Consider the following 116,740-nt stretch of genomic DNA (forward strand, 5'->3'; position numbering starts at 1 on the left):
CGAAATATTGTCGTCATAACATGTGGGGGTTCATTTCATTCAAAAGCAGAAACGAAAGGGAATGTAAAATTGTGTACACAATTCACAGAGAGTGTCTCAACCGAACTCATCCATTATTTGTATCCAATCATGAAAATTCTAAACCATGTTCGTCGCCACTCGTCCCATCGGTATCTTACAACTCAGCTTCGAACCCCAGAACCAATCGATCCATTTGCATGTGCTAATGTTCGTCATAATCGACTGGGCAAACAAGTAAGTGAGTGAGTTGGGTTTAACGCAGCTTTTAACAGTATTCCAGTTATTTCACGCCGTGTCAGCTTAATGTGGAAGGAAAGTCCGAAGTGACGCAGGTCTCAGACGTTTATCACTTCGGTGAAACCCAGGACCACGGATATGGGGCTGACAAACCTAGAAACATAATCGGGGCGAACCGGGATTCGAATGATTCATAATCATAGGTTTCTGGCGTGCCCAAGGGACGCAACTCTGCACAGCGAATCGGTGACTTGGCCACCCATGCCCCCCCCCCCCCCCCCCCCCCCCCCCCCCCCCCCTCCCACTGGGCAAACGAAAGGATACACCCATGTGATGGTGGCTTAAAATTATACAAACAAGAAATGGTTATGTATTTTATACGGGTACCACAATTGTGTTTTTGACCGAAGTTTGCAGTGTTTCGGCGACTGTTTTAAGCCTAGTAATGTTTTGATAGCGTTTGTAATATTTGAGTCACAGCCAATTTTCAATTGTATGCTTTCTTCGGAATAGTACACCATGGGGTGGTTACAAACCGCAGAGAAAAGGAAACCGGGAACCGGGATTTAAACCCCGATCATAGGTTTCTCACATATCCAAGGGGCGCAACTCTGCACAGCGACTGTGCCACCTCTTCTGTTGATTCCGTGCCAGGAAATCACTAGGTGTTAAAACTGAGGCAACTATATTTTAGTGTGCAAAATTAGAGAGAAATAATGTATCAACCATAGTATGGTTAAGTGGGAGAAATCATTGAATAGGGGCCAGCATTTCTGCTGAAATTCTCCCAGCCCTTTGTTCTCGAGAACGTTTTGTATCCCGAAAAAGGATTGGCACATGTTCTCTATCCTAGTGCACTGGCAATGTTACATGTCATTCATGTACTGGGCTAATATGTTTGTGTCTGTCATTGATGTACTAGGCGAATGCGTTTGTCATTTGTCAGTCATCGGTGATTGCCATGGATACATTAACCTACATTAACCAATTGGACAGCTATACCCGAAGTTATCCACCAACTCCCATACACCCCATGTGATCCCCCACACTCGTACACCCGAACTGAACCTCCTACACCCATATACTCCAGGTTATCCACCACACCCGTACCCCCGAAGTAATCCATCAGCAACGTACACCGGAAGTGATCTACAACACCCATACACCCGAAGTGATCCACCACACCCTTACACCCGAAGTGATCCACCACACCCTTACACCCGAAGTGATCCACCACACCCTTACACCCGAAGTGATCCACCACACCCTTACACCCGAAGTGATCCACCACACCCTTACACCCGAAGTGATCCACCACACCCTTACACCCGAAGTGATCCACCACACCCTTACACCCGAAGTGATCCACCACACCCTTACACCCGAAGTGATCCATCACACCCATACAGCCCAAGTGGCCCACGTACTCCCATACACGAGGTGATGCACTACATCCGTACACACTAGGTGATCCATTTGCCCCCTACACCCGAGGAAATCCACTACACCCATACACCCGAGGTGTTCTATCACACCCGTACACCCGAAGTGATCCACCACACCCGTACACCCGAAGTGATCCATCACACCCATACAGCCCAAGTGGTCCACGCACTCCCACACACGAGGTGATGCACTACATCCGTACACCCGAGGTGATCCACCCCACCCCTTTTTGAATACTGAAAACAACCCGAACAGCCAATGCACACCACATAGTGTGAGCAAACCTTACTCTATACATATATACAATGTATCTCTCCCGTTAGTGAGCGTTTCAATTAACTACAAACATATAATTAAAACTCAAACATTCAAACAGGATTTATTCTACATTTCACATATCAGCAGCATACATGTTTGGCTCAAAGTATCTATAACAGGTTGAAATATGCATATTGTATATTGAACGAAATGAACAACCAATTATGCAAAGCATATATTTTAGCAATTATTCACCGTGTCTCATGATCGTATAGAAACATACAGCATTAAAGGATTGGTCAAAACCGACTTCAAATCCAGCCACACTATCGACGCTGACCTGATATCCCTGAGACGGGAAAAAAAACATGGTATACAGTACCATGTATGATTTCCCACGTTGATAAAACGAAATATATCACCTTACATAAAAATACAAGCCCTTGATTGATTAAGGAGCGGGCAATTATTTTCAATCTAGCCGGCTCATGTCGCCCACTAAGAAATCAATCGGGGCATATCGTGCATGACTCGAATAATTATCGTTCATTAGGAATGAACCGATTGATTACAATTGGTAAAGCAAAGCTCTACTTTGCGTCGTGTGCTTCCAGTTTTGCAGAGTTAAACGTTAACTCCAGGTACATATTCCGGGCTTCTATGAATGAATGTCGGAAAGATAAAATCGTTCTCAACTGTTCCCTGTGGTGTGATGTACCCTGTGTGTAAGTCTAGGTAGTGACGGCTGGGGGAACAAAGGCTCACACACAAGGAACATCACACCTTATGCCCCTCGAGAAGGGTTGACAAGTAATAATGATCCATCCTCGTTGTTCCTGTCCCTGAAAGGCTTGAATAATGATCACGCCCGCATAAAAACCACCTGTCAAAAATGGTCATGTATAAAATCATCAAAATAGAATGATTTAAAAAAAGGCTGGATAGCGCCTGTGGTACTGGGGACCGAACCCCCTTCTCCTAGGCAGAAAGAGTTTTCTCAAATGAAACGAAGTAACCACATAGCTGTGGCCAGCCCGTCTGTCGTGGGGACATTTGTAGTATGTATTGTGTCAGCGTCGATAAAGCAATGCATGGTGTAAAAATAGGCTTATGAGTCATAGGGATTGTAGGACGCTTCCCTCAGTACGGGGTACTGTCACAGCATGGGGCAGTCAAACTGTCGTGTACGGTTTTTTTGGGAAAGGCTTAGAGCACATTTGTTTTTAATTTCGGACATGCAGTCAACAAAATACATCTTTTCTCTCGGTCTTAACTCTAAGACCGCTCTCGGTGTACATTTGTCACGGGGCGGTGGGGTAGCCGTGATATTGCTGGAATATTGCTAAAAGCGGCGTAAAACCATACTCACTCAACCCCATTCTCACCACACATCTTGAAGAAACCGGCTTATTGCACAATTGTTGCGCAGGTGTCGAAACACAGAAGATAGAGAGAGACTATATACACAGCGGATAGAGGGAGGACTATAGACACAGCAGATAGAGGGAGGACTATATACACAGCGGATAGAGAGGAGACTATATGCACAGCGGATAGAGCGGAGACTATATACACAGCGGATAGAGGAGAGACTATATACACAGCGGATAGAGGGGAGACTATATACACAGCAGATAGAGGGGAGACTATATACACAGCAGATAGAGGGAGGACTATATACACAGCAGATAGAGGGAGGACAATATACACAGCGGATAGAGGGGAGACTATATACACAGCGGATAGAGGGGAGACTATATACACAGCGGATAGAGGGAGGACTATATACACAGCAAATAGAGGGAGGACTATTTACACAGCGGATAGAGGGGAGACTATATACAAAGCGGATAGAGGGGAGACTATATACACAGCGGAGAGAGGGGAGACTATATACACAGCGGATAGAGGAGAAACTATATACACAGCGGATAGAGGGGAGACTATATACCGAGCGGATAGAGGAGAGACTATATACCGAGCGGATAGAGGGGAGACTATATACACAGCGGATAGAGGAGAGACTATATACACAGCGGATAGAGGGGAGACTATATACACAGCGGATAGAGGAGAGACTATATACACAGCGGATAGAGGGGAGACTATATACCGAGCGGATAGAGGAGAGACTATATACACAGCAGATAGAGGGGAGACTATATACACATCGGATAGAGGGAAGACTATATACACAGCGGATAGAGGAGAGACAATATACACAGCAGATAGAGGGGAGACTATATACACATCGGATAGAGGGAGGACTATATACACAGCGGGTAGAGGGGAGACTATATACACAGCGGATAGAGGGGAGACTATATACACAGCGGAAAGAGGGGAGACTATATACACAGCGGATAGAGGGAAGACTATATACACAGCGGATAGAGGGAGGACTATATACACAGCGGATAGAGGGGAGACTATATACACAGCGGATAGAGGGAGGACTATATACACAGCGGGTAGAGGGAGGACTATATACACAGCGGATAGAGGGGAGACTATATACACAGCGGGTAGAGGGAAGACTATATGCCGAGCGGATAGAGGAGAGACTATATACACAGCGGGTAGAGGGAGGACTATATACAAAGCGGATAGAGGAGAGACTATACACACAACGGATAGAGGGGAGACTATATACACAGCGGTTAGAGGAGACACTATATACCGAGCGGATAGAGGAGAGACTATATACACAGCGGATAGAGGAGAGACTATATACACAGCGGATAGAGGGAGGACTATATACACAGCGGATAGAGGGGAGACTATATGCACAGCGGATAGAGGGAGGACTATATACACAGCGGGTAGAGGGAGGACTATATACACAGCGGGTAGAGGGAGGACTATATACACAGCGGATAGAGGGAACACTATATACACAGCGGGTATAGGGAGGACTATATACACAGCAGGTAGAGGAGAGACTATATGCACAGCGGATAGAGGGAGGACTATATACAGAGCGGATAGAGGGAACACTATATACACAGCGGATAGAGGGAGGACTATATACACAGCGGGTAGAGGGGAGACTATATACACAGCGGGTAGAGGGGGGACTATATACACAACGGGTAGAGGGAACACTATTTACACAGCGGGTAGAGGGGGGACTATATACACAACGGGTAGAGGGAACACTATTTACACAGCGGGTAGAGGGGGGGCTATATACACAACGGGTAGAGGGGAGACTATTTACACAGCGGGTAGAGGGGAGACTATATACACAACGGATAGAGGGGAGACTATATACACAGCGGATAGAGGGAGGACTATATACACAGCGTGTAGAGGGGAGACTATATACACAGCGGGTAGAGGAGAGACTATAAACACAGCGGATAGAGGGAGGACTATATACACAGCGGGTAGAGGGGAGACTATATACACAGCGGGTAGAGGGGAGACTATATACACAGCGGGTAGAGGGGAGACTATATACACAGCGAGTAGAGGAGAGACTATATACACAGTGGATAGAGGGAGGACTATATACACAGCGGATAGAGGGAGGACTATATACACAGCGGATAGAGGGGAGACAATATACACAGCAGATAGAGGGAACACTATATACACAGCGGGTAGAGGGAGGACTATATACACAGCGGATAGAGAGAGGACTATATACACAGCGGATAGAGGGAGGACTATATACACAGCGGGTAGAGGGAGGACTATATACACAGCAGATAGAGGGAACACTATATACACAGCGGGTAGAGGGAGGACTATATACACAGCGGATAGAGGGGAGACTATATACACAGCAGATAGAGGGAACACTATATACACAACGGGTAGAGGGAGGACTATATGCACAGCGGGTAGAGGGGAAACTATATACACAGCAGATAGAGGGAACACTATATACACAGCGGGTAGAGGGAGGACTATATACACAGCGGGTAGAGGGAGGACTATATACACAGCGGATAGAGGGAAGACTATATACACAGCGGATAGAGGGAAGACTATATACACAGCGGATAGAGGGAACACTATATACACAGCGGATAGAGGGAGGACTATATACACAGCGGATAGAGGGAGGACTATATACACAGCGGGTAGAGGGAGGACTATATACACAGCGGATAGAGGGAGGACTATATACACAGCGGGTAGAGGAGAGACTATATGCACAGCGGATAGAGGGAGGACTATATACAGAGCGGATAGAGGGAACACTATATACACAGCGGATAGAGGGAGGACTATATACACAGCGGGTAGAGGGAGGACTATATACACAGCGGGTAGAGGGAGGACTATATACACAGCGGGTAGAGGGGGGACTATATACACAGCGGGTAGAGGGGAGACTATATACACAGCGGGTAGAGGGGGGACTATATACACAACGGGTAGAGGGAACACTATATATACAGCGGATAGATGGAGGACTATATACACAGCGGATAGAGGAGAGACTATATAAACAGCAGATAGAGGGGAGACTATATACACAGCGGGTAGAGGAGAGACTATAAACACAGCGGATAGAGGGAGGACTATATACACAGCGGGTAGAGGGGAGACTATATACACAGCGGGTAGAGGGGAGACTATATACACAGCGGGTAGAGGGGAGACTATATACACAGCGAGTAGAGGAGAGACTATATACACAGTGGATAGAGGGAGGACTATATACACAGCGGATAGAGGGAGGACTATATACACAGCGGATAGAGGGGAGACAATATACACAGCAGATAGAGGGAACGCTATATACACAGCGGGTAGAGGGAGGACTATATACACAGCGGATAGAGGGAGGACTATATACACAGCGGATAGAGGGAGGACTATATACACAGCCTGTAGAGGGAGGACTATATACACAGCAGATAGAGGGAACACTATATACACAGCGGGTAGAGGGAGGACTATATACACAGCGGATAGAGGGGAGACTATATACACAGCAGATAGAGGGAACACTATATACACAACGGGTAGAGGGAGGACTATATGCACAGCGGGTAGAGGGGAGACTATATACACAGCAGATAGAGGGAACACTATATACACAGCGGGTAGAGGAAGGACTATATACACAGCGGGTAGAGGGAGGACTATATACACAGCGGATAGAGGGAAGACTATATACACAGCGGATAGAGGGAAGACTATATACACAGCGGATAGAGGGAACACTATATACACAGCGGATAGAGGGAGGACTATATACACAGCGGATAGAGGGAGGACTATATACACAGCGGGTAGAGGGAGGACTATATACACAGCGGATAAAGGGAGGACTATATACACAGCGGGTAGAGGAGAGACTATATGCACAGCGGATAGAGGGAGGACTATATACAGAGCGGATAGAGGGAACACTATATACACAGCGGATAGAGGGGAGACTATATACCGAGCGGATAGAGGAGAGACTTAATACACAGCGGATAGAGGGGAGACTATATACTGAGCGGATAGAGGAGAGACTATATACACAGCGGATAGAGGGGAGACTATATACCGAGCGGATAGAGGAGAGACTATATACACAGCAGATAGAGGGGAGACTATATACACATCGGATAGAGGGAAGACTATATACACAGCGGATAGAGGAGAGACTATATACACAGCAGATAGAGGGGAGACTATATACACATCGGATAGAGGGAGGACTATATACACAGCGGGTAGAGGTGAGACTATATACACAGCGGATAGAGGGGAGACTATATACACAGCGGAAAGAGGGGAGACTATATACACAGCGGATAGAGGGAAGACTATATACACAGCGGATAGAGGGAGGACTATATACACAGCGGATAGAGGGGAGACTATATACACAGCGGATAGAGGGAGGACTATATACACAGCGGGTAGAGGGAGGACTATATACACAGCGGATAGAGGGGAGACTATATACACAGCGGGTAGAGGGAAGACTATATGCCGAGCGGATAGAGGAGAGACTATATACACAGCGGGTAGAGGGAGGACTATATACAAAGCGGATAGAGGAGAGACTATACACACAACGGATAGAGGGGAGACTATATACACAGCGGTTAGAGGAGACACTATATACCGAGCGGATAGAGGAGAGACTATATACACAGCGGATAGAGGAGAGACTATATACACAGCGGATAGAGGGAGGACTATATACACAGCGGATAGAGGGGAGACTATATGCACAGCGGATAGAGGGAGGACTATATACACAGCGGGTAGAGGGAGGTCTATATACACAGCGGGTAGAGGGAGGACTATATACACAGCGGATAGAGGGAACACTATATACACAGCGGGTATAGGGAGGACTATATACACAGCGGGTAGAGGAGAGACTATATGCACAGCGGATAGAGGGAGGACTATATACAGAGCGGATAGAGGGAACACTATATACACAGCGGATAGAGGGAGGACTATATATACAGCGGGTAGAGGGGAGACTATATACACAGCGGGTAGAGGGGGGACTATATACACAACGGGTAGAGGGAACACTATTTACACAGCGGGTAGAGGGGGGACTATATACACAACGGGTAGAGGGAACACTATTTACACAGCGGGTAGAGGGGGGGCTATATACACAACGGGTAGAGGGGAGACTATTTACACAGCGGGTAGAGGGGAGACTATATACACAACGGATAGAGGGAGGACTATATACACAGCGTGTAGAGGGGAGACTATATACACAGCGGGTAGAGGAGAGACTATAAACACAGCGGATAGAGGGAGGACTATATACACAGCGGGTAGAGGGGAGACTATATACACAGCGGGTAGAGGGGAGACTATATACACAGCGGGTAGAGGGGAGACTATATACACAGCGAGTAGATGAGAGACTATATACACAGTGGATAGAGGGAGGACTATATACACAGCGGATAGAGGGAGGACTATATACACAGCGGATAGAGGGGAGACAATATACACAGCAGATAGAGGGAACACTATATACACAGCGGGTAGAGGGAGGACTATATACACAGCGGATAGAGGGAGGACTATATACACAGCGGATAGAGGGAGGACTATATACACAGCGGGTAGAGGGAGGACTATATACACAGCAGATAGAGGGAACACTATATACACAGCGGGTAGAGGGAGGACTATATACACAGCGGATAGAGGGGAGACTATATACACAGCAGATAGAGGGAACACTATATACACAACGGGTAGAGGGAGGACTATATGCACAGCGGGTAGAGGGGAGACTATATACACAGCAGATAGAGGGAACACTATATACACAGCGGGTAGAGGGAGGACTATATACACAGCGGGTAGAGGGAGGACTATATACACAGCGGATAGAGGGAAGACTATATACACAGCGGATAGAGGGAAGAGTATATACACAGCGGATAGAGGGAACACTATATACACAGCGGATAGAGGGAGGACTATATACACAGCGGGTAGAGGGAGGACTATATACACAGCGGGTAGAGGGAGGACTATATACACAGCGGATAGAGGGAGGACTATATACACAGCGGGTAGAGGAGAGACTATATGCACAGCGGATAGAGGGAGGACTATATACAGAGCGGATAGAGGGAACACTATATACACAGCGGATAGAGGGAGACTATATACACAGCGGGTAGAGGGAGGACTATATACACAGCGGGTAGAGGGAGGACTATATACACAGCGGGTAGAGGGGGGACTATATACACAGCGGGTAGAGGGGAGACTATATACACAGCGGGTAGAGGGGGGACTATATACACAACGGGTAGAGGGAACACTATATATACAGCGGATAGAGGGAGGACTATATACACAGCGGATAGAGGAGAGACTATATAAACAGCAGATAGAGGGGAGACTATATACACAGCGGGTAGAGGAGAGACTATAAACACAGCGGATAGAGGGAGGACTATATACACAGCGGGTAGAGGGGAGACTATATACACAGCGGGTAGAGGGGAGACTATATACACAGCGGGTAGAGGGGAGACTATATACACAGCGAGTAGAGGAGAGACTATATACACAGTGGATAGAGGGAGGACTATATACACAGCGGATAGAGGGAGGACTATATACACAGCGGATAGAGGGGAGACAATATACACAGCAGATAGAGGGAACACTTTATACACAGCGGGTAGAGGGAGGACTATATACACAGCGGATAGAGGGAGGACTATATACACAGCGGATAGAGGGAGGACTATATACACAGCCTGTAGAGGGAGGACTATATACACAGCAGATAGAGGGAACACTATATACACAGCGGGTAGAGGGAGGACTATATACACAGCGGGTAGAGGGGAGACTATATACACAGCAGATAGAGGGAACACTATATACACAACGGGTAGAGGGAGGACTATATGCACAGCGGGTAGAGGGGAGACTATATACACAGCAGATAGAGGGAACACTATATACACAGCGGGTAGAGGGAGGACTATATACACAGCGGGTAGAGGGAGGACTATATACACAGCGGATAGAGGGAAGACTATATACACAGCGGATAGAGGGAAGACTATATACACAGCGGATAGAGGGAACACTATATACACAGCGGATAGAGGGAGGACTATATACACAGCGGATAGAGGGAGGACTATATACACAGCGGGTAGAGGGAGGACTATATACACAGCGGATAGAGGGAGGACTATATACACAGCGGGTAGAGGAGAGACTATATGCACAGCGGATAGAGGGAGGACTATATACAGAGCGGATAGAGGGAACACTATATACACAGCGGATAGAGGGAGGACTATATACACAGCGGGTAGAGGGAGGACTATATACACAGCGGGTAGAGGGAGGACTATATACACAGCGGGTAGAGGGGGGACTATATACACAGCGGGTAGAGGGGAGACTATATACACAGCGGGTAGAGGGGGGACTATATACACAACGGGTAGAGGGAACACTATATATACAGCGGATAGAGGGAGGACTATATACACAGCGGATAGAGGAGAGACTATATAAACAGCAGATAGAGGGAACACTATATACACAGCGCATAGAGGGAGGACTATATACACAGCGGGTAGAGGGTGGACTATATACACAGCGGATAGTGGGAGGACTATATACACAGCGGGTAGAGGAGAGACTATATACACAGCAGATAGAGGGAGGACTATATACACAACGGGTAGAGGGAGGACTATATACACAGCGGATAGAGGGAGGACTATATACACAGCGGATAGAGGGAGGACTATATACACAGCCTGTAGAGGGAGGACTATATACACAGCGGATAGAGGGGAGACTATATACACAGCGGGTAGAGGGAGGACTATATACACAGCGGGTATAGGGAGGACTATAGACACAGCGGATAGAGGGGAGACTATATACACAGCGGGTAGAGGGAAGACTATATACACAGCGGATAGAGGGGATACTATAGACACAGCAGATAGAGGAGAGACTATATACACAGCTGATAGAGGGAGGACTATATACACAGCGGATAGAGGGAGGACTATATACACAGCGGATAGAGGGAATACTATAGACACAGCAGATAGAGGGAGGACTATATACACAGCGGATAGAGGGGAGACTATAGACACAGCGGATAGAGGGAGGACTATATACACAGCGGATAGAGGGAGGAATATATACACAGCGGGTAGAGGGGAGAATATAGACACATCGGATAGTGGGGAGACTATAGACACATGTACAGCGGATAGAGGGGAGACTGTATACACAGCGGGTAGAGGGGAGAAAATATACGGAGAGTGTTTACGCAACTTAGAAACACTGTTGAAAGAGAAATTCGTTGATATCTCGTATATATGTAAAATAAAACAAATAATTACAAAAAAAAAGTTGGACTGGATCGCGCAAGTAGTACTGGGGATCGAACCCCCTTCTCTGTGGCAGAGTTTTTTCAATTTTATTATTTTTAGCGAAGTAACCACACTGCTGTAGCCAGCCCATTGACTGAAAGGTCACTAAAAGTATTTATAGCCTGCGGTCGATAACACAGTGAGTGGTGCAAGAGTAGTCATCATGATTGTAGGGCTCTTCTCTCGGTATGCCTGGACGTTCACATGCTTTGTTTGTTTGCCGCTTAACGCCACACTCAGCAATTGATTGGATGATACTAGGGTGGGCGGGGCTTGAAATGACAGTTTTGAGCTATGTCAACAACAGATCGATTGTCTACACTTTTTGTTTTTAAATAAGCAGCCTGTGAAGTTATTATTTTTATTTAGTAATTACTCAAATATGTTTTTTTGAGGATTTATACAGTGTGCACACCGGTTTGTACGTTAATACAGTAGAACACGGATATAACGAACACGGATATAGCAGCAAACGGATACAACGAACTGAGAAAAAATCCCCGATTTATCTCCTATATAAAGTCATATAAAATTTACGGATATAACGAACTCTCTACAGCGAACTAACGGATACAGCGAACTGATATCTGATCACCGACGAGCACATCTATCACTAATTAGTGACGTGTATAGCGAACTGAGAAATCTCACTCAGTGTCAAGTGTGTACCTTAATCAATTCTTAATCGGGCCCCTTTATAAAAACCTTGATCCTTGACGCCGCTTTTAACAGTATTCCAGTTATATAGCGGCGTGTCAGCTTAATGTGGGAGAAAAGCCCGAAGTGATGCAAGTCTCAGACGTTTACCACTTCGGTGAAACCCACGAGCACGGGTATGGTGCTGCCAAACCTAGAAACATAATCGGGGCGAACCGGGATTCGAACCCACAATCATAGGTTTCTGGCGTGCCCAAGGGACGCAACATCGAATATCGCGGCGCCTTAGACGACTTGGCCATCCATGCCCCCGCGAAACAGTCATAGAGAAGAAAATATGAAGATGCAAGAACAAATTGAAACATTGTCACTAAAAGTTATAAACTATTTTACAAAGGTTTGCATCGGCCCACACCAGGCTAGTGGGAGAAAACATATCTCGGATCCCGGATTGTGTAAGCTATTCTTTAAAATTCATGTTGAAAACAGGAACTGCTGAAAAGGCTGAAATGTTGGTCAAAAATCGTTTTATTTAATTCATAAAAATATATTCTTCAACAGAAAAGGGGGCATGTGCAGTGTGTATGTATCAGTGTGTACAGGGGCCAGTTTAGGGGTAGGGGGAAACTATAAGAATTTTACTTGAATGGGTTGACGACGGTCGCAATAAGTGGTGATATGTCGAAACGTCTTTAATCAAGTGTGACACCATGCACAAAAACAAACCCAATTCTGATATGGCATGTATATTCACAAAAGGATACATGGTTAGTAAAATATTTAAACAGGTTTGTGATTAAAGTTGGGAAAATTGAGATTAAAGTTGGGAATACTGAATACATTTAAGTGATTGTTGAGGACTCTTGTTGAAGATATTGTATATTCAAAGTGCACTTCAGGAGGACCAGATTTCGCATTCGGTAGTTCATGTGTGAGACGATTAAATAAATACATACCAGAAGAAAATTGCGGAAGTGAATTATTTCCATTAATATTTTCTTTCTCAATATGTGAGTGTAAAATATAAACTTATTGCTTGTCAATGTACAGTCGTGCAACAACTGTAAGTCTTGAAATTAAAGCGGGCGGGTATTAAATGCGAAAAATGCGAGTGGTCTTTTCTCGCATTAATTAACTTCTCATTTATGTCTAAAAAATGACTATCTACGATCAGACGGCCCCACTGCACAGCTTGGATAGCGGCAATACCAACTTGATATATCAAAATTAATACACAGTTCATGACAGTGTTTAGAAACAAGATATGACGATATCACAAATCAAATAATATTTTATTGGCTGAAGACAATAAGAACAACCAGGAAAGAGTTCAACGAAAGTACTTGATACTTTCCTTTTCAAAAGTACAATCTGATCAATATTTGATATTTGCAAACAACAGTATTCTTTACAACAAACAATTGGAGACTAAATTGTTCACAGCTTCCAAAAGGATTTCACTTACACTATCATTTGAGTTTGGATCGTCAAATAGAATTGCATTAAAGTTAAATCTATGCTAGATATAACCTGCCGGGCAAACATATTATACCTGAAAGCTGGATTTAGCCAAAGAGTTAATTACAAACGTTATCAAAATGTTACAAGGCTGCTAACAGCCGCAGAAACACTAAAAAACTTAAGGTAAAAAATACAACCATGATACCCGTATAATCAACATCAACGTCGATAAACCATTTCTTGTATCTTTCTTTTTCGTCACCATCAAACATGGGCTTTTACATTATTTGTACCGTCAGATTAAAAAACCTCATGTAATATGAAACTACGAGAACTAATATAATTAGGACATTTAAGAAAATAATGTAAAACAATATCAGAATGTAAAACAATTCCATATATGATTTTCTATATATGAAAGCACTTAAATAATGAATGCATGTCTGAGTCTTGTATGTAAAATAGTTGCTTGCCTATTTCCTATCGGGGAAGAGCAAGGTAATTTAGTTTCTGTTTTTAAATACTTGTACTGAATATGCTCTTTTACGGTTTAATTGAAGTTGATTTCACATACAGCTGCTATCATAAACGAAGGTTTCTGACAGAACAGTTTTTACTTAATTTTGGGATTATAATGTTAAATTTGTTTCGTTGTTGTTTTCAGTTAAAGTTTAATGATTTGAAAGAACTAAGACACGAACACATTCTGCATCATTGTTCTTAACACCTTTATACAATGTTTTTTTCTGGGTGTGTCTAATTACTAGCTTTGGAAGCAAACTTGGAAGGCTTGCGCTTCCAGCATACATGTCATGGCCATGGTGTGCATGGGGATGCGTATTCTACAGCAGGGTGTTATTTCATATATTCTCCTATTACTGCCATACTTCAGTTTATAGAGGCGGTCGGGTAGCCTAGTGGTTAAAGCGTTCGCTCGTCACGCCGAAGACCCGGGTTCGAATCCCGACATGGGTACATTGTGTGAAGCCAATTTCTGGTGTCCCCCGCCGTGACATTGCTGGAATATTGTTAAAAGCGGCGTAAAACCAAACTCACTCACTCACTTCAGTTTATAATTCAGGAGTAATTCACTCAGTTGCCTTTCCAAACATTTAATATGAAGAACAAGATGTAGTATCCCAAGTGGTATTTTGTAAAACCATAGACAATTAATAAAAAGTAAAAGACTGGATAGCGCCTGTGGTACTGGGGTTTGAACCCCTTTCCCTTGGGTAGAAAGAGTTTTCATGGTGAAACGAAGTAACCACATGACTGTGGCCAGTCCGCTGATTGAGTCGATATTTAAGGTATTTATAGCTTCCCGTCGATAACGCTTTGCATGTTACAAGAATAGCCACGACAGACATCGTGATTGCCGGGCGCCCCTCACAGTAAGAGTGTACTGTCACACGATATACGACCACATGAAAACAATATTGTTTCTCGTGACTTAATAGAGGAAAATACACTTTGTATAATAAAGGTATTTTAACGTTAGGTTCTAGTGATTATCTAAATATGTCTGACTGGTCACCTTTACTTCTAGCGCAGGTGGGTGAATTGGCTATTTGATGGTTATTTAAGGGTACCAGATTATAGATATGCCTGGCGTTTAAGTTAAACGCTCTGGTCAAATTACCTTGTACAAAGCAGCAAGAGGGGGAGCACAGTTGGTGACGGGCATGGGGATGCCTACTTCCTGCCTAAACGTCTTACCTCCCATTTTGTTTTATTATCAGTTAGGAAGTCCTCCATTTCACATATTGTTTTCTCAGTACGCTTTAGGATGCATTTGCTTTTATTTTGACAAATTGACTGGAACCTCTGAAGATAGATATTTAATTGTATATGTGTACACAACGTTTGATAATCATGCTTCTCATCAAGTGAAGTTAGGTTCCAGTGATTATTTTATGGATGTTTTTGCCTCCTTCTGCATAGAGTTAACTAGTTTATACATTCATTGCTCAGGTGTTCTTAACAAGAAGTGTTTCAATCACTTTCATATGTTATTTAAGGATTAACCATGCATGACATGAAACTATATAACATCGCGTCTCCATTACAGGTGGGTTGTCAAATGTTATTATGCAAAAGCTTACAAAAGAAAATTACTAAAGAGGCTGGATGGCGTCCGTGGCACAAGGGACGAACCCATTCCTTTGTGTTGAAAGAGTGTTTGATTAAACGAAGTAACCACATGACTGGAGCCAGCCCGCTCGCTGTGTAAACATTTGCAGTATTCATACTTCCGCGTCGAGAATAGCCGCGTGATGCAAGAACTGACGTCACTCAGTAGGATTGTAGGGCGCTTCTCTCAGTAGGGGTGGCGGGTCACACGCGATGATGATATCAATGTTGACTTAATTACTGGGAGACTTGGCACGTTTCTTCAAGAAAATTGGAAGGAATTGGACCTTCGTTCAACATGTGTTCTGTGTACAATTTCCACCCAGGTTATAGGGTCTCGGTGTCAGTGTGAAGGGGTTCGGCATTAGCTTGTTATCTCGAGTCAGGTGGTCAGGTCGAAACTTAGTTTAGTCTCTTAGTCTCAAATTTGGAAGGCTTGCGCTTCCAGCATACATGTCATGGTGTGCATGGGGATGAGTATTCTACAGCAGGGTGTTATTTCATATATCCACCTATTACTGCCACACTTCAGTTTATAATTCAGGAGTCATTCACTCAGTCGCCTTTCCAAACATTTAATATGAAGGACCAGATGTAGTATCCCAAGTGGTATTTTGTAAAACTATAGACAATTAATAAAGTAAAAGACTGGATAGCGCCTGTGGTACTGGGGTTTGAACCCCTTTCCCTTGGGTAGAAAGAGTTTTCATGTTGAAACGAAGTAACCACATGACTGTTGCCAGTCCGCTTATTAAGTCGACATTTAAGATATTTATAGCTTCCCGTCGATAACGCTTTGTATGTTACAAGAATAGCCACGACAGACATCGTGATTGCCGGGCGCCCCTCACAGTAAGAGTGTACTGTCACACGATATACGACCACATGAAAACAATATTGTTTCTCGTGACTTTCTCTGAGTGGTCGAGTGAGTTTTGGGTGGGCGAGTGGGCGAGTGGGCGAGTGAATGGTCGCGTCAGTGAGTTGTGGGTGTGTGAGTATGGCTTGCGGAAGATTGGACGGGTGAGTGAGTTTTGGGTGAATGCGTTGAAGTTAAGGGAGTGGGGGAGTGAGTGACATGTGCTAATGCAAGACATTGACGTGATTACAGTCAACAGCCCGACTCAGATCTGTTAGTACTTCTCTTTGAGCAATGTCTTTGTTCGAAATAATAGAGGAAAAGACACTTTGTATAATAAAGGCAGCATTTTAACGTTATATAGGTCCATGGCCCTAGTGATTATTTTATGAATGTTTTTGCATCATCCTGCATAGATTTAACTAGTTTATACATTCATTGAATACACACTGCCATTTAGAAAGTGGTCAAATGTAACAAATATTATATTTGGGATAACACTTTCTTAGTAATGTACAGATTCTCGTACTTTTTTTTAAAGCCTCGGTGGCTGAGTGGGTTAGATCGCTGACTTTGTGTGCTGGCAATTAGGTGCCTCAATCTGGCAAGTGTGGGTTCGAATCCCGCACGGGACTCAACCCCCCCCCCCCCCCCCCCCCCAAAATACGAGAATTTGTACCTTACTAAGAAAGCGTTATCCCAAATATGACATTTGTTATATACATTCATTGCTCAGGTGTTCTTAACACTGTTTCAAATGTTATTTAAGTATTAACAATGCATGACATGAAACTAAATAACACGCGTCTCTATTACAGGTGGGTTGTCTGGAAAATGTCATTATGCAAAAGTTTTCAAAAAGAAAAACTACAAAAGAGGCTGGATGGCGTCCGTGGGACAAGGGACGAACCCATTCCTTTCTAAGAATGTTTCAGTGAACGATGTAACCACATGACTGGAGCCCGCCCGCTAGTTGTGTGAACATTTGAAGTATTTATACTTCCATGTCGTTAAAACACATCTGTGACGTCATTCTATTGTTTGAACGCTCCATTATTTTTCAGGAATGGAGAGTTGCTTGTCAACTGTACATTATCTTGAAACAGCATTTGAATTTTTCAAATATTTTCAACTACAGAATATTTTGTCAAAGTGTAAAAGTAGGGATGAGTTTTAAGTAGGGGAATATCCTCGTAACTCTCCATTCCTTAAAAATAATGGGCCTCGGCCCCTGCGGGGCCTCTGCTCCATTATTTTTAAGGAATGGAGAGTTACTCGGACATTCCCCTCAACATAATAGCCGGGTGACGTCACTCACTAGGATTCTAGGGCGCTTCTCTCAGTAGGGGTGGCGGGTCACACGCGATGATGATATCAATGTTGACTTAATTACTGGGAGACTTGGCACGTTTCTTTAAGAAAATTGGAAGGAATTGGACCTTCGTTCAACATGTGTTCTGTGTACAATTTCCACCCAGGTTATGGGGTCTCGGTGTCAGTGTGTAGGTGTTCGGCATCAGCTTGTTATCTCGAGTCAGGTGGTCAGCTCGAAACTTAGTTTAGTCTCTTAGTCTCAAATTTGGAAGGCTTGCGCTTCCAGCATACATGTCATGGTGTGCATGGGGATGCGTATTCTACAGCAGGGTGTTATTTCATATATCCACCTATTACTGCCACACTTCAGTTTATAATTCAGGAGTCATTCACTCAGTTGCCTTTCCAAACATTTAATATGAAGAACCAGATGTAGTATCCTTAGCGGTATTTTGTAAAACCATAGAAAATTAATAAATAGTAAAAGACTGGATAGCGCCTGTGGTACTCGGGTTTGAACCCCTTTCCCTTGGGTAGAAAGAGTTTTCATGTTGAAACGAAGTAACCACATGACTGTTGCCAGTCCGCTGATTGAGTCGACATTTAAGGTATTTATAGCTTCCCGTCGATAACGCTTTGCATGTTACAAGAATAGCCACGACAGACATCGTGATTGCCGGTCGCCCCTCACAGTAAGAGTGTACTGTCACACGATATACGACCACATGAAAACAATATTGTTTCTCGTGACTTTCTCTGAGTGGTCGAGTGAGTTGTGGGTGGGCGAGTAGACGAGTGAGTTGTGGGTGGGCGAGTGGGCGAGTGAATGGTCGCGTCAGTGAGTTGTGGGTGTGTGAGTATGGCTCGAGGAAGATTGGATGGGTGAGTGAGTTTTGGGTGAATCAGTTTAAGTTAAGGGAGTGGGGGAGTGAGTGACATGTGCTAATGCAAGACATTGACGTGATTACAGTCAACAGCCCGCTTTAGATCTGTTAGTACTACTGTTTGAGCAATGTCTTTGTTCGAAATAATAGAGGAAAAGACACTTTGTGTAATAAAGGTATCATTTTAACGTTAGGTTCTAGTGATTATTTTATGAATGTTTTTGAGTCCTTCTGCATAGATTTAACTAGCTTATACATTCATTGAATACACAATGCCATTTAGAAAGTGGTCAAATGTAGCAAATATTATATTTGGGATAACACTTTCTTAGTAATGTTACAGATTCTCGTACTTTTTTGAAGCCTCGGTGGCTGAGTGGGTTAGACCTGACTTTGTGTGCTGGCAATTAGGTGCCTCAATCTGGCAAGTGTGGGTTCGAATCCCGCACGGGACTCACCCCCCCCCCCCCCAAAAAAAAATACGAGAATTTGTACTTTACTAAGAAAGTGTTATCCCAAATATAACATTTGTATATATATAATTATATATACATTCATTGCTCAGGTGTTTTTAACAAAAAAGTGTTTCAATCACTTTCAAATGTTATTTAAGTATTAACCATGCAGGACATGAAACTAAATAACACGCGTCTCTATTACAGGTGGGTTGCCTGGAAAATGTTATTATGCAAAAGCTTTAAAAAAGAAAATTACAAAAGAGGCTGGATGGCGTCCGTGGCACAAGGTACGAACCCATTCCATCGAAAGAGTGTTTCAGTAAACGAAGTAACCACATGACTGGAGCCCGCCCGCTAGCTATGTGAACATTTGAAGTATTTATACTTCTGCGTCGATAATAGCCGGGTGACGTCACTCACTAGCATTGTAGGGCGCTTCTCTCAGTAGGGGTGGCGGGTCACACGCGATGATGATATCAATGTTGACTTAATTACTGGGAGACTTGGCACGTTTCTTCAAGGAAATTGGAAGGAATTGGACCTTCGTTCAACATGTGCTCTGTGTACAATTTCCAGCCATGTTATAGGGTCTCGGTGTCAGTGTGAAGGGGTTCAGCATTATCTTGTTATCTCGAATCAGGTGGTCAGGTCGAAACTTAGTTTCGCAGGTAAGTAACTATGGGGCAATCTTGATCTTGAATACTGTTAAAAGCGGCGTTAAACACAACTCACTCACTCACTCGAATGGCGTGCATCAGATCGGTCAGTATCAGGCTCGACATTTACCGCAGTCTGTACATGTGATTAAGATCAATCACAAATCGTCCAACTGTAAGAAATATCTCTCTTTCTTAAAGGTGACATGAATTATATTTGATCTGACAATCCAGTAATTAACATCATGCTCATCGATCTACGCAATTGGGATACCATGACATGCATCTATCGAGTCAACGAGCCTAACCACCCGATCCCGTTAGTCGCCACTTTCGTCAAGCATAGTCGCCTTTCACGGCAAGCATGGGTTGATGAAGATTAATTCCATCCCGGATCTTCATGAGGAGACATGAATTATGAAACGTATGGAATCAACTAACATGAACAATGAAGGAGAATGATGTGTCGTGATATTTGCCTTCTAAGGGCAATGAAATTAAGTAAACGGTTCGCGCCTTGATTATTATGTTGAATATGGTTATCATTCATCAAACGAGTTGCACACCTTGTATTCGGTAACTGGAATAAATCTTAGAAATGTAATGCAAGAGCATATATGGTAATTTAAGTCTAAAATATATTTTTGATTCTACCTGTTGCATTATGGGTGAAAAGTATTCATGTGTAAACAATTTCTGTTTTCTTATATGACAGACCCCTTAAGGGGCCAGCATATTCTTACCTTCAGCTGTACTGAATATGACTAACCTTCCTTCCTTATTACAAATAGTACCCTTACTAAAACAGAAAAGATCCCCCCTGGACATCGAATCTGTACAATTCCTAACATCCTACAAACGCGGAATTGTTATGTCGCTGTCTTGGTTTATGGCAATAGCAGTTTGTGTTTTCCTTTGGATTTTAGCTATACCACACCACACCACACCACACCACACCACACCACACCACACCACACCCCAACACACTCCACCCCAACACATCCCACCCCACCCCACCCCACCACACCTCATCCAACCCCTCCACACCTCGACCCACCCCATCACATCTTATCCCATCCCATCACACCACACCACACCACACCACACCACACCACACCACACCAAATCCCATCCCATCCCACCCCACCCCACCCCACCCCACACCACACCGCACCGAACCACACCCACCCCACACCACACCACACCACACCACACCACACCACACCGCACCGAACCACACCCACCCCACCCCACACCACACCACACCACACCACACCACACCACACCACACCACACCACATCACACACCACACCACATATCACCGCACCGAACCACACCCCACCCCACCCCACCCCACCCTACAACACCCCACACCACACCACACACCACACCACACCACACCACACCACACCACACCACACCACACCACACCACACCACACCACACCACACCGCACCGCACCGCACCGCACCGCACCGCACCGCACCGCACCGCACCGCACCGCACCGCACCGCACCGCACCGCACCACACCACACCACACCACACCACACCACCACACCATCAGTTAAAATGCATTCGTTTCTTACTGACAGTTAAAGTAAATGTAAAGCACTCCTTTGAGTTCGTTTGTACAAAATGCCAAACTTGTCAAAATTTAATTCTGTTGAGAAATACGGTGGATTATCTGGATTATACTTTTTATCTGAGGAGCTGTGAACCATCAAGACAATGTTTCAATATGTCGAGTTTCTACAATCGTGACTGGTGTCGTGAACCGGATCTGCGGTTCACCTTCAGCAGGAAAGCGGGAAATATAGACTTGAAGCAAGCGATGCTTGGTATGCCTGAATAGGATGTAATGCAACGTGTCCTTAAACAGACAAGGATACAACCTGCTTTCTGTATCTTGTAATATTGTAAACAGTTAAATTCATTGGACGAGAATTCCGACCGTCAGAAGCCGTTAAATCGACGTTGTAAGGGTCTTCATAAGAGAAAGGACTTGGAAATAGGATGGGGTGGAAAGAACCAGACAGATGCAAAAGTCCATATACTGGTCCAAGTAATAGTTGTAATAGGATCATGTGCATGAAGACAGTATTTCTGTTATTGACGTGGCTTGTCTTCCGCATTGCTGGGATTGACATCTTGACTCTGGAGTTGGATGAAATTGCAGTAGCTCAAAAGTATCCAAGTTGTCGCATAAAACCTCGTTCTAACGCGTCTAATGAGAAGACCGTGTTGCTGTATGAAGGAGAGAGTTTACACATCGACTTGTGCATAACTCGGAAACAGATGGTGTCTGTCAAAAATCTAGCTTACTCAAATGATGGACCAAGCGACAATATCTCATTTATAGCTGACGGAAAGACGATCGGTAGCGTTATCACGAACAACGAGACGAAGTTTGGCAGTGATTGGAATTTATTTCACAAAAGCTCCACCGTCGGGGAGAAATGGACCATAGACGTTGGAAGGTTGACTTTGGTCATAAGAGCTCCTTCCACAGACCAATACGGTGTGGAGCTTGACTACCTGGATCTGGAGTTCAGCCGCAAAGTCTCTAAGGACAACAATCTATGTAAAGAGACAGAACCGACTGTGACCACACAGTTTGCGTCTCACCCATGTCGTCTCAAAGGTGAGTTCTATGCATCAAATACTTATTCGATTACTGCTTTATCGAGGCGAGATCAAAGGCCCTGTCAATCTTTTATTAGACACAAGATATCGCCGCTCTTGTTAAGAGCTATTATTGGCAGTGAAACTTACTGAATCCCAGGATTTAATGTGACGCCTATGTCCGAGGCGACGACTCCTTTTTTAACCTTAACGGGATCCGTATCGATACATTTGAAACCATGTCCTTCACTAGGTAGATATTATCAAAGAATAGTAACTTTCGACAAGGTCAGTTTGGTAAAAATAACAGTAGTGACTTATGTACCACAAGTCAGCAGCAGCCGTCTCCACCTTGCATGTCACAACATCCTGCTACGGTCTCATCTTGCTTGTCACAACATCCTGCTACGGTCTCATCTTGCTTGTCACTACATCCTGCTACGGCCTCATCTTGCGTGTTACAATGTTGTACTACTGTCCTATAATGCGTGTCACAACATTCTGCTACAGTTCTATTTTGGGTGTCACAACATCCTGCTACGGTCCTATCATGCGTGACACAACATCCTGCTACGTATACGGTCTCATCTTGCATATCACAACATCCTGCTACGGTCCTATCATGCGTGACACAACATTCTGCTACACTTCTATCTTGGGTGTCACAACATCCTGCTACGATCATATCTTGCATGTCACTACATCCTGCTACGGTCTCATCTTGCTAAGCCACCTCGTACGACCAGCAATGGGGTGTTGGTGTTGTGCACTACTAACGATTTCATGTTATTAACACTCATAAACATGTGTTCCATGTACATAATGCTACAATATCGCATTATGCAGGTGCATTACGTGTCATCTGAATACACGATTTTGCGATCACAGTGAATAAAAGCGACAAACCCTTTCCATATTCACAAGAAATCTCTGCAAGAAACACAGTCCATGATAAGCATGTCTTTATTAATCACTTTCAAATATAGATGATACCAGGTTTTAGCGAAAAGGTATCCTGCCCTGGCGGTGGCACGTGACAAACACATGCAAAGCCAAATCAATTGTTCACATAAAAAAACACGGCAACAAAAGGATGTTACTGGTTAAAATAAGGAATTGCATCGAACATCATTCTTGTCACTGATGCGTCAAATTTGGAATTGTCCTCCACGTGTCTAAATATGTTTAGAACAGTTGTACTTCCTGTACATTAATACGACGATAGTGATTCAATGTGTTGATCACACTGATGTGAAGCATGATTATCAAACGTGGTGTACACATATACAATTAAATATCTATCTTCAGAAGGTTCCAGTCAATTTGTCAAAAATGCCATCTAAAGCTTACTGAGTAAACAGTATGTAAAATGGAGGACTTCCTTACTGATAACATAACAAAATGGGAGGTAAGACATTTAGGCAGGAAGTAGGCATCCCCATGCCCGTCACCACCTGTGCTCCCCTTCTTGCTGACTTGTACAAGGTAATTTGACCAGAGCGTTTAACTTAAACGCCAGGCATATCGATAATCTGGTATCGTTCAATAACCATCAAATAGCCAATTGCTTGCAACTGATTCACCCACCTGTGCTAGAAGTAAAGGTGACCAGTCAGACATATTTAGATATATGCATAATGAATCAGAGTGACAAAACACTCTCCACAAGACTTATAACTCACTCTTTCCAATGGTCAACTTTCGCTATATGTCAGGCAATATTCCCGCAGCTACAACATGAACACAATATTACATGAACACAATATATGTTATATGGCTTAACTTTCATAACGGTTTCATGTAGCCATTATTTATCACAATATAATCTAGTCTGATTTTGAATTGCAGACACATCAGCAAACACTCCTACAAGAACTGATACCACGACAACCATGACTCCAACGGTGTCTTCAGTAACAACTACAGCTGCAGTTCCTGTTCGATCAGAGACTGTTGTATTCCAGGGTGGTTCTAAAGTGATTTCTCTCCGCCGAGCCACCAAGTTTGTCTGCCAGGAAGAGATGGCCAAATTCCTTGTCACTTCGAGAGACACGAACATTCTTCATGTATCTACACTACATAGAACAACCATCACCGCCCCTGTGCATCCAAGCTTTGCCCTAAGCGCCACACCCGATTTTACAGAATCACGACCAACTGTTCTTATTGAAGGTTTTTCTGGCCGAGGAAAGAATATGTGGGTTGTGATGGACGGCAAGGACGCTGAAGTTTCAGTCCTTATCGTTTCAGTTCCTGCACCAAATTTTGGACAAATGTCACCGATGCTGATATTCTACCAAGACGGTCATTTTCGCCTTTTTCCTTACCATCCAGTGTATGCTCAACCCAAGTTTTACTTGACGAGTCCTGAAGACGGACAGGAAACAACTGGCCTCGACATTGATACTGTTGCTGTAGCTGTTACCGATAGCGAATTAGAACTTAAGGTGAAGAGCGGAAACCATATGACTAGGATGCACATGGGGCTTGGAGAACTGTCAACCCAACTGACGGTGATTGTAGGGGAGGGAAATGAGTCAAACCTCCTGTCTGTTGTCACACCATGTTGGATTGGCAGTGACCCGTTCATGCGTCTCTTCGCCCAAGTTGATTCTGGGGACTTCAAGTCACTGTTTGTGTCTTCAGATCCCTTATCGGGGAACAACATTTCAATCAGAATCGATGAAATGAAAAAGAAATAGAACTCACACGTTGCGGTCACTACTTGAACCGTTTATCACACTTGTATAGCTAATTTAATGCTTATATATCCAGTTAGCCCATGAACATTGTGCCGCATGCTATATCATGAATCCTACTTCCTGTAAAAAACATATTGATGTCATATGCAGTCAGAACAAATATAGTTTATTGTATCTTATAGCTTAAATGGATAGAATTATCATTAAAACGCCCGCATGTTATCAGAAATGAGCGGGCCACTGTAACTTGATAATGCCCTCATATTACTTGACGACGGGCCATTATCACGCCCGTTGTTAGGTGACGTCATAGGATAGGGATACGTGACGTCACGTTCAATAGTCTGGTTTGTTTCCATATTTGTAAAAGTGGGTCAGTGACATTCGTGTTGATTTCAGTAAATGTTTCAAAACCGATATTGTTGTTTCTTTTTATTTGATAACAAATTCCATCCATTTTAGCTATAATAACGGTAACGCTATTTTTCAGGGCATTATCATTTGCAGATACCTCGGTCATTCAACTGCCCTTCTTCGTCGGGCAGTTAATGGAAGACCTCGGGCTTCTGCAAATGATAATGCCCTGAAAAATAGCGTTACCCTTATAATATAACTACCGATTTTGACGTGCCGATATTAGAACGTATTACGACTTGAAGTGATGTGTCACTGAAGCTGTGTGCAACTTAGAGGTATCGAGTGAATGGCAATCTGGCCTCTGTTTAATATAAACAAACATTTCACTTGTCCATGAAAAATCATTACTGTTAGAAGTTAGAAGTTCATTTTTAATGCAAACTTTGGGAGTACAATTTTGGCCTATGTTGTGTACTGAACCAAACACGTATAATTGCACTTTATGGATACACGTTTTAATTCTACCTTTAATATCACAATAACGTTTATTAAAGGCCAGGCTGCGACGTATTTCATGATCCACTGAAGTGCAATAGTTTACTGAAGGCCGTGCTGCCATGCTCTTCATGATACTGAAGTGCAATAGATTACGGAAGGCCAGGATGCAATGCTCTTCGTGATACTGAAGTGCTAGAGTTAACTGAAGGCCAGGATGCCATGCTCTTCATGATACTGAAGTGCAATAGTTTACTGAAGGCCGGGCTGCCATGCTCTTCATGATACTGAAGTGCAATAGTTTACTGAAGGCCAGGATGCCACGCTCTTCATGATACTGAAGTGCTATAGTTTACTGAAGGCCAGGATGCCATGCTCTTAATGATACTGAAGTGCTAGAGTTAACTGAAGGCCAGGCTGCCATGCTCTTCATAATCCTGAAGTGCAATAGTTTACTGAAGGCCAGGCTACCGTGCTCTAAATGATACTGAAGTGCAATAGTTTACTGAAGGCCAGGCTGCCATGCTCTTAATGATACTGAAGTGCTATAGTTTACTGAAGGCCAGGATGCCATGCTCTTCATGATACTGAAGTGCTATAGTTTACTGAAGGCCAGGATGCCATGCTCTTAATGATACTGAAGTGCTAGAGTTAACTGAAGGCCAGGATGCCATGCTCTTCATGATACTGAAGTGCTATAGTTTACTGAAGGCCAGGATGCCATGCTCTTAATGATACTGAAGTGCTAGAGTTAACTGAAGGCCAGGCTGCCATGCTCTTCATAATCCTGAAGTGCAATAGTTTACTGAAGGCCAGGCTACCGTGCTCTAAATGATACTGAAGTGCAATAGTTTACTGAAGGCCAGGCTGCCATGCTCTTAATGATACTGAAGTGCAATAGTTTACTGAAGGCCAGGCTACCGTGCTCTAAATGATACTGAAGTGCAATAGTTTACTGAAGGCCAGGATGCCATGCTCTTAATGATACTGAAGTGCTATAGTTTACTGAAGGCCAGGCTGCCATAGTTCCCATAGCAGCGACGAGTCTTGCTGGTCTGACTCTGTCGTTTATTGATGGATGGACTGAGGTGTAGTAAGGGTTTGTTAGTATGAAACCTCATGTTGCCTTAATCCTTGTATGTTTGTTTACCCGTACATGAATGTCTATGGGGTAAGCAGCAGTAACGGTAGTCGGACCCCCCACTCCTTGACTCTGATGACCAGGCGAGTTGCAGAGTTATGGCTTAACTGACCATGACGACACGGAACTGTTATACGCTGTTGTAGGGTCCCTTGACGCCCCAAAAGCAGTTACGGCAGATCGATGCTCGATAATACTCCGTAATATTGCTGGAATGTTGCTGGAATGTTGGTGAGTGTAGCGTGAAACAACAAGCACGTCGAGACTGCTTCCGTGCACACTGTCGGTGATGTTAAAACCACAAATTTTAATGCAAAGATGAGAAAATCTACCAAACTCCTTGACCGGCGCAATGGCCTCAGATTAAACCAAGGCAGACTAAGAATCTGATTCACGACAGTTGTTATCCTGAGATGACTGCATTGCTGGTTATTTAGAATCGTTCATGTGTAGTTCTGAATCACTTAATAGTATTCAAGATGTACGTTATTTATTCATTACGGTGTAATTTTGACGTATGTAAAATTTGCAATTTACGTCCTTATTAATACGAATTCAAAAGTTGTTTCCGTGTAATAAACATTCTACCATGACATTGAAGAATGCTTGATTCTGATTGGTTAGAAAAGGTTCCTTTTTGCAACAGAAACCTGTCTTTTCAAACAAATACCGTGAGTTTGAAAACACTGATAGCCTTCATATCGATCCATAAAAAAACGGCTGCCGATCACCAATAAGAACGTTAACTGTGTACCGTATCGATATTTCCTCCATTTAGGCGCTTGGTCTCTAATACAAGATAGGGCTCTGACACACGCCGGGTTAACGGCTCTCTCGAAATTTAATAGTCCGAGAGTCTAAAAGAGGAAATACGGTACGCTTGATTAGGGATGTTTTTAGCGACAATTTTGGCCTTGAAGGCCGTAACCCTGACTGCTTCGATGAGATTACAAGACTTAACGACCCGTGAAGATCCGGGGATAGAATAGGTCTTCAGCAACCGACTATGCTTGTCGTAAGAGGCGACTAACGGGATCGGATGGTCAGGCTCGCTGACTTGGTTGAAGCATGTCATCGATCCCAATTGCGTGGATCGATGCTCACGGTTTCAATCACTGAATTGTCTGGTCCAGACTCGATTATTTACAAATCGCCATCATATAACTGGAATATTGCCGAGGGTGGCGTTAAACAACAAACAAACAGACAAACAAGACTTCACGAAGGCATATCTTTTGCATACAAATGATAACATTTATGAAACCGTTAGGGACATATTCAGTGGTGAACAGGTAATTTCCCCTTTGAAATAAATGATAGGCATAATGAAAGTAAAAGAAAACACTATAAAAAGTGTTTTAAAAAACTTTTTTCATGACAATATGTTGTTTACAAACCTTCTTGCGCCATCACCGTCAATCACCAACTTCAGCAACCCATGCTTGCCGTAAAAAGCGACTAACGGGATCGGCCGCGGGTGGTCAGACTCGCTGACTTGGTTGATGCATGTCTAGTATTCCAATTGCGTGGATCGATGCTCGTGATAGCAATCACTGGATTGTGGTCCATAATCGATTATTTACAGACCGCCGTCATATAGCTGCAATATTGCTGAGTGCGGCGTTAAACAACAGATAAACAAGCAAACAAACCAACGTTAGGATTTGGCAGGAGGGGATTTGAAAGGCAATCAGAAAACACTCCTTCCTTCGCCAATGAGAGGTCAGTATCGAGAACTGTTAGAGACTCCACCATTGCCTTGCGCTGATTTACATAGTTTTGGGAATGAAGAAAATAATGAACCACATTGTACAGTGTGTGTGAGCAGCTTGACAGTGTTCAGAAATGTCTTTATTAATAACACTGGGATAAGCACCAAGACCACAATGCCCAAGACAAAGTCTGGTTAATAGAACCTCCTCTCTCTGTTTCGAGATATTTCGAATGTGTTTAAAAAAGGCTCGATGCCATAGGGATGACGTCCTTTTAAGGATGATGCCCATTTCAGTTGCCATTTACTATTAACATGGATCTTACCGATTGTTGGCAGCCATTGACAGTTGCCAGAAGGAAACAGTTGTTTTCGGTTTGTTTTGGTATAGCTCGTCCAAATACACTCGATTAACTTCGAAATGCTCGCCCAAACACACCCGTTGCTGTACTGCTTGCGCATGTTTTTTTTGCAAATCTCGTGGTTTTCATGCTCTGTATGCGACAGACCACTACGTTGGACAGCGTAATTTCGGAGTTGACATTTATTCTTGTGTGACGAAGACGTCCTCGGAACTCTTGTCAGGAGATTGCTTTTTCTGATATCAGAATGAACTTCCATAATCGGGAAATTGAAACTACTTTATAAAGGAAAGTGGTCAATTATTCACCCTTTCGTTGAATATACAGAAAACGTTATTTTGGCGGAATTTATGCAGTTTTGTAAGGAAGGTTAGTGTTTCTGTCCTTTTGTAAACCTCATTAAATGTCCTACATGATCTTTTTGACTTGTTTATTTAATTGGAAAAAAGAACTGCCTCATTCCCATATGGTAGCAGAGCGTAGTTACCAAGCGGTAAGTCAAATTGATTATGTCGTGTATGCAGAAGGAAGGCCAGAGAAACAAACGGGTCTCTGTTAAAACGTGAGCACATTTTGAAACTAAACAACAAAAAGCAAATGTTAGGTCAACCTTCACAAAAGCCAAAATAAAGTTGTACAGTTTACAAGAATCTCCTGACCAACCATAGGGGATAGGGGGCACGGGTGTCCCAGTCTTCCGAGGCGCCGCGATTCACTGTGCAGAGTTGCGTCCCTTGGGCACGCCAGAAACCTATGATTGTGGGTTCGAATCCCGGCTCGCCCCGATCATGTTTCTAGGTTTGTCAGCACCATACCCGTGCTCGTGGGTTTCACCGAAGTGGTATACGTCTGAGACCTGCATCACTTCGGGCTTTCCTCCCACATAAAGCTGACACGTCATGATATAACTGGAATAATGTTAAAGGCGGCGTTAAACCCAACTCACTCACAATAGGAAAACATTTGGTTGCGTGTAACCTGAAGGGTTAGTATATATTTCAGCATTTCCTAATTTGTTTTCCTGTATATCCATATTTCCATAGACCCTTTCGAATAATTGTAGAGGCAAATTTGAACTCAAAATGAGTGAGGCAAGTGGAAAATGAGGTTGCAAGAAATGGTTTGGCTGTCGTGATAAGCAGGGCTATGGTCGTTTCTTTGTGGCCATCGAAGGTGCGGACAGGAGTGTAGCACTCTGTATTGAGCACAAATGCCTTCCAGATGGTTTTGGCAAAATTGACAACTTTGGCACCTGTCACAACAATTATTGCGCGAAGGTTGACCATTTGACTGTAGAGTCCTATGAAATTAACATGGAGACACTGCACTGCCGATAACAGGGCTTGTGTACCAACAGTGATAAACCCTACTGTTTGGTGTAAGTAATGTATTTAATCATCAGATCGTTCTGTTTGGGGTCATTTTTGTGTATGGATGATCCTCTTTTTGGTGTAAATTTCTCAAATATGATTTTTCTTTTTTTCAATAACATGTCTTTCGAATAACTTCTTTTACAATGGAGTTTGAATAATTTTTCCTTTGACGACGGTCCTTACTTTTCTGGAATTTCTTGTATGTTTTAGCTCAAGTTCTTTATTATGGCTTTTGCTAATCTGACCTATTTTTCCTTCTGCAGTGACAGCACACCCAATTCGGAGTTTGCGAATTTACTTGACCGGACTCTGGCAGTTGACGCTATGAGCAGCACTGTGAGGTCCACCAAGAAAGTTACGAGCAAAGGTTGTATCGCGAGGTAATGACTGGCGCATTGCCTTGTTTGTTGCTTCAAACTTTTGACTACTGAGGTTGAACAAGGTTTTCTCGGGGTCAAGACGAAAGTCAGTGCATCTTCTCAAATTTTGAAAGTTTCCTTGTGACTTAATTTAAAGTTGTCTAAATATTTACTGACAGTGTGGAATTGCTAATTTTGCTTCTGCCCCCTGCAAATCTCTGCGTTTTCCTTGATTCCCCCCATGTAACATTTTCCAATAGCATCAGAAGTATGATAGTTTTCTTCAACCTTGGCAGGTCACCTGCATGACTTGAGTAAGCAGCTGAAATACAGCTGCACAGTCTGAAGAAAATGTATTTGCCAGATTTTGTTTGTCTTGTTCACCTCTAGCAGGCATGATATCCACAACAAATTTATAATTTTTAATAAACTTTCTATGGCTGGCCGAGATGCCGCATATCGAGAATTGTTTGTGGGGAAACATCCATTTCACCTGCTTCATACATTTCAGTGAGCTGTGTGCTGCACTGTCAGCATTTGTTCTACCTCGATTTGGTCTTTCCTTAATTTCCTGAAACACTCTACAGCTAACTGTTTTTTTTATTTCCAATTGATTCTGACATGTGCAAATCAGATGTGCAGTCTGGGTTGTTTACACAAGAAATATTGTCAACAAAACTGCTTTGAACAAAGTTGATTTTTGTGTTAAAAGCCAAAATTTGGTCCCTTGAGTTGCTGGCTGAAAAGGGGTTTTCCCAACCCCTGAACACAGTGGACTGTTGTTCATTGCATCAGTTGATGTTATTTGAATTTGTTCCCCTGTATATATATTCATTTCCACCCTCCTGGCTCTCATGTCCTTTGTGTTCTGAGATTTGATGTCATCGCAAACTGTTTGCCTGGACGGGATGGTGGAAGTTTATCGGCGCTCATGCACTGGACACGGAAATTCTCACTTCCAATAGGACATTTTGTAAGGCCTATCTGTAGTCCAGTATTGGTAGTAGATGATCGACGTCCCCTTCTCTTCTCACCTCACCACCCTCTACCTCCTTGTACAGTTTACGGTCATCTGACAGGTACATGTAGGTAGAGTCAGTACATTTAACTCTGTCCAGTTAAGTCCCCACTGCTGTTCATTGTCAATGACAATGTCACCCTTACACATTGGCGTGCTCGCGGAATGCCTCGTTGTACAATTTGTCAGTCTCCCCAACATACAACAAGTGGTAAGCATCCGCAGCAGCCCTGCAGATAAAAAATAAAACCCATTGACTTCTGTGAAAACTTCTTAATAAGCCTTTTTGGCAGTGTTCGACATTTATCTCCCCTGGCGGATCAACTGTAACAACACTTTTTTTTTAAATATTATGTATGTGAATTTGATGCCTAATAACTGAAACTTGTCCATGAAACTGAAAGTTTATGAAGTGGCCTCATTAAAGGACAAATACTTGAACTTGGTAAGTTTATCCACCTATATCATTTAACAGTGAGCATTTTTTATTCCCTGCAAGTATTTCTAAATCTGGGCCAAAGGAATAAATAGATTTAAGTGTTTTATACATTTCACTTATTTCAGGTTTTCCTTCCTTGGCCTTAACAGACGGTACGTACGGATCACTTCTTAGTGTTTGATCTTGCTGGACTCCAGTCACCCGTACACTGCACATGTACACTTTCTTGTGGAGCTCAGTTGTCATCTTGACAGTTTTTGTCACTTTAAAGCTGCTTTGCTTTTCCACGGTATTTCCAAGTTTTGTCCCGCTTAAAAGGATGTTTTCAAATTCTTTCGATGTCTCCCCATGTTTGAAGTGTAGGTCCAAGATGCTGACACTATGCATTTGTCTATGGAATATAAACATCAACATTGGTTCTTGCCCTCCCATAGTTTAAAATATCATATATTTGCCTATGTATACGATGCAGGGGTATCAGTTCCAACAAGCTCACCGAGTCCAGCCTCTTGTAGGACTTAATCTCATTAGTCTCTCAAATTCCATGTTATGTATCAGACTCAGTTGTCAGCACAGGTCTGCAAACTCACCATTAACAACATTAAAACATGAAGGCCTAATATGTTTTGAATTTCCCAGCATTGTCTGTCATTCAGGTTCAAAAAGATACTTTTAGGGTGATAGGTTCGAAGCAGCGTCTGCCAATCATGGAATTGACCTGTGAGCCCCTCCTTGACCATCACATGACCAATAAAGGCCTGTGTACGGTGGCAGAAAGTTCGTTATTAATCCAGAAATTCATTTTGTTATAAGTTGACACAATCTAAATTATTCAACACAGCTCTTTTGGTGCATCAGATATGTGTATATTGGTGTCATATGGACATGTCACAACAGGAAAAAAAGTATTAAACTTGAACCAATTTCCATATATTTACAATAAATGCATCACAAATTTGCCCAGTGCCATTTTAGACAATTGTGTCTACAGGTTCTACACTAAACTACACTTAATCAGAACACTACACTAAATTTAAAATAAACTGGGGTTGGTGTGTTCAGCTTCCTGTACTCGGAAAAGGAGCTGGCTAACCTAGCCAAATTTGTGTTTTCATTTCAGCTTTAAGGCCAGACTCTGCATGTATAAGTAATGACTTTTGATGCCTTGTAATTGTAACAAACATATAACGTTACTGTTGAAAACATTTGGTTATGTAACCGTCAGATTTCGAAAGAAACCATGGTTGAACCGAAAGGGACACAAATCGAATACATTGACAAGGGAGTAAACAATGCACGCATGCCATTGCATGGGGCCACAGTCGTTGACGAGATAGAGCCATTGGTCACGAGATGGACTACGGCCAGCAACAGTCCAACCTATAATAGTGGCAGTCGGTTCAGGCACCAGCAGTTCCGACGACGAGATCTATGACATGAGCGAGTCAGATTGCGACTGAAATTATCATGAGACGGCCCCTCTAACGCTCTGTCATTTCCCCTACCACAGAACGTGCAGTGCATGCGTGCTTGCGCTGTTCCTTCCACGGTTTGTCCCTCTACGTGTCATGTACACATTTCTATACAAAATTACATGATAGTTTCTTAAAGAACTTCATCCGTCATGGGTCTTAAAATAAACAAAACTCAGATTTTGTTGGGTACAGGGTATTCATGGTCAAGTACCGTATTGATGTTTCATACACTTTTCTGGATTTCGAGTTATTTTGCAATTCATCGTTCTCATTTGGAGTCAAATGGACTGTAATCAAAAAGTAGGTGTTTACCCTCATTACGAGACCCGTGAAGATTCCGGGGTAGAAAAGGTCTTCAGCAACCCATGCTTGCCGTAAATGGCGACTATGCTTGTCGTAAAAGGCGACTAACGGGATCGGGCGGTCAGGCTCGCTGACTTGGTTGATGCTGTCATCGATCCCAATTGCATGGGTCGATGCTCATGCTCTTTAATTATAAAAGACAACAATTTGGGTCTTTGAAGTGGTGCGTATTGTCCTCAATTGACGACGCATGCCATCAGCCTGAAACACTACTATATTAATATACCCATAAAAATATAAATGCAATACATACCAAAGAATACAAAAGGTAATAATAATCCTATGTCCATAGGTTAACCTATATATATTATCAAATGCACACGTTTTATACCTGCACATGTTGCAATTTCACCTCCACCAAGGTCATTAGTTCTTCTTTGGTCCGCCTGTTGAGAGATTTCTCTCGGTCTGCAGAGGTGAACATGGATGACGCTGTTCCCTTTCGTGCGAAAATCCCCGCATATTGCCTTATCTCTGTTGAAATAAACAGCGCAGAGAGCTCAAAAGTGTTAAAAATACCATTACATGTACAACTTTAGCACTCAACAGAGCAATAGCTAGTGTGCGTTATACAAGTTTTAATAAATGTATACTCAACAACAAAAGTTCCTGTGACACCACTATTTTAATGTATTTTTCAAACAAGTAAAGTTTGGTTTTCAAAATTGTAGTACATGTATGGAATCAAGTCACAAAAACGCAAATGCTACAGAAAAGCAAAGGTTGACTTTTATGCAAGCCCCATACATTTCACTACCCAAGAATGGGTAAAAAAAACATTTGAGTTAACGGAATTCCATTTGCATTGTTTAGAATCGTGCTGACAACCACCACTCAGAAAAACATTGGTATGCTTGAAGCAGGATCGGGTCAACGTGATGTTGCAAGACAATTTAACGTCCACAGAAACACTATTTGGTGTTTATGGCAACGTTGGCAACAGACGAATGCAGTCAGAGGCAATCCTCGGAGTGGTAGGCCACGCGTAATAAATAATCGACACAACTGGATTCGAACAACACCTACGAAATTGATTCCAGCCAGCAATAGTGACTGCAAGAAGCATCCCTGGCCTTCGACGAATATCTTCACAAACCGTACGTCGTCGCCTCAGATGTGCAGGGATTGTCGCCAGAAGACCAGCCAGACCCGCTATTTTGACAGGAAACCACCGTCAAGCACATCTTCTTCCATGACACAATGAGTGACGTACCGTTCACCTCCACGTTGGTACACTCGAATCCACCATCGCTGTGGCTGAAGTGAAAGCGAGACTCGTCAGTGAATAGACCTTGTCCCCACTGCATTGCCGTCCAGCGTAGACGCTGTCTGCACCACTGTAGACGCGCTTGGCGGTGGTTTCCGGTCAATGAGACGTCTGGCGACAATCACATCTGAGTAGACGACGTACGATTTGTGAAGATATTCGTCGAAGGCCAGGGATACTTCTCGCAGTCACTGTTGCTGGCTGGAATCGATTTCGTAGGTGTGTTGTTCGAATCCAGTTGTCTTGTCGATTATTGGTTACGCGTGGCGTGCCACTCAGAGGATTGCCTCTGACTGCATTCGTCTGTTGCCAACGTTGCCAAAAACACCAATTCTTTTTGAAAAATACACTAAAATATTTGTCACAGGAACTTTTGTTGTTGAGTATATTATGTATATTCATAATGTATACACAATCATGAAATTCCAAATCGTAATCCAAATCGTAAATGCCATACTGCATATATTCACAAATTATTCAAGATGATATAATACGTACAATCAATAAAAGTACATATAACACTCACGCCACCAAAGCTAGGGACTTCACTCAAACCAAGGGTCAAACCACGACACACAGCCCAATCTGGTCAACGTTTCTTCAGTGACTGCCCAGAATTATGATTCAGATTGCCCAAATTGCATGATGGTTACATGAGCAAATCAAGCAAAGCATGCAAGCCTGTCCACTCACTTTAACCAGCTTACATAACTTCACTCAAACAATCACTTGCAGTTCAACCACACTTGTCAGGCCTTTCTCCAGCACACAACCCACACATACAGTCAAACCAAATTAAAATGTTATTGTGATCTTGCCACCAAAGATGTATCTATGTATTTGGTATATATACCTATACCTCTTTGTATCTATACCTGTCTATGAACCTGTAGACTGCCTCCGTGATCGTTTAACATGAATACACCACTCAGACAAAGTATACTCACCCCGAGCCGACCAGCCATGTTTTAGCCCCTTAATGTTGAGCGCTAGGTAGGGTATGACAAGTACCATCTTTTAACGTTTTTTGGTATGACACGACCGGGGATCGTACCTCGAACCTTCCGCTCTCCGCTATATACCACTAGACCATGGAGTAATTAGCCAATAAAACTTTGGCCCGGCCCGGCCCGACTTTCAGGCGTCTCCAAAGAAATCATATGCAATCAATTTCCATTTTCGTGTGCAGATTCAAGATTCAAAGTTCTTCATCCACCTGTGCCATCGTACACTGAAAGGCAAAAAAAACGTCACTTCGGAAAATACTTAACAGACACTGGCAGTTACATGTCCTGTGGTCAATAAACTCATTTATCGTTCTACTGCTTCTTTTTGTTGCCTTAAAGTCCGACCCGTGAAGATTCCCGGGTAGAATAGGTCTTCAGCAACCGATGCTTGCCGTAAAAGGCGACTATGCTTGTCGTAAAAGGCGACTAACGGGATCAAGTGGTCAGGCTCGCGGACTTGGTTGATGCACGTCATCAATCCCAATAGCATTGGTTCATGATATTAATCACTGGATTGTCTGGTCCAGACTCAATTATTTACAGACCGCCGTCATATAGCTGGAATATTGCTGTGTGCGGCGTTAAACAACAAACAAACCAACCAACCAACCTTAAAGTCCATTTAACAATTGAGTTTAAAATGGAGTGCTTTGCCCAAACACAGCCGACAAAAGTGCAATGGGACTCAGTTGCGGAAAAGTCTTGTCAAAAACATTATGCACGTGCATATCGTGGATGGTATGGGTATAAAAATCACCCAAAACTGTTAAGCTGGCTTTCGTTTTTTTCGATTCAACTGCCATGCCAAGATTATCAGGAAATGAGAGACAACAAGCGATCGGAAGACAGCAAGCAGGCCAGAGTGCACAGGTCGTTGCAAATGCATTCAATGTCAACGTCAGAACGATATATTGTTTGCAACATCGCCACAACACCACCAACACCACCGACGACCGACCAAAAGATCTCCACGACATGGGTATACGTGGCCGTATGCCTGATTTCATCACTCGCTTTTTAGAAGATAGAAAATTTAAAGTTAGAGTAGGATCCACATTGTCCGAGATATATGATCAGGAAATGGGGGTCCCTCAGGGCAGTATTTTATCAGTGACACTTTTTAGCATTAAAATCAACAGTCTTGCTAAAGTTTTAAATGAAAATATTGATGGTTCGTTGTTTGTTGACGATTTTAATGTTTAATGCTGTGGTGCAAATATGAATAGCATTGAGAGACAGTTACAGCTTTGTCTCAATAAAATACAGAAATGGGCCTTAGAAAATGGTTTTAATTTTCCAAAACTAAAACCTGCTGTGTTCATTTTTGCAATAAACGGAAAGTGCATAAAGATCCTGAATTGACTTTAAATAATACTCCAATAAAAGTGGTCAAAGAAACCAAGTTTTGGGGTATTACCTTTGATCAAAAGTTATCATTTATACCCCACATTAAAAATCTTAAAGCTAGATGTTTGAAAGCGCTTGACATTTTAAAGGTAGTGTCAAATACTAGGTGGGGTGGTGATAGAGAAACACTATTACATCTCTATATAACTTTGATAAGGTCTAAACTTGATTACGGCTGTTTCATTTATGGTTCAGCTCGTAAATCATACATTCAAGTACTTGACACTATTCACCATCAGGGTCTTAGGTTATGTCTTGGAGCTTTTCGGACATCGCCAATTGACAGTCTATATGTGGAAGCCAATGAACCCAGTCTTCGCTTAAGACTAATAAAACTGGCATTACAATATATCACTAAACTCCGCTCCCATCCTTCTAATCCAGCATTTAACAATATCTTCAATGCTCCATATCAGCATTTATATATCAGAAATCCAAACACAATCCCACCACTTGGAATTCGCATGCAATCCCATATCAAGGATGCCCATTTAAATCTATCTGCCATTGCCGAATTCAAAATCTCAGAAATGCCTCCTTGCAATCGATACAACCTGCTGTTAATTTAGAATTAGCGAACCTGAAGAAGTCTGACACTAATCAATTATTTTATCAACAAGAATTTCATGAACTGAAGAACCGATGTTCCTCTTATACCAGTATTTACACTGATGGTTCAAAAGATGATGAAAAGGTGTCTGCTGCAGCTGTTGCTAACAATTATACAGTGTCTATGCGTATAACTGACAGAAGTTCGATATTTACGGCAGAAGCTCAGGCTATATTATTAGCTTTGCAATATATTGAACAGTCTTCTAAAAGCAGTTTTCTCATATTATCTGATAGTTTGTCCTGTTTACAGGCCATTTTTAGCTGAAATTTTAAGGTGTCATCTCAATTTATCCGTAGCTGGAAAAGATATAATTTTTTGTTGGCTGCCCAGTCATGTTGGCATCAGTGGTAACTGTAAAGCAGATTCTTCGGCAAAAGCCGCTCTTAATAAACCAATTTCCAACACAAACTTCCCATATTCTGATCTAAAACCTTCCATCAGACAATATGTGAATGACCATTGGCTAAAAAATTGGAATACCAAGACTATGAACAAACTTCATGCTATCAAACCACTGTTTGGTGGTCACGCACATTCTGGTTTACATCGTCATGATGAAGTTGTTTTGCAGCGGTGCCGCATTGGCCACAGTTATTATACACATTCATTTTTATTGAAGGGTGAAGTTCCACCTTTTTATATACCTTGCCATAGCCCTCTTACTATGAAGCACATTCTGCTGGAATGTGTAGATTTTGCACTTGTCAGACAACGTTTTTATGATAATGTTCGTACCTTATCTGAACTTTTTACCACAGTTTCTAATCACTTGATTTTAGCGTATTTAAAGGAAATCAAGCTCTATGATAAAATATAGATTTTTACCTGAACAGTCAGTCTTTTACCTCTGAATGTGATACATGACTGAGATTTTACTGATTTTCAACATCACTTTTATTCTCTTGGTTGATATCTGACTACACAAAAGACATTTCTCGCCGCGAATAGCTGCAAAATTGCTGATGCGGCGTTAAGCAATATTCACTCACTCACTCACCGACGACCGACCGCGTGGTGGTCGTCCTAGAGTCAGGTGAGGTGAAATGGGGTTTAACGTCGCGTCCAAGATTATGGCACTTATATAGCGACGTGCATGTACGTGTGTGTGTTTGTGTGGCTGCTTGTACTAGTCCGGACTGATGCCGATTTATAGTGCTAGCTCACTGAGATACCCTGCCGCAGTTTAACATGAATACCCCACTCAGACACAGTATACTGACTCCGAGCCGACCAGTCCTTGTTGTAGCCCCTTAATGCCGAGCGCCAGACAGGGTAACAGCAAGTACCAGCTTTTAACGTCCTTTGGTATGACGCGGTCGGGAATCGAACCCCGGAACTTCCGCTCTCCGGGCGGACGCTCTACCATTAGACCACGGAGGCGGTCCTCCTAGAGTCACTGCTCCCAGACAAGATCGGTTCATGATACGCCAACATCTACAGAACCGATTCCGATTGGCCACTGAAACAGCTCGGCAAACCATTGGCAACCACCAGCGTGCTATCAGTGACCGTACAGTCCGACGTTGCCTAACTGCCAACAACATCTCGTGCCACCGTCCTGCTCGTGTACCCATCCGACTGCAATGGGCCAGGCAGCATCAAAATTGGCGTCAACATCAATGGAGAAGAATCATCTTCACTGATGAAAGTCTCAACTGTGTTTCAAGGGTGGATGGCAGAGTCAGGGTCTGGCGAAGGAGGGGCAAACGTTAAGCTGATGCTCTTGTTATGGAACGAGACCCGTGGGCGGCCCAAGCATCATGGTCTGGGGTGGAATCGGACTGAACCAGAGAGTGGGACCTGTGGTCTTTCAGAATATTGGTCCAGGCAGGGGTAATGGCATCACAGCTCTCCGCTACATTGACCAAGTCCTCAGACCCCATATCGTGCCTTTTGTTGCCTGTCATCAACACCACACCTTTCAGCAAACAACGCCCGTCCCCACACTGCCAGTCACCAGGGACTTCCTCCAGCAGCACAACATCCAAATCATGCCTTGGTCTGCCCTCAGTCCGGATTTCAATCCCATTGAACACTTGTGGGATGAGATCCAACGCCGACTCAACGACGTACGCCCAAGGCCGACAACTGCAGCAGAAGTGCGTGTAGCGTTCCTGAGGATATGGGCCCATATTCAAATGGCCTTCATCAACAGGCTAGTCCACTCAATGAACAGGAGATGTGTGGCTGTAGTCAACGCCCGTGGTGGCCACACCAGGTACGAATTTTGAACCCCCCAGCTGTGATGTTTCTGGTGCCTCCCCAAATTCACAATTCGGAAAATCATTCCCCTGGCTGTTAATTTCATGTGGGTCAAACACTGGGTCTCCGATGTCTTTACTTACATATATAAGCATTTGAAAATTAAGATATTAATTTATACGATAAATCCACATGACTTTTCTTTTGCCTTTCAGTGTATATCTGTTGATATAATATTTTGGACAAGTATGATCTTATCAATGTGCGCTGTAATGCATTGATTATGTACGCGAAGACACAATGTGAGCACGGTTAAGAAATCAATTTGTCACAGCATTTGATGGCTTACTGAGCCCCTTGGCGAACATCTGCCACATGTTTGCTCATACAGCTGCTGAAATACACAAAGACCAGGTCACCTATCAACGTTGACTACATATGTGTGTGTATATATATATGATCGTTGTCAACACATAAGTGATTCAATACTGATCTTGATGATCTCTTCATAGTTACAGAGTAACATGAAGCGTCAATTACGAGCCTCACCCAAGACGGTATTCATCTGTTTCCTGCTGGTGTCTTTATATGCAGCAGGGACGTTTCTGAAAAACGCACTTTTAACATTTCATGATGAAATATTTTATAGAGGTGGCGTTAAGAGGAGGTATGACAATGATGATGTACTACATCACATTGGTGATACTCAACAGACGGATGTACAGACATATATACACACGGCTGCAATAGACGGCCAGAAGGATGTACACACAGCAGTCAGAGACAGTCAGAAGGATGTGCACACAGCAGTAAGGGACATAAGGAAGGATGTGCACACAACAGTAACCGACAGCCAGAAGGATGAGCACACAGCAGTCAGAGACAGCCAGAAGGATGTGAACACAGCAGTAAGGGACATAAGGAAGGATGTGCACTCGGGAAAAGCTTTAGAGCAACCTGTCCAACATACACAGAACACACAGAGTGTGGAGTATTACGTGGAGGAATATGGAGGAGAGGACAGTAATGTGACATATCCTCCGTTTGTGGAGCACAGTCCGGAGAATGGTCCAGGTAAGACAAGGGACGTTAGTTGATCTGTCCGTATTAGTGAGTGAGTGAGTATGGTTTTACGCCGCTTTTAGCAATATTCCAGCAATATCACGGCGGGGGACACAAGAAATATATGAAAACCTGCAAATAATAAAATGAATGTAAATATAAACATCAACGAATAATCTCGCTCATCAGCTGGTCCAGGTAAGGCACGTGACGGTTTCCATGTGTTCAGTCGACCCGGGAAGATTCCGGGGTAGAATAGGTCTTCAACAACCCATGCTTGCCGCAAAAGGTGACTCTGCTTGTCGTAAAAGGCTCGCTGACTTGGTTGATGCACGTCATCGATCCCAGACTCGATTATTTACAGACCGCCGTCATATAGCTGGAATATTGCTGAGTGCGGCGTTAAACAACAAACAAACAAACATGTGTTCAGTCCCGACATGGGTACAATGTGTTAAGCCCATTTCTGTAAACCCCGCCGTGATATTGCTGGAATATTACTTAAGCGTAAAACCACACTCACTGAATCGCTACTATATTTTAGTTTGTTTCAATTCCCATGTTTATGTTGTTTGAGAGTGTCACAGTTGTCCTCATTGCCCTTTTGTCAATGTGAACAATTACTACTGCTCTTCTCTTTATTAGCAAGGGGGCACGGGTGGCCCAGTCGTCGAGTTGCGTCCCTTGGGCACGCCAGAAACCTATGATTGTGGGTTCGAATCCCGGTTCGCCCCGATTATGTTTCTAGGTTTGTCAGAACCATACCCGTGCTCGTGGGTTTCACCGAAGTGGTAAACGTCTGAGACCTGCATCACTTTGGGCTTTCCTCCCACATTAAGCTGTGATATAACTGGAATACTGTTAAACCCAACTCACTCTTTATTAGCCTAAAGTTGATATGATGTACATACATCACTTTCATGTCATATCTGATGTAATAGCATACATGTATATACATGTTCATTCATATATAAATATCAACATAATCATATAGTATGTTTCAATTATTTAAAGTATTGGAAGCTGCACAATATCCTTGCTCGTAGACCAAAAACAAAAATACCTGAATTTTAAATATCGTTACATTTTGATATTAAATTAAATCCTCGGTTCATGCTTTTTCTTTCGTTCGGAGTGAAGAGTTGCATCCCTTGGTCACGCCAAAAACCTATGATCGTTGGGCCGAATCCCGGTTCGACCCGAATCCCGGTTCGACCCGAATCCCGGTTCGCCCCGATTATGTTTCTAGGTTTGTCAGAACCATACCCGTGCTCGTGGGTTTCACCGAAGTGGTAAACGTCTGAGACCTGCATCACTTCGGGCTTTCCTCCCACATTAAGCTGACACGCCGCGATATAACTGGAATAGTGTTAAAAGCGGCGTTAAACCCAACTCACTCACTCACTCATGCTTTTACTTTCGTTCGGTGTGAAGAGTTGCGTCCCTTGGTCACGCCAAAAACCTATGATCGTTGGGCCGAGTCCCGGTTCGCCCCGATTATGTTTCTAGGGTTGTCAGCACTATACCCGTGCTCGTGGTTTTACCAGAGTGGGAAACGTCTGAGACCTGCACCATAATCACATACTGCTTCCCTTCAACAGTAAGCTGACACTCCGTGATATAACTGGAATACTGTTCAAACTGGCGTCAAACTAAACTTACTCATTCACTGAATCGTTTGATGACTTATTTCTCCCCGATTGCTTTCGGTTATTGTCAACCCCGTCCTTTACTATCAGGCTATCAATCTCTGTGTCTCGTTGTGAATCGCACAGAACAATTGTTAATAGTGCCAACACTGATTACTATTTGCATTTATTTTTTCGGTAATTTTTATGAAGGCACCTTTTTCAATATATAGTGCGGACCCGTGAAGATCCGGGGTAGAATAGGTCTTCAGCTACCCATGCTTGTCGTAAAAGGCGACTTTGCTTGTTGTAAGAGGCGACTTACGGGATCGGGTGGTCAGACTCGCTGACTTGTTTGAAGCATGCCATCGATCCCAATTGCGTGGATCGATGCTCATGAAGTCAATCACTGGATTGTCTGGTCCAGACTCGATTATTTACAGAAAGCCGTCATGTAGCTGGAATATTGCTGATTGTGGCGTTAAACAACAAACAAACAAACAATATATAGTGTTTTTAACTGAAACATGTGAAGAAAGGATTCAGACAAAGTGACCCATTTTTCACTATTTAGAATACACTTTAACAAGGGTACACACGGAGAAGATTTTGGGTAGGGATATACTTGGGTTCCAAGCAACTTATGCCTGTCGTAAGAGGCGACGTAATGTTAAGACAGGGTGACTCGGTTGGTTTCATGTCTTCGTATCTCAATTGCGTGGATATATATATGTATGCTCATCATATCGATCACTTGATCGTCGGGGCATTTGGGTAGCCTAGTGGTTAAAGCGTTCACACGTCACGCCGAAGACCCGAATTCGATTCCCCATATGGGTACAATGTGTGAAACCCATTTCTGGTGTCCTCCGCCGTGATATTGCTGGAATATTGCTAAAAGCGGCGTAAAACATACTCATTCACCCACTCACTCACTTGACTGTGTGGTCCAGATTCCAATATGTACAGACCGCCGTAAACATACATGTATTGTTGTTTGTTTGTTTGTTTGTTGTTTAACGCCGCAATATTCCAGCTATATGACGGCGGTATGTAAATAAGCGAGTCTGGACCAGACAAGCTTGTAATTGACATCATGAGCATCGATCCACGCAATAGGGATACGATTACATGCATCAACCAAGTCAGCGAGCCTGACCACCCGATCCCGTTAGTCGCCTTTTACGGCAAGCATGGGTTGCTGAAGACCTTTTCTACCACGGATCTTCACGGGCCACAAAATGTACGTTAGCAATTTCAGTTGATGTGGGATAATGCAAGGTTACATATACCTACAGTTACATTCCGCAGCATTGGTTGGTAGGTGAGTGGGGTGTTGAGTACCGGTACTCACCAAAGGAGGAAGAGATCTTGCAGTGGACAGAAGGACGGAGAAGGAACAGATTCAACCAGATGGTGAGCGACCGAATCTCCGTGCATCGGCGTCTCCCAGACAGTAGGCTGGATGAGTATGTATGTGAGGCGTGTCACGTGTAATTACAAAACAAAAGAGCCGCTTTTTATATTTCATACTGGAACAGTGAGTGAGTGAGTTTGATTTTACGCCGCTTTTAGCATCATTCCAGCAATATCACGGCGGGGGACACCAGAAATGGGCTTCACACATTGTACCCATGTCGGGAATCGAACCCGGGTCTTCGGCGTGACGAGCGAACGCTTTAACCACTAGGCTACCCGACCGCCCCTCATACTGGAACAACCCGTGCTCGTGGGTTTCACCGAAGTGGTAAACGTCTGAGGCCTGCATCACTCCGGGCTTTCCTCCCACATCCCGCCGCGATATAACTGGAATACTGTTAAAAGCGGCGTTAAACCCAACTCACTCACTCACTCACTCTCATACTGGAACATTTAGGATAGAAAGTTCTATATCTCGTTGTGATACAGATATGATTCAAGCACGGATAGTGGGTATTCCAAACCGATCAGTGGATATCCCAATCATAGCTAGTGGGTATTTGGACTTTCCTGTTGAGTAATCTTCATATTCTTGGATGTTCAATGATACCTGGTGCCATCACTGACTTTCAATGAACCATTCAAGTTTACGCAGCTATTTTGTCTTTAGAGCCGAATAGTTAATGTTGTTTGTTCTATTGCGTTGGTATTCTATCTGTGGGTATTGTAGACGTGTATTATGGGTACTCTAAACATGGGTAGTTAGCATTCTAGACGTGTATTATTGGTACTCTAAACATGGCAAGAGGGCATTGTAGATGTGGTTTGTGTGTACTCTAAACATGGGTAGTTAGCATTGTAGACGTGTTTCGTGTGTACTCTAAACATGGGTAGTTAGCATTGTAGACGTGTTTTGTGTGTACTCTAAACATGGGTAGCTAGCATTATAGACGTGTTTAGTGTGTACTTAAAACATGGGTAGTTAGCATTCTAGACGTGTTTTGTGTGTACTTTAAACGTGGGTAGTTAGCATTCTAGACGTGTATTATGGGTACTCTAAGCAGGGTTAGTTGGCATTGTAGACGTGTTTTGTGTGTACATAAACGTGGTAAGTGAGTATTCTGGACGTGTATAGTTAGTATTCTACACATGGTTAGTGGGCATTGTAGATGTGTGTTTTTTTACTTTAAACGTGGATACTGGGTATTGTAGATGTGTTTTGTGTGTACTCTAAATATGGTTAGTAATTAGTGTAGATGTGTATTGTGTGTACTTTAAACATGGAGAGAGTATTCTAAACATAAGTGAATATTATAAATGTATTTTGTGTACACTTTAAATCTTTTAATGGGTATTCCCGACATGTATTATGGGTACTTTAAACATGGTTACTGAGTATGTAGACAAACATTCGGCCTGATGTTCACTGGTGCATGATTTATCCATCAGGGCGTGGATTGCCGTCATTCTGTGCATAATAACAAAAATATCAATTGTAAAAGTAATGCCATACATTTCACAGATGCAAGTCACGTGTGTATCCAGTCGATCTACCTCCAGCGAGTGTCATCATCTGCTTCCACAACGAGGCTTGGTCCACTCTCCTGAGATCTGTTCACAGCGTCCTTGACCGCTCTCCTTCACACCTTGTAAGGGAGATAATTCTGGTTGATGATGCATCAACTCAAGGTACTAGAGCATAAACTAAAACTGTTTATAGTTTGTTCAAGTTGTGGATAGATACATTTGTTGCTAAATTTCTCCCATGGTCAAACATATCGCAACAGATCACAGCAATGTCTTTGCACGAATTCCCTCACCAGGTTCGGTTATGAAGCGTACAAATACAAAGAAAAGACAAAAACCCTTTAAAAGTGTTACTATTAAACGCTACCTGTATATATGTACGTTCATGTTGTCCTCCAGAGCATCTGATGAGCCCTTTGAAAAAGTACATGTCAAAACTTGGGAAGGTCAAAATTGTCAGACTGAGGAAACACCAGGGGTTAATCAGAGCGAGGCTGGCCGGATATGACGTTGCCACTAGTCCGATACTGGTGTTTCTTGACTCCCATATCGAATGCTACCCAGGTTGGTATTTTGCTATATTTCTCAATGTGGTCTAGCACTAAGAAGCATCTATTCTGCATAATATGTTTGTTCAGAAATGACACTTAAATGCCAAAACAAATTATTCAAGTGCTTATACATAATTACTTTCCAATCACGTGGTGGATCTAGTTACACGTGCATAAGGCACTTTGCTTGATGTTTTTTACGCCAATCCCTTTTACTGAACAGAAAACTTGTCAGCTTTGGGTGATTCCATTTCTGTTTGTTGTGCCATTTGAAAGATTTAACCTTGTTGACAAAAAAGTCTTCAAAACATATTTTAATTCATGATGTTTTAATTCGTGAATACATTTGAAAATGCGTGTAATATATACCACTCAAAAGAAGTAAAAGAACGCGAGGTTATTACTAAAGTTAATCTGTCATGACATGCAAGACCGTTAGTAATATGAAACAACGGACATTCTTTAACTTCTTTTGTGTAGTATATACAGTAAACTACGGATATAACGAACACGCTTATAACGAACTGACGGATATAACGAACTTACTTTTTTGGTCCCGACTATTTGCTGTAGTTATGCTGTATATATGCTTATAACGAACTACGGTTATAACGAACTAAAATTAGTAGTCCCATTGAGTTCGTTATAACCGTACTTTACTGTAAATGTTCACTAATATTGAATAAACACATACAGAAGCAAATGGTAGCATGACTGTTAATCTTTGTAGCTTTGTTTGAATACTCCCGAGGGAAGTGAGACTCGAGTGCACTCTGATAATGATAGGATAATAATATTATGCAGCGCCGTTAAGCTTCCATATAAGCTGGAAGTCAGCCTCTTTATCAATGCATTATATATTATTAATACTAAACAATAACTATCATGATACTAGCTATATAACAAACACGGTATTGAGACCAAGCATCATGGTTGTTGCCAAACGGAACCAGAATGGTGTCGACGTAAAGAACACAGGGAACGCGACACCAGGATGGTGGCCATTAGAATACAAAATGCGCCTGTGGAATTCGCAATAACGTCGATATATGTCCCAATACGGCTATACGTGTCCCTTTACGAGCCACTTGTATTGTACATGAAACACTCAGTAACGCTAAACGTCGGCTGTTTCCAAGCCATGAATACAAGCTGTTCATTGTGTGTGCTTTAAACTTCCTCAGCAGTCGGCGTCAGTCACATTGATCAAACGATCAATGTCTCACGGTTAGTTCATCATGTATACAACCGCCTCTGTGGTCTAGAGGAAGAGCGTCCGTCCGGAGAGCGGAAGGTCCGGGTTCGATCCCCGGCCGCGTCATACCAAAAGACGTTAAAAGATGGTACTTGTTGTTACCCTGTCTGGTGCTCGGCATTAAGGGGCTAAAACAAGGACTGGTCGGCTCGGAGTCAGTATACTGCAGCTGTGTCTGAGTGGGGTATTCATCTTAAACTGTGGCATGGTATATCAGTGAGCTAGCACTATAAATCGGCATTAGTCCGGACTAGTACAAGCAGTCATACACACACGTGCTTGCACGTCGCTATATAAGTGAAATAATCTTGGACATGACATTAAACCCTATTTCACCTCACCTCACCTCACCTCATCATGTATACGTTTCTCTATGACAAGAGTTTGGTTTACGCCACATTGAACAGCAGTCTAGGCATGTCAGGTTTATGTGGGGGGAAAGCCCAAACTAATGCAGGACCATGAGTGTAGATATGGTACAAGAAAACAAACAAAAGTGAAGAGAGTACATTCTACACTATCAAATCGCTGTTTTATGAGTATATCGTTCCACCTTGATCGTGAGAGAAGGTAAGGCTTATAACACAAGATTTTACGAAGGGACTCTTATTGTAGTGAGTGAGTGAGTGAGTATGGTTTTACGCCGCTTTTAGCAATATTCCAGCAATATCAGGGCGGGGGACCAGAAATGGGCTTCACACATTGTACCCATGTTGGGAATCGAACCCGGGTCTTCGGCGTGTCGAGCGAACGCTTTAACCACTAGGCTACCCGACCGCCACGACTATTATTGTACAAACATGCACGACCAGATGTATGGACAGGTCATATACATAGAAATCAAAACTAACAGACTAACTCCATATCAATGCTTTACTGAAAATACATTTGAAGTACTTAAGTCATGTGCCCACTATTTCGTAGGTTGGTTGGAGCCACTACTAGATCGCATTCAGAGGAATCCAAAGACTGTACCGATCCCAATGATTGACGTGATCCATTCAGAACATTTCGGAACAGGTATTCTGAATACAACCAAGCGTTTAGGGGTGTTTAGATGGAAGCAGTTAAAATTCCACTGGGAGCACGTCAGCAAAGACAGAAGAAACACCTTGAAAACACCCACTGAACCTATCAGGTAACTTGATATAAACTACACTATACATTGCTGAAGCATATTATATACTGAACAACAAAAGTTCCTGTGACATTGGGAATGACATTCAGGTTTTTTTGTTGAAGAGAATCCTAAACAAGTCGAGCAATACGAGGCCAGGCGTTGTCGTGTTGAAAGGTAATGCCTGGGCCATGACGACGCAAAAACGGTAGAACAACAGGGCCGATGATCTCGTCGCGGTAGCGCTGTCCATTGAGATTTCCCTCTACCACTATCAAATGTGTCCTCTGTCTTGCTGTAATCCCACCCCATACCATAACGCTGCCGCCCCCGAACCGATCTTCTTCCATGACACAATGATTGACGTAACGTTCACCTCGACGGCGGTACACTCGAATCCGTCCATCGCTGTGGCTGAGGTGAAAACGAGACTCGTCAGTGAATAGAACTTGTCCCCACTGCATGGCCATACAGCGTAGACGCTGTCTGCACCACTGCAGACGTGTTTGACGGTGGTTTCCTGTCAAAATGGGACGTCTGGTTGGTCTTCTGGCGACAATTCCTGCACATCTGAGGCGACGACGTACGGTTTGTGAAGATATTCGTCGGAGGCCAGGGATGCAAATTGCAGTCACTGTTGCTGACTGGAATCGATTTCGATTACTGGTTACGCGTGGCCTCTGACTGCATGGTCTTTCTGTTGACGTTAAATTGTCTTGCAACATCACGTTGACTCGATCCTGCTTCAAACATACCAATGGCTCGCAGACGCTCATTTTCGGACAGGCGTGGCATTTCGTAATGTTGGATAATTGCGTAATTTGGTTGTTTTTCTGAGTGGTTGTTGTCAGCACGATGCTAAACAATGCACATGGAATTCCGTTAACGCATATGTTTCTATAACCATTCTTGGGTCGTGAAATGCATGGGGCTTGCATAAAAGTCAACTTTTGCATGGAATGCATACTTTTATGTAGCAGTTGCGTGTTTGTGACTTGATTCCATACATGTACTGCAATACTGACAACCAAACTTTACTTGTTTGAAAAATACACTAAAATATTGGTGTCACGGACCTTTTTTGTTGAGTACATATTGAACCGCAAAAGAAACGTCACCATGCATATGGATAGATACGTAGTATATGAGAAACCCTATTTGTCCAAACACTGTAAACATACTTTGAGACATATTAAAAAGATGAAACTTGGCAAAACTAATCATCAAGGTTAAAATTAAAGTGTCAAATGTTCTTAAAAGAAACACAACAGTAGTCTGAGAAAATGGCATCACATGACAGTATCTCGTGTGTCCGCCATGTGCATTGATGACTGCCGTGCAACGTAGATACATGGAATGGATGAGGCGGTTGATGAAGGCCATAGGCACTTGAGTCTACACTCTGAGGAACGCCTGACGCAGTTCAGCTGCAGTTGTCGGCCTTGGTAGGACGTCATTCAGCCGTCTTTGAATCTCGTCCCACAGGAGCTCAATGGGGTTTAAATCGGGACTGAGGGCAGGCCACTGCATGCCATTATGCTGGAGGAAGTCTCTTGTTACTCTCGTAGTGAGGGCACAGGCGTGATCATGCTGAAACTCGTGGTTGCGGCGACGTGCCAAATGAGGTATGGCGTGTGGTCTCAGGACTTGATCAATGTTCCGAGCTGCTGTGACACTATTGCCTCTCCCGGGACCAATGTTCTGGAAGACCACAGGGCCGACCCTCTGGGCATCACCAATTCTACCCCGCACCATGTTGCTCGGACCACCCCATGAGTCTCTCTCTCTCTCTCTTGATCCCTCTTGATCTCTCTCTCTCTCTCTCTCTCTCTTGATCTCTCTCTCTCTCTCTTGAGCTCTCTCTCTTGATTGAAATGCATTCGCTACTTACCGGGCGGTTTGCCCAGCTTGCAATCGTCCATCGGCTTGGTGTCGCTGATTTCATGTTAATCTTGGCATGTGGCAGCATTTCAATAACGAATGAATGTTATCCGATCTGGGTGGATTTTTATAGGGCAAGAAATGGGGGAACGCATGTGCATTTCAATTTGCACGGAACTCACGTGCATCGGCTTACCATGCCGTGATGCGTTTGGGCAATCGGTTTTATTGTCATCTCCTTTTGTTTTTTTACCATCAAATTTCATTTTTCCAGACAAGGCCATGTTAAATTTTAGAAACTTTGACAAAAGTTACCCAGATATTTAAATGACAACTTATCATGCAATATTACTTGGGGTGACGTTTCTTTTGCGGTTCAGTATATAAGCGTTTCTTTGTCACATGAGAGTATTTGCGTGTGGGAAACTTTCACTCGAGAGTTGTTATTAACTTACAATGATGATCATGCTCTGTTTCAACAGATGCATCCCTCATCCTTTGAAGTGAGCTCATAATACTCTCCTGGTTGATTTTAATATAAATATTTCTGCTGTAAATCAAACTAAAATTGCCCAAAAAGAGGATTGATTAGTCAGCCTTGTCCTCGCTTACCTGCAAGCTCGGTGTGGAGTTGACTTCTACAGTATTGTTCAACCTGTGAAACATGGATCGAAATAACATTAATGTGTCGCATGTGAAGCGTGAGTGGTTGAACCTGTAATATACAGAACGCATTCTAATTGTTGAATCGATTGTGCATTGTAAAATTATAGGAGGAATAGACAGCCCGTTGGTTAATCCCGTTAATATGATCAAATATTGATTGCATTACCAGTTGAATCGATAATATATTGACTGCATTAATAGTTGAATCAGTAATATATTGATTGTATTAAAAGTTGAATCGGTAATATATTGATTGCATTAACAGTTGAATCAGTAATATATTGATTGTATTAATAGTTCAATCGGTAATATATTGATTGTATTAATAGTTGAATCGGTAATATTTAAATTGTATTAATAGTTGAATCAGTAATATATTTATTGCATTAATAGTTGAATCGGTAATATGTTTGATTGCATTAATAGTTGAATCGGTAATATATAAATTGTATTAATAGTTGAATCGGTAATATATTGATTGTATTAATAGTTGAATCGGTAATACATTAATTGTATTAATAGTTGAATCCGTATTTCATTAATTGCATTAATAGTTAAATAAGTATTATATTGATTGCATTAATAGTTGAATAGGTAATATATTGATTGCATAAACAGTTGAATCAGTAATATATTGATTGCATTAATAGTTGAATCAGTAATATATTGATTGCATTAATAGTTGAATCGGTAATATATTGATTGCATTAATAGTTGAATCGGTAATATATGAATTGTATTAATAGTTGAATCGGCATTATATTGATTGCATTAATAGTTGAATCGGTAATATATTGATTGCATTAATAGTTGAATCGGTAATACATTAATTGTATTAATAGTTGAATCGGTAATATACTGATTGCATTAATAGTTGAATCGGTAATACATTAATTGTATTAGTAGTGAATCCGTATTTCATTGATTGCATTAATAGTTGAATCAGTAATATCTTGATTGCATTAATAGTTGAATCGGTAATATATTGATTGCATTAATAGTTGAATCGGTAATATATGAATTGTATTAATAGTTGAATCGGCATTATATTGATTGCATTAATAGTTGAATCGGTAATACATTAATTGTATTAATAGTTGAATCGGTAATATACTGATTGCATTAATAGTTGAATCGGTAATACATTAATTGTATTAGTAGTGAATCCGTATTTCATTGATTGCATTAATAGTTGAATCAGTAATATATTGATTGCATTAATAGTTGAATCGGTAATACATTAATTGCATTAATAGTTGAATCGGTAATATACTGATTGCATTAATAGTTGAATCGGTAATACATTAATTGTATTAGTAGTGAATCCGTATTTCATTGATTGCATTAATAGTTGAAACTGTAATATATTGATTGCATTAATAGTTGAATCGGTAATATATTGATTGCATTAAAAGTTGAATCGGTAATATACTGATTGCATTAATAGTTGAATCAGTAATATTGATTCATTTGTATTAATAGTTGAATCGGTAATATATAAATTGTGTTGCTTCATTTATTTGCAGATCCCCCACAATGATTGGCGGGTTGTTTGCTATAGACAAACACTGGTTCACAACTCTGGGAACGTATGACCCGGGACTCTTGTACTGGGGCGCAGAGAACATGGAACTGTCTTTCAAAGTAGGATTCACATTATGAGTGTGTCTCGTACCATGTTCGTTTATCGTAGAAAATGACTTGAATGACCGATGATGTTCGTGAGATGTTCGGTCAATGGCATGCAGTGACGGGTACTTCTTGACCACTACAATTTATCTCACCTTATAATTACATTATAGTACTGGATTCTGATTGGTTAGGGAGCGGGCAAATATTTTCCATACAGCCCGCTCATGTAGCCCTCTGAGAAATCAATCGGAACACACCTTAGGTACCTTGCTTATCCCGCACAAGCATCGTTGAACTGAAATGAACAATGTTTATTTGAATGCATTTGGTAAAGGGAAGTAACTCGGTTCGTTGGCGTCATCTGATAGCTGTCAAAATGGCTGCCTACTTCAGTATCCATCGTTTTGTTTTTTACTCCAGACAAGTGTAACGAGTCTCCGTGAAACTTCGGATATAAAAATGGAATACTGAAAGGTTGATTTAAAGCCCACTTACTGATCATAGATAGTGTGTTGATCGTCACGTCGAAGGACCGCGTTCTATTCCCCACATTAACTAATGACTGCACACATTGTATTGTGTAGCCTGTCGTGATTAAACTGAAAGTTTACTTCAGTGCTGAAAAACCTAACTCACTTAAGAATGACCTAAACAAACGTGCAGTGTTGTGTGACAAAACGAAAATGGAAATGTACATGAACAAGAAATATTTATCATCCAAAACTGGCTCCCACAGGAGATATCGCTTTGGTGAGATCAAGGGACCCCCTCTCCCCAAATCGACATATCTCTCTCCACCAGACTAAATAAAGAAACTGATCCAAATACCGCTAAATCCATCACACTAGCATACATTCAAGAAAAATGGCCAAATTGGTGTCACATTTACACAGACGGGTCCTTTGACCCGGGCTCAAAACGCACAGGATTCGGCATCCATATCAACAAACCCCCAAAAGAAACACAATCATATAGGCTCCCAAATAATCAATCAATTTTCACAGCCGAATTAATGGGGATAGTAACAGCCCTGTACAGCGATCAAATAAATAGACAAAAAAACAAACCTAATCCTTTCAGACTCATTAAGTGGCTCCAGGCCATAAAAAACAAAAACACAAAAAAGCGCCCAAAACTAATACAACAGATAATCAAAAGCGCCAACAATCTACGTAAACTAGTTAACGACATAGAAATAGTTTGGATCCCTGCCCACGTTGGGGTGTTTGGCAACGAACACGCTGACAAAGCAGCCAAATCAGCACTAAAATTAGAAGAAGTGAGCATCAACCCACCAATATTAAAAAACGAAATTAAAAGTATCACAAAGGAAAAAATCCTCAAAAAGTGGCAAAATAACTATGCAAACTAAAACACCTGCTACAAAAGCCACTCAAAAAAAACAAAAATCCATCATAAAACCAAAAGAAATGACAGAGTAATAACTAAACTACAAACAGGCCACACTAAGTTAAACTCCGACCTGCACCAAATTAAAAAACATCAAACCGGTAAATGCCCCCACTGCAACTTAAAAGAAACGCCCGAACACGTAATACTATATTGCACACATTACCAGCAACACAGAACAACACTCCAATCCACACTAAACTGCAACAATCAAATGACACTAGCAACTGTACTGAACCCCCTAAATGACTTAAAAACCTTTAAAGCACTAGGCATATATCTAATCAAAACAGGCCTACTTGGCCGCATCTAACAAAGTACAACAAACAAGCTGCCAATAAACCCTAAAATTCTAAACCTATAAAAACACACAAACTCCTTTACACACACTTAGAACTTGTCTTTCTTCGTTACTTTATAATTGAGATATTAAGAGCTATCCGTTTCTAATGACTGCTAGTTGAACATGTTAGTACCAAAACGGTCATAGCAGGAATAAACTTCTGAATAGTAATGTACACAGTGACATAATCGTACTGTATTTTCAGATATGGATGTGTAACGGAACCCTGGAGGTTTTACCGTGTTCCCACGTCGCTCATGTATTCCGCAATGTTAATCCAATAAAGTGGCACAGAGGTGGGAAGCCTTCCTTGACCAACTCCATACGGGTTGCCGAAGTCTGGCTCGACGAGTACAAACACTATTTCTACGAGGCTAACAGATTGTCGCCGGTAAATACTACACTGCTCGGACAGGGGCGGTCGGGTAACCTAGTGGTTAAAGCGTTCGCTCGTCACGCCGAAGACCCGGGTTCGATTCCCGACATGGGTATAATGTGTGAATCCCATTTCTGGTGTCCCCCGCCGTGATATTGCTTGAATATTGCTAAAAGCGGCTTAAAACCATACTCACTCACTCGTCGGACCTTTATGAAGGGCATCTCAGACTCCAACTCACCCGTGGTGATCCTTGTTAGAATAGGTCCTCATCGTCCAATGCTGATCGTAAGAGGTGACTCTATTGATCTGGTGGTCAAGTACGGTTGATTACATGTCATCGTACCCCGATGGAGTGGATCGTTGCTCATATTATCAATCATTGAATTTCCTGGCCCGGACACGACTATTTCCAAGCCGGACATGTACAGCTGGAATACTGCACACAAGATCAGACACAACGTTTCCAACACAAATCCAACAGAGGAAGGCAATCGGTTGGTTGGTTGATTTGTAGTTTAACGCCGCACTCAGCAATATTCCAGCTATATGACGGCGGTCTGTAAATAATCGAGTCTGGACCAGACAATCCAGTGATTAGTATCATGAGCATCGATCCACGCAATTGGGATCGATGACATCCATCAACCAAGTCAGCGAGCCTGACCACCCGATCCCGTTAGTCGCCTTTTACGGAAAGCATGGGTTGCTGAAGACCTATTCTATCCCGGAATCTTCACGGGTCTGGAAGGCAAAACGATAATTTCAGCTGGTATCAAAGATGAATGAACAGTTGGATCTACTTGCGGTAACCCTGTTTCATTGTAAAGACAATTATGATTTGATGTCATTCATTGCATATTGATTAAGTCCATTTATTTTAGGCTGGCTGCGGGACAAGTTCTAGTGTTCGCATTTCACGAATGGTATTCAGTTTTCTTGATATGAACATAAGAAACACATGAAACAACATACTCTAAAAGTCTGGCACATCCTATAAAGCATATTTCGACATGTTTCATTTGTTCCTCAATCAGAAGGCACTGGTAGTTCGGATACCAGAAGTGTCGCTAAGTTCATTCGACACATTTGGTTGGTGAGATCTTGAACATGATAGGTTCCGTGTATTCAGCAACTTAATTGTGTTCTTAATAAAATCATATTGTAGCTTGGATCTTATAAAGAGAACTATGAATCATTTAATGAATTCAGATATTCTAACAGGGCATTGACTATGGTGATGTGACGGACCGGAGGAAACTGCGGGACAGTCTTCATTGTCATGACTTCCGCTGGTATATAGAAAATATCTACCCGGAGTGTCCTATCGCCAAGGTTTTGAATACGGGAGAGGTGGGGCTGTTTCCATTCAATGCCATGTTTCATTTCATTAAGCGATTTTAACCTTGTTGCTGGCGATCTATAGCCCCATTTTTATATTGTGTAGTCCCCCAATAATCAGATATATTGTCAATGTTCTACAACTAGTTTTAAGGCAATCTGTGATATATTGCTAGTTATTATACTGTCCTTCGTCGACAGTTTTTTTAATAAATATTATATAACTTGTTCAAGTCACATTATGGCTGAAATATTGCCGACGTGACTTTAAATTGAATTCACTCACTCACTCATGTTCATTAAGCAGCGTAAAGTCGACATGAAATGTGAACCGTCAACATGGTACTTGTGTATATATTCCTCTATTTCTAAGACAAGTTATAACGGAACGGAGTTTGCAAAATATGAAATGCTTTAAAAGATGTTTTGGCAATGAATACTTTTTTTACTTACGATTTATTAAAAAGATACATGACAGCAGCTACATCCATTCAACACTTCGACAAGATTCCTGACAATATCGTGAATGCTTCCTCATATGGAGTGAACCCCATTCTGGTGACCCCCGCCGTGATATTGCTGGAATATTGCTAAAAGCGGCGAAAAACCATACTCACTCACCCACTCCTCATATGGAACGACGAAAGGGCCTACACGGAACCCAAATACAGCGGCATGACGAATCTGCCACAATACAATATTGTACAATGTAATTCAAAATGTCATAAAGACGTTTCATATTCATGATGGTTTATTCTCATTGGCGTCTATGTATTAAAATAACATTTATCAGAGGTGAGGTGAAAAGGAGTTTAACGCCGTTTTCAAGAATTCTGTCGTCGTGTTCAAACAAATTCGCAACGTGCATGCACGTATGAGAGTGCGTGCGTGCGTGCGTGCGTGCGTGTGTGCGTGCGTGTGACTGCTTGTACTAGCCCGGAATAGTGTAGGTGTTTATAGTGCTACTGCTAGCCCTCTGAGATATCCTGCTTAAGTATAACATAAATACCCCACTCAGACACACTACGCTGACCCCGAGCAGACCAGTCCTTGTTTTCTCTTCTTTATCCCGAGAACCAGGCAGGGTAACAACTAGGGCTGGGACGAGTCCACATTTACTACCCGGCTATCCGACCCCCTATTACCCGACCCTACCCGGGTACCCACTGCAGGTCTCGAGTTGGGAACAAAATGTCTGATTGGGAATTGTTTTACCGCAGCCCTTGCCAAAACTATCTAGATACATGTATCAAACGGTCAGATCATGCTTACACGAAAGTTGACTGAAGCGTTATCTTTACTCAATCACATGCAAGTCAAAAGGAATGTGTGTATCGTTAGAAAAGGACCCGTGAAGATTCCGGGGTAGAATAGGTCTTCAGCAACCCATGCTTGCCGTAAAAGGTGACTATGCTTGTCGTAAAAGGCGACTAACGGGATCGGATGGTCAGGCTCGCTGACTTGGTTGATGCATGTCATCGATCCAAATTGCGTGGATCGATGCTCATGATATTAATCACTGGATTGTCTGGTCCAGACTCGATTATTTACAGTCCGCCGTCATGTAGCTGGAATATTGCTGAGTGCGGCGTAAAACAACAAACCAACGTTAGAAAAGAAATGCGAACATTAGCGACAGGGAGTGTAACCACTGAGCTTTTGTGAGTTTTTGTCATGAAACAATATATCACATGCCTGACCACGGGTCCGGATACTCCTGTGGATACCCGAGTCCTTCTCAGGACCCACCCCACCCGAGTACCCGAGTTACCCGCCCCGGCCCTAGTGACAACAGTACCATCTTGTAACGTCTTTTGGCATGATCGAACCACCTACCTACGTATAGTTTGTACTTCATCAGACTACCACGCCATGATATGGTTGAACTATTATTCAAAGCGGTGTTGAACAAAACTCACTGTCTGTCGAGGGGCGGTCGGGTAGCCTAGTGGTTAAAGCGTTAGCTCGGCACGCCGAAGACCCGGGTTCGATTCCCGACATGGGTACAATGTGTGAAGCCCATTTCTGGTGTCCCCCGCCGGAATATTGCTAAAAGCGGCGTAAAACCATACTCACTCACTCACTGTCTGTCGTCGTGTTCTACAGATTCGAAGCGTTTCCAGACCAACTCACTGCCTAGCTGGGGGCAACAAGAAACCAACTATTCTCCGCCCTTGTCAACAAGCAGCTGATAACCAGGTACGTCAATTACAACATGCATTGGTGGTTTCTTCATTTGAGTGTCATCCTCATACAACTTTTCTCATTTTGCCGATCTACTTCCCTATAACCGTACAACATAGCAACTACATGTATTTCAGATAATAGACATCGAGAATGCACTGCTACGTTTGTTACTTATTATTCGCAGTTTATTTACATGTATTTATACTTATCTTACGCTTGCATGATCATGCACTTAAAGGCAAGTAGGTACAGCGTTGCGTTCAAGATTTAGGTGAGCGTTGAGAACTGCGCGTGTTCTGAATAAAGGACATCACCGCTGTCACAATATCTTATTTTTGACATTGTATTTGTGTCATGAAAAGCATATTGTTTTATTATTATCATCATCATCATCATCATTAGTATGATTATTTCTATATTATGGCGTTGTTTTATATGTTTGGTTTGTTTATTGTTTAACGGGGGCGGTCGGGTAGCCTAGTGGTTAAAGCGTTCGCACGTCACGCCAAAGACCCTGGTTCGATTCCCGACATGCGTACAATGTGTGAAGCCCATTTCTGGTGTCCCCCGCCGTGATATTGCTGGAATAATGCTATACTCACTCACTATTGTTTAACGTCGCGCTCAGCAATATTCCAGCCATACGACGGCGGTGCCCACACCGTATATTAGTCATCAATCCGGAGTAACGTTAAGCTCTCTAGTCTTGTTAGACTGGCAATAACAAATCTATAACAGAACCAGGACATGAAGTCCTTTTGGGTTCACCGGCTTACCTGTCTGTCCAATGGCACCATGGAAGATGTTGCCTTGTCAACCACTATCCTATTCTTTTACAACGTAATTGGCTGGTCATGTCTTTTGGGACTGAAGGAAGTACGGTTACACTGTGATACTTGTCTTGCAATGAATGTCCTCTTGAGAACCCTGTGCGGTAGAATAGGTCCCCGGAAACCTTGAGTACCGAATCGAGTACTCACACTCGGTGACGTATAAGATTGGGTGTCACCTTACTCGACGGCGCGGATCGTGGCTCATCATATCGATCACTAGATTTGCCTCAGTTATTTTCAGGCCGCAAAAATGACTGGATTATTGCTGAGTGCGGCGTTAAACAACCGTTAAACACTCCCCAACCTAACATATGTGTTTGGTGTATGGTGGCATTTGCCCTCTGGGGACTATGTGTAGGAGAAACCATGTCTCCGAGGGATTACTAGAGATTGTAAACCCTCACATGATGGACGTTCCCGAATGTGAGGATTTACAATCTCTAGTAATCTCTCGAGACATGGTTTGTCCAACTTATAAACCGACTCATCGCATAGACAACGTTTATAGTTAAATAACTGTAATAAAAACTCTCAAATGTATAACCTGTATCGGAGATGAAATATCGCCTGCAGTCGTGAACTCGGTTCAATGAAACCGGTGACCTCAGCACGTGGGTTTCGCAACGGTGCGAAATCTGCACGTGCGTCTCGCAATGGCACGAAATCTGCACGTGCGTCTCGTAGGCTGTTCGTAGTTTTGGTTCTTTCAAGGGTTTACAATGATTGTAAGCCCTCCTGCGAGGTGTTACCACAATTTCAAACACTCCATATCGAGTTACACAAACAGCCAGTAGGTTTATAAGGACGCTTTTCACTAGTGTCAAAGGTGCCGTTGTACAAAACAACCTTAGCGCTACGACTGTCGTAAGTCTATGGTAAGGCATGGGAGTTACGATCACCTTAACGCTAAGGTCGCTTTGTACAACGGCACCCACGGACATATTGTAACCTGGATACCCTACTGGGAATGTGGATGCGTGAAAGACAAATACCGTATTCGACGTAATAAGCGCCCGCTCTAATAAGCGCCCACGGCGATATTTGCTAATATATTGGCTAGTAAACAATCCCAATTAGCACCCCTTCCGATTGATCAATGTACACATGACTTATTTTTTCGTGTATAATACGCACTCGTGTGTCATATGCGACCTTAATTATGGGCAATTAAATTCTGGATAAATATATCTGTCGTGTATAATACACACAGACTATTTTGTATCATTTCAGGCTGTCAGCATAAACCACGAAATTTACAATCTTTCAACTCTGTTTTTTTTTTCTCCATTTTTTTTTCTAATGAGAGCCCCCCTATTTGAAATTGAGAGAGCGCCCTGGGCGCTTATTACGTCGAATACGGTAAATCACTTGGACACGTACTTCAGTATCGTCACGACTCTTGGCCCATGAGGGGGGCACGGGTGGCCCAGTCGTCTAAGGCGCCGCGATTCGCTGTGCAGAGTTGCGTCCCTTAGGCACGCCAGAAACCTATGATTGTGGGTTCGAATCCCGGTTCGCCCCGATTATGTTCCTAGGTTTGTCAGCACCATACCCGTGCTCGTGGGTTTCACCGAAGTGGTAAACGTCTGAGACCTGCATCACTTCGGGCTTTCCTCCCACATTAAGCTGACACGCCGTGATATAACTGGAATACTGTTAAAAGCGGCGTTAAACCCAACTCACTCACTCACTCACTTAGCCCATGAGACTCCTTTCCTTTTTTCCAGTACTGGCAGCTGTTCCCGACTGGTGTATTGTTGGTGTCGGCCTCTCGAAGGATGTGCGTGACAACACCTGGTCATAACGATTGCATCGCCAATGCTACAGACAACTGGACCTATACGGAGGTACTGTGATATTGGACACACAGGCTGATTCAGTAGCTTTGTGTCAATGAAAACCCTTCCCATACCCATCCGAGATCTCCATTGCACGATTCTGATTATTTCAGAAGAATGTGTCCATGAATCTGTACCCAACATTGATGATACCAGGTGTTCGCGAACGCATGCAAAGACGGAGACATAGGGTACACGCCAACACAGGATTTAAGACAAAATTTTTATGGATGAGCAACTTCTTTATTCCAATTGGGCGACGTTTCGGTGGAGATTCTAACACCGTTATCAAGCAGATGAGCAACTTCTTTATTACAATTGGGCGACGTTTCGGTGTAGATTCTAACACCGTTATCAAGCAAATGATGCTTGATAACGGTGTTAGAATCTCCACCGAAACGTCGCCCAATTGTAATAAAGAAGTTGCTCTTCCATGATGCTTTATAACGGTGTTAGAATCTCCACCGAAACGTCGCCCAATTGTAATAAAGAAGTTGCTCATCCATAACATTTTGTCTTAGTTACAATTCCAACTTCTAAATGCCAAGGGGCGGTCGGGTAGCCTAGTGGTTAAAGCGTTCGCTCGTCACGCCGAAGACCCGGGTTCGATTCCCGACATGGGTACAATGTGTGAAGCCCATTTATGGTGTCCCCCGCCGTGGTATTGCTCGAATATTGCCAAAAGCGGCGTAAAACCATACTCATTCACACCTTACCATGTCAGCTTCTTTGATGTGTGATGGGTTAGGAGGCACGAGTGGCCCAGTCGCATAAGGCGCCGCGATTCGCTGTTGGCAGTTGCGTCCCTTGGGATCAAGGGTTCGAATCCTGATTCGCCCCGATCATGCTTCTGGGTTTGTAAGCAACATACCCGAGTACGTTCGATTCGATTCCTCGACTGGATACACGTCAGTAGTGTGTATTATTGTTTATTCTATCAGAACATTGAAGTTTGATCTTGATTTGATTGGTCAATGTTACTGAATATCAAGTAGTTAAATGAACGATAACCAACTCTAACCGCATCACTCCAGTGAATACGTGATCAAGAAAAACATACCCGTTTCAAGAAAAGAAAATTTTATTCATGATTAAATGAAGATAAACCGATTCTGTTCTTAAATTTTGAGGTGGTTCATTCTTGATGAAACACCACCTAATGTTAAATTTAAAATAACAGGCTATCGGACGATTTGTGAGGGAGTTGGGTGTTTCGTCGCTTTCAGAAATATTTCAACATTAACACGGCGGGGGACACGTTAACATTTAAAACAGAGAATAGGGTTATTTCTTCATTAATTGATATTAAGACATATTATAACCTGTGAAATAGAAATGTCCAAAATTAATGAATATTGAGAGCTAGTAGTGTTGATATTTTTGACAATGCACACAATGTAATCTTAATTTAATGTTGATTTAGTGAGATTGGGTTCAACTTAATCTGATGCAGGTTTAAACATTTACCTTTGGTTTAATCCCTCGAACAAGGGTATGGTGTGTAGAAATCTTAGAAACATAATTAGAGCGAATGTTTGATTTGAACCTATGAACATCGATTTCTGGCACGCCTAAGGGGCGAAACTCTGCACTGCGAATCGCCGCACCTTGGTCACCTCTATCCCTGCTCCTCTATTGAAACATCTGGGTGCACGGGTGGCCCAGTCGTCTAAGGCGCCGCGATTCGCTGTGCAGAGTTGCGTCCCTTGGACACGCCAGAAACCTATGATTGTGGGTTCGAATCCCGGTTCGCCCTGATTATGTTTCTAGGTTTGTCATCACCATACCCGTGCTCGTGGGTTTCACCGAAGTGGTAAAGGTCTGAGACCTGCATCACTTCGGGCTTTCCACATTTAGCTGACACGCCGTGATATAACTGGAATACTGTTAAAAGCGGCTTTAAACCCAACTCACTCACTGAGTCCTATATACAGAAGATATTGTTGATGCTCTTTTTTATCTCTTTCTTCATCATCTACCTTCAGGCCAAGACCCTTTACCTGAAACCCTCGGACAAGTGTTTAACAGTTGCTGAAAACTCAACGCTTGTGATGACGAGGTGTGATGGGGGAGCGAACCAGAGATGGAACTTTGCAAAATCTAAGTTTCAAATTCATGGTACTTAATTTATGTAAATATGCTGAAACATGAGTCTGAATGTCTGTGTAATAAACGGTATTATTTGTAATTTTACTGTTCTCAGAGTTGTGGACCTTCACTGATACTGAATCAACGCGTCAAGAGATAATAGAAATAATATTGAAAACATTCAATATTGGAAATATTACGGTTTGCGATTGTCTTCAAAGCAATGTGTAAATCTCATTAATGTTAAACAAAGAATTGTCTGTCTTAAAAACGGTCCGTCATGTTATACGAACTATATGCGGCAGGATCTGGCGATAAACGGTTTACAGTCTATTCATGCAATAGTATTACTCCACTGCTGCCGGAGGTTTTTTTGACGAAAAATGTCGAGCTCACCCGAGTGAAGGTCCAACCACTGGCCACGTGTTCAAAGGGCGGCCACTTTGAACGTGATATTTAAAGTTGATAAAAATACGTCGATGAATTACGACATGATTCGTTAATTACTAATGCTTCTAACCTGTATAATGCTACGATACTTTACTTGAACAACACGGGCAAAGAATGTCCACTGAGACTCTATCGAACAACATATAGGCAAGGGCACAAAATCACGGACAAAATAAATAATTATGTTAATAAAAAACTAAGGGTGTTTTTAACATGGTCGCATGAAGTCCCGTTTCATGCAAATTAGATGTACATATGTACAGGGCGAAGCTTATCCGTCCGGGGTGAGTACATCTTCCCGAGGCAAGGGAGTTAACTGACTATAAAAGTCCAGTTTCCACCCTTGCCGAACTAGGCTGGAATTCCTGGGCTCGATCGTAACGCCACCAGTGGCTGTTACGAGTAATGTCCATTCTATGCCTCTCCTATTGACCCATCAGATTCAACCTCTCGTATCACTTGCATTTGCTTCAAACAAAACGGTGGCGCCCAGTCAAGACGAGCTGATCGATAATCAAGATCTATATTGTGATCAAACGAGTCTTACATCGCGAAGTGCATCAAATCACGTGAGCACCTTGATTTAAAACATGAAAAGATATAGAAAATATCTGTTGACAACGAGTTAGCGGTGCACCTGCTTTGCAATTCCTGCAGTCGACCGAAATCTGCATGACACTTTGCGATTTCGGTACGCGATTTTGATTGGACTATGCATAGACTCGTTAGTCCAGCCAAAATGTAACTCCAAAATACCAGCCTTGTTCGGCAAAGGTGGAAACTGGACTTTTTATAGTCAGTTAACTCTCTTGCCTCGGAAAGATAGGATGAGTGAGTATGATTTAATAATAATAATAATAAGAAGAAGAGTGAGTGAGTGAGTATGGTTTTACGCGCTTTTAGCAATATTCTAGCAATATCACGGCGGGGGACACCAGAAATGGGCTTCACACATTGTACCCATGTGGGGAATCGAACCCGGGTCTTCGGCGTGACGAGCGAACGCTTAAACTACTAGGCTACCTGACCGCACCAATAAGAAGAAGAAGGTGAGTGAGTGAGTGAGTATGGTTTTATGCCGCTTTTAGCAATATTCCAGTAATATCACGGCGGGGGACACCAGAAATGGGCTTCACACATTGTACCCATGTCGGTAATCGAACCCGGGTCTTCGGCCTGACGAGCGAACGCTTTAACAACTAGGCTACCCGACCGCCCAATAATAAGAAGGAGCAGAAGAAGGTCATGTATAGTGCGCTATTTCCACACCACAATGAAGCATGTCATCGATCCAATTGCGTGAATCGATGCTCATGATATCAATCACTGGATTGTCTGATCCAGACTCGATTATCTACAGACCGCCGTCATACAGCTGGAATATTGCTGAGTGCGGCGTAAATCAACAAACCAACCAACCAACCACAAAGTGGCATGCTCAAGGCGCACACAAATTGCAATAGGGTTCGCTATGAATGTTTTTATAACCAGAACTGCAAGATCAAAGGCAGTGAGGGGGTGAGTACGGCTTTTACGCCGCTTTTAGCAATATTCGATCAATATCACGGTGGGGGACACCAGAAATGGGATTCACATATTGTACCCATGTGGGGAATCGAACACGAGTCTTCGGCGTGACGAGCCAATATTTTAATTACCAGACTACCGCCCCAATGCATCTTTACGCATGGGAGCCGCGTTCGCAGTCCTACTATTGCCAACATCCGAATTACCCGTCAGCACATGTTTGTTCGTTTGTTGTTTAACGCCGCATTCAGCAATATTCCAGCTATATGACGGTGTTTTGTAAATAATTGAGTCTGGACCAGACAATTCAGTGATTGCTATCCTTAGCATCGATCCACGCGATTGAGAATACGATGACATGCATCAGCCAAGTCAGCGAGCCTGACCACCTCCCTTCAGTCGCCTCTTACGACAAGCATAGTTAGCCTGTTACGGCAAGCATGGGTTATTGAAGACCCATTCTACCCCGAATCTTCAAGGGTCTTTTAGGATGTAACACACATGTGGATAATTTATGTATCCTTTTACGGCAGGCATGAGTTGTTGAAGACCTTTTTCTACCCCGGATTTTCACGGGTCTATAAGGTTACAAAGTAAGATTCAGCAGTATTATAATAAAGTGGTGTCTTCAACGGGTGACTAATAACTACTTTTACACTTCATACATCGCGAAACAACCTGTGACGAATGTTTTGTTTTTCCAATAGTCCAACAACACTCGAAAGAGACAACTTAAATTGGATCGAATGGTCAAGCATGAGCGGTAAAACAACAAAAATAAAGCGAACAAACAAACAAAGCAAGACAGGTACAGGTACATTTCGATATACAATAGCACCTTGTTCACCAAATATCCTGACACAAGACCATCTCCGTGGTCAAGTGGACAGAGAATCTGCCCGGAGAGCAAAATGTCGGTGGTTCAATCCCCTGACGCGTCATGCCGAACGACGTTAAAAGATGGGACTTGATGTTACCCTAACTAGCGCTCGGTATAAGGGGATAGAACAAGGACTGGTCGGCTCGGAGTCAGTATACAGTGTTTGTTTGGGGTATCCACGTTAAAACTGCGGCGTGGTATCTCAACGGGCTAGCATAACAAAACCGGCATTGGACCGAGCTGGTACAAGCAGTCACCAATACACACGCTTGTATGAACGTCGCTGTATAATTGCAATAATCTTGAACGTGAAGTGAAAACCGATTTCACCTCCTCACCTCACCTCACCACACCACACCACACCACACCACACCACACCAGGTACACATATCGATTAATCCGTAGTTTGAGACGAGAGCTCCCCACACCACACCACACCACACCGGGTACACATATCGATTAATCAGTAGTTTGAGACGAGAGCTCCCCACACCACACCACACCACACCACACCACACCACACCACACCGGGTACACATATCGATTAATCCGTAGTTTGAGACGAGAGCTCCCCACACCACACCACACCACACCACACCACACCACACCACACCGGGTACACATATCGATTAATCAGTAGTTTGAGACGAGAGTTCCCCACACCACACCACACCACACCACACCACACCACACCAGGTACACATATCGATTAATCCGTAGTTTGAGACGAGAGCTCCCCACACCACACCACACCACACCGGGTACACATATCGATTAATCAGTAGTTTGAGACAAGAGGTCCCCACACCACACCACACCACACCACACCACACCACACCACACCACACCAGGTACACATATCGATTAATCCGTAGTTTGAGACGAGAGCTCCCCACACCACACCACACCACACCGGGTACACATATCGATTAATCCGTAGTTTGAGACGAGAGCTCCCCACACCACACTACACCACACAACACCGGGCACACATATCGATTGATCCGTAGTTTGAGACGAGAGCTCCCCACACCACACCACACCACACCACACCACACCACACCGGGTACACATATCGATTAATCCGTAGTTTGAGACGAGAGCTCCCCACACCACACCACACCACACCAGGTACACATATCGATTAATCCGTAGTTTGAGACGAGAGCTCCCCACACCACACCACACCACACCGGGTACACATATCGATTAATCCGTAGTTTCAGACGAGAGCTCCCCACACCACACCACACCACACCACACCAGGTACACATATCGATTAATCCGTAGTTTGAGACGAGAGCTCCCCACACCACACCACACCACACCACACCAGCTACACATATCGATTAATCCGTAGTTTGAGACGAGAGCTCTGCCGCGATCCTACATGTACTGTTTATCAACCACTGTACACAAATGCAATCAATGTAATCGACTTCTTTGATTTCGATATAAACCAACACAAAGACATTGTATCGACTGGTTTATCAACAGTCGGCTTATGGAATCTTTGATACACTTGAGAGAGCAAGTCAGTTGATAACATGTTTCTGACTGTCGTCCAATAAAGGTATGTGACAGTCCGTTGGCAACATGTGTGTGACAATCATCTGATGATAACAAGCAGTGGCATGTGTGGCAGTGACTTGACCAAAGGCGCCTGGTTATAAACTCTTGTCTCGGGACCGAGGGTTGGTCGCTGCGACCTTTACCGTGGCGCGAAAACGACTTTCACCTTGACCGCAGCGCGAAATTCAAACCAACATGGCGGAAGGAGGATCGGTAGCGCTGGGTTCGCTGCGTTGATAGACGCTTTCCATGAGCCAAACCAGTTTCTGTTTGATTATTTATTAATGACACAATCTCGAAGAATACCGTCTTTATTATCAAAGGCCTGCCTTCTTAAAATGCAGCCAGATGACCATCCTCATCATGAGGAGTATGCTGGAGTGATTGTCCCTCGATACTCGACTATCTTCGGGTTGCACAGGACAGAATTACATAAACAAATCCGAGCATTGTCACTACATTCTCTGGGGGTAACACAGGGACCTGGAGGGTCGACTTTGATCATGAATTTTAGTGTTAATTTGCAAAATGTAACGATAAAAGTAAGAGAAATATCAAAATATGGAAAAACAGACTCCATGTCTCTTATGGGCCACCGTATGTATCAGTTGGTGATATAATAGTCAACTAACACCGTGAATTCACACGGTTTGGCTATGTCATTATATTGTTATCTTTGTACATTCACTCCACCTTGTGTTGTGTAAACATATATATCCATGTTCTATGCACTTCCCCAGCATTCACCTGTTGAAGGAGCAAGACAGAGAACAAAAGAAGTTGTTATTGATAACAGTGTCCCAAACTCAGGTCTGAATAAATATTGAATATTTAACAGTCTGGCTTTTACACAATGAAGGTATCATATCCATTCAATATCACAGAAGTTGCGTTTATGAGGAAATCCATTCAGGTTAATGACTTGAACACATGTTGTCCACGGTATCAATAAACAGAGGGAACCAACTCATCACAGCATGCTGCTTTTACGTAACATAGCACTGCCATAGTCACCATACCGCCTTTATCATAATAATGACTCTCAGATAGTTGGCATTTCTCAAGATGGCACGAGACAGCATAATTAAGTCATTGTCATATTGCCGTTGATCACTCTATATTCCAACATTGCCGTCAACCCCTCCATATTGCATCAACCCTACCATCGCTGACTCCATATTCTCAGTGACTGGGTTTAACGCCGCTTTGAACAGCATTCCAGTTATATCACGGCGTGTCAGCTTAATGTGGGAGGAAGTTTTCTTCATGAGTCACATTTGGCATCCGGTATAAAGTATCTGGTTTCTGGCATCTGCATCTGGCTTCCCGCAAGTGGCATCCGAAATTCGGTAACAAACATATGACGCCTGGCGTCGATAACCAGCATGAGATCCGTCGTCTGGCATCGGATATGTGGTAAATGTTTTTAAAATCTATGATCTTGTAGTCGGCACCCGACACCCGACACGCGGCAACCGGCACCCGGCACCCAGTATCCGGCATCCGGCAACCTGCATCCCACATCCGGCGTCTTGCATCCGACATCCCACATCCGGCACCCTGCATCCTATATCCCACATCCGGCGTTCGGCATCCCACATCCGGCATCCTATATCCCACATCCGGCGTTGGGTATCCAACATCCGGCATCCGGCACCCTACATCCCACATCCGGCGTCCCGTTTCCGACATCCGGCATCCTATATCCCCATGCGGCGTCCGGCATCCGACATCCGGCATCCTGTATCCTGTATCCCACAACCTGCGTCCTGCATCCTATATCCCGCATCCGGCGTCAAGCATTCAGCATCCGGCGTCTTGCATCTTATATCCCACATCCGGCGTCCGGCATCCGACATCCGGCATTCGGAATTCTGTATCCCACATCCCGCGTCCGGCATCCAACATCCGGCATCCGGCACCCTGCATCCCATATCCGGCGTCCGGCATCCAACATCCGCCGTCCTGCATCCTATATCCCAAATCCGGTATCCGGCATCCGGCATCCCACATCCGGCGTCCGGCACCCTGCATCCCACATCCGGCGTCCGGCATCCGACATCATGTATGCCACATCCTGCGTCCGGCATCAAACATCCGGCATCCTGTATCCTATTTCCCACAACCGGCATCCGATATCCGACATCCGGCATCCTGTATCCCCCATCCTGCGTCCTGAATTGTATATCCCACATTAGGCGTCCAGCATGCAACATCCGGCATCCGGTACCTGTATCCTACATCCGGCGTCCAGGCATCCAACATCCGACGTCCGGCATCCAACATCCGGCATGCGGAATCATGTTCTACTAATAAAAAAATATCTGACGATTTCGTATCGATGCACGTGTGTGCATGACAAAAATGACGCTTCAATTCAGAATTCTAACCATGTTCTTAAAAGTACATTTCATTTCATTGCGATCTGATTGTGGGAAATGTTTGATCGGGTCACGACGGTCTCGCATGAAGTCCGCCAAATATATAATATATCAATATCAATATATTACAGCTTTCCAAGGATAGTGTCCGTCAGTACGAGTACTGCGTGCAAGCGATCACGGTCTGGACATTTGTAGTATTGCCACAACATCGATTCTCCGCGTACAGTATGAGGCGTTCAACACTTAACATCATCAGAGTTTCCTGTATGTTGTTCTCAATTGTATTTACAGCAAGAATTTTAATGCAGATCTTTGGTCAACACAAACGAAATGATAAAGTGATTGGTGTTCATAATTCGCCACGTCTACATGTTGATGCTGCTGTAGCCGATATGAAAGATGATGAAGAGGACGAAAGCCACACACAAGGTGATGTTAAATCAAACGCTAATTGGTTAGATCAGAGTCGTCAAGCAATCGTCCCTGAAAGAACGAACGAAAGTAACCACAAGAAAGAAGAGCTCTCGGACAAGGCGGCAGAGCAACTTGGACTTTATACACATAAAACCCATAATGTGGAATACTATGTGGATTGGTACGGAGGAGAAAACAGTAATGTGACCTATCCACCGTTTGTAGAGCACAGTCCGGAGAATGGTCCAGGTAAGACAAAGGGTACAGCTCTTATAATGCTGACGCTCGCTTGGGGTGATTTGATAGCTAAGTTTTGTTTGTTTGTTTGTTTGCTGTTTAACGCCGCACTCAACATTATTCCAGCTTTATGTCGGCGGTCTGTAAATAATCTGGACCAGCCAATCCAATGATGGACCTCATGAGCATCGATCAATGCAACTGGGTTACGATGAAATGCATCAGCGACAAGCATGGGTTGCTGAAGACCTATTTTACCCCCGGATATTCACGAGTATGGTTTCCATGGCTCGTCTTCCGAAAACCTCGGTTCGATTCCCTACATAGAGACGTTACTTTATCTCCTAGGTTTATGATATCAGACACTATTCTGTTGCGTATACTTATTTTTATTGCATATGTATATTAACAGTAAACGTTACCGCATTATTGCGAATAATGTTGTTTTTTTTGTATTGCAAACGTTCTCGTCCAATAGTTTGCTTTCCCTTTATGCCGTGAATAATATTCCAACTCGTGATCACTCACTCACTCACTCACTCACTCACTCACTCACTCACTCACTCACTTTTTAGTCATATGTAACATAGAAACTACCATTGTTAATATATAGGTCTCTGACACGACAGCCCTAGGTAACGTGGGTATCATTGTCGTCTTTGTTTATGCATGACTGCATGACCGGTTCATAATTGTAGTCAATTTCCCCCCCCAGGAGAATGGGGAGCTGTTTACAATTACAAGCACACAAAAGAGGAGGAGGGGGAATATAAAGAGGGGAAGAAGAGAAATGGCTTTAACCAACTGGTGAGCGACCGGATCTCCGTACATCGGCGTCTACCAGACAGTAGGCTGGAAGAGTATGTATGTAAATACAAGCGAAAAAACCCTTTCTATAATCATGGGAAAGTCCACTTTAACATTCTGACCATATTATGAGCATTTGTGAATTACAATAGTATGGTATCAGTTGTTATCAGACCTAATACCAAACGTTGACAGCGTCCTGCCCCACAGGCGCCGCGATTCGCTGTGCAGAGTTGCGTCCCTTGGGCACGCCAGAAACCGATGATTGTGGGTTCGAATCACGGTTCGCCCCGATTATGTTTCTAGGTTTGTCAGCACCATACCCGTGCTCGTGGGTTTCAACGAAGTGGTAAACGTCTGAGACGTGCGTCACTTCGGGCTTTCCTCCAACATTAAGCTGACACGCCGTGATATGACTTGGATACTGTTAAAAGCGGCGTTAAACCAAACTCACTCACTCCTGCCCCACTGATGGCGCAGACATAATATTACGTCCTGCAAAGAAAAGTCAAGTGCTCGCCTGAACAAGTACGTTCATGTCATGTAATGTAAATATGTCAAGGAAGTATGATAAATTTCACCAACTGAAATCAATTAACTGCAGCTGGTTCCTGCACTAAGATTTTAAATCAACATTTATTCTTTTTAAATACGATTATTATTAAATAATTTATTCTCGGCGCTATAGGGTTACAACATTGCGCAAGCGACTTGACATCTAAACACACCCTTATACTGTTTTAAGGTCACTATTCGCATCCCGTCTGTCGGGGTAGCTCTGAAACACTTGCTTTTCATGCAAATCGTACGTGTGGCGGATGCTACCGGCAGGGCAGAAATTGTGTACTCGTTTCGCCAATACCTGCTGTTGCTGATTTTCAGTGATCCATTCATATAATTTTCCCCAGTTTTGTTCCCGTATACGCCCACTGGAATCTGTTTCGGCAATAATCAAGACTTGACTCTTTATAATTATTTCCATCAATAGTTCCAACACCATTGATATGTTTCATCTCCATGTGTAGTTGAATAGTGATCACCAAGAGCATTCAGCAGGTATTTTCAGTATAATTATAGATCGGTAATACTGCCCAAGGCACATTCACAATTGCTTACAATTTTTAATATTGATTGAGTACTACAACATGTCAAACTAGTTATAGGTGTGGGGATGGGAGATTAGCAGGGCCTTTGACATGGTTTGCTAAGTTCTTAAGGGGATAACAGCAGAAGACTGGAACATCTTTACCAGTCTAGTTTTGTGGGTTTTGTCAGCACTGTTCCCTAAATCAAGGAAATGTTTTGAACCTCAATAAGTGCCGATAACGAATTTTATGTGACATTTATCTAAATTGATCTAATGACAACGACACATTAAACACAGAATAGAATTCCATGTTTTAACAACTTGACACGTGCTCATTCTCAAATTAAAACACGAGTTGTTTGATGAAGGGTACATCGTTCAAGGCCTCAGAAAAAAAACTTTCAAAAAGTTTTAGGTTAGGCTCGTGGAGGTCAACTCCAAATTTGACCATCAGTTACATTTTCTTTATATCTGATCCATGATGCAATTATCTGCTTTGGTTTTTACCATATCTTTCCGTGTTTTCTTCAGTTGGATAATTGACTTGCCTTTGAACATGTTTGTAACGTGTGCCACCAGAGGAGCAGGATACGCTCACCTTTTCGCGAAAACTTGGTAGCAGAACTATTTGTGATGCATAAACACATGCTCATGATATAATCGGAATCTTACAATGGGCTCTGTCATTAGCAAAGATTTCTTATGATTGCGGAAGTGGTTTTGGTCACCATCTTTCGAAAACATGATTATAAATAAAGTGTGCGAGTGTAGTATACTACGCAAATCATTAGGGGATAGTGAGAATCATCGAAACATATCTGATCTATATGGTATTGGCAAATGTATATCATACGATCATACCTAGGAGAAGGTGATCAGATCTAAAAGGTTCCTGTGGTTGGTGTTGGCGAGCTTGCGGCGCATTAGGTCGTTAAAGAGATCGGGGGTCAAAACAGAAATTTACACTTTGCAACCAACGTCACTAATATCGGGTAAAACCACCTCTGTTAGTCAGACATGCACAAGTTCTTCGAGGCATGCTTATGTTGAGCCGATCAATGTCAGTTTGAATTATGTTTTTCATTACTGAAATCAGTTTATTGAGAGTAGATTTTGACGTTGATGTACACGTCTGCCAATACCACGTCCCAAAACGTGTTCATTTGGGGAAAGGTCAGGACTGAGTGCTGGCCATGGACATGGCATGACATGGATGGTTTGCTGTTGAACTGGGTCACAATCCTGAACATCTTGAAAGATGCAAAAAATGCCCAACACGTTGTGCAAATGGCACCGCGAGTGGTGCAATGATGTTGTAAAAACAGTATCGACACAATATAGAACACAGTTCAGCCATGGCCAGTTATTGTGATACCACCCCGTATCATTTAGGCCCACAACAAAACGGTCATACTGTTCGCCATCTTCCCGAGGCAAAGGAGTTAACTGACTACAAAAGTCCAGTTCCCATCCTTGCCGAACTAGGCTGGTAATTCCAGGCTCGATCGTAGCGCCACCAGTCGCTATTATGAGTTATGTCCCTTCAATGTCCCTTCTATTGACCAATAAGATTCAATCACTCATATCACTTGCATTTGCTTCAAACAATATGGCGGCGCCCAGTCAAAACGATCTCATCGATAATCAAGATCTATATTGTATTAAAAGGGTCCTACGCCGCGAAGTGCATGAAATCACATAAGCACCTTGATTAAAAACATGAAAAGATTTGCAAAATATATGTCGACGCCAAATTGGCGGTACACAGGCTTTGCAAAACCTGCAGTCGACCGAAATCTGAAAGTTGAAATCCGTGTAGTTCGTTTCGCGATTTTGATTGGACAATGCATAGACGCGTTAGTCCAGCCAAAATGTAACTCCAGAATACAAGCCTAGTTCGGCAAGGGTCAAAACTGGACTTTCATAGCCAGTTAACGCCCTTGATTCGGGAAGACGGCTTGTACGCCGTTAACGTCCATAAAACGCTCATTAGGACGTCTCCAAATTCGATTCCTTCTGTCATGGAAGTCAAGAGTGAACCTCGATTAGTCAGAAAACATGACATTAGGCCAACGTCGATTTTTCCCGTGCTGACGTGTTCCTTGATTCAGTTGACGTGTAGTAAGTCATGGGATGACACATGGACGTCGTGCACGCGAATGTCCAGATGATGTCGCACCATGTGGACATGTACTCTTACACCAGCTGCCTGTTACAACCGGACCCTAATCTGAGAGGCAGTTTGCAACCGACTGTCCAACCAAAGCTGTCCGAGGCTGCAATTGTTTCCCTTGGACGTCCAAAGCGATCATCGACAGTGTGAATTTTGATGCTAGCCCCTTTCCTAGCGCGTGCAGAAACCGTTCCCGATATCAATTTAGCACATTCCACGTATGGAATAGCTGTAAATCCTCTTCCGTGTTGTGTTTAAAACGTAAAATATATCGACATGGCTCCAGCTTGAGGGCAAGAATGCCAGAGGCATACGATTTCGTCAATACTTTGTATTTTCTTTTGAGGCAAATACTTGATGTGTAAAATTATGTTTTCGACATGAGTGGTGGCTGATAACAACATCTGGTGTTCGATAAAACCAAATACAGGAAAGGTATGCCTGTAATATCTAGGCTTTGTTTGACAATTATACTTGTTATTGACCACATTTCAGCGAGAGCTGTAAATAACATTTTATTCAGGAAGAAATATACCAAAATTAGTTACCTCAACAGAACACTAAATATATATATCACATCTTTAAAATACCACGTGTTTTAAGCTCCAGGTACATCGATTATCTTATAATGTTCAATAACTATCAGATAGAAAATTCCCTTCCTATGATTTACCCACCTGAACTAGAAATAAAGGAGAGCACTGAAACAGCTTCCTCAGTTTTCATATCTAGATTTATGCCTAAACATTCTCCACCAGACTGTATGACAAGACTTCAACTTTCCAACAGTCAACTTTCCATTTATGTTGTGCAATATTCCTGCAACTCCAGCTCTTGGTGTCTACATTTTACAACTTTTGAGGTAAAATCGAGCGAGCTCTTTCTACTAATATTTCAAAGGGAGTCATATGACTCTTGCTCAAAAGCTGTTTGATCAAGGTTACAACATTCAAGGCCTCAGTAAAGCTTTCAAAACGTTTCATGGTAGACATGTGGAGGACATTTCCAAATTTAACGCATCAGTGACAAAATTGATGCCCGATGAAATTCTCAATTTTGACATGAAACATATATTCCCGTGCTTTTGTCAGTCGAACAATTGACTTGCCTTTGGATGTGTTGTCATTAATAAAGGCATTTCAAACGTTTTATGTTATATTTATCATTCATTGTCAGTTGTTTCAAGGACGAAATTATCTGTTCCGAGTCTGTTCGCCATTGAACATCTCCCTACCAGTTACATTAATATTATCATTTGTATGCAACGGTGAAATAAATGTTTTTTGCAGGACCCTCTATGTTATTCCGTGCACTGTACTTTACGTGTTATTTGGTAGGTTTTCCTTCAAAATAAAAGGAGATAGACATTAAAATACTTGACCGGGGCTACATTGACCGATTTTAGTCCCATCAACATGGGGAAGTAATACTTAGGTGATTAATAAATGTGTTCGAAGGTCCTGTTTGAATTGAACACTTACACCAGGACATGCATTTCGTAATCCGAGTTGGCAAATATTGTCCGTGGGAGGAACATATTTCCCGTGAATCATGCAGGTCTCACACAATGGAGGAAAGAGTTATTTAATATCTTTTAAAATACGTATACGGTTATCAAAACAAAGTCGTTTAAACAGTTTAGGTGCTTGGGTTCTGAGAGTGTTGCACTTGCTTGTAGTAGTGAGTGAGTGAGTGAGTTGGGTTTAACGCCCCTTTTAACAGTATTCCAGTTATATCACGGCGTGTCAGCTTAATGTGTGAGGAAAGCCCGAAGTGATGCAGGTCTCAGACGTTTACCACTTCGGTGAAACTCACAAGCACGGGGATGGTGCGGACAAACCTAGAAACAAATTTGAATTTGATGACACGCATCAACCAAGTCAGCGAGCCTGACCACCCGATCCCGTTAGTCGCCCCTTACGACATGCATAGTCGCCTTTTACGGCAAGAATGGGTTGCTGAAGACCAATTCTACCCAGAATCTTTGCGGGTCTAACTTTTAATGTCACATGAACTTATCTAACCTCGTGACATTATATGTAAGAATTGGCACTTAAATAAATGTACGTAAAGGGGATACAAAATGTATGGCACAAGAAATCAGCTTGGTTCCCTGGGTATGCTGCGCTGGCTACAGTGTAGAGTCAGCGTAGTAAACCAGGGAACCAGACTGACAGGAAATAAGACAAAATGCAACTAAGAAGAAGAAACTTCGGTTTAGATTCTTTCACTGATATTAAGCTGGAATCTACATCGAAATGTCGCTGAATGAAATAGAACCAGAAGCTGTTAACCATAAAGTTGAATGTTCTGTTATTTACTCATGATCAACAACTTCTGGAATGCCAATCAAACAGTTAGTGTGGTTCAGGAAAATGCCTTATCATTCATATGGTACAGTAATGTATTCTAACTGTTTTCTGGGGGCGGTGGGCTAGCCTTGTAGTTCAATCGTTCTTTCGTCATAGCAGGTCAAGGTTCCACCCCCAGCATGGGTATAACAAGTGAAGCCCATTCCTGGTGTCCGTGATATTGCTGGAATATTACTAAAACCTCACTCACTCACTCACTCATTCACTCACTCACTCACTCACTCACTCACTCACTCACTCACTCACTCACTCACTCACTCACTCACTCACTCACTCACTCACTCACAACCATAGCCCCCACTCACTCACAACCATAGCCCCCACTCACTCACAACCATAGCCCCCACTCACTCACAACCATAGCCCCCACTCACTCACTCACTCACTCACTCACTCACTCACTCACTCACTCACTCACTCACAGACACTGACACTCACTCACAGACACTGACACTCACTCACTCACTCACAACCATAGCCCCACCCTCTCACTCACTCACTCACTCACCCACCCACTCACTCTAAATTCGCGAGTTAGACACACCACATAAAGGTCCGTGAGTGATCAAATTAACGTTAAAATAGCAGTAACAACAGTTTGTGTTGCATTTACGTGTACTTTATTCAGTGCAGTCACGATACTACGTCTTGATTGTCTGAGTGCGCGAGCCCCAGGCACACAATAGAGAATTCTGCTTAAGTATGATGAACGTCGCCACACAGATGTTACGCAACACAGCCACTTTTACAGTTAGGCAGACTTTGTGAATTATTGATTTATGCATGTGTATATAATATGAAACGGAATAATACGAAAAAAAGACCTGCTCTCAAAACGGAAATCAATCATATTGTGACAATTTAGCATTACATTGATGTCAGTGTAATGGATCTATCATGTGTCCTTTGCTTCTGTGTTTAATGGCCAACTGTCCAGGTAGTGCAGTTATATTTGTTTATTCTACACTCATTAAAGAACTATCTAAAGGTAACCATTGCGAATATTGTAAACAGAAACATCAGTCATTAAGACTGCACTTTCATAAAAGTTTGTGGCGGTACTTCATCTGTATATATGCAAAAACAAAAATTTTAATATATATACAGATGAAGTACCGCCACAAACCTTTATGAAAGTGCAGTCTTAATGGCTGAAGTCTCTCTATATAATCACCAAGTGGCCAGTAGTTAAGCTTCCGAGAAGGGTATCAGGGATGATGAGCGATCCTCACATGAAAGCTGTTTTCGATGTGACGAAAATGTGTGAGAAATACGTAAACACGCTATTGTCTCACTATAAAAACAGCCTAACAAGCTTCTGGAAATTTTCATACAGTGACCTCACCAGTCCATCTGCACTAGAACATTATAGAAGTTTCCATAACATTCTATCACAGTCCACGGTATACCCGACCGGAAATGTACACACCACACCAGCATCTAAATATAGTAACTCCCTGACGACTGATCACTGTCCAAACACAATGCAATAAGCGTCTACCGAATCCCAAAAATAACAATGCAACACAGCTGCAATCACTGTTTAACAATATAATACACTACCTTGTACAGGGAATCATGTACGATTCTACAGTCACTGTTAGGGTGAGCAATACTTTGACTGACATTGTCAATCAAGCAAGTAGGCGTGGTTTAAAACGAACACCTTTTTATTGATCCATTCATAGATATTTTATTCGGTATGTGAGGCCACATGGCCCATTGTGCAGTTGACATTTTCAGTTTCATTTGTTTAGTCACGTGATATACATGATATATAAAAAACTATCTGACAGAGAATATATGTTTCAACAATATGGCTAATGAACGTATAAAAGCAGAGTTCTTAGATTTTATAAGACTGATCATTAACATCTTGTTTTAATGCCTATTGTTAAACATTGGAAAAAACTTTTCTCTAAGATGTTCATACTTATCACATACTAATAAAACATGAATTTCATCCTCAATTTCTCCTAATTGGCAGTTTTTACAGATACCCACTTCAACGTCCCTTTATTCACATCTACGTCTAAAATTTACACTGAAATTGTGTGATGACACTTATACATACTTATATACTTCTCTGGTTCTATAGCAGATCCATTTATAAAGCTTTCATCGTATGTTGCCTTTTACGCCCACTGGAATCTGTTTCTTCGGATAACCGAGACTGGTTATTTTCTAGCATTGACGTTGCATTGTTCCGATGTCATTTTTGGATTGTTTATCGGCTCAACATAGGCGCAGTGTATATTGACCCTTCGACCATTGTTTTCACTTTACAGATGTAAGTCAATATCATACCCAGCCGATCTACCTCCAGCTAGTGTCATCATCTGCTTCCATAACGAGGCTTGGTCCACACTCCTCAGATCTGTCCACAGCGTCCTTGACCGATCTCCTGCACATCTCATAAGGGAGATAAATCTCGTTGACGATGCATCTACTCAAGGTACCGGAAAACACTACGTTGTATAAAAGGTTATACTTGTTCAATGATTCATGTGTAGGGTATGCCAGGACAACATTGTCGTGTCCTGGATCTTGCAATGAGTAGTTGACACACAGCTTTGAAAAATGGTTTTCAAGGGATATATTAATTTGCTGCATAGGGCACATCAGGCTCCAGGGTAGTCGGGGGGGGGGGGGGGGGGGGGGGGGGTCAGAAACAAAAATATATACGAGATCGGCATGTGTTTGTGACATGATACGCTCACCTTTTCACAAACACAAGGTATCATCACCATCTGACAGTGATTCATGAACACATGTTCGTGCCATAGTCGGAATCGTACAATCTGTCTGATGCAGAGATTCCTATTTGATATGGAAAGGGTTCTGTCCGCTTTATTATTATCATTATTATTATTATTATTATTATTATTATTATTATTATTATTGACAAATTAAACTCAAAAATGCATCAAAGAGGGTTTGGGTGATCCTGGCTCAGTCAGGCTGGTTAGGCTCATCATCAGCTCAGGGCCCTTAAGTTTGCCCCCTCTACACGCAGCCCAGACTTCTCCCAGGAAGCGCTGCTTAGTCAAACCCAACCAGAACTTTTAGCAGAATGTGAAGACTCCCCAACACTGCAGCCTTCTAGATCTGCATTACCCAGATTGTCAGAAGGGATGTATTCCTGGAAGAAAACCTGGGTACTCTCCCAATGTCAGTCAACAGATTGGGAGTTACCAAACCTGAGGCACCGAGAACAATAGGGCGTCGGAGAACTTGGTACTTGGGATGCAAGCGTGACATTTGGAAAGTGAGGTCCGCATATTTGCTATGTTTTTTCCTCAATCTTGTCAATCACAATTGTGTCAAAGGGGACAGAAAATTCAATTATGATTATGATTATGATTATCATTATTATTATTGATTTTACTTGTTCATGCCTTAAAGGTCGCTATATAAGTGCAATAATCTTGGACGCGACGTTAAACCCAATTTCACCTCACCTTAAAGATTTATTTTTAATATGTTAATGTTCAGCAATGTGTGTTATGTGGCTTGTACGGTATCCTTTAGATCATTTGAAGGCATCCTTGAAGACATACATGTCAAAATTGGGAAAGGTGAAGATTGTCAGACACCGGGAGCACCAGGGTCTAATCAGAGCGAGGCTGACAGGATATGAAGTGGCTGCTGGACCAGTCCTGGTGTTCCTCGACTCCCACATCGAATGTTATCCAGGTAAACATTTATCTTCCAACACGACATTCAAAGTAAACGGAAGAGCTCTTATCAATAACGCAATGCTTTGATTTTCAGAGTCATTCATATAATTTTCATGGCTATCTTGCCTTTTACTCCCAGTGTAATCTGTTTCGTCGTATAGTCGGGAGGTTATTCTCTAGCGACAACGTTTCATGTTTTCATGTGGAATGTGATATAATGGGTAAGAGTGTTATGTCAATATGTTAGGCACAGGGATATATGTGATCTAATGGATAACAGTGTGATGTCAATGAGTGAGTGAGTGAGTATGGTTTTACGCCACTTTTAGCAATATTCCAGCAATATTACGGCGGGGGACACCAGAAATGGGCTTCACTTATTCTTCCCATGTCAGGAATCGACCCCGGGTCTTCGACGTGACGAGCGAACGCTTTAACCACTGGGCTACCCGACCGCCCCCGTATCAATACGTAAGGCATAAGGAAATGTGAGCAAATGAGAAATAACATTATATAAATATGTTACACACAAGGAAATGTGAGCAAATGAGAAATAACATTATAGAAATATGTAACACACAAGGAAATGTGAGCAAATGAGAAATAACATTATAGAAATATGTTACACACAAGGAAGTGTGAGCAAATGAGAAATAACATTATATAAATATGTTTCACACAAGGAAGTGTGAGCAAATGAGAAATAACATTATAGAAATATGTTACACACAAGGAAGTGTGAGCAAATGAGAAATAACATTATAGAAATATGTTACACACAAGGAAGTGTGAGCAAATGAGAAATAACATTATATAAACGTGTTACACACAAGGAAGTGTGAGCAAATGAGAAATAACATTATATAAATATGTTACACACAAGGAAGTGTGAGCAAATGAGAAATAACATTATAGAAATATGTTACACACAAGGAAATGTGAGCAAATGAGAAATAACATTATATAAATATGTTACACACAAGGAAGTGTGAGCAAATGAGAAATAACATTATAGAAATATGTTACACACAAGGAAATGTGAGGAAATGAGAAATAACATTATATAAATATGTTACACACAAGGAAGTGTGAGGAAATGAGAAATAACATTATATAAATATGTTACACACAATGAAGTGTGAGCAAATGAGAAATAACATTATAGAAATATGTTACACACAATGAAGTGTGAGCAAATGAGAAATAACATTATAGAAATATGTTACACACAAGGAAGTGTGAGCAAATGAGAAATAACATTATATAAATATGTTTCACACAAGGAAGTGTGAGCAAATGAGAAATAACATTATAGAAATATGTTACACACAAGGAAGTGTGAGCAAATGAGAAATAACATTATATAAATATGTTACACACAAGGAAATGTGAGGAAATGAGAAATAACATTATAGAAATATGTTACACACAATGAAGTGTGAGCAAATGAGAAATAACATTATAGAAATATGTTACACACAAGGAAGTGTGAGCAAATGAGAAATAACATTATATAAATATGTTTCACACAAGGAAGTGTGAGCAAATGAGAAATAACATTATAGAAATATGTTACACACAAGGAAGTGTGAGCAAATGAGAAATAACATTATATAAATATGTTACACACAAGGAAATGTGAGCAAATGAGAAATAACATTATATAAATATGTTACACACAAGGAAATGTGAGCAAATGAGAAATAACATTGTATAAATATGTTACACACAAGGAAGTGTGAGCAAATGAGAAATAACATTATAGAAATATGTTACACACAAGGAAATGTGAGCAAATGAGAAATAACATTGTATAAATATGTTACACACAAGGAAGTGTGAGCAAATGAGAAATAACATTATATAAATATGTTACACACAAGGAAATGTGAGCAAATGAGAAATAACATTATAGAAATATGTTACACACAAGGAAATGTGAGCAAATGAGAAATAACATTATATAAACGTGTTACACACAAGGAAATGTGATATGAAGGGCAAATGTATTATATTTGTTATGTGCGACACAGTGTGGGATGATAAGTAAGAGTAAAAAACTGATATGTGAGACACAGCATACATTGCTGATAGTGAACTGGAGTTCACGATGCTTTGATCAGTATTTCAGTCACATCACGCATGTCAACATATTTTGGGACGAAACCCGATGTGATGCTGTTTGTCTTATATACTCAACAACAAAAGTTCCTGTGACACCAATATTTTAGTGTATTTTTCAAACAAGTTTGGTTTTCAATATTGTAGTACATGTATAGGATCAAGTCACAAAAAGGCAAATGCTACAGAGAAGCATGCATTCAATGCAAAAGTTGACTTTTATGCAAGCCCCATGCATTTCACTACCCAAGAATGGATATAAAAACATGTGCGTTAACGGGATTCCATGTGCATTGTTTCAGTCACATCACGCATGTCAGCTTCTTTTGGGACGAAACCTGATGTGATGCTGTTGGTCTTACAACTTTGTTAAAATCCGCGAGCACGGGTATAGTGCTGACAATAAAAAAAACATTCGAATTCATGTTCACATTGTTCTGGCACGCCAAAGGGACGTAACTCTGTACAGCTAATTCGGGCGACTAACACAACTGGACCACCCCTGTTCGCAGCTGGCTAACTGCTTACTAGTATTTCAATGCAATGCTGTTTAAGGTGGCAGATACAGTCACTAGTCTCAGGCCCACTTGCTCACAACAACCTTAGCAACAATGGATCTCGAGAGTTTACAATCAACTTCATGATTACCCTAGTCTTGCTCGAAGTAACAGCTTCCCGCGATTGCTACAATACTTGATCTTCAGAAAGCGATCAAAGATAAGATTGAAATCAACAACAGTGCGAATAGTTTGGTTTGTTTGTATGAAGGCTGGTTGGTTTGTTGTTTAACGCCGCACACAGCAATATTCCAGTTTTATGACCACGGTCTGTAAATAATCGAGTCTGAATCAGAAATTCCAGTAATTGATATCATGAGCATCTATCCACTCAATTGGGATCGATGACATGCTTCAACCAAGTCAGCGAGCCTAACCACCCGATCCCGTTTGTCGCCTCTTACGACAAGCATAGTCGCCTTTTACGGCAAGCATGGGTTGCTGAAGACCTATTCTACTCCGGATCTTCAGTATGAATGTATTGACGTGGCTCATATGTATGGATGCCCGTGACACAGCATAAATGTTTGCTCGTACCAATTATGACACCGATGACTTTCGCTATCGTGTTTGTATTAGTAATAGAAGGGTACTAACTAACCGACGATATATACAAGTATAAGTATTCAGTATGTAATTTCATTATTTTTAATTTATATTTATACAAACAGACCCGACATGTCCAGCGAACGATTTGCTTGAAAGTAAAACCGGGTGACAGAAATATTTTTCTTGTGTGTTCTCGAACATATCATTGTGAAAAATATATCCAAGATTACAGAATACTCATATAAGCACACAGATGTTTTATGTACAGTCGAACCTCATTATCTCGAATGTACCGATATCTTGAACCTATTTTCCGGACCACCTCTCAGTACATATATGTTTCTCTACGTGTGTTTCTATTTTTAGGGGACCGCCTCCGTGGTCTAACGGTAGAGCCTCCGCCCGGAGAGCGGAAGGTCCGGGGTTCGATCCCCAGCCGCGTCATACCAAAAGACGTTAAAAGATGGTACTTGTTGTTACCCTGTCTGGCGCTCGGCATTAAGGGGCTAAAACAAGAACTGGTCGGCTTGGAGTCAGTATACTGTGTCTGAGTGGGGTATTCATGTTAAACTGCGGCATGGTATCTCTGCTAGCACTATAAATCGGCATCAGTCCGGACTAGTACACGCAGCCACACACACACACACACACACACACACACACACACACACATACACACACACACACACACACACGTGCATGCACGTCGCTATATAAGTGCAATAATCTTAGACGCGACGTTAAACCCAAAATTTCATCTCACCTCTATTTTTAGGTTGGTTGGAACCACTACTTGATCGTATTCGTCAAAATCCAAAGAATGTGCCCTTTCCTATGGTGGACAATATTGGATATGAAACATTTCATACATACATCATGAATACAACCAACCGCTTAGGAGTGTTCACATGGAAGCAATTCATCTTCAACTGGGGATATGTCAAAGATGCAAGGAAGAGTCAGTTGAAAACACCTACTGATCCTATCAGGCAAGTATTGTACAGAGGCAATCTTTTCCTAACGGAAACAAGTAACTTTGCTTCATAAAAAGACCAAGAAAAGTATATTTATTCTGAAAATAAATAATGCCCAAATCTGCTTCCGGTTCAACGTCAGGCACGCCCAGCTTCTGATGTTCAGAGACTGGTACAGAATACTGTTCACAGAGGTTTCATCTAGACAGTCCTGATGATAGTTTTAGGTTAACGTTTTGGCGACACTTGCGTCACTCAACGTGGTTACTTTGGGGTCGGAAGTGTAATGGTATGGGGTTGCATCAGAACTCATGGGAGAACACAGCTCATCATTGTAAATGGTCATTGGAATGGCGCATGCCACCGGGACGACATCGTTCGATATAATGGTCTACCCGTTGTGCAAATGCAGGGACGTCACGTCATGTTGCAGCATGATAATGTCAGCTCACACGTTGTAACAGGCAACAAAAGGCAGCGTAGCATTGCTGTACTAAAATGGCCGGTTGTTTGTCCAGACCTTTCCCCCATAGAACATGTCTGGGATGAGATGGAGGGACGCCTACGACAGGACCAGAACCAGCCGATAACGCTACCACAGTTGATCCAATCCTTGGTTGACATTTGGAACAACATCCCACAGGCTGTTTTCAATATTCTGGTGTCTTCAATGAGCTGTATCAGTGCCTCACCTGTATCAACTCAAATGGTGGTCACACCCGATATTGACATTGTTAATTGAGGTGTGGGGGCACGGGTGGCCCAGTCGTCTAAGGCGCCGCGATTCGCTGTGCGGAGTTGCGTCCCTTGGGCACGCCATAAACCTATGATTGTGGGTTCGAATCCCGGTTTGCCCCGATTATGTTTCTAGGTTTGTCAGCACCATACCCGTGCTCGTGGGTTTCACCGAAGTGGTAAACGTCTGAGACCTAATTCACTTCGGGCTTTCCTCCCACATTAAGCTGACACGCCGCGATATGACTGGAATACTGTTAAAAGCGGCGTTAAACCCAACTCACTTACTCACTCACTAATTGAGATGTTAGACTACCCCTTATTTAGGGCGTGTCGCTATGTCTCCTGTTACCGGCTATGGGATTTTATCAATGAGTTGGGTATGATAAAACATTGATCAGTCGAAAGACCAAATATTATGTTGTTATGTTCAATAATATAACGTTTACACCACTTTATATAAAGCACAGTTACTTTTTTCCGTTAGTATATAAACTGATACAGATAATTATTCGCTTACAGCCTTGCTAAAATAACACGAATGGAGGTGAGAGGAGTCGAGTGGAGTAATAACACTCCAAACAAAACAAATCACATGATACATGTATTTTTTAAAGCTAACTTGTAATGAAATGCTATCTTTGTTTGCAGATCCCCTACAATGCCAGGTGGGTTGTTTGCTATAGACAGACAGTGGTTCACCACCCTGGGGACGTATGACCCGGAGCTCATGTTTTGGGGATCAGAGAACTTGGAACTGTCATTCAAAGTACGATTTTATTAGCGATATTCTTATAATAGCCAATGCGTGGATCGATGCTCATGATATTAATCACTGGATTGTCTGGTCCGGACTCGATTATTTACAGACCGCCGTCACATAGCTGGAATATTGCTGAGTGCGGCATTAAACAGCAAACCAACCAAACCAACCAACCATAACGTCATAGCATTTGTCTAACAGCTGTGTCAGTACATCTTGTCACGTCGCCGTGTTAAATGTAAGTTTATGTTTGATGTTTGTTGTTGCAGTAGACTAAGGCTGTAAAATATTGTGCTTATTGTCGTTGTAGTTGTGTTGCTTTTCTTTTGACGGTCGACCGCACATCGTGAAACAGAGTGACCCCCTTTAGTGCTTACTGTCCATACTTCTACAGGTTCATTGAACTCTGTTGGAAGGATCATACTTGCGTACAGTCATCATGAGTTCAAATTAAGGGAATTAGAAATGCAAGACAGTCAACAGTCACTCCCCTCAACATAACCGAAAATGGTCTGTTTCATTTGAGTGAGTGAGTGAGTATGGTTTTACGCCGTTTTTAGCAATATTCCAGCAACATCACGGCGGGGGACACCAGAAATGGGCTTCACACATTGTACCCATGTCGGTAATCGAACCCGGGTCTTCGGCGTGACGAGCGAACGCTTTAACCACTAGGCTGCCCGACCGCCCCGTTTCATTTGAGAAAGTTACAACAAATTTGAAATGACCAAAAGAGCATTGGGTAATGTTACATGGAGAATGTGTATCGAAGGGCACTATTCGTTAATGAAGTAAAAAAACTCCTTTGAAGGTTCATGAGTTGGTCACTGAGGCATATAAGCTAACAAAAACGTGGTGATTATATTCATGTGGAGTTTGCTAGGGAAAAGGAACCTTTGTTTGATTGGTGGTGTTTTTTTAATTAGTTTGTCGAAGCAGTTGAGGCAGCTCATTTTGCTGAACGATTTCTAGCAGTGCAGATTTATTTGGATGAGCAGAAGGTGGCTCAGTTACACCAGGATGCAACCTTTGAAGTTAAGAACTCAATTACTCACAATGGTAATTTCAGGCAGCACAGAAACTCTCCAAGGTACATGTATAGCCAGGGTGCTTTCAGGTCAGATCAATCTGTTAATTCAGGTCAGTAAAGGTCATTTACTTCGGTTCCAACAGGTTCGAATTCTAGCGAAGCAGATAGTTTGTCCAACAGGAAATCAGACAGGATTCAGGATCATCGTCGGGTAAGATCTTAGATGTATATACTGTCACAAGCCAGGTCGTTTGATTTTAGAGTGTCGTGTACTCAAAGCCAAAACTCAGTCACTTCTTAGTCATACTTTAATGGATGTCAAGTCCCAGACAATTTTATGTGGCGTAGACTAGTGGTGAAAGTGTTCGCTCATCACGCCGAAGGCTCGGGTTCAATTCCCACATATGTACAGCTCATTCCTGGTGTACCCCGCCGTGATATTGCTGGACGATTGCTAAAAGCGGTGCATACTCACTCTGAAGTCTATAACACTAAGGATGAGTAGGCTTGTAGCATTTAGCTACCAAAGTCTGCTGCAGTTAGGAACCAGTATTTACTTTTTATTTCAGAAGGATTTGTGTAACTTAAAGGTGTAAAATCCACATTACGACTTATTACTTTTCCTGAGGTACATGTACATGGGGGCGCAGCTCGTTTCGATCCTGAAATGCAACTACAGTAAACTACGGTTATAACGAACTCAAGGGGACTACTAATTTTAGTTCGTTATAACCGTAGTTCGTTATAAGCATATATACAACATAACTACAGCAAATAATCGGGACCGAAAATGGAAGTTCGTTATATCCGTCAGTTCGTTATAAGCGTGTTCGTTATAACCGTAGCTTACTGTACATCTTACACAAGCATTTTCTATGGATGAGGTTGCCAAGGTACATGCTTGTTTTCACAAACCAAGGTGGAGTTTTTTGATGAGTAAAGGGAGACCACCAGAAGCTTCTGCTGAAGATGAGGTGAATGTTTTTGTTTTGAGTTTGGCTAACGATACTCAATTGGCTGGTGATTTGCGTATTAACGAAACGTATGATAAGATTTTAGCTCATCACTCCCGTCCTAGTTTGAGTACGCAGGTTCCATATAATTTTGTTGGACTTCTCATACATTTAAGGTGGTAGACCTATCAGAGATTCCCCCTGCTCCTTTAAAGCCCATGTGGGCATCTGGGTAGCCCTTCGGTCAGGTTATTATTGACTGCGTTGGTCCCTTGCTTGGGAAGGCCAATCTGGCCAGTATTTGGTCACAACTATATGCGCTTCAATCAGATTCCAAGAAGCCATTCCGTCAATTACTATTACCGCGCCACTTATTGTGAAGGCTTAAAGCTGATCCCGTTTTTCACCATGTTTGTCTTACCTTAAGTAGTTCTGTCGGATGAAGGGTTGAATTGCGTGCGAGGGCTGTTTCAACAGGTCATGTATGAGTTGCGATTTTGACAGGTCATGGGCGAGACTTCCTCAGAAGCACTGAGAGTAGGGCATACACGTGATGATCGGGAGTATGAAGGCTGGTTGGTTTGTTGTTTAACGCCACACTCAGCAATATTCCAGTTACATGACGGGGGTTTGTAAATAGTTTAATCTGGACCAGACAATCCAGTGATTAATATCATGAGCATCGATCCGCGCAATTTGGATCGATGACATGCATCATTTAAGTCAGCGAGCCTGACCACCCGATCCCGTTAGTCGCCTTTTACGACAAGCATAGTCACCTTTTACGGTAGGCATGGGTTGCTGAAGACCTATTCTACCCCGGAATCTTCACGGGTCTTTATCATGGCGTTAGCAACATACTACGCAATATCAAATACTACATTTTTCACTTCGATAATAATCATGAATCTGCTATTTGCCACATTTTTTTCAAATCTGGGACTTGGTCGTTGCGCACACAGTCAGGTGAACACTCCAGCACATGAAAGAACAGTGGCTTAATGACAAATCAGACATGCAGTAACTAAACTATGTGTCCAAAAGGCCTACTTTGACCAAAAGATCAAAAGATGAAAATAGCTTAACCATCCCCAGTCAACTTTGGAGAGCTAGATACCAAGGTCCTTACGTAATGGCCAGAAAGTCACTGTACAAACTGCAGGCCACCAAAAACAGAACCTGCTGCACCTTCTGATAAAAAATATTATGACAGGTCTGAAATGTATCGCCAAAAGTTATTGCGACTGTTTTTATTGTGGAATCTGAAGTAGAAGAGTCCAGTTCTGAGTTTTTAAGAGCATATGTGAAGTTTGATTATTAAGATGAGAAGGATTGTCCATTTCATTCGGAATGTGCAAAGATGTAGCTGGCCATGACATACATTTAGGTTTGGAATTGTCTGATGAACAACATCCCTATCACATGAACCCACTTAAGTTGGAGCATCTCTGAAAGGAAGTCAAATATATCAAGGAGAACGACATCATCGTACGAAGTGACAGTGGGTGGAGTTAAACGGGCCCCCAGACTTGATGTCGTACCGTCCTGAAATGACGGCATTCAAAACTACAGACACCATACAAGGAAATGATGATTGTATTGATAGAACTGGTCAAGCTAAGTTTGTTAGTAAATTTGACCTGTTGAAGGAGAATTATCCGATTCCACGGACTGGGCGCGCGAAGAAGATTTCTGCTTTTGCTGTTATCTCCTTGCTTTTGGGGTTGAAGAATGTACCGGCTACCTTACATCGCATCACTGTGGGCTTACAAGGCACAGAGATTTACATCAATGACATTAATATTGTCAGCCATGGAGTGGGAGATGGAGTGGGACGATCATTTGGAGGGGATCCGTGAGTTCTTTGTGTAGCTGTTACAGGCACAGTTGACTGTACATTTGGTCAATTGTGAATGTGCTCGGCCCGTTGTTGTGTTCTTCGGGCGCATAGTCGACCAAGGTTATGTACAATCAAAGGCGATTTGAGGCCTTCTTTCTACGTCTGTTATCTACTTGCTCAGGGCGGACAGGATAACGATCGGCAAGAACACGAATTTTCTTCCTGTTTCAAACCCTGTTTCATGGATTGAAGAACGAAGCACGTGCCTCATTCAAGACATTCGACTGTGATAAATAATGATTGTCAACCTACTTCTGTGTATTTCAATAAAATTTGTTTACTATTCTTTGAACGTGTGTGGTTATTTTCTGATTTCTCTCTGATGTTCTGTATGTACTGATTCCTGGTTTAACCGTTTTCATTGTGGAAATCAACACATAACAATCTTAAAAAAGTCCGCATTACAATTTTGCCTAAAATGTATTTTACAATGATGACAATCAAGTGTTTTCGTCTCGAAATGAAGGTTTGGGGCATCAAATACTCAATAAAACTCGCAAATAATGTTTCATAATAATTCTATCATAATAATAAATTGGTTATAAACCGGTCATAGCAAATTGTTCCTTTCTTTTGACATTAACATTAACACGTTGAAATAGGTTGCCGTCTAATACACGTGGGTCCACGTACACAGTCGAACGTTCAAGTCAATTAAAATACGTCAAAACTGGCAAAGAGTGTTCACGAAACAAAACAAAATCTGGTTGTCAGTGTTACTTTTGTATTTTCAGATATGGATGTGCAATGGAACCTTGGAAACACTGCCTTGTTCTCACGTGGGGCACGTGTTCCGTTTGGTGAATCCCATAAAGTGGAAGGAGGGTGGGGTCCCCGCTATGATTAACGCCATCAGGGTGGCAGAAGTCTGGCTCGACGAGTACAAGTACCTGTATTATGAGGCAAATCGCTTTCAACGGGTAAATATCATTATACAATTCAATGTGTGTTTTTGTAATGTTTCCAGTCAAAGGAGGATGCGGTTCCAGGAACCGTTTGTGGCCCACTTCAAATGTTGAAGGTACGGAAAACTTGGTACGACCAACATGAGACAAGTTCAAAGGCCTTTCTTTTCACCAGGGGGCACGGGTGGACCTGTCGTCTAAGGCGCCGCGATTCGCTGAGCAGAGTTGCGTCCCTGGAACACGCAAGAAACCTATGATTGTGGGTTCGAATCCCGATTCGCCCCAATTATGTTTCTTGGTTTGTCAGCACCATACCCGGGCTCGTGGGTTTCACCGAAGTGGTAAACGTCTGAGACCTGCATCACTTTGGGCTTTCCTCCCACATTAAGCAGACACGCCGTGATATAACTGGAGTAATGTTGAAAGCTTCGTTAAACCCAACTAACTCACTCACTCACTCTTTTCACCATATGTTTGAGTCTTCATAGGCTTCGACCAAATGCATGTACTTGGTCAATTTCAGACATTAGCAGAACGGTTCCTGAAAAACCGAATGCATATTTATTTATTTTTCATGAATATTTAGTATTGATATCAGTCGAAAATATGAACAAACGTTTCTTTGAAATAGGATAACTTTCATTAGGATTTAAAATATTGTTCCATGATGCAGCGCACGGGCAGAATGGGCCCTTGTCAACCCTTGTCATTTGCAAAATGAACGCATATATCCAAGGCAGTATATATTATCCTTGTTGTTGTGACGTACAGTGTCGTGTGAAAGGACTTGTTTGTCATCATCAAGGCGACATTCATGTAACCAAGTCGATATCTATAGGACACTTTCAATACATGATGGCATATTGATAGAATAATAATTATACTTAACCACTTTGAACATATTTCGTTGCGTTAAGGATTGAAGTGAACAAAAGGAGTAAATAAGAAAGAATACGTGTCCTCTTTATAGGTCAAGAACTATGGTGACATCACAGACCGACAAAAATTGAGGGAACGTCTTCATTGTCACAACTTCCGCTGGTATATAAAAAATATATACCCTGAGTGTCCCATCGTCAAGGTCTTGAATGCAGGAGAGGTTAGTGCTTTAACACATTGGGTCATTATGCTGAGACCCGTGAAGATCCCGGAGAAGAATAGGTCTACAGCAACCAATGCTTGCTGAAAACAAGCGACTACGTGTATGATGGTCGTAAGAGGCGACTAACGGGATCGGGTGGTCAGGCTCGCTGACTTGGTTGATGCATGTCATCGTTTCCCAACTGCGTGGATCGATGCACATGATGTCAATCACTGGATTGTCTGGTCCAGACTCGATTATTTACAGACCGACGTCATATAGCTGGATTATTGCTGAGTGCGGCGTTAAACAGCAAACAAACATTATGCTGAAATGTGTTAATTTATATGCACATGAGGATGGTTGGCTGACTCTACCAACAGCACCAGCAGAATGTTTTGCCTATTGTGTGCATATTGTGAACAGTACGTTTTACACATCGCATAACTTTAATTTTAACATAGTTTACAAAATTGGAAGGTTGTTTTTGACACGGATAATGCAAATATTAGATACATTTACTAAACAGATGTCCCATACGTCCATACAATGACTAGTTAACGACGATTTTCTGTCTCATAGATTAGAAGTGTTTCGCACCCAAGTCTGTGTGTGAGTGCGACAAGGAGGGACGGAACAAGCCTCCGCCCTTGTCACGGCTATGGAAGAGGTCAGGTGGGTATATAACGCTCTACCGAGCAGTGTGTCACATCGTTAAGTAGAGACTGAACCTACTTCTCAAAGATTATAATCATTAAACGTCGACATTATCCACATTATTAAAATGTGTAACTCACAAGGAACGAACAAAATATATCCAATATAAACAGAAGCAGTATTATGTCAGATCATCAAACAACCAGGCTTGTTGGAGTTGTTGTGCTACCGGTAGGACAGAACATACTTCCCCTTATCGGGGAACACCTGGTGTCATCACTGATTTCAGTGATCCATTCATAGAATTGTCGACCGCCTCCGTGGTCTAGTGGTAGAGCGTCCGCCCGGAGAGCGGAAGGTCCGGGGTTCGATCCCCGACCGCGTCATACCAAAAGACGTTGAAAGATGGTACTTGTTGTTACCCTGTCTGGCGCTCGGCATTAAGGGGCTAAAACAAGGACTGGTCGGCTCGGAGTCAGTATACTGTGTCTGAGTGGGGTATTCATGTTAAACTGCGGCATGGTATCTCAGTGAGCTAGCACTATAAATCGGCATCAGTCCGGACTAGTACAAGCAGCCACACACACACACGTGCATGCACGTCGCTATATAAGTGCAATAATCTTGGACGCGACGTTAAACCCCATTTCACCTCACTTCACCTCAAAGAATTGTCACCGCTATTTTGCCTTTTACGCTCAATGGAATCTGTTACGGCGGACTGTTTTGTCTCAGACGTTGACCATTATGTTTCTAGGTTTGTCAGCACCATACCCGTGCTCGTGGGTTTCACCGAAGTGGTAAACGTCTGTGACCTGCATCACTTCGGGCTTTCCTCCCACATTAAGCTGACACGCCGTGTTACAACTGGAATACTGTTAAAAGCGGCGTTAAACCCAACTCACTCACTCACTGACGTCGACCTTTATGATTATCCGTTCAACCCTGCACACCATAAACTAATTAGGAAATAAGAATAACTGCTTGTTCAGCGAAAATGTGTTAGCGTTGTTTATACTGAATTTCATTTTCGTACAAAAATAAACAACAGTTGTGTACATGTAATGGAGAGAACTGTAGTTTGAAAAACAAATGTTGTTTAACGCTGCACTCTGCAATATTCGAACTATTTAACAACGGCCTGAACAAAATTTACTCTTGATCAGACACTCCAGTCATTGATATTATGAGAAGCAACCCATTAGTCAGACCCATTAGTTTTACAGCACCTTATAATGCATTTTACAACATGCATACCGTATGCTGGGGAATAAGCATGATAAGTATGTTTGGGCAATGTGCAAGAAAGACCTTGTGTTTATCGATTCTAACCGTGAAGATCCGGGGTAGAATAGGTCTTCAGCAACCCATTCTTGCCGTAAGAGGCGACTATGCTTGTCGTAAGAGGCGACAAACGGGATCGGGTGGTCAGGCTCGCTGACTTGGTTGAAGCATGTCATCGATCCCAATTGCGTGGATCGATGCTCATGATATCAATCACTGGATTGTCTGGTCAAGAACCGATTATTTACAGACCGCCGTCATATAGCTGGAATATTGCTGAGTGTGGCGTAAAACAACCAACCAATGTTTATGGATTATGCTAGTCTTAATCGCTGATGCTATACCGTACTCATACTCAGTTAACAGGTGATGTGTTTCGTATTTGTTTCAGTACTGGCAATTATTCCCGGTTGGGGTGTTACAGGGCCACACGAACCGGCGACTGTGTGTAAGAAGAGGGGAGATCACTGATAACCGTTGCTACCAGGATGATATGATGAACTGGACATACACCGAGGTGTGGGCCTACTTCGTTATTGTTCGACTCGTGTGTCTTTTTGGGGGGCATGATGTACGCTGATTATTGTTGCGTGAGTTTGGTTTAACGCCGCTTTGAACAGCATTTAGGTTATACCATGGCGTGTCAAATTAATGTGAGAGGAAAGCAAGATGAGATGTAGGTATCGGGCGTCTACCACTTTGGTGAAACCCACGATCACGGGTGTGGTGTTGACAAACCTAGAAACACAATTCGGGGAACCGAAATTTGAACCCACAATCATAGGTCCCTGGCGTACCAAAGGGACGCAACACTGCACAGCACGTTTGACTATAGGCCAGCGGTGTCCCCGATAAAACGCAAATATATTTAAAGCTCACTCACTTGTCCATTTTGTCACACATGTCTATGTTTGGCCGTCCAGTCTTTTGTTTAGTATTAATCTTGGCGGAAAAACAATGCATGAAATATGTAATCTAAATGTGCTTTAATATATTCGTAAGTTCAAACGAAGCAAACCAGTTCAGGACCAGAGTTCACTTACGAGTGAGAAACATATTTACACATACGTACTATACATGTACAAGATATTTCTCGAAGGTGAAGAGTTTCCGAACGTACATGAACAAACAAATCTAACAAATTGTGACATAAGACAGTTGTTAAGTGAAGGTGAGGTGAGGTGAGGTGAAATGGTGGTTAATGTGGCGTTCAAGATTAATGTATTATATAGCGACGTGCTGGCAAGTATGTGTGTGTGTGTGTGTGTGTGTGTGTGTGTGTGTGTTTTTTTGGTGTGTTTTTTTTTGTGTGTGTGTGTGTGTGTGTGTGTGTGTGTGTGTGTGTGTGTGTGTGTGTGTGTGTGTGTGTGTGTGTGTGTCCTGACTGATGCCGATTTATAGTGCTAGCACACTGATACACCATGCCGCAGTTTAACATGAATACTCAACTCAGACACAGTGTACTGACTCCGAGCCGACCAGTCCTTGTTTTATCCCCTTAATGCCGAGCGCCAGGCAGGTAAACACCAAGTACCATCTTTTAACGTCTGCTGGTATGACGCGTCCGGTCTTTGAACCACATACCTCCTGCTCTCCAAGCAGACATTTCTCTGGAAAGAAATGAAATATGTCTTTTAAACCTGAGGACGCGTAATGTTTTCCTAGTTTTTACTGCTAAAGCCTTTTTTTTTTAAAATCCCAGGCGAACCACTCCCATACCAAAACCAAGCCCTATCCCAACCACCACCCCTAGCATATCACATGGTCATTTCATCCACAAACTTGAAGCAACAGTGGGTTAATGAAGATATTTATGCTTTAACTTCAGGACAAAACCCTTCACTTGAGAAAGTCCGACAAATGTTTGACAGCTGGTGACAATTCAACCCTGTTGGTGAAGACGTGCGACGGGACTGCGAAACAAAGATGGATGTTTGAAAAATCAAAGTTTCCACTTCATGACACGTAAAACGTATGGGAACTATATATTTACGTTATTGGCGTGATGCGTTTTATAAATGTGTTGGTTGTATATAAGATATGTGGAATCGTCTTATGGTATGTTGCATTTTGATCTATTGGTATGTGGCAGAAGCAAAAAGGAGCAAGTGCTGTGGTGGCGGAACTTGAATTTGAACACCAGCGAGTCGAGCGTTCAAGAATTGATTTGAACTTTTCTATGATTAGATACGTTTACAGTTATCAGCCCTTGGATATTCAGTCACCCTGACAAAGCAACATGACTGTAGAGTTGTATACGAAGGTCACTGTAGACAATGAACAACATCAACAGTTTTGGTCGGTGGGGTAGCCTACCAGCTGGATAAATATTTCGCTTGTCAGGCGGCAGACTCGGGTTTTATTCCCTACATGCGAACAATGTCCGAAGCCCATTTCAGGTGTCCCCTTCCGTGATGATGCTGGAATATGAATATAACGACATAAAGTCATTCCCACTCCTGTTTTATATGGAATTGTTTATTGGACAATACAGTTTTGTTATCTTGTGAGTTATGTGCCGTTGTCACTCTGTCACTGCATCACTGTCAATTTATAGTCGCCTTAGCTTCAGTTCATCTTCCTGAGGTAAGGGAGGTAACTGACTTTATAAACCTGCGGTGACGTCATCCTATTGTTCTCCAGTCGGGTTAAATCTCATAAACAGGGACGTTGTAATGTCCCTGGGATTTTATAGGATATTCAAGTCATATTTGCTATATAATATGTTATTATATCCCAGGGATTTTTATATACTGTCCTGGGTATTTTATTCATATATCTTCCGTTCAGATTATAACATGTAATGAAATGTAAAATCAAATGACAAATGTTTTCTTTAAATTCCCGAGGATCGAACTCGCAACGTTCATATCTGTAGCCCAGTGAGTGTTCCACAAGGCTACAGAGGTGTTGACAAGCCGCACTGCTTTTTAGAATGTCCTTTTCAAGATCCGTACGCCAGATATTTTACGCCCGTTTCCTAAGGTTCATGGAAAGTATGTTCGAAACATTGAAATGTTGATAAATGTTGTTTTAAGTTTCTATTTTCGGTTCATAAGTTAGATAAAACACTTCCCCTCGGGTTTTTATGATATCTAAAACCGTTATCCTTGGGATGCGTGTTTTAAATGTGATAAGAACCCTTGGACGTGCTTCGTTGTACGCTTAAAATGGGTTGAAATTTAGTTTGGGGATAATTTTAAGGTTCAAAATCGGTTTATAAGTAAGATAAAACACTTCCCCTCGGGTTGTTATGATATATAATACCCTTTCCCTCGGAAAATCCCTCGGGATTCGGGTTTTAAATATCATAACAACCCCCGGACGTGTTTTATCCTGTACATAAAAGTCCAGTTTCCAGCCTTGTCGAACTGGGCTTCAAACAAATTGGTGGCACCCTGTCGATAAGCACGATCTATCTTGTAATAAAACGGATCTTATCCCGCGAAATTCATCAAATGACATGAGAACATTGATTAAAACATGAAAAGATTTGGAAAATATCTGTCGACGCCCACTTGATGGTACACATGCTTTGCAAATCCTGCGGTCGACCGAAATCAGAAAGTTGAAATCCATGTTGTTTACGAACCGGTTCAATGACTAGTTCGTTTCACGATTTTGATTAGTCCAGCCTAGTTCAACAAGAGTGGAACATGGACTTATCAAGATTGTTATCGCCCTTGCCTCGAGAAGATGCCTCCTGTTCTACTGAGCAAGACATGTTTTCTGGTATGTGCCTCAGCAGATTACAGAGCAAGTTGATGGTCTATGTTCTAAGGCGTGCCACGTGACACCAGGAACGGTTTCAGTTTGGGAAAGGAAATTCAACTATTCAGTTCCATGTCGTCAAGAGCACAGAACAGATCGAGCATCAACATAAATGTTTCCAGTTGTGTCTCCCAACATTTCAATTCTAAAAAATCCAAATCATGTCGACACAGCCATGGTCACAAGAAAGGACGAAGGTCAAATGATACCTTTGGTGTTGAGTTTGTCATTTATGGTGGATCTGCAAAAGCAGCCTGAACCAACTACAGCCTACCCACCATCTCCATTTCAGATCTTCTCCATCACAAGGGATTCACATCTCAAATTATCATCTTTAAGGGATCTTCTTGTTAAAAATACCAGCATTCATTTATTTTTGTTTTTTAAAGGAAATTGAATTGATTAATACTTTTGAGTGATACTTTGTGTAAAATAATCACATTTGTACAATGTAAGAATGAATAAGTAACTGAGATTCTGAGCGGCTTTATCCTCAAAGGGGGTAAAGTACTGCCAAATCATTGTCTGCGAAGGGTAAGATCATATCATTCAAAGTATTTTATTCCTACTTTTATTATAATCGCAGTGTATATGTAAAACAGTTTGGTCCGTTTTCAACTTGTGTTGTTGAGTAATAGTTTACTCTTTTAAATGTTCTCAAACGAGTTTAAAAAAAAATATAAATGTGATATATTGCTAGTTATTGTACTGTCTCTCGTTGACTGATTTTATAATACTATTATTAATGTATTACCCTTTTCTGGTCACGGCATGGCTATCAAATACTGCCGATGCGGCTTTCAATTTGTAACCAATTCTTGACACGTCACTCGTGGATACGGGCGCTAACGCTTCTTGTTCAGACACTTATACAGTTTAATTTGAAGAAAATTTAACTGATGTCACGTACTGCACCTCTAAAGACGCGTACCACTCTGGACGTTTTAATAGTGAGTGAGTGAGTTGGGGTTTAACGCCGCTTTTAACAGTATTCCAGTTATATCGCGGCGTGTCAGCTTTGTCACCCGAAGTGATGCAGTTCTCAGACGTTTACCACTTCGGTGAAACCCACGAGCACGGGTATGGTGCTGACAAACCTAGAAACATAATCGGGGCGAACCGAGATTCGAACCTACAATCATAGGTTTCTGGCGTGACCAAGGGACGCAACTCTGCACAGCGAATCGCGGCGCCTTAGACGACTGGGCCACCCGTGCCCCCCGGACGTTTTAATAAGAAGGTTGGGTAGCGTAGTGGTTAAAGTATTCGCTGAACACGCCAAAGGCCCAGGTTCGATTCCACACATGGGTACAACGTGTGAAGCCCATTTCTGGTATCGCCCGCCGTGATATTGTTGGAATATTGTTAGAACCGGCGTAAAACCATGCACACTCACCCTTTTATTCCTAACACGTGTACAGGCTAAGACATAAACCAGCAGTTGTTGTATCGATACCCAAGACATCCCAGAAACCGCAATTCGCAGTGCAGTGTTAAGCTCCTAAGTCATCTAAATTGGCCACGATATTTGATTATCCTTGTTGGCAAATCGATACGTTATTATAACAATAGCAACGATATATAGCAACGACTTAGCAATTAAATATATCGGGAACATATAGCAATCTGATCAGTCATGATTATGTACAGAACATTTAAGACTTTATTAGAGCCAGAAAAATATCTATCAGTTTTAACAAATAGTCACCTAAGAAATGTATATGTTAAATACAGACTTGGCTTGTCAAAACTTATGATTAATTATGGACGGAATATATCACTTGAAAGAATACAAAGAATTTGTCCATTCTGTAACTCTGCTATAGAAGACGAAATACATTTTACCTTTGAATGTCCTTATTATGCAGAATTACGTATTAAATATATACCAGAATATTTCTTATCTAAGACGAGTAGAATAAGGTTTGTTTTTATTTTGTCATCGAATGATGCCAATGTAATGTTTAAACTGTCTTTATTTGTAAAACATGGGATGGAACTACGAAATAACATGTTGAGCGGAAATTCAGAATTTTAATTACCTTACCCTAGAAAGTCCTCATGATTATCACCGATTGTTAAATGCATGTTATAGTTTTATAATTTTTGTTGTATCTCCCAATCTGTAAATTCTCACCCACTGTATTTATCTGAACTTGTATATGGGCCGATGGCCTTTGATACAATAAACGTCTTTGACTCTTTGACTCTATAGCAATCTGATCAGTCAGTGTTGTGTTATTCACCATACCACATGGGTTTCACCAAGTGGAAAACGTCTAAGATCTGTGTCACCTCGGATTTCCTCCCACACGCCGTGATATAACTCAGTACTGGAATTCAATTCAATTTTGCATAAATTGCCAACGCCTAGAGCATGCCTCTAACTGCTCTTATTTACAGTAGGCCACTTGCTATCCATTTCGTTCCTGATATCGAACCCTCAAAGTTTGATCTGACATCTGCTACCAAGATGAAATTCCCCTACAGGTGACATCTCATGATCAAAACGGCCGGCCTTTATTCCATGATATGTGACAGATTATTGATTTGAGCTGACAACACAATGCATTACTTCAAAGGGGTCTAAACAATTTGTTTTTGTCTGGTTTGAAAAAAAGGAACATTCTCATGTCAATTACATAAAATATATTCAGGATGTTTGAAATGGTCCCTACAGCAATATACCATGCGAAGAATATCCGTGTCGACAAGGTAGCTGTATCATATTCGTAGCAAGCTAACTGGTTAGAGTGTTTACAATTTAACCTGGAATGATGTGTATAGAGACGGAATCGTAAAAAAGAAGTATAGACTCTTGGAGGAGGTGGAATATTTCAACGAGTACTCTTATCTATTGATGCTGGAACCTATACCAAAGACGACCCTGACCTCGTGTGAACAGCAGGGCGTGCTCCATTGTTTGGATGAGGAAGCCAATAGGTCTGGTTATATTTTCTGTGACATAAACATCTGACCATCGTGTACATCACAGCTGACCAACACCACAGAATAGCATGAGGCGGCTGACATTTCGGATGATCAAGACTATTGTGTTCTGTATGTGGTTGCTTTTTTTATACACCACCAGATCATTGGTACAAATTGTCGACAACCAATATTTAAGTGACACAGGTGGTCAAATCACAGGACATTCATCTGGAATACACTACTTCAAAGGTGAGAATGACATCAGAGTTGAACAGCGTGTCATTCAAGACTATTTGAAAACATCACTAAATTCACATGATAAATTAGATGCAGTGGTAAATATTGTTGAGAAGAAAAGCAGCATGCACGCTGTTGCAATGAGGAGGTATGTGAATGACACAACAACAGAGCACAACAGGAAGGGAGACTTACCGATCCTTGGAACCAGGCAGCAAAAGGAGGTGCGAAACAGACAGAAACAGGTGCACCCGGACAAGACAGAAGAGCAACGTGGACAACAGATCCACGACACACAGAGTGTGGAGTATTACGTGGAGGAATATGGAGGGGAGGACAGTAATGTAACCTATCCACCGTTTGTGGAGCACAGTCCGGAGAATGGTCCAGGTAAGACAGAGGACGTAAGCTGATCTGTTCGTTGTAAGTCAGACGCTGTCCTGTTATTGATGCACGATACACATGTTCCTTACATACGTGCGTAAACAGCGTACTTGCGATTAATTATAATGATATTTCTTGCTTTTCAAACATATTTTTACAAAATATATGAAAAACCTGCAAATAATAAAATATATGTATAAAACATCAACAACAATCTCGATCTTCAGCTGATGCCACACAAACACATTAAAAGACAAAATAGTGGTGAAAATTGTATGGATGCCTCAGCCATTACACCCGGTGTTGCTGAAAGGCGATAACGACGCAGCATACACAACACTAAGTGAGCTGTGTGTTGCTAAGAAGGATAATTTCGATTTGCTACACCCAGTTAATCAATATTACAGTCCACACACTTCGTGTAACGAACGCCGCCAACATGTACTCTTCAGGCATATATTATTTATCTAAGACGTTTTACATCCTTTATATATTTCAGCTGACAGTCTATTTTATGTATAACTGCATAGTTCCACATGTGGTTGGTTTCACCTCACTGTGCAGGTAGCTTGTATGTGTTGGGGCTATGTCAGACGTGGCGTATCTGTGAGCCGATCGAAGACCTAACTGTTGAGCTAAACTGAAAACAGCTCCCTACCCACCTCGCACTGATGAATAATGTATGATTGGCTTGAAAAATTAACGTGACTGATAATAGTTTACTACATTTGAGTGATCACTCATCAATGTCATATTGCCCTAAAATAGAGATTGTCATCTTTCAACATGGCTAATATTCCCATTAAAACAAGGCCGACGTAACCCTGCTTATCAATGCTACATATTTATTTAGAGTTAAGAGCTGGGCTATTGATGTATTACTAATGGTATTATATGCTTAGATATCGATATATGTGTCAGCATTTCCACATGAAATATTTATCTCTGTGTGGCCCATACAAATGAAATATTATATACATATAAATCAATCATTTATGGAAACGACGAAGAAAATACAATTGATAAAATACGTCTATTAAAACAACAACAAAAAACTGAAGACAACGTCAAGTAAGCGTTTTTTTTGGTAAGGTGGGTTTCATTAAAGCTGCATTTTTTTGTTTATGCATGACTTAATATTCGGTTCCTAATTGTGCCTGCCTTCCTAGGAGAATGGGGAGCTGTTTACAATTACAAGCACACAAAAGAGGAGGAGGGGGAATATAAAGAGGGGAAGAAGAGAAATGGCTTTAACCAACTGGTGAGCGACCGGATCTCCGTACATCGGCGTCTGCCAGACAGTAGGCTGGAAGAGTATGTATGTATGTGAGGCCTGACAACACTTGACAACCTACTCCAACTTAATGAATTACGTCACGTTTCAAACTTGTTCTAAAATTCACAACTTGTACTTACCCGTGAGGTAAGGCTTGCTGTAAGAGGCGACTATGCTGTGCCGGCGTAAGGAACCGACCATTGATATTCTGAGCTGGGGAATGTTGACATTGTTGCAAGGTGTTTTTAAAAAAAAAAGGCTCGTAGTTTGAAAAAAAAATATCGGGTTTTGTAGCTGAAAAAATAAGTTATCTCGGTACAAAGTCCTAGCCCCTCCCCCACCTAAGACTAACAAATGGTCGGTCACTACGAGTCGAACAATGGGATTGAATGTTCAAGCTCGCTCACTTGGTTGATGCGTATTTCGTATTCCAATTGGGTCAATCGATGCTCAATCAATCACTGGATTGTCTGGTCCACACTCGATTATTTACAAACCGCCGTCATATAACTGGAATGCTGCTGCATGCGGTGTTAAACAACAAACAAACACACAAGTAAACACACAAACAACTTGTTCCAAACATTTTATACGATCAAGCTAATGTAAGTGATGCAATGGCATTTGATTAGCTGTCTACAATAGGTTTTTGCGTTTATACTTACATAAACTTAAAACAACTTGACTACGCCCACTGACGGACTTGGTGACCCAACTTCAGTGACATTAAATTCAACATTATCAATTTTTTTAAGGTTGCAGTCTTCTGAGAGATAGACCAGGATGTATCGTAATTGTCATAACATTATTTCGGAACCTTCGGAATAATATGTATTCATTAATATTAAAGCACACTATTGATTATGTATCATAGATGCAAGTCACGTGTGTATCCAGACAATCTGCCCAAGGCCAGCATCATCATCTGCTTCCATAACGAGGCTTGGTCAACTCTCCTCAGATCCGTCCACAGCGTCCTTGACCGCTCCCCTGAACACCTGATAAGGGAGATAATTCTCGTTGATGACGCCTCTACTCAAGGTACATGTACCAGAAAACAAAATGGGAGTAGCCTCACGAGATTGTTTGGTAGTGGTTATACTTGTAGTTAAATGTATATGGTATGCCAGGAGAACATTTCTGTGTCCCTTATGTGACCATCGATCTCATAATGAGTTGTGTGTCATAATACAGTTTTAAATTTAAGTTGCTTGTAAAGGAATCATCGAAGATCTTGTATCGATGTGTTCCATAGTGAATGTCCAACATACACTTTCACCTTTCATCTGTTACAGCATCAATCAGTTGTGAAGGCGACGTATTTGCCCAAAAGCATCAAATTGTTGCCATTCCATTTTCTCAATACTTAAAATTTGAATAGACCCTTACTTAATGGAGTTACTGTCAACGACGTTTTTCTCCTGATTCTGCTATTTCATTCAGACCATCTCATGGCGCCACTGATAAAGTACATGTCAGAACTTAGGAAGGTGAAGATTGTGAGACACAAGAAGCACCAGGGTCTAATCAGAGCGAGACTGACTGGATATGAAATAGCAGCTGGTCCAGTGCTTGTGTTCCTCGACTCGCATATCGAGTGTTTTCCAGGTATATCTTTTCCTTTCAAAACAACATTCAATGTCATTTAAAAAAACCTTCTTTCAACTCTATCAAGAACATAGTGATGTGTGTGTTGGGTGTTTGACCCCGCACTCATCCACGGTGGCCTGTCAATAATAGTCTGGATCAGACGATATCCTGACTATGTGAGCAGCGATCACGCCTGCAAGCAAGTCACCGAGCCTGACAACCCGATCGATCCATAAGGTCGCCTCTTAAGACACTGGGGATGAATTCTAACCCGAAACTCCCCTCGGGTAACGATTTGTAACGAAGTGAACGTGAGCAAATTATCAGAAGACATGAACCCTGCATCTTCTCAAATGACGGACATGATTTATTCTTACAAGATGCATAAGATCTCATGATATTCTTTATGTACAGACAGTTCCATTTATTGCCATTTGTTTATTTTTTTACACATCAGGGCAGGTACACCTGCAGTTACAAAGTACATCTTCATAAAAAATAGTATTTATATGCACATAAGCATTAATTAAGCACCATACACATTTTCGGATATGTGCTGCATACAAAAATGACTGTTGTGATTTATTGTTGGGGTACAATAGGTCTTCAGCAACCCATGCTTGCCGTAAGAGGCGACTATGCTTGTCGTAAGAGGCGACTAACGGGATCGGGTGGTCAGGCTCGCTGACTTGGTTGATGCATGTCATCGATCCCAAATGCGTGGATTGATGCTATGATATCAATCACTGGTCGGTCCAGATTATTTACAGACCGCCGTCATATAGCTGGAATTTTGCTGAATGCGGCGTTTAATAACAAACAAACCAACAAACCAACCTGACGTTTATCAATTGATTTACTGGTCCAGATTCGATCACTTACAGAGTGCCGTCATACAGCTAACATACACATAAACAAAGCATGAATACTAAATACCGTACACAATGATTAATACTCCATGTTGTTATCAGTAACGTTGTACGATTTCTTACTTACTCACCAACTTCTGGGATGCCAATCAAACAATTATAATTTTATTTCTTTTAGGGTGGCTAGAACCACTGCTTAATCGTATTCTCCAGAATCCAAAGAATGTGCCCTTCCCTATGATAGACGACATTGGTTATGAAACCTTTAATACCTTTATCATCAAGACCACCAGACGTTTAGGAATGTTTGTATGGAAACGATTCATCTTCAACTGGGGGTATGTCGACAAAGCAAGGATGAGTCAGTTGAAAACACCCACGGATGCTATCAGGTAAGTTTTGTGTCACAATGTGTAGAGTGTTCAAGTTGTATTTGAATCATTGTAAATAAAGCGACAAAACCCTTTCCAAATCCAATAGAAGTCTCAACATAAAACAGAGTCAAATAATAATGATACCAGGTGTTCGCGAAATGGTGAGTGTATCCTGTTCCACCGGTGGCACCCGTCACAAACACATGCAAAGGCAAGTCAATTGTTCACCTGAAAAAACACCGGGACATATGGTGGTCAAAATAGGGAAATCCATCGGGCATCATTTTTGCCACTAATGCGTCGAATTTAAAAATGTCCTCCACATGTCTCCCATAAAACTTTTTGAAAGATTTACTGGGGCCTTGAATGTTGTAAACTTGGTCAAACAACTTCTGAGCAAGAGTCGTATGACGCTGTTTGACCCACTATCAATAGTGATGACACCAGGTGTTCGTGAAACACTGCATGGAAAGTCCATTGTACGATTCCGACTATATCACATGCATATGTTTATGACCCACTATCAATAGTGATGACACCAGGTGTTCGTGAAACACTGCATGTAACTAATGTGCATACGTCTATGTATAGTTGCGGAACAGCAGATACACATGCCTTCCAAAAGAAGAGTACTCCATAGTATTCTGTTTATTCTGGCATAGATTTATTTCTTCTGTAAAGAATAGAAAATGGATCTTAATATTTGTTGGAAATGAAGCCTGTGAACACCCAAAACTCATGGGTATTCCTTAGCGCCTATGTGAATACTAATACCTTGAATTCATTTGCATGTTTTCGAAATAATCTTCTCAGCAATGATCAAAATTGCAAATAAAGATTGTTTGTCCATTGACTGTTCAGTTTCATGCGCCAAATGGTGGTATCAATATTTGAACAGGTTCCACTAAGAACATTATTTCCTTCACTTCATGCCATTTTGTGCAAATAATTTTGTCAAGGAGGTGATGTAATACGTTATGACATTTTCTGTTGGTTTGCAGATCCCCTACAATGCCTGGTGGGTTGTTTGCTATAGACAAACAGTGGTTCACAACTCTGGGAACGTATGACCCGGGTCTCTTGTACTGGGGTGGAGAAAACATGGAACTTTCCTTCAAAGTACGCTGTTGTTAGCTATAGTTTGATATTAGACAGCAAGATAATACAAATAACAGATTACAGACCTGAGTGGATGTTGTCGGTCCGATACATATGAGGACCGAAATATCCGTATTTTTACATTTAGTTAAAGATCTACCGTATATTACACGTTCAATAAACTCTGCAAACAAAAGAAACGCAAGAGTGATTTTTTATGTATATTTTACATATCATATGTTTAATCAACAGATGATATGGGATTGTTCAAAATTAGCACACACCGTTGTCCGTGATCTAGGTTCCATATGGTACACATGGATCAATAGATTTTCAAGATGAAGGCAATCTGTTGTGCAATGTTCAATGGATTGAATGGCTACCATTAGAGTCCAACATCGGCCTGCATCGTCGTCCCATGGACGCAATCGGCAGTCCCGACTTGTGTACTGGGAAATGTTCACCCACCCCGCATGCAGTGCTTGTGCCAACTGTCGGAGGTTCCGTGGTTGTTGCTGACGTGCTCGCAGTCGGTGATCAAGTGCGTCCCATAAATGTTCGTTTAAATCCGGAGACCTTGAGACCTGCATCCACCATCCTCACGGAGAAGCAATAAACGTGACTCGTGACACTAAACCAAACTTGTCTCCATCGCAGTTGTGGCCATACTCTGTGACCATTGACGTCGCAGGCGAAGATGCAAGTTCGTCAAAATAACACCTCGAACTGGTCGTCTGGCGCGAATACGCTTCCTCACTATCTGGACTGATACTCTACGCAATCCTAGTATTGCCGTAGCTGTTGAGGTGTCCGATGTAGTTATTTCATGTAATGAGTGAGTGAGTTGGGTTTAACGCCGCTTTTAACATTATTCCAGTTATATCGCCGCGTGTCAGCTTAATGTTGGAGGAAAGCCCGAAGTGATGCAGGTCTCAAGACGTTTACCACTTCGGTGAAACCCACGAGCACGGGTATGGTGCTGATAAACCTAGAAACATAATCGGGGCGAACCGGGATTCGAACCCACAATCATAGGTTTCTGGCGTGCCCAAGGGACACAACTCTGCACAGCGAATCGCGGCGCCTTAGACGACTGGGCCACCCGTGCCCCCTTATTTCATGTAAATGACGCAAGCGTATGGTTGTGTTTTGGGGTAATTTTTCCATCCTTTCACCAAATTTCTGCAGTACCTCATTCTTTCCACACAAATCAATGCAAATCCATGCAGACATGTTCAATTCATTTTTGGTATTAGATGTCGGCAACTGATATTTGATAACTTTTGTGTTTTTTGTTTTTTTGCCAATTCAAAAAATCCTTTTCATAGTTACAAAAATAAATACAGTTTTCAAAACAATTTTTCATTCACTGTAATATAAACGTACGCAGACATATCTGCTGCAAGCAGAGCCCTTGGTACGATTCCGGCTGCATCATGCGCCAGTTAACAGGAACAATAAGTCACATGAGTGACCCTGCAATGATATAATAAAACATTAGTTATTATTTTCAGATATGGATGTGTAATGGAACCTTGGAAACACTTCCCTGTTCTCACGTGGGGCACGTGTTCCGCTGGGTGAATCCAATCAAGTGGAAGCAAGGCGGAAGCCCTGTTTTCACCAACGCCATGAGGGTGGCGGAAGTCTGGCTCGACGAGTACAAGTACTTGTTTTATGAAGGGAATCGTGCGCCACCGGTAAATATGATATGTTACTTGTGTTTTATGTTACGTCTGAAGGAGGCTTCATAAGTGCCCTCCTTGGTGCACTGATAATGTCATACTTCGAACTTACGTACACTATGTGTATTTGTTTGTTTCTTGTTTAACGCCGCACTCAGCAATATTCAAGCTACATGACGGCGGTCAGTAAATAATCGAGTCTGGACCAGACAATCCAGTGATTGATATCATGAGCATCGATCCATGAAATTGGGATACGAAGACCTGCATCAGCCAAATGAGCGAGCCTGACCACCCGATCCCGTTAGTCGCTTCTTACTACAAGCATAGTCGCATTTTACGGCCAGTGAGTGAGTGAGTTAAAGTTTAAGGTCACATCGGCAATATATCAGCCATATCGTGGCGAGATGAAATTGACATTTACGGTATAGGTGTGGTAGCATGGGAAGGTATCCACCATAATGCCCCTTCAGGTCAGGTCAGGTCAGGTCAGGTCGTTCACATTTTAGGCAGTAAGACTGGGGTTCGTAACATGGATGAAGTTTTTGAACGTCATGTTAAACAGTTAAATCCGTCGGGGATGAAAGACAATGTCAGACCCATGTTCTCCGAGAATTTCACGATTACCTAAATATTTTGAAGAAACAACGTTGAAACAATATAGCTCTTTGCCAGATCTGTCCTCGATCATCCTTGATCGACATGTCCATCAGACGCAACCATGACTAAAGACGTTCGCCGTCCTCCTGATCTAATTAGGAAGGACAGCAGAACAATCAATATCATCTGCTTTCATCTGGGGGTGACCCGTGAAGATCCGGGGTAGAATAGGTCTTCAGCAACCCATGCTTGCCGTAAATGGCGACTACGCTTGTCGTATGAGGCGACTAACGGGATCGGGTGGTCAGGCTCGCTGACTTGGTTGATGCATGGCATCGTATCCTAATTGCGCGGATCGATGATCATGATGATTGTCACTGGATTGTCTGGTCTAGACTCGATTATTTACAGACCGGCGTCATATCGCTGGAATATTGCTGAGTGCGGCGTTAAACAAAAACAAACCATCATCTGTGGGTAGACGTTACAAGTCGGTAATGGGTGTCCAGGGTGGACATGTCAGGCCAGATTGTACATCCCCCACCTTGTAACTAAACACTACTGTCACGGTTGTAACGTGATGCTCTCTTGTCATCTTCTTGCGGGGACATTAGCTGCATAGTTCTTTGTTTGTGTTGACCTGCACGAGCTATCACATCTTTCCATAAATGCCTTTGTATTAAATATATACGCATGTATATCACCTAGGAGTAAACATTTCTCTTTTGCAGGGTAGGAGCTATGGTGACGTTACCGACCGGAAGAGACTACGCGAAAATCTTCATTGTCACGACTTCCGCTGGTACATAGAAAATGTATACCCGGAGTGTCCTATCGTCAAGGTCTTGAACGCAGGAGAGGTTGGGACATTCTTATTAGTATTGCTAAAAGTGGCAAAGAATACTCTTTGTAATTCTGGATTAACATGCAATATGTAAACTCCATGTACGTATCACTGCTTCGAAATGGAATAGATTAACGTAACGTAGTATTGTAATTTCATTACTAGAGTAAAGTACCGGTTTTTAGCAATATTCCAGCCATATCACGGCGGATAAGGACAGAAATTCACCCATATGGGGAATAAAACCCGGATTTTTGTCATGAGGAGCAAACAAATTAACAACTAGAATGCTGCCCTCACAATTTCGTTAACGCATGAATAACATGTTAATGTCGTACATTCAAGATAACATGCAAAACACAACAGCTGCTGCAACTAAGTATACTGCTCATTGTATTTCTACAACATCTATAGGATTAATCAGATATGACCAAACATAGTAAAGTTATATCAGTTACAGTACCAACTATGTTAACCACCACCATATATATGTAACAAATACATAACGTTTAAGAAACAGTCTGCATATGATTTAAATGTAGACAAACATGGCAATCATTTGATTTAAAATATATCCTTAATGCACATGTGTTCACTCAGTAGTCCCCGGTCAAACTGTGCAGTATGGTGGAGATTCCGTATGTAAAATAAATTGTAAATATATGCCGTATAAAAGGGAAAACATCTTGAGTGAGTATAGTTTTACGCCGCTTTTATCAATATCGCGGAGGGGGACACCAGAAATGGGATTCACGCATTGTGCCGGGTCTTCAGCGTGACAAGCAAACGCTTTAACCACTAGGTTACCGTGCCCCGAAAACATTTTGATGATTGTGTTCTTAAAGGTAGCACCCATGCATGATAGGTAAACTCTTCTCCCACAGATCCGAAGCGTTTCAAACCGAACTCTGTGTGTGAGTGCGACAAGGAGGGACGGAACAAGCCTACGTCCTTGTCACGGCGGTGGACGGGAGCAGGTGCGTATAAAACCCTCTACTTGACACATCCGGAATATGCTCCCCTCCTTTCCGGGCTTGTTTCTCGACATTCAGCCTTACACTTTCCCGTTTACACGTCTGTAAGTGGATGAGTGTGTTTCGTTTTACTGCTTTCAACTATATGTCAGCCATATCATGGCATGCGTGACTAGTGAGGCAAAAAAGCCCTAGGTGTTGAAAGTGTTAGACGTTTACCACTTTGGTCAAACCCACGAACATCGGCATGGCGTATGGTGCAGAGAAACTTGAAACATAATCACTGCGAATCTGGATTTCAAACCCATGGTAATAGGTTCCTGGTATGCATAAGGAACGCAACTATGCACAGCGTGGTGTTGCGCCTTAGATTTGTGGGCCACGTCAACTTATATTTTAAAATAAAAAAGAACAAAGTTCCCTAAGTTGTAATGTGTAGTCCCATGGATTGTATGACGATTTGTATTCTGACGAGGTACCCATAGTGCATACATATTTGATATGAGTGAGTTGGGTGTAACGGCGCTTTTAACAGTATTCCAGTTATATCACGGCGTTTCAGCTAAAGGTGGAAGGAAAGCCCACAATGATGTAGGTCAAAGACGTTTACCACTTTGGTGAAACCCACGAGCATGGTTTATGGTGCTGACAATCCTATAGAAACATAATCGGGGTTAGCCGGGATACGCACCTACCTTCATAGTTATGGCGTGCCTAAGGGACGCAACTCTGCACATCTAATTGCGGTGCCTTGGACGACTGGGCCAGCGGTGCCCACTATTTGATATGAAAAGGGAGGTAATTAAATTTAATATCCAATGCAGCCATATTAAGTATGGCAAATAAAGTATGGCAACAGTTGGCTTGCTTCAAGTCCAATGTCATAAATGTCACCGGTACATCTCAACATTTCCTGTATTCAAGTGATTGATGAACGAATAACGTTGTGTGCATGGTATATGTTGCAATTTATCACTCTAGCTATCTGCTGACATATTATATATATGAAGAAATTGTTGCATGAATAGATATTTGATTCATATTTTTGTTTCAGTATTGGCAGTTATACCCGGTTGGGGTTGTAGAGGGTCACATTAACCGACGACTGTGTGTCAGGGGAGGGAAGATCAGTGATTACCGTTGCTTAAAGGATGATCTGCTCAACTGGACGTACACAGAGGTGTGAGCCTACTTTCGCCGAACAATCATATGAATGGGCAGCCTCTGATTTGTATAACAATATATTCCTTGCCAATATACAATAGAATATTCGGTAAATAGTGGCTGTATGGTCACACGAGTGACCTTTCCTACCTTTGTGCCTCTGAAAGTGTGCCAAGAAGTGTTTCTCTTCAGCAAAATACTTAATTATCCTGTGACGCCACAACGCTCATTCAATACAAAAGCATCAGTAGACACATGGACAATCATTCAACTGATTACTATCGGTATATGTTAAAGAAATTTGTCAAGACATAAGTCATCTCGAAATGATACTCAACTCCAACTTAACTCTCAAATGGATTCGTATTTTCTTATCTCCAGGTACCTAAGTCACCTTCTGATAACGACAGTTGCCTGTACATACTGTGCATCGCGAAAATATGCACATTACACTCAGGACCTGATTTTTAGTGCTTTATTTTCAGGACAGAAGCCTTCACTTGAGAAACTCGGACAAATGTTTGACAGCTGGTGACAATTCAACCCTTTTTGTGAAGACGTGCGACGGGACTACGAAACAAAGATGGATGTTTGAGAAATCTAAATTTCAGCTTCATAAAACCTAAAATGTTGGCAATTGCAAATATGTAACTACATGATGATTTTTTTAAGTGTGATTGTTGTGTATTATTATGTATGTTAAGCCGTTTGTTTAAGAAATTAAATATGTGCAGACATTATCAGATCTTGTTTCTATTGGATGAAAAGTCAGGCCAACGAATTATTGGCCTCCGATCACTCGGACTTAGGGTTCTATCTAATTTTTCAATCTTAATATGTCTTTGACACTGTGGGGCCGGATGACGCTTAGATATATGGTATTTGGACAGTTGAAACATGCTTTTTGCTTTTGAAACACAAAAATAATAGCAAATTTAATATTGACTAATGAAAGATTTTTTAAAAGTAGTTTTAAGTTCGTTTTTGAAGGAACAGGATACACCCCGAATTGCAATAGTTTTTAGCCGAAACGTTCATGTTTTATCACTTGTCTTTGACGTCGAATATGGAAGCATAGTCGCATTTACTGCCATATTTTGTCTCACTCAATGTGGCCATTATTGAGATTATTGAGATGTAAAATGGAAAATGTACGCCAGTCAAGTTGACATTTTCATTTGGTGAGTGAATCGATATTTACTGTGAAGTTTACACGATACACACTGGATCCGAAGCTGGTCACAGACTGTGATACTGACGTACTATGCTGTACACTCTAAATCACTTAAGCACTGAAAGTCGACTTCCACATTCCTGAGAAACCCCATGGGAGTTCCCACTCACGAATAAATACAGAACCTTTGCTTCTATTCATTTTAATATTAATCTAGAAGTCAGGGCGTTTGGTTGAGCGTGAATATGTTCACCCTGAACAATTGGTCTCATGTAATCGATATACCAGGAGTTTTATTCCTGTGGAACAATATACCCGAAGGGAAAGTCCACAGGCACACTATTGGTACTTGTATTTCGATTCAATCAGAACAAGCGTTCAGGGGGAACATATTTACGTTCACCTTTGCATACATTGGATTTCACTGCATGCCCGAATATACTCGTTGCTACCAACCATGGTGAACAACAATGCAAACCCAACCTATCGACTCGATCCTAGCATACACTTCTTGTGACAGTCAACCACATTCTACAGCAATTTACGAAATTACTTCAGCACCAAATCGTCACATCGTTATGGTCACCTTCACATGATCGGTCAATTGATCAATGATGATTAACACCTACAATCACTCCATGCCAAGGTCATTGGTAACTTCTGAAATCTTAACCGTCACGTTGATCGCGTCGGCCATTTTGACGTCTTGCACAAGAAGTAAAACGTATTTTGCGACACACTATCACTGGGACGTATTTACTCATCTAATGATATTATTCTAATCTATGTATTGTAATGAAACTACAAAGGATGTAACTGAAGGACGTTTTGAGCATACATCCACTTATGTCACTTCTCTTTTGTTGAAAAAATAAATATCCAAACAACACAGTTGGTTGTTGTATGGCTGTCAGTGTAAATGTGAGGTCAAGCATACCAAATAGAAGAATTACTGTGTTTTCATTCTTCGTGGTTCTAAATAAAAAGATTGTGTGAGTGACGGGTGCTACCGATAGAGCAGGACACGCTTTCCATCTTTCACAAACGATTGGTGACATCACTAATTTTCAGTGAACCATTTATAATATGTTTACCTATTACACATAGTGGAATCTTTCTCGTCTGGTGATAGAGACTGCTTATTCTCTGACGTTGACTTTTTATATTTTCACTTAGTGTGAGTTGAATCAATATGTTAACCCAGAAATCGGTACGTCAAAGAATTTAGTGTGAAGCCAATAAAACAACCAACACATGGTTTACAATCAACAAATGTATTACAAAATTCACCAGGTTAACAAATCAACACTATTACTGTACAGCAATTACAATGGTAGTACAATATTCAATAACAGTATGCAATATGACGACAGTGGTCAGTATCAAATACAAAAATACAGTGGTGATAGCAAACGTCAGTGATCATGACATGTTCACCAAGAGACGACAGTAGTCAAGGTGTTCCGAGAATAGCCGAGAATCTTGGACGATGAGTGACCTTTCACACGAAAGCTGGTCTTGATGTAGTGCAATGTGTGAGAGACACGAGAGGCACGCTCTTGTCTTCTTCTCTACAGTCTAACTCGATTCTGGCAACTTCCACACAGTGCTATCACATCACAGAATATCCCACATGTTTCTCTGTCGCTCTATCTCAGTCCACGGTATTCTGGACGTTTACACATCTAGCACCTAAATATAGTAATTTCCTTACCACTGCTTACACTATATAGTACTACAGACCTGACATGTACCACTAATCATTGTCCAAATACAATGCAATGAGCTTTCATCGAATCTCAACAGAAACAATGCAATAGTGTTACAACCATTGTTTAACTCTAAAATACACTAAAGTCTTTCATATAACAGGGTTTACAGAAGTATGAATATTCATGAACGTGAGGACCAAACGGTGGGTGAAAGTGGTAAGCTCCGACGTGATAAAGCTTGACCCTCACTCTAACAAGATTCATATCCCAATGAATTCACACACGATGTAGTAGGGGTGTACTTGCACGAATGCCGCCGGTCATATGTGGAAATGAAAAAAAGGGACGAAACTACTACATTTTGATATTTGACTTGAAGCTACCAATGGTTACATATACATTACGTTCAAGCGGTAGCTGCTACTTATTTGCCAAGATTGAGGAACTGCCTAGGGAGATATTTGACAGCATGTTCCTTCGCTATTCAGACACATTACTTGTCCGTGAATTCTTATAATGCTCGGGGTCAATTACCTTTAAGGTGGAGGTCAAAGAGTACAGAAAAGAATGCGTACTTCCTTGTAAAACCAAATACGATCGATATCAACCATGCATGTTTTGGACTGAGAGAACTCATTTG

At 42.1% G+C, this 116,740-nt stretch overlaps 4 protein-coding genes across 9 annotated transcripts; all 4 read left to right on the plus strand.

Annotated features, from left to right (window-relative positions):
* Positions 1-22,218: 22,218 nt before the first annotated feature.
* LOC124150217 lies at positions 22,219-25,862 on the plus strand. The gene is made up of 2 exons (XM_046522157.2): positions 22,219-22,899; positions 24,729-25,862. The coding sequence occupies exons 1-2, from the start codon at positions 22,272-22,274 to the stop codon at positions 25,580-25,582; spliced, it is 1,482 nt and encodes a 493-aa protein (XP_046378113.2). The 5' UTR covers positions 22,219-22,271; the 3' UTR covers positions 25,583-25,862.
* Positions 25,863-41,579: 15,717 nt separating this feature from the next.
* On the plus strand, positions 41,580-64,425 carry LOC124150242 (polypeptide N-acetylgalactosaminyltransferase 5-like). Of its 5 annotated transcripts, XM_046522204.2 has the most exons (11): positions 41,580-42,245; positions 45,186-45,330; positions 46,803-46,969; positions 47,207-47,371; positions 49,538-49,751; positions 53,804-53,921; positions 55,868-56,053; positions 57,263-57,391; positions 59,486-59,578; positions 62,127-62,246; positions 64,223-64,425. In XM_046522204.2, exons 1-11 carry the CDS (start codon positions 41,696-41,698, stop codon positions 64,361-64,363), a joined length of 2,028 nt encoding a protein of 675 aa, XP_046378160.2. In that variant the 5' UTR covers positions 41,580-41,695; the 3' UTR covers positions 64,364-64,425. The 5 variants fall into 5 exon arrangements, with proteins under 5 accessions (XP_046378160.2, XP_048246646.1, XP_046378161.2 ...); XM_048390689.1 differs by lacking the exon at positions 62,127-62,246; XM_046522205.2 differs by lacking the exon at positions 57,263-57,391.
* Positions 64,426-71,307: 6,882 nt separating this feature from the next.
* Positions 71,308-97,927, plus strand: LOC124150241 (polypeptide N-acetylgalactosaminyltransferase 5-like). Of its 2 annotated transcripts, XM_046522203.2 has the most exons (12): positions 71,308-71,801; positions 72,505-72,649; positions 80,517-80,683; positions 81,760-81,924; positions 85,911-86,124; positions 87,496-87,613; positions 92,225-92,410; positions 93,366-93,494; positions 94,059-94,151; positions 95,809-95,934; positions 97,246-97,389; positions 97,510-97,927. In XM_046522203.2, exons 1-11 carry the CDS (start codon positions 71,366-71,368, stop codon positions 97,384-97,386), a joined length of 1,920 nt encoding a protein of 639 aa, XP_046378159.2. In that variant the 5' UTR covers positions 71,308-71,365; the 3' UTR covers positions 97,387-97,389; positions 97,510-97,927. The 2 variants fall into 2 exon arrangements, with proteins under 2 accessions (XP_046378159.2, XP_046378158.2); XM_046522202.2 differs by having other exon boundaries at positions 97,246-97,927.
* Positions 97,928-100,316: 2,389 nt separating this feature from the next.
* On the plus strand, positions 100,317-114,089 carry LOC124150240 (polypeptide N-acetylgalactosaminyltransferase 1-like). The gene is made up of 11 exons (XM_046522201.2): positions 100,317-102,746; positions 103,910-104,054; positions 104,891-105,057; positions 105,460-105,624; positions 106,654-106,867; positions 107,851-107,968; positions 109,462-109,647; positions 110,964-111,092; positions 111,961-112,053; positions 113,105-113,230; positions 113,700-114,089. Exons 1-11 carry the CDS (start codon positions 102,206-102,208, stop codon positions 113,838-113,840), a joined length of 2,025 nt encoding a protein of 674 aa, XP_046378157.2. The 5' UTR covers positions 100,317-102,205; the 3' UTR covers positions 113,841-114,089.
* Positions 114,090-116,740: the final 2,651 nt, after the last annotated feature.

This window comes from Haliotis rufescens, unplaced genomic scaffold (genome assembly GCF_023055435.1).
Source record: "Haliotis rufescens isolate VD_foot unplaced genomic scaffold, xgHalRufe1.0.p SCAF_9, whole genome shotgun sequence".
Classification (NCBI taxonomy): Eukaryota; Metazoa; Mollusca; class Gastropoda; order Lepetellida; family Haliotidae; genus Haliotis; species Haliotis rufescens.

Bases quoted from the DNA above. Each gene is read 5' to 3' on its own strand.
- LOC124150217 (XM_046522157.2), top strand. From the start codon at position 22,272: ATGGGGTGGAAAGAACCAGACAGATGCAAAAGTCCATATACTGGTCCA. The intron at 22,900-24,728 runs GTGAGTTCTATG...TTTGAATTGCAG, and splicing joins TCACCCATGTCGTCTCAAAG to ACACATCAGCAAACACTCCT.
- LOC124150242 (XM_046522204.2), top strand. From the start codon at position 41,696: ATGAAGCGTCAATTACGAGCCTCACCCAAGACGGTATTCATCTGTTTC. The intron at 47,372-49,537 runs GTTGGTATTTTG...ACTATTTCGTAG, and splicing joins CCATATCGAATGCTACCCAG to GTTGGTTGGAGCCACTACTA. The intron at 62,247-64,222 runs GTACTGTGATAT...ATCTACCTTCAG, and splicing joins ACAACTGGACCTATACGGAG to GCCAAGACCCTTTACCTGAA.
- LOC124150241 (XM_046522202.2), top strand. From the start codon at position 71,366: ATGAGGCGTTCAACACTTAACATCATCAGAGTTTCCTGTATGTTGTTC. The intron at 86,125-87,495 runs GCAAGTATTGTA...CTTTGTTTGCAG, and splicing joins ACACCTACTGATCCTATCAG to ATCCCCTACAATGCCAGGTG. The intron at 93,495-94,058 runs GTTAGTGCTTTA...TCTGTCTCATAG, and splicing joins AGGTCTTGAATGCAGGAGAG to ATTAGAAGTGTTTCGCACCC.
- LOC124150240 (XM_046522201.2), top strand. From the start codon at position 102,206: ATGAGGCGGCTGACATTTCGGATGATCAAGACTATTGTGTTCTGTATG. The intron at 105,625-106,653 runs GTATATCTTTTC...TATTTCTTTTAG, and splicing joins GCATATCGAGTGTTTTCCAG to GGTGGCTAGAACCACTGCTT. The intron at 109,648-110,963 runs GTAAATATGATA...TCTCTTTTGCAG, and splicing joins AAGGGAATCGTGCGCCACCG to GGTAGGAGCTATGGTGACGT.